This window comes from Apteryx rowi, unplaced genomic scaffold, assembly GCF_003343035.1.
Source record: "Apteryx rowi isolate R43461 unplaced genomic scaffold, aptRow1 scaffold_62, whole genome shotgun sequence".
Lineage (NCBI taxonomy): Eukaryota > Metazoa > Chordata > Aves > Apterygiformes > Apterygidae > Apteryx > Apteryx rowi.
Window position 1 is genome coordinate 1208336 of NW_020450894.1, and position 144179 is coordinate 1352514.

The window sequence follows — 144179 nt, forward strand, 5'->3', positions numbered from 1 at the left end:
CCCCAGCACTGGATATATTTAGAAGATTCCCAGACCAGGATTCTGATTATGTATATTGCAAGTTGTCTGATGAGGTATTCCATCAAGTGATTAGCAGAAATTGGGATCCCAAACTGCCTGTAGGTCTTTCAAGCGATGGTTACCAAAAAAAGTGTGCGAAAGGAAGCTTTCTTTAATGTTGGATAAGAAAACGTGCATGTTAGTGACTGCTATTATAGGTTCATTGGTATCATTTAGGTATCTGTACTGCAGTGAGCTTTCAAATGCAGTACTCAATGAGAAGTGCCATGATCTGTTTTTTGACTTGGAAAGACAAGTCATCAATTTTATAAAATGCAGTTAGACTTTGTCTTCTAGTAAGCCTCTCTCTTTACACAGATTTCATCAACTCTATTGGCAAGCAAATAAAGGTATACCTTTGCCATTTGCCCTTGTGCTTTGGTGCATCTTTTCCCCTCGTGCAAAGATTGCAAACTGTGTTCATTTGCAGGAGGGGAAGCTTTTTGCACCCTTGCACCTGCACAGCAGCTGAGCTGCATCTGCTTGCATATGGATAAAGAATGATTTCAAGATGCTGCTCTTCTTTTTTTGCTATGTACAGAAACCTGAAGTGCACAGAAGTACGCCCTCACTTTGTGTCCTTCCTTTTAACGCTATTGTTTTTCTCTTAACCTTAATACAACTTTTTCTATTTGTTATGAAATTTTACTTCCAACCTTACTGCAGTGCAAAAGAGTGTTGAGACTTGGCATAAATTTTGTACTTCTCCACTGTCTATTTTTACTGTTTTTCAGATGGTATAAACAACTTAATTCATTAGTTAAAATTCATGAGCTCAGGTTAAATGAAGAGCGATACTCTGGATCTTTTAAAATAAGAAAATGAAGATGAACATCTTTGAGAAATGGCTGTAAGGAGTCCACACAATTTTTGTGCCTTGCCTAACCTGAATGTATGTTATCCTGAAGGAGTGTTGTGCATGTGTGCATCATGTGATGGGGGAACGGGATCTTCCAAAAGCTGATGAGAGCCTGTCCCATAAGGGAGGTCTAGGAGATGGTTACAGCTCTGGAAGGGAGAACTAATGCAAACTCCCATCCCCATCCTCCTTGTATACCAAGGGTGATTACTGTGAGTGTCCAATCCATGCTTACATATCTCCCAGAGAAGAAAGGAGACAGCTTTTCAGCTGCAAATGCTTGTGTGACTGGTATTTTCCTACAAGCCAGACAACTAAGGAATGTAATTACAGACTTAGACAAGAGAACTGTGTAAATGGTTTGCAATGACCTAATACATACAAGACCTTTTTGTCTGAAGCTGAACTAAATACTGCTAAATGAGTTAGAAAGTTATTAAGTGTTAAGCCATATGAGGAAGACTTCAAGGTTTTTTTTCAGATGCGTTTGCCTCTATCATTCTTTTTACCAAGTCCTTGGGTGGTCTTGTCCTATGCTACATTCAGTTACTTTGTTTTCCTGCTTCCCTGTTCTCAAACAAAAATCTCAATATTGGCAAATGGCAAATTAGTTGTGTTTCTTTGAAAAGTGATATGTGCTAACCTACTGCATAGTCAGAGAGCCATTTCACATGATGAAAATTCTTAGTGCATACAGAGCTTTAATTTTAGTCATTTGGAATTTGTTGTTATCAAGTCAGCTAATAGGAATTTTCCATTTATGCTTGGAACGTATGTAATATCAGTTGGCTCTGTACCTAAACTGCCTCTGTGTCAAACAATGGGCTGTGGTAAAGGATGAATTGTTACCCCTTGCTTAAAAAATGAAAGGACTAAAATTTCATTATGTAGATCGTTGTCTTTGTAAACAGAAGATCATTTTTGAAGTGATTTATATTTTGAGCTACTTTGCTGGTATGTTCTAATGTTTGCAAACCTGGTTAGGCCTTACTTAATTTTGCTGTGTTATGTTCTTTGAGAATCAAATATTTCTATTCTCAAGTTGTAGTTTTGTTAAAAGCTTCTCTATTGTATTCATTGTTGTCATGCCTGTACCTATCATCTATAATTGAACATATCCATAAAATAGGAAAGTGTAATTACAACATTTTACTAGCAGAATGCAGAAAAGTGATGACTTCTTTTTGAAATCACAGGAGAGAGCAGTAGCAGAGTTGAGATTAGATCTTGGGTCCTGTATGAGTGAGCGTGTGTGTGTGTACTTGTATATATTTTAATGCAAAACGAGCTTTCTTCTCTTTATAGTAGAACATAGAAGAGACACTGCTCTCTAGCACTACAACTACAGAAAGTAACCATTTTTCTAGTGGCTTTCTGGAAAAATGACTAGTCTAGCTCCTGGTTTATGAACACACGCTTGTCTGGCAGGCTGATGTGGTGTACTTTTGTCACCACAGAAGTCTACAGCATGCAGCAGTCCTTTACCTTAGTCATGGGAAAGCTCTGCACTAGTATTATGGCCCTTCCAGAATTCACATGAGTCTCGGCCAGAGTTACTACTTATGGTGCACAGCCGTGCTTCTGCAAATACAGATTTGGCAGTTGAAGAGGTCATTGTGTTCAGTGACGGGTTTCATTACTTCTGAATTTTGTTCAGACTTTTACCTGTTGTCATGGGTAGCATAAGCAACAGAGTTCATCACCCCAAGCACATTAACGTATTTTCTGCGCTGTCACTCACTCCTATAGTGTCTGAATTTCATTGTCTAAACTGAGGCATTGTCCTGGTGCCATCTGTGGCTCATGCGGCCATTTGCGCAAGTGTTTTTCCTTTCCTCCTCTTTGCTGTAGCTTGGGATCACAGTTTTGCATCCTAAGCTATCTAATGCTTTTCATAATGTTGTCAGTTTGTAGAGTTTGGCTTGTCTTATTGTCATCCCGTCATCGTTGCTTAGCACAATGGCAGCGTAGCTGCTGGGCAGTGAAACTGTCACCCAACAACAACAGCTGTTCAAGCAAACAAGTCAGAATTGATGCTAATCAATAGATTCGTGCAGTCATGGCATTAAAATATACCAGAACATGTGTGATTTGTCTGCTTCTTTGTCTCATGGTATCACCAGATCAGCTGTTCTGCATGGGTGAGGATGTGCTTTGTCATGCAGTCTGCCTTCACCTCCTTCAGCCCGCTTTGCTTTTCCTTTCTCTTTGTGCACTGTCTGCCTGCTCTCTGGCACATCTGCTGCATGTCCCATCTGTTCTTGATGAGTGGCGCACACTGTTCTGACAAGCAGTATTCAAGTAGTATGCTGTTCTTCTGGAGATGACAGAAAACAATCATTTGTATTATTAACGGCATGTCATTAATGCTCCCTGCTTCTAATAAGGCAAGCAAAGCAAATAATATAGAACACTGGCTTGCAGACTTGCCACTGAGTTTTTGCTTCAAAATCCTACATGCAGACGTGAATTTCTCCCACCCTACTTATCTCAAGCAATCAGTGCTCTTACCTTGTCCTGTGGCTTGCAAGTTTTCCAAGATCTGGTGTGTTTTGAGGTTGGTGTTTTTCTATTTGTTCCCCTTAGGGGAAAAAAAAAAAGAGAGAGAAAGGGGGGGAAAATAGAAAAAGCAACTTCTTTCATAGAAATTGAGTTTCCTTTCCTTTTTTGCATGAATGGGAATGTTCTTTGCATTACGGGCACAAGTGCTTAATACAATTTTAGTTACTATTATTCTGTGTAGTTCAAGAAAAAATATTAGCAGACTCTCAATAAAAATCTAATTGTAAAATAACAGTATATTTAAAGCCAAAATTGCCTTTGCCTTACTTTGACTTATTCATCTCTGTTAGATGGCTTATAGCCATGTAACTAACTTCAAAGTGCATCTTTCTGTGATTTGTAGTTACTGCTGGCAGAACTTTGCTTTGTGGTGATCCCTCTCTCAGATTGCACAAAGATGAAGGCAGTTCTGTATGGGTGAAGGAAGATGAACACACGGAGCATAGACATGTGTAGGGAGTGGAATTGCTTTGCTCTGTCAGTGGAATAAACATAAATATCATCAGCTCTAGCTTTCAGTCAGAGATTTGTGCAGGTATCTGATCAGAAGTATCATCTTTGCTAGTCAGAATAAAAATGGCTTCTATAGCAATGCCATGTTTATCATGTTTATTTTGTTGAAGGTGTCTAACATCTGCCTTGTACTGTTACTGATATAAGGAAATACAATGTGAAATCATAAAGATGAGCAATGAGAAATATATCTATTAGTATGTTTGTCTATAATTTGGAATTCATTTTAAGCAAATGTACAGTGTACAAAGTGTGACAAAGATGGACAATATTTTACAGGATCAGCTAAAAGGAATTCTGATATACCTTTATACACTGCATGCATATATATGAAGAGAAGTGATTCATTTTGACAGTGTTCCTTCTGTAGTCTTGTAATTTTTTTTCCTTTAACTAACTCCCTGCTTACTCAAAATGTGCAAAAAAAAAAACAATGCTAAGAGGAGCATCATATGGAGAAGCTTTAATTGTTCAAGTAAAATAACAAATTCTCACCTAGACATAATCGCAAATGGAGTGGTCTTGTNNNAAAAAAAAAAAAAAAAAAAAAAAAAAAAAAAGGTCTGAAAACCTAAGTCAAATGAAGGAGCAAGGTCAGGGAGACTTCTAAGGATAAGGAAGCAGAGAACTTTTTTCTGATACCAACGGGGGGCTGCTGTCACCAGCATGTGCTCAGGACCCAAGATTAGGTTCCATGGTTGATGGAAGCTGCTGCTTCTGCTGCTTTTAAATGCAAATGAAACTCATGATTCCAGTATGTCACACTATGTTGTGTTCAAATGGTGAATCTCTGAGGAGGAAGTCAAGGACACAGTTGTGTCTTGCATAAATTTTACATTGAGTGTATAGTAATTATTTTTCTTATTATTTTTTTTTTCCTTGAGAATGTTATAAGGCTTTTGTCATTACCCCATAACTAAGCACTGTAAAGTTGGCTATGTCTACTTTCAGTTTTGGGAGGAGAAGAAGATTGAGACTACTTAAGAACATATTATCTGTTATGCGGCAAAACACTTGTGCTTTGGATCCATAAAGTATAGTATAGTATCACAGAACACACGTTTGATTAGTGGTGATGAGTGGTATTAGATCTATGCATTAATTCTTATCTTTAATTGTGATTTTTAGATCATCAGATCCAAAACATATCAAATCTGTATGTCAGTGTTTGAAAAATTGCATCAGGGAATTTAATAAGCAGACCAAGGAGGAGGAAATAATTACAGCAATATATCATTTTTGGGAAGTGTTGCTAGACTGCCGACAGTATGTAACAGATAAGTGAACTACTGCGAAGGTCTCCCATGGGTTATTGATTTTGAGGCATCCTCTAGAAGGCTACAAACGCAGCTACAGTTGAGCACTGTACTGTAGCACTGTGGCACACTTTATACTGTGTATTACCATTTTTATTTTAATCTATTCCCTCATTGTGTACCTGTGTGGGTTCCCCTTTACCTCCTCCTCCCCACCTTTTTAATGCATATTGTCAGTAAGCTTCAGTAGCACTACAAGGACACTTCTCTATGAAAGCAATAGTGTTGGGAAAACAGGACGATCAGGTGGGATAGCTAATTTAAGGATGAAGGCTTTATGCATATCCTAGCAAAATGTCCGGGAGCAATTTTCTGTGATTTTCTTTAATATTCAGCCCTGAAGGCTAATAATGCAGTCTTGACACTTTAGTAAAATAATCAAGCAATAATCTACAGTTTCTCTGCAAAACATGTCCACAGTTGGAAAAGATTATATACAGATCTTCACAGTAACCCAAGAATGCTTTTGTGAGAAGGGAGGGATTATAGTCAACTAAGGCAAATAGTATTCATATATGATTTTTTGCAAGCATCTTGATTAAAATATGTAGTGAATTCTGAGCATTTCTCTTTTGTGCCTGAAGCCAGCTATTGCTACTTAAATTCTGTAAATTGGAGCAGTGAAGTTTTATTATAGGTGGCCCATAAACTAAGCCATCTTGCTGTGGATTGTGAGTGAAGATGGCAGTTGTGGAATGAAGCAATTTGCTGCCGACTGTTTAAAGGCCAGACGGGAAATGGCAGGCATTGTAAATGAAGCTATTGGACATTTTTCTTCTTAGCAAATTCTTGCCATTGACATCAGAATCACACTGCACCTTACGTGAAGGCAACCTCTCTTCATCTCTCATAAGTGGCATAAATGTCACTCATTGCAGATACTGGCAGGAGCTCATCCTTGAAACAAAGCAGAAAAATGCTGCCTGGAGTTTGTGTTTGTGGAACAGTTTGATGACTCAAAGATCACTCATAAAACTAGTGTGAAGGTGGAGGGCAACCCTCAGCAACAACCAACACGCTGTCTGCGCTTCCAAAGCATGAGCTCTTATACCAAAACACTGCCCAGTTGCATCGGCTGTTAGTGATTTGGGCCATGAAGGATCTCAGGGTCATATTAATACCTCTAATGAGAGATCTAAGAGTAGTCGTGTTTAAACGGCAATGGAGAGAGTGGATGTACTGCATTGGGAAGAAAGTAACTCGGACCACGGTTTCAGTGTTTTAGTGTGACTAAAAGTAAAAGTTCTGGTAGGACTGTGGATTTTCTGTGTTAAAGTTCTAACAATGTGAACTGGAAGTCAGAGACAGGGATAAGCAAATATAATTCTGCTGTAGACACCTTTTTCTAGGGATCAAATGAAGCAGTCTCGCAGGTCAGCGAATGTGTCTCTGGAGGCTATCAGTTGGCAGTAGAAAGGGCATGATGGCTCTCTACTGTTTTTTGGGTAGGTGGCAAGAAATGGCAGGAAGGAGCTATGAATTTTGGGACACTAAAAGTGAATGAGGGCTGTTTTTGCAAATACTGTTTGCCAGTTGAAAAAGAAAATATGCTCCTGTATTAGATAGAAGACCCCATATTTCCCTGCCTGAACAATATATTGCTAATGAATTCTTGATGCTGTTCTTTGATATTTAATCAGTATATGTTCAAAAGTGTGTGTGTGTTTAATGGTGGAGAGTAGATTTTGGGGGGCAGGGGAAGGGGAGGAAGGACTCCTACCCTGTGTCTTTGGTATAACAGAACAATACTGTGTTTGCTGCTTAGCTTACAGTGAGCACTGTACTGATCTGCTAGTGAGCCTAGTATTAAGAAATAATAAAACTGGCGGAAATGAAGTGGTACTAATGGAAAGCAGAAGATCTAAATTGGATTCATAAAGGTATGCAAAACGTTTCTCTGCATTGTACCTCAGTGCTCTTTTTGGTTTGTTTACTGCGTGAAATTGCTGGCTGACCTGCACTGTAGCCTTGTGTGGGTAAGAGGGAGCTGCTTTCTGTCCTTTGGGGGCTAGCGAGACAGCTGCTCTGTAGCGAGGAGTAGGTGCGAATAAGAAGAGTCACGTTGTCCTACTCATTTCCCAAGGAATGGAGTTTCACAGGGAAAATTATTATTTGTGCTGACTTGCTCAAGGAGATTGTTCAAGTATGGAGAGGTTTTGTCTTAACACTTAAAATTCTGGGCATTTCTCTCCAGAAATACGGTTTGTAATGTTTGCTGATTCCACTTGTACTGCTTGTGCTAATCTGTTACTTTTTTTCTCTCTCTCTTTCTCTCCCTCTCAATTTAGATGAGACATCCTTGGAGCAGCAAAATTTTTCCTTTTTCTCAATGGGCTCAAAGGTTCACCAAAGCATATCAGGCAGCAGAACACATATGGCCTTATCAAAAAGTACTTTGGAGTCCCAAGAAAATAATTTTCTTCAAATGGCTTTATCATCAGTTACCACTCCCCTTGATGTGACTTTATTTAACCAAGAAGAAATGGTCAGGGCTTCCGAAGGGAGAAATAGACCATTGGTACATGTCTCCATAACTAGCAATGAAGCATTCTTAAGTGACAATGAATTTATTAGCTCATTTCCAAAGGCACAGTGGACTCTTCTGCTGAAGTCTTTTGCAGTTTTAACAGACCATCACTCAGTTAATACAATAGAGCCACCAAAAGAAACATTAGAAACTGTGTTGCTAACACCTTCCTTATCTGTCTTTTCTTCACCATATGATATGAAAACAGCACAGCAAAAGACCCTGTTAAGTGCTGTCCCTGAAGACAGTAACACTCTTATGAAATTACAGCCTTTTGTACCAGATAGTGAAATTTTAACTGCAAGCAGAGACTTACTATTGTACCCTCCAAATACAGATATTTATTTCACTTCCATTCCTTCAGAAGATGTAGTTGCAGTGTGGGAAAACATAAATAGAAGTTTAGCATCTCTGCCTTTTGGGGCCACTTCAGAAGGGTCATCTGTTCTTCTTAGACTGCTGGATAAAACCAGTCATATTACACCGCATGCTACAGCACAAAATATAGACCCATATAGTGACATTTACGCCGATGTGAACAGCAGGGCAACAGAAGCTGTCAGCCGAAGGACCTATCCTGTTTCAGGCATTCCCTGGGCCACACCTGTTTCCTTAAGCAGTGCTGAGCCTGCTTTGTTTCCGGTTAGTCTTCCATTTGCATCTCTCCCGGTTCACTCACCTGCCATTTTCACTGACTCTGATATGGTTCTTCATGGCAACTTGTTTACACACAAATTCTCTAGTACAGCACCAAATTTGCCTGCCAGTTCAGAAATACTGAGTCAATCTGAGCTTTTCAGCGAGCTCGTAAGCCCAGTGCCTTTCACTAGATCATCCACGTCTTGTTTGTATTGTGACTCAGTTTCCCTTCTGTCAGAACCAAGCTTTTCTGCAGAGCACGATGAGGGCTCAGGTGATTATGTCGAAACTTTGTTGGTGAAAGCCTCTGAAGTAAAAGGCATAACTCCATTTACAACTGTAATTGCTGATGTGTATGAATTAGAGGAGCCTACACCTGAAACTTTTCATACTTCTTTTCCATCAAGACCTGTTGTTTCGTTTTCTTCAAGATTTGCAGAAATCCCCAAGTCAACCATGTTTTTATTAAGCACTGTGGATGCTGACCTTAACAATAAAATGCCTACAACAATTTTTCCTTCCTACAGTCAGCTCTCTGGAGGAACAGCACTGAACATCTCTTCTGCTCAGTTTTCCCTCCCTATTATGGAAACTATTTTGTTAACACCGAGCATTAATGTAGATCTTCCTGATACTATCAGTGCTCTCTTTGAATCTACCTTCACCTCAAGTGAGCCAGTACCATCATTTGCAATCAGTCATACAACTTTGCTGGAGTCACCAGAATTTATGCCATCAGAATCTTTATTTTTGCTTGACAAGACATTGGTAAGGGGAGAATCACCTGTAAATATTACAGATTTTCTATCCAATCTTGATTTATCAACGCCATTTCTTTTTGAACCTAACTACTTGTCTTCATTACCATCAGCCAAACTGACTTCTTACTCTTTCATGCCGAGTGATTTATCAACACTCTTACCTCAGACCTTGTTGACTGGGACATCAGTACTTTCTGAGAACGTTTCTATTTGGGACTCAGCTACCCCTGTCAGCACAGACACTGAGGCTTCTCAGTTCCCTTTCTGGCAAACATCATACTTCTATTCAAAGGCATCCTCTATTCCAGGGGCACATGTTCCTGAAATAATGCCATCATCAAATTTTCATTCGGACTTGTCTACATTTCTGGAAGCAACATCAGTATTGCTAATGGATTCTGAAGTTTTGTTTACCTCAGCTTTTACAGGAGCTACCTCTACGTTAGAGTCTTCACTCTTCTCTTATCAACCAGTGGTTCCTACCCCGGTGCTGTCCGTTGCCGACACAGGGTCTGTTACCAGCAGCATCTTTCTCAATGAAACAAATTTGTTCTCCTTGTTTACTACCTTTGCGACAACTCCTGTCTTAAATGTATCTTCATCTCTACTATCAACTGTTCTAGCTTCTGATGAGGATATGGGTGCTACAGTTAACCCCACGTTGCTTTTAACATCTTACACCAAGGTCAGTGCTGAGACCGCACTTCCTACTGCAAATCCTGACAATCTCACCTCACAAAGCGACGTGAGCAATGTTATTTCCTCTCCTGCAGAATCTGTATCTGTGACCACATCATTTGTCCCTACACAATTCCCTCCATCTTTGAACACTCCCACTGGATATGGTGTTCCAGCAAGAACTAGTGTAGCTGATGGTACTGATACAACGACTGCTGTCCCCATGACCACTGCCATTAGTGCTGTGGGCAGCCATGGCACAGTGACTACGGAAAGCAGCCTGAGTATATTCTCCTCCACTCCCCTGGCAGCCACTACTCTGACTGAAGCTGTATTTGCAACCCCTGCCATGACCACTACCAGGCCAACATACGTCTGCAACATCACAGTTCCTGATGCTTACTTAGTCACTGCTGGTAAGATATTTCTAACATTTTTATTTCATTTTTCAGAAACCACTGTAATGTGATCTCTTAGTTAAATTACAAGTGTTGAATTAGCTAAGTAAACATGTCAAAGGAATATGGTGCAAGTTTAGACAAACAGCTATATAACTGTTGATTTATCATTTACTATTGCAAATAATAGAATTCACTCGAATAAAGTCTGTTGTGATAGTGAATTACATATACATCACACTGCACAGTGAATGATACATAATAGCAAGCTGTATTTGAGGTTGCTTTATCACTTGGTTTGTTGAAAATGAATGTTATTCTCACAGTCCTGTTCTGCCAAATTTTAAAATTTCCTGCCTGAATAAGTTTCTCTTTAAAGCTGTTGCTGTTGTTCATAAGAAAAAGCCTATGTTTAAGGAAATGTTGTAATGTGAAACAGGAAATTTAGTTTCAAAAAATTTGTTTTTGTTTTTATTAGCATTTTTATCATTTTACCGTACTATCTAGCATTTGTACTTTCCCTCCTCCCATATTTATTTCAGTTGGATGTGGTGTGGTTATAACCAGAAAAGTGACTGCTGTGTGTTTCAAAATCAATTGTCTCTTAGCATCTGTGTTTGCTTTTTTGGTGTTTTCCTATCTCTTTCTAGTTTGTTAACAAAACAGTACCACAGAACAAATACAGGGCAGCTGTAGAAGTGCCATGTATTCTAGCCAGTCAACACATTTTGCCTTGAAGTTTGTACTTGTAATGAGTAAATGTAATATATAAATGCAGAATGAGCATAATTTCCTCCTCCAGGTAGGAGGGTGAGCTGACTACGATGGTGATGAGGAAGATTTTTTTTAACTTGCAATTTGAGTAGTTTTGTAGGCAAGTTACTGATTAAAAGTAAATGGAGAATGACAACGTGGTGTTTTTCAGTTGTTTCCTCGACCATAGTCACAGTCTGAAGTGTGATTGTAGCAGACATAACATCCATAAGAGTGTGGATTTTTTAAAGCAGTTTCTTCCACTCAGTGGGTATCTCTTTCAGTAATCAATGTCCCATTTGTTTACTTTTTATTTAAGAGAAAAGTAAATGCATATTTTCTGTGGCTTTTTTCTGACCTCATTTGCATTCCATGCGTTGCCTACAAAACATTAACTATGTTTTGACAGCAGACTCATTGTGGTGCACAGATCAGACTGAATGTGGTATGACTTTTGGATCCTTTTTAAATGCCTCAGTGGCTCTTAAGAAAATTCTTTTACTAGAATAGTAAAGAAGTTAGATATGGAAAAAAACAGAGAAAATAAACCTGGAGCTCCTTAAATTTTATTTAGCATCACTTTTTAGGATGCAGTCACACCTTCACCTGTTTCCTTGTCCGTTGTCTTGTGTGTTTGATACAGTTGATCTCATTGCCTGCTTTTTCATGCATTGCATAATTGAAAATGTGGCTTTGAACCAAGGCCCCAGAGATGAAGCTAAAATGTATTTACTGACTGGCATTAATTTCCAGTGCTGGCCCGAAGAGCTGTTCTGCAAAATGTCAGTGAATCCATCAGAGAAGTGCTCAGAGTTCAATTCAGGCGTTCAGTAGAGCTGGAGGTAAGTGGTATAAAGCGTGCGTAAGTATTCTTTGATCAATATAATACAATAGTGCTTTTAGTTCACAGGATAAAATGATTTAGAAACAACCCATGTGATACTAAATCACAGAGGAGTTTATTCTAACTTAAATCTATTAGCCATGTTTTCTTTCTTTTAATGTGACTGTAACATTAGCTTTTTACTTTTAGAATGTAATTATTTTCTAGGGCACACCTTCTTCTTCCTGACATAGGTGCCCAAGCAGTGCCCTGCCTCTGCTCCTCACCTGCTTTATTGACTGGTGAAGTGAAACTGAACTGAAAAGCTTTCGCCTGTCTGAAGTATCTGTTAAAGTTCTGTTGCTCCTGCTAGCTAATTATAGGCTTAGCACCTTAGACAAAACAAAATCTTCTCCACAACCGTAAGCTATTTTATCTTGTAAGTGAGGTCATCAACACTTGCAGGGTAAGTGGCGGAATCTGAAATGCAGGATTTGGCAGAGGAAAAAAGAAAGGAAAAAAAAATCAGGTGTGCAGTGGTCAGATGTTATTTCTAAACCCTTCAAATAGGCAGTACCTGGTTCTCTGTGAGGTTCCAGTTTCTTGCTTTTTTTGAATCTACAATTTTATTTTCAATACAAAGTTAACTCAAGTTGCTGTTTGAATGTTGAACGTGACTTGAGTACCTCCATGCACAGCCTCCCATACCATGGGGGTGGGGGTGGTGCCTTTAACTTCCACTTGTTGGTCTGTGCAGGGGAATGGTCTTTTGACAACTCCTGCAACAGTCACTGCCTGTAATAATTAAACAAGTGTTTAACTGTTCCGTTGTAATGACATAGGGCGACTGCTCTTGTTTTAGAATTTACCTCTCTGCTACTCAGTCAAGATAAGAGTTTTATGAATTTCTGCCAACCTTCAGCCACAGTGTTTAGCCCTTTTCCCTCAAGCAGTAGAAATTTGTACCTCTGACTCTGGATTGTGATTGCTGTTGACACTAGGCAGGCTTTGTTGATAGGATCAGACTACTGCTCTTGATGTGTCTGGCTGGCTATCTACACTTTTGCTGTACTCTTTGAGTGATTTCCACCCCTTCAAAATAGTGGATAGTTCAAAGAATCACACTTTGGTATTGGTTTCTTATCTTTATATATAAATTTTGTTTATACATTTTAGGATAAATACTTTTTCAGTGAATCAGAAGAGCAAACAAGGTAAAAGTGAATTAGCCCCTTTTACTCACTTCAGACAAAAATAACTGAGACGCTGGATTCCAGGATTAGTGGAAAAGTAGGAGGAATTCTTCCTTATTCAACAGTCCGTAGTCAATTATTGGAACCCCCCACATTACTCTTATTCCTCCTCTTCTGTGCAGTGTTATTTTACGAGCTGCCACTGTAGGTTATGTTTACTGTAGGTCCCTTTATCAATACCTGCCCATAAGCTTTTTTTTTTTTTGAATAAAAAATATTTATCTTCTGGATTGCGAGTTACATCTTCAGATTGTTCAGACTGACATAGTCAAGTTGAAGTCAGAAGTTTATGGTGGTGAAACTGCACTGATTATCAATGGACTTATAAAATATATTCATCAATAATATGGAAGTGCTTACTGTGTTAGTAATAGCAGCAGTAAGACAAAATATATTGCTAAATTTTTGGAGGTTGAATGGAGCAAACATTTGATGTCTTTCTTTATATATTTTCCCTCTAAATTCCTTCCTTTCATGTCCACTATTGTCTTGCAAAGCTCTCGATAGGATATATCAGCCCTAAGGCTGCTCGTATGCAACCGCTTTTATAAATAATGGAGTTAATCCAGGTACATTCTTTGCAAATTCTTTTTTTTATCAAAAGGAGAAAACATCTCCATGGAAGCAGTTATGCTTATTTAATGGTAGAATGCTGCTATCATACATGTTCTCTCCTAGCGATGCCTTTGGGTTTTTTTTTGTTTTTTGGGGGGGGGTTTTGCACTAAAAATCACTAGCAAATGTCTTCATCTCTAACAACGAAGTGCAAGCAAAATGTATTTTAAATAAAGAACTGTCTATAATATTGGCATGTTTAATGGCAAGGTAATGCAACTTTTTAAAGAGAATTCTTCTATATTGCTAAACTTAAGTAAGCAGACCTGACTTTTGTTAGTCAAGAATACAGAGGACCTGAGGAGTGAACATTGCGAGTTATGGTAAAGTAGTGCACTTCTTTAAGCTACTTTTTTTACTGTCTCCTGTTACAGCTCACACATAATGTTTCCTTGCAGGGATGTAATGCACAGTAAATCAGGAGACGGTCTTGTTGAATTTAACTTGGTAGTAATGTAGACTTTGAAAATACAATCCATGGCAACAGAGGATGTAACTATTACGCGTTTTAAATGCAGACCAAGTTTTACACTGAAATGAGAATTAAAAATGTCCCCCCCCCCCAACTTTTTCAGTTGAAGCTTGGGTCTTTGATTCTTCATTGTTTCAAACATTAACTGCTGAAGTGGGGGGGGGGGAGGGAAAAAGAGGGGCAGACTTGAATCCTATTTAATAAAAAACTTTTGTCATTTTTTTCTAGCAAGATTCCTTGCAGCAAACTGAGAATGACCTGAAATTTTAGTGTTCTCTTTCCAGTTGGTCTCACTGTACTGCATCTGCAGAAGAATAAGGCCCTACTATTTGAACAAGTGCAATTTTTGTCAACCTTCCATAGTGTAAACCTTATGACACTTGTGTAAGATCTGTTATACAAAGTTCTGTTGACTTAGCTTTGTTGCCCTGGGGTGTGAAAAAGAAATAGTGTTGGCAGTGCTCTGCTGGCAGGAGGACCCCTGATGCCAGGAAGCTCATGCCAAAAGAAAAAAGCTTTTTGTCAGCCTCATTTGCAGTTTGATGTTTTATCTTGAAGTATAATGGATACCTCAGTGTATACACTCAGAAGTATGCACTTCATTGCTATGTTTAATTATGGCTTTTAGACCTGTCCTTAGCCTGTTAATGATTATAATCCAAAGATTGTAAACATCTGCCTTAAAAGTGAGGCAAGTTAAGGCAGTTAAAGCAAGTCAGGCAGTTAAATACTTTTTTCAAAGATGCTACCATGTGTACTTGCACTGCCTTCTGTAATACTTGTGTGTGTAAAAATGGTGTGAGAATGTTCTCTTAGGATCCTAAAGTGTATAGAAGCAAAATCTTTGCTTCATTTTTAAGACCAGTCAACCTTTGTAGCACATCTTTAGGAAATTAAACGCTCTCTGCAGATTCATTACAGAATGCTTAATAAGGTGGGGGTGAGGAAATCCATTATTTATGCTTTCTGTCAGATGTTTACACAGCATAATACAGTGGTATGTAGAAATAAAAGCATTGGAATGCACCAAGGGTGCATCTAATCCAGTATATTTCATCTGACAGTAATCACATGCAAGTGCATAAGGAAAAGCATAGGGGACAGAGTAAGCATACAATGATGTTTTCCCCAAATACTCTTCCAGCCTCTAGTAAATTTTGGCTCAAAAACTTTCTATTCTAGAAGCAGTCTCTCTGTCAGGGTAGCTTTGAATGAGATAGGTTGTGCCCTGGAAACAGCAGAGTTAGATTAGCTGTTTCCCTTTGGAGAAGGCATAGCTTAACTTGAGATGGTATAATGGCTTTCCACTCTACTGAAGGTTTCTGCATCTGCTGTGGGAATGGCTCAGAAGTGCATGGGGCATTTGAGCGCTTCTGCAGCTTTATAGCCCAACGTATTAAAATAGGAAATTTGTTCTTGTTTACTTCAATAGGTGGGACTCTGCATTGTCGTGGTTCAGCAGCTGGTTTGCCAACATCTAACTGCCCTGGTAGCAGAGATGAAACCTCCAAGAGAGGGTTGAATGGACAGCTGGGTTTGTGAACCACTAGAGCTGTGCCAAGAGAAGCTATTCTCATTCAGGCATCAAGAGTCATGAGCTATACTTGTCTATCCTAGATAACTTTCCACATTTCTCTGTGAATTAACTTGTAGAGAGCAGCATGCTAGCATGGCTATATTATTTCTGGCATCTGAATTAGGTTATTCAGAGCTCATTCTAGACAGTCCTGTAACATCTCAAGCAGAAATAGCTATTGCTTTGAGCCAGTAGTGGTTGTAATCTACCTATCTCATATTCACACTTAAAATATTTAAAATATCCATTCTCCTGGAGTTACTATCCCCTTTCTGCTACAGTGAATCGCAAAAAGGAAACTTGAATATTAGCTGTTGAGGCTAAAAAGCCAATGTAAAATTTGAGGGAAGTGTTGGGGGTAGACTGCTTTCATTGCATCTGTGATGCACTGCAGTATAGGTCAGAGATGTAGACAGCTGAGTTACATATCAGAGGCTGGCTTTCTTGTCTGAAATGCCAAACTGTAGTACATGAATGCATACTGGCTTCACTGGGCCTCTCTTCCTCTGCATATACTGTTTTAGAAAGCACCAGCAAATTGTGGCTGAGATTTGTAATTCTAATTTGTCTTTTTCTTGCCTTTTAAGCAGTCTCTTTTGCAAGTAATGGACAACTTTCCTTTGGCATGTCTTACCTGTTATATGCTGTTTCCATTTGACAAACTGAAGCTACAGAAATCATTTCATCCTGAGATAAAAGGATAAAATTTCAGGCAAGAGGAACTGAAAAAAGCTGTGCATATTATTCATATCAAACAACTTGGAGTGCTATGCATCTAAATCCATTTAGAATAAAAGCTGGATGCTGCATGTTTTTGTGGACAAAGAAGAAGGAATAATGAGAAACAAGGAGAATTGTTTGGTTGTTTTTTCTTTCTGCTACTTGGTTTCTTTCAGTGAAGATGTTCTTTTTAAAAATGCATCATGTTTTTTAGAGGACAGCAAAGGGCTGCTTGTGGTCTCATCTAAACAGCAATTGCCAATATTTTACACTGCTGCAGAAATGCCAGTAAGGAACATGTGGGTCATGATTTAAGTAGCACTGTGCTTTTCCATAAGGCTGATCCTGAAGTTGAGGATATCTAACATATTCCTTCATTAGAGCAAAGCTTAGAAGGTGCTATTGTCTTTTTGTCTAAGAGGTGCAGATTTATTAGAACCTCTGTGACTTTGGTCTAGATTGATTATTTGTTAGGTCGCCATGTTGGACATCTCAAAGTGTTGTAGTGTGACTGCTTGGGCAGATGGAGCAAACTAGGAGAGCTTAAAAAAAAAAAAAAAAAAGCTGGGGAAATGGGTGATATTGGGAGACCCTCACAGGGAGAGAAGACACTGCAATATGTTTAAATAAATAAAAGCCTTCACTTTGTTTTTATTTAGGTGACCGAATAATGGCGTATAAAAGTGTCTTCATGAAACCTAGGTTTATATTTAACTTTCAATTTTATTTCTTTTACACAATGACTAAAGCTCTTCAGGATTTCTAAGATTGCTCAAAGTCAGGAGATAGATGAATTGGAAGAAGAAAATTGTAATTGCAGTTGCAGTAACTGTGCTATAATAAGCAAATGGGGAGAAGTGTTTTCCAGAAGAAAAAGTGTGCTTGTGTGTTAAAATTATGCACATAAAACGCAGGCTACCTGTATTTTCCTTCTTGCATATCATGTGTGCATATTATGGGATGTATGTGCTATGCAGTATGTTTGAAATGCAGAGGCTATGGAAGTGCTTCAGTGAGCAGCCAGAAATTTGTGTGGGAACTTTTATGCAGTCAGGGGAATACAGACTAGGTGGAGTGGTACTCATACTAGGCTACGATATGTTAACTAATGGTGTGTTGAGATCGGTGTGTTGTACTGAAGAGATTTTGGTAGGTGAGCTTTGCACATGAAGGATACCATTCTGGCACACTGGAGTAGAGACTACCAGACATGGCTTCTACTATCTCTTTGTAAAATAGTTTGCATTTGCCTACCTCTTGAAGATGTTGCTTTGAAGTGAGTGGGAGTCTGTAGGTCTAAAGTGTTTGCCAAATTTCATGTTGAAGATACTTTCTTTTTCTTTTTTGTAGGTTTATAAAATATCCCCCAAATTTGCTTTCTTGGTGACATCAGGTCCTTTTGTTTACACGGCAGTGGCTGTCATAAATGTGCTTATGAACAGCAGTCTTCTTCGTGGTCAGGCCCCCCTGATCCTCTCACTGCATCCTTCTTTCCCTGTGCCGGATAATAGATTCCAGGTTCAGACAGGTGAGTTGTTCCTAACACTAAGAGGAGGAGACGCAACTTCCTACTGGTTCGCACTTCTTTACTTGTGGATGGTCTTGTGATTAATAAGTATGCAAGCTCAAGTGAAAAACCTTGCATTCTACTGCTGTGAGTCGTTTCATGCCTATTAATAAAATAGTTGTTGAATCTGTGGTTGAGAAAGATTATACATTCTAAACAGTTAGCTCTGTAATTTCACTAGTTCCAGGAATTTTTCTGGAGAAGTGTTATCCTTTTCTTGCTATTTTAATTGATATTTCACTACTGGAGTGAGTGAAGGGAGTTCACATTCTTTGTCCTGCTTTAAGCGGTAGCTGTGCTCTTATGTTGCAAAATGTGCTTATTTTTAGTAGCTCCTTGCCTGTCAATGCCCTGTTCTGCACCTTTTGTAGCATTTTGGAAAAGGTGAGAAGAAGAGAAAAACTTTTGTGTGTGAAACGTTTTGTCATAAAATCACAATGCAGCCACTTTTTAATGGGTGCCTCAAGTTTCAAATTATCTTTACCTTAAAGGCTACTTTTTCAAATTCTTCTAATGTGGGAGAATTGGTGAGCAAGAGGATTGCCCATGTAGGATTCAGCTTTCCATGGCTGCTCTATGACAGTAGTTAATGTAAAGTCCATGATTATTAATAATCTGAAGTAAGATATTAACCCAGAAATAGTTTTTGAGAGTCAGTGGTATTATTTGAAATCTTCTTCAGCCAGTATTTGCATCACAAAAATACTAACCTGGCTGGGTGACTTTGAATAATCAGGTAGTGACAGGGATTGAGTAAATGGAGAGTACCTGAGCAGAGATTGCATGAATTTCCAACATAGGTGCTTTTATTCATGTATGCTTCATGTGCTGTTTCTGCTCTGTTAACATCTGTACTGTAAGACCTAATTTCTTTGTGCTGGCATGATGTCTTTCTCCACTGCTTAACATGGTTATAGAGATAGACCGCAGATGCATTTCCTGGTCTTGATACTTGTATAACCCTGATACTAGCCTCTGTAACCTAATAATGGCATTCATTTACTTAAGAACATATTATCAGGAAATCTGCAGATGTGCATGTAGTTACAAGGATGTGTGCCCACTCACATGTGTGCTCTCTTTTCTCTCTCTTTCACTCCCTTTTTTTCTCTCTCTCACTCACATGTGTGCACACCCATGCATGTACAAGTGAGTGAGAAAGATTTTAAAGTGTATCTGTATAGTTTTAAAAGTATGCTTGCTAATGAGGTATTTTAAAGTGTTAAACTGATATTAATGTGTATTAATGGACCAAGTATGCAGTCTTTTAGCCAGGTTAAGTATTAAATTTCAGTCTATGAAGAATTTTGTTGTTGTTTTTCAGATTTTTGTTGAACTGTTGGGTACTGTGGATTTCAGTGTGGCTGTTTCAGTGTTCAAGTCCTATAAAACTAGCCAGCTTGTGTGTAGCAAAGATCTTTCAGTATGCTAGAGGAAATAGTGGATATTTTGTCTGTAGAGTCTTTTTGTAATCTAATTACTGCTGCAACAGATATTAATGACTAGAGAAGTTACTGTATCAGTACAAAACGCATTTCTTTCAACAGTTTTAGCGAGGTTTTCATGGAGTATGTCCTGAATTCCATGAAAAGGTGACAGCCTTGTGGAGTAAGGATTCTCTTGCTTATTCTGTTCTCTTTCTCTCTCATGGAAGTGCTTGTCTGTAGGAATAACATATACCCTTTGCCTTCAGTGCTTCAGTTTGTGCCTCGAAATGTGGACGTTGGGTTCTGCAACTTTAGCCAGCGCATTGAGAAAGGACTGACAATGGCATTCATGGAGGCGAGCAAACATCGCCAGGACTTCTACAACTTCACTGTGCAGGTGACAGTATTAATGTGTTTTTCATCTGTCCCTTTTTCTCCTCACCTTCAGTTGTCTTGTGTTTCACCCAACCAGTAATACTGAGGTAAGTGTTCACTGCTACCACTTGCTTTCTAGATCATGCAGAACTGTGGTGCTTTGTCATAAAGTCTGGATTTTTTTCCAGCAAAGTAATTTGGCACCACACATCCCTCTGGTTTCAAGCTTTCTGAGAAGATGATCCAAGATGATGAAAATTTGTATCAAGAATCATTCATGAATATACTAGGAGTATAAATATGTTCATACTTTTTCACATAAAGGCTGCCCAGCCCTTGTCAAAATCATTCCTATTAGATCTTGCCATTGCAAAATAGAACGAGGCTAGTATGTTTTTGTTTGAAGATGCCAGTCTGATATAATTGCTGCTTAGGGGTTCTTGTTCAGGAATATAGAACTCTGCCATCATGTGAGTAAACATGGTAGTTGTTTACGAGGTCTAGAGATACTTATAGTAGTATATGATGTCTGTGACATCCAATTTTTTTGTAATAACAAAATTAGTAAAAATTGTATTGTGTTGTTTAACTAGCACCTTAAATGCCTGTTTACGGTACCCTAAAAATAAAATCATAGAAGAAAATAAAACATAAGCTTTATAGTACATACAGTTGAAAGTGCATAGAGATGTACTTGGAACAGTGCATTTGAATGACAAAATATACATGGATAAAATGAAGACAGATCATGCAAAACAGTTTTTTGAACTATCAACTTAGCAAACCTGTATTTTAAATACTTCCTTCCTGTCTGGAAGAGGTTTGTCTATATGGACATGGTTGCTGTGTACATTGGTGCCAAAATGAGGCTTCTGACCATTGTTAGGTTCTGGGAGTGTGCGGTGCAGTAGGTTTTCACCAAGAGAACAGCTGTTTACATGCTATCTCTTTATCATGGTCTCTTCCTGTCTGTTCCATGAAGATTGATATCGACCTAAACTTTCTTTATTGGTAGATGTATTTTGCTGACCATCGTCTTAGGCATTATTTTCCATCATTTTCTGAACAGTAGCTTTCATATCATCATGGATTATAACTGACCTTAAAGGTAACTCTCAGAAGAGGAATGCACATGTAACTTTGCCTCTTCTATGACTTAGCAGGCTGAACTGATCTGGAATTGATGTTCCTCTGTTCTGATGTAAAGTCCCATTTTACATTAGGAAGAAAATTTCTGTGAAGAAAGGAATGGAAATGACAATGATTTGATTTTGCTAACCTTGCTCCAATCTTGTTTTTCAGATACTGAATATAACTCTGAGTAGGGCTGGGGTAGCATTTCGACAGGGCCCTGTGAGCATTGTTTTTGCCATCCGAGATAGATATGGTTTTCTAAATGGGTCTGACGTCAGTGAGCAGCTAAGAAACTTGTCTGTGGTGGAATTCAGCTTCTATCTCGGCTTTCCTGTGCAGCAGATTGCTGAACGTGAGTACTTGCTGTTACCAGGACTGAAAAATACTATTTTTATTTTTTTTCCTGTATAATTTTAAAGTGATTCTGCACGTAAGTTACAATGTAGCTTCAAATATCTCATTTGTGTCAGGAACTTTGCAGAGCAAATCTATATCTCTCTTTGCTCACATAGTGTGTACCAGTGTCATAATAACTTATTACTTTTGCCAGCATCCTTTCTTTCTGCACTGGTCAAGTTGTGCCTAACCTGGCTTCATTTTTACTGGTCTTGCTTTAGATATTGAAAAGAAAAGAAAAGAAGTAAAAAGTCACTCTAGTCATTACTGCTGTGAAGTGTGATCCTAGGTTTGTCTTTGGTTATGTCCACATGGGCGTTTTCTGCTTCTCAGCAAGATTTACTGCCTTGGGTTCTGTGCCATGCTTAACTGTGGCTTTGTGACTTCTAGTAAGCCTGGGACACTGCAACTTAAGCTTATATTTGCCTTCATACAGTCTGTCTTTGTTATCTGTTAGTAGCAGTTCTTTTTTAAGTAGTCCGTTATCTTTTAAGATATCCCCAGCATATCTCTCCACTTATGTCCTACATCCATTGCATGTCACTTTTTCCAGTCCATGGCCATCCTAAACTTAGATTAATGGGGAATGGTTGCATAGCAGAGTTTGCTTGACACTCAGTTTTTATGACTTAAGTTTGGTTAGATATTTCAGATGACCTCTGGCTCATAAAAAGGCTAAATTTCCAAGTTCAATACTTATCCTTTCGCACTGATGGACTATTGCATGACCAAAATGACTAGTGAACATAAGAAAGGTTGTGAGAGTACAGTACTGCCTTTTCTGGTGGCAGGCATTAATGTAATTGGGTCCATTAATTCCCAGTTTATCCTACCTCATTGTGCATTCCAGTGCAGGTTTTTAATTATCTGAGTTATTTTTTGAGGGCCTGACACAAAGATATTCTCTACACGGTCAAGTGTCTAGTGGAAATTTCAGGCCTAATGGCAGCTGCTGTTCATTTTCTACTGTATGTCAACGAAGACATGATAAACAGAGTAATTGCCATGAAAAGCAGTTGTTTTCTATAGCAACTTTAAATCTGTGTAAGATGATGGCTCAGGATGCTGTAACCATAGTAGTGGAAACGTACTTTTTTTCTTTTTGCAGCTTTTTTGTTTTCACTTTTAGGGATTTTGATCCCTCTGCTCCCACAATCCACAGAAAAAGTGTGGCAGGCTGTTGTATTGTCCTTTTCATTTCCTTTAAACAATTTGGCTCTCGTTTGGTCTCACGTAAACTATACCTGTTCGGTGGTAGCTGTGTTTAATTGAGCTAGGACCAAAATCCTTGGCATATTATGATTTGCCACCAAGGGAAAAATCAGAACCCTTGTCCACAGGTAACTAACATTTCTTTTGTTCCTTGTGAGGCCACAGAGCTTCTCAGATTGTGGATCATCTTCTTTATCTTTCACTGAATTAAAGTTGAATATTGCTGTTGCCTCGATTGCTTGAAAGACATTTCTCTTCATTCTGCATGGTATCTTTTGCACCTTTGCCCTAGAGCTTATTATTTTTAGTCTTTTGGGTATTGTTTTTAGTCTCTTGTTTTCTTCTGAACTTTACACACATTTGGTCCTATAGTTTTTAGTTTTGTCCACATACTCTAGAGTGTGATTTGTAGTGAATTTGCAGGTTGCTCCTTGCTGAGAATCCATCTTCTAGATTGTGCTGTGTTGCTACAGTGCAATTAAATGAGAACAGAATTTCAACCAAAGCCGATATATCCTGAAAGGCAGGCTGGTGGTAGGGAAAAACATTCCTAATAAGCATGCATTTGCACTGTTCTCCTTTTATTCTTTTCCTAATGATACTTAAGGAATCTAAAGGTAACTTTTTTTTTTTTTTTAAAGCTCTCAGAGCAGGAACTGTGCCTGTGTTATGTGCATGCCTATAGTTCCCAGCCAGTGGGGCTGAATCCTGGTTGATGCCAGGAGAGCTGTATGGTAGCTCACGAGTTAATGAGAAAATTGTAAAGTAGAATGAGTGATAAGGCCAAACAGTACCCACGGTAAATGGTCCCAATGGAATTTCTCCTTTTGCTAGACTACTGTGAGGATTTGCAAAAAACTCATGTAGATGTTGGCTGCTGTTCCCTGGCAAATTTAGCTTCTGTATGTACCACAGCATATCCAAGCATGTGGATGAGATATTTCTTTAATTTTGTTTCTGAAGCTTCAGGAATTGTTTGTTCATTCAGATTTGCAATCCTTAACAAATATGCCAGCAGTGTTCTAATATCATTCTTGCAAATTCCAGCCTAGACATCTAGACTGTGCTTATCGTCAAATACTAAATTAATCTCCCTTCCCTCCAATCTACCAACAAATCTCCCAAACACCTCTAAACCTCAAATCCTCAAACAAACCCTTAGTGTAGGAAGGCAGACTTACTCGTCAATGGTGATTAAGTCTTTATGATAAATGCTTTGTCCCAGACTCCTTTCTGGAGCTTTTGATAAATGCTGTTGTTTTGGGTTAATTTGTGCTGTAAGCTTCTGATCTACATTTCCATTAGGAAGGATGATGACAACCAACCAATCAAAATATATGCACCCTTGCATTCGAAGACCTGGCCTAACTACTGACATGGTGTATTGAATGAATACTGCCAACAGAGCATAGCATTTACCTCAAAGATCTTTGTCAGAGTTTGACGTTGTTGGTGTCTCTTAGTTTGCTTAATGGTCAAATTTTGAAGAGCCTTCAAATTTGTCTGGACTAAATTTTCAATACATATAATTTTGAATTAATAAAAATGAAATAAAATGAAATACATTTAGTAAATTAAAATGAAATAAATGAAATTTCAATTTATTGAGACAAGTAAATACACTAAAATGAATTATTTTTTTTAGGAAAGATGAGATCTGCCTGAAGTCCATGATGTATAAAAACTGAGGATTTGGTGGATATGGTACCCTAACTCAAGGAGTATCTTGTCAGTATTTGACTTGCATATTATTTGAGCAACCCATTTGCTGTGGAGTTAGTTAACTGCAGGACAACTCATTTTGATTTGAACTTTTCTGTTGCAGTCTCTGTAGTGCTTCAAGGTGTTTATGTTCACTGTTTTGGAATACCAGACATGGTGCCATTTGATAGGTCAACAAAGTGAGAACACAGTTTCTCAGCTTGCTCAGAGCTATGGGTCTGTCTGTCAGCAAGCATGAATATAGTTCATACGTTTTTATAAAACAGGGCAACCTCACTTTTATTTTCAGCTGTTTCTGCACTTTTTGCACTGTTGCTGTGACACAATTTTGATCCAAGAGATTTTAGATCTTTGGTATTCAGACCCAGCAATCATGCCCAAAGGCTCAGCAGCACTGGGCAGATCCTTCATGAGACATCTTAATCAGCAGTCTGTTGAGGATGACCAAGAGCCAGATCCTCAAAGTACTTTGGCAGTGAGATGCCTAAATACTTTTGGCTCCCTAGGCCCTGAACTATCTGCATTCTTACCCTCCCATGGTCTACAGAGCAGTCATATAGTAGGGGAGCTATTGTGAAGATCTTTCTTTGACAGGTAGCTGCTTTGTTCTGTGCAAATTATGAACAACCCTTTTAACATGAAAATTTTCAGGAGTTTTGGAAGGTATGTTGATATGTGAATTTAAAATGTTTTTCCATACTGCCCTATGCCATTTGCTCCTTAGTTATGGGACCCAGCAGCACTTAGTGCTCTTGGTGGTGACCTGATTTTTTGAAGGCTTTCATAAGTTTTATTACAGTTTGCATCTGAAGAAAAAGAACTGATTTGTATTTGAGCTGAGCTGTCAGGGGTTTCACATTGATTCATATTAAGGAAAAGCTACTTGTGTAATACCACTGTAGCTTAGCATTGTTAGGCCAAGTGAAGGGAAACTTTGCCTTTGATATCCTGAATATGAGCTTGTATGTATTTGCTCCCTAGTTTTTGTTCACTTCGCATTGCCTTTCACATGCAGTCCTTTCATTAGGTTTTTTTACATCATTTGTATGTACTGTTTATATTTTTAATGGGGTAGGTTGTCCCTGTGCAGTACATTGTTAACAATTAGGTTTTCTTAGCCAGATTTTTCCCACTCATTTAGAACAAAGGTAATAGGAAAAATTGTCAGTTTGACAGAATGGACTACTCTGTGCGGGAATAGGGCTGTTCTGAGCATGAAAACTTCCAGACTTTGCGTTTGTATGTTGTGTGAAGGTGGGGTTTGGGGCAGGTTGTTTGTTTGTTCATTTTCTTCAGAGTCTTCTAGGTATCTTCAGCAACATACCTGTACTAAAAGGTTCAGTTTACATCTTTCTGCCCACTGATTTTGCCCTGTCCACCTTCCATCTCACATTTTAGATTGTCAACTCATTCGGTTAGATGGTCAGGAACTACATGTCAGCAAGAAGAAACCGCAATCTAAGCACTAGGCACTAGTTCATTAAAAATAATAGGAAGGAATATATTCAGTATCTCTTTATGGCTGGAAGATGTCTCTGAGGACAGCCAAAGGCTAGCTGTGGACTAGATGAGGGATATTGGCCTTTGTGACCTTACCTGCAGTAAATCTTTGTTTTTGTTATGGCTTAAAGTAGAGAGAGTTGCCTTGGGACTTGATGTTTTTTCAGTGCTGTGAGTAGCATCTATTTCAGAAACCTTGGAGATGCTGTGCAAGGTCAATAGGTTAATATAAAATCATATGGTATGGTGCAAAGACTGCAGAAATCATTGGCAATTTTTACTGGAGTGGGTTTTGGATCAGACTCTCAACAGATAAATTGTTTCAGTGTTACCCGCAACCCAATATTTCCATGGAATATTACTTTTCAAGTGATGTTCTCTCATTCAAAAATGTGCATATACTCCATGCTTTCTATTATAGTTCCTCCCAGTGCCGTAAATAAGAATGATCAGTATGGTACCAGTTCTGTCATGCATGGTCCCACATGTCTTCATGTGAGAGGCCAGAGATGTCCTTGTTGGAGCTGCTGCCAAAGGGCATGTTGCCAGAGTAGTATGCTTCAGACTGCTGTTGAAAGAGAGATTTCTGGATCACTAGGTGGCCCTTTGCCATTTCACTCAGTATTGAGTCAATGCCATTATACGGTGTGGCTCTTCAGGAGTGCATATTAGGATCTTCTAATGATGATAGTGTGCACTTTATTAATGCGTCTATAGTCATTAGTAGACCGGCCACAATCTAACTTACAGTTGCATTTTGTCTATCCAATCTTCCCCTCAGAATAACAATCAGTCTATGCTGTTTTTAATCTTTAGATCTTAGGGGGCATTAGGAATCTGGCAAATATGTTGTTCCTGTAGCGCTGAGGCTCCAGCTGAGTTCAGGCTCTGGCCATATGTGCATTGGTGTGACACTGAGTGACCTATGGTGAAAGAATTGGATTTTCTGACTGGTTACCATTGTCTAAATTTCAGAAGCGTCCTTCATTTCATGCATCCTTTGTCAGGTTTTAGAACCCAGATTTAGCTGCCAATGATCAGAGCACTTCCTCCTTTTCAGTTTTAAGATTTTCTGCTCGAGACTTGTTATTTTTGTTTCATTAATTCCATGTAAAGTTTAAGTGACTAGTCATCTAGCAATTTGCATGAATTAAATCATTTTCAAGTACTAATTAGAAAAACATGAAGAGCACATTAAGTGTTGAAGCAAAACATTATTTTGGTTTAAATGAAGAAAAAAACCCCCAACTGTTAGCAGTTCAAAGTTGTATTGCCATTGGAAAGTTTTTGATTTTCTTATCTTGCTCTTCCCAAGCTTTGGAAACCATAGATGCAGTTTAGTTTATGCTTTTGTGGTTCAGGTTGTATTTCTAAATTGAAGTATACAATTGTATGAGCAGAGCAAATACACTCCAGTTTTTAAGCTACGCTCAGAAGAACCATGCGGCAGCATACCAAAAATAAATGTGTTAAAATAAGTGGACAGTGGGGTGGTTTTTTTGTGTCTGAGTCTTAGAAGTTTGATGCATCCTGGTCAGAGTACAGAGTACTGATGTCTCCTATTCAGAATAAAGACCCATATTTTGATACTCCTCTGAAGAATAAGTCACAATGTGTCTCCCAAGTGGTACTCTTGAAACCAGTGGTGCTATTATTGAAATAAAGGTGGAATAAGACTTCAGAAAATGTCACATTTTATTTTTTTATAGGATTATTTATAAACCTATAAAAATAAAAGGTATAATGTAACTAGTGATTCTTTTGCTCTTGCATTAGCAAAAAATACAAAGGTTTTTAAGGGGCAAAAGATTGGATTTTAGAAAATGAAGCTTGAGTGGATACACTGACAGAGGTCAGCTACTCTACAAATCATGTCATAATTAAATTAGAAAACTAATAATTTTCTGTTTCTCTGAAACAAGTAATAGTGCCATACATACTAGTTCTAGAACTGAAAACATGGTATCTTCATTTTAAATACTGATCCGGCATGGACCAAATCATTTTAATTATGTGCCTCATTCTTTCTATTCATAAAATGGATTAAAAATTAACCTTTGTAAAATGCTTAGCAAACTGCAGCTGTATTATCAAATATTTTGAGAAAATTATGACTGTTCCTTTTTCTTTCTGTTATACTTTTGTTATACTGAAGCTTAAGACATCCCTTGAGTAAACTGTTGGCCCAGCCCCCATCTTCACTTGTTTCCCGACACGTCTTTACTGCACTCCAGTGGAAACCTTGGGAAAAATCTTATTCCTACTGAAGTCAGTAGAAATTAACTTTGTTCACTTCAGTGGGGCAAGGATTTCACTCTGGAGCAAGGCTTTTCAGAAGAATTGTGAAATAAAGAGAACTTATGGCCACTGGTCAAACATAAGTCACAAGATTTGTCCACAGCAATGCTCTTGTACATGTTCATTTTGTGATTTTTATAAAATAATTTAGCAAGGTGCTGTTTTTCAAATAGTACTTCCCCACACCAGCCTAGAACACAAATCAGGTCTGTTTAGTTTTCTGCTTTACACTTAATATTTCCATGTAGTTTCTGCCTCAAAGAAGGTTGTATTCCCATTCTCAGGCACTCTTAAATTGCCCTATCACCCTTTGAGCAAAAGTCTCATCCTGCAATTAGCTCAGTAAGAATCAGAATTTGGACAGTGAGCTTTACTTTTAAGTTTCTAGGAGCAATGACCTCAGTATAGTAGCTTGAAATCTTTGAGGTAATAAATCCGACTGCTTCAGTCAGCTTCTTTGTGTTCAGAGATGAACTGGGGAGTGTATGTTCAGAGCACTGGCCTTACTGTTGGGTCTGCACAGCCTCAGGAGTTGTAATACATCTGTGTAAATAAGATGCTTACTGACAGTATAAATTATGAAGTGGCTTTTTTTTGTGTATGTGTTGTTGAGAATACTGTTCTTACGGATGTTTTTCCTCCATTCTGTTTTTCCCCCAGCCTTTCATTATCCTAAGCTTAATGTGTCTCAGTTGATGAAATCTTCCTGGGTGAGAACAGGTACGTACAGTCCATGTGAGTAAATAAGAGTGCAATTATTTTGGTAGTGGGGAAAATAGCCTAGATGAATATTGATAGCTTAGGGGTGCTGCATGTTTACAAGGTAATAATGTGCCTGAGCTGCATAAATTCTAAAACCAAAGGCCTAATGACCTGGAACATCTGGGAAATATAATTCCTGGGTCTGGAATGAACTACTGCAGTTCCTTGATAATGGACACACAATGGCTTTTTGTCTGTAAAGCAGTTCGTTCTTAGTGAGACAACTTATACTCTCAGGCATAAGGAGTCTGTTGCATGTACTGTCAATACCACTTTTTTTTTTTTAAGGATTTTTCATTTTAAGTGAAAATTAAAATTTTCTCTATATATGGCACTTTGTACTAAAACATGCCAGGAATACAAGAGACTAAAAATAGATGCGTTCAGAGTAAGTGAGACAGTCTCATCACATTTCATTGATCTCTTCTGATTCATTTGCAGCAGATCACTCCCACCCAAGTCTGCTGGATATTTTACTCTGTAATTCACAGATCTGGTTGAGCTGTCACTTACAGATGCTCATAGGCTGTTGTGTTTGCCTGCAAGCAGTAGCACCTACCTGCTTCTCAAACCCAGAAAGTCTGAATAGTGACCACGCTATGCCTAGCAGCCTTACTGTTAAGGTGCGGATGGCCTCCTAGGTACACTTTGTCTTCCTCCAGTTTTCCCACCCTGAATTCACGGCAATATACACATACTATCGTTTTTCAGATATCCCTGTCTCCTCCCACCAGTGGACCAGTTTACTCTTTAAGCGGGAAACCAAGTGGCTGCCTATTTTCTGAAGTCCACATATTTTTTTAGAGAAAAATAAACAATTTCAGATGATGTTCAAAAAGTGGAACAGAATTACATGTGTGTATCCCACCTCCAATGTCATTCCCCCTTTGAGTTTTATGTTGGCTTTTTTGGTCAGTTCTGCCCATACCCTCTCCCCTTTTCAAACTTAGATCTGCTTTATCCATTCTTGCTGGAAGTTCTCTTAGATCCTGCATTAAAAAAGGTTCTTCCAGCTCAGAAGTCATGCCCTTTCGTATTTTCTAAGCCTCCTGACTATGAGTTTTTTAAAAATCAGTTGCAGCAGCTTGCTCGCTCTTTGCTGCAAGGGAATCTTTTGTAATCCAAATTCTTGCAGACAGCCTGGGAAGAACTAGTACACTTGGGCTTGGTCAGTCCTTTAAACCCGTTCATTTATTGTAAAGGCAAAATCACTCTGTGTTAATACCTTTTTTTTCATTATTTGGTAGCTGTTTCTAGGCAGGTGACATGACTCATGACATAGGCAAATGATAGGATTAATGCTCACTAAAATGAGGTTTTTAACATCAGATTACCAAGGTATAAGTCGATGCATATTCTGAAGTATCATGACAATCACAAAACAGTGGGACATGCAGTATTTTCTGTAGCTATGCCTTTTACTTGCAGAATACAGTTCATGCTATTAAGTATAATTCCCTGGTATTGAAATTCAATATGCAGGCAAGAATGGTCTTCAATTTGTTGTATATAATAGCCCTAGGTCACTGTCTATTTATTTTGGTATTTAGTCCTGCGATACTTAGTCTATGATTGAAAGTAGTAGAGAGAGGCTATTGATCTCAGTGTGAAATTATGGAAATGTTGCCTTTTTTCTGATATAGCCAGTGAATTTTTTTAATTTAAAAAGTGTTTTAAATCATTTTTTGATTTAAATTATAATAATTAAAATTATATTATATCTAAACAACTATTTACTAAGCACCAAACTTCAAAAAAATTAAACTTGAAAACATTTACTGAAGAGGCTTTTTTAAAAAAGTAAACCATTTTAGTGGAGAGCTTAAGGAATAAAAGCAGAATTATTTTACTGCAGTCAGTGGTGAGTTGGTTTACTGTCCTTTGAGGCTGTTTAATTAGATTGTTTGAATGACTGTCCCTCCATTCACTCTCCATTTATTTTACTGGCTGCATCCTGTTAGTGAAAGTCCATAGTTTTTGATGTTTCCCATGTGGTGTTCCTCAGGGCTTCCACTCACCGTTAGCTGCCCCAGACACTAGTGCCTAGGGTGGGGAGTGAAGGTGACAGGGCAACTAACCAATTTTTTTGTGCCACGGTTGGCATGCTGTTAATCTTTACCTTCTCTAGGCAAGATACACCCTAACTACATGGCTCCAATTGGTTTCCCCCATGTGGTGCTGCTGCTGCTCTCCTCCCATTTTTTCTGAGCGCTTGCCCTGCCCATCTCTAATTCTGTTTGACTTCTGAACATAAAATTATGACTGAAAGTAGTTGCAGCAGATGATTTAACCTGAATTTTCTCTTTTGGTTGTTTATGAGTAATTCATTAAACATTCATATGTTCATGGTTTTTTAGGCCTGGAATTGTTTCTTCGGTGTTCTGGGTCTGTCTAGACTGGATGAGATTCCAGAAATGCCCTCCCCCCTTTTTTTAAATTTACATTTCTTTTAACCTTTTCCCATCCAAAGCCTTACATTCCAGTGTGTAACCTCTGGCTGACCTTGGCAGTATTCCCATATGAATACTGCTGCTCTTGAATTGTCCATAAGATGTCACAGGGTGACTCAAAGCTTATAATTGAAGTTGCAGAAAAGACACTGACAACTCTTACTAATTCATTTGTGTTCTTGGGTTACTTTCTCTGCAATGTAGTTCTCTTGGGTGTCGTCGACCAGCGAATTCAGGAGGAAGTGTTTCAGGCTGAGATGGAGCGGAAACTGGCTCACCTGTTAAACGAGGCTTTGGCCAGAGGGCGGATATGGAGACGAGCCAGTTTTGCAGGCAGCAACATTGTGCAGGTATTAAGAGCTCAAAGTCAGAGGAAGAAATGAAGGAGAATAATTTAATTAAATAAGTTAATAATATCTAGGTTTTCAGTGGAGGAAAGATAACACAAAAGTATATATTTGCATCTGGCTAGTTTAGCTAGTTTATTATGGTTGTGTTCTACACCTAAAATATTATTCTTCTGGTTACCTTGTTATCTTTTAAACTAAAATTAACAAGAGGAAACAACTGAGTATTTAAAGTGACTGCCAGAAATACTGGTGACTTTTTTTTAAAGCATATTGAAAACTACTTTTGCCAATGTCCTACTTTAAAAACTTGCTAACTTTCTGACTTACTTGAGGTGCCTAGCAAAAGGAGATAGAATGATACTCTGAGTCAAAAAGGTACTCTGCTGGAACAGCCTCTTCACAGCTCTTGAAATGTTTATAGATGATCTGTGGTGTTTTGGTGACAGTGTAGAAATATTAAATAGAATCAAGTGTTGTTTGCAGCAGTAGAATAGTATATTCTACCTCTTAACTGCCTATTTGTCACAGTGCTCCTAGTCACAGGAGTGATTTTCAAATAAGAATGATTAATTGTGTCAAATATTTTACACATGGCAACTTCTGTATATGCTATCTGGATACCAGTGCTTCTTTATAGTTTTGTCGTAGGTGGATTTATTGACTTAATGTTCATGAAAATTTAATTTTTAGATTCTCACATACATTCCTCTAGCCAGATCAACAAACTGAAGGCCAAATACTTTTTAATGGATGATCTTTTTTAAAATTACCTTTTGCAGCTAATTCATGATGAGTTTGCTGATCTCACATATGCCCTTCTAGGAGTTCATACCTATTATCTTTATTTAATTTAATCCTGCAGTTTTTGCTACCACTTTTAATTTCCAGATGTTGGGGTTTTCTTATTTTATTTTCCTGTCTCAGAAGCATCTGTCTCAGTAATAGATTTTTTTATTATTATTATTTTTCTTACGTGCAGCTTTGAATTGCTCTAAATAGGTATCTGCTTCGGATCTCATATTCCCAACGCCTCTTATTGCACTTTGTTCTTTCTGCCTCAGTCCTGCCTTTGTATATAAAATAAACAAATAATCCTTATGTTGCTAGCAAAGATGCCAGAGTCTATAAAAAGTGTATGTGCAGATTACTGTTTTACTATTTTAGGCAATAGAGCTTAGGTAGTTCATTGTTTCCATGCACAAAATTCCAAGCAAGTCCTTTCTAGCCTAGGAATAGTATTTCAGAGGGTGAGAATGCAGTATTTTTCTTACAGACTTTGTATTGCTTGTGGGTTGTAAAATGCACTCTGCAGCTCATGTTCCAAGCCTCAGTACTGCTCACTTATGCCACTTAATTAGTGCAAGAAATCTGGAAACTTCCCTCTTCGGACTGTGGAGGTATGATGGTCAGCACATCATACGTTCCCACATAGCACATCGCTAATCCAGGTGCTCACAGCTAACACTGTTAGAGATGGTCAGCACTCTAGTAAAGGAGGTGGGGAAGAAGGAAGGCTGCAGCATTCACCTTGCAGTGTGTGATCCTGGCTGCTAGGCATCTGTGATGTGTGGTGCTTTCCTGCAGGAGATAGTATGTACTGTCAGGTACCGTAGCTTCTTGTTTGCTTGCTTTTGCAGGCTAGTCAGGGGTGTTGTAGGCTTAAAGGCTATTGGTTTATGGTATCTCAGGTAGCCTTTATTAAGCATAAATGATGCCTATTTTCTGATGCTAAAGCTCCTTTGTGAATTGGTTACTTCTATTCTGTCTCTGAGGCCAACTTCCTAACACCCAGAAAGTGAGCAAACTTCTGTCATCTGTTTTTAAGTCATTTGCTGGTGCTCTCAGAAGACACATGGGGAAGAGGTTCTCTTCTGAGCAGTATTTTGCAGCATTGATAAAGGTATCTGTGACTTCTTACAATTTAATTAGTATGACTGGATATTTCAGTAAGCCTTCTGTTTCTTCCCTCCCCCGCCTCCAGCTCTCAGAAGCATGTTCTAACCTGTGTCCTCTGCAGGCAGAAGCTACTGCAGTGATGACTGCTGTAGAGAATATACATGCTGAAATGACATTTCTGTAGAAAACAGAACAGGTGGGCTAGGTTTGGGTTGCATTAGGTAGGTAGATAATTAGGAGTAGTTCTGCCTTAATAATCATTTTTTCAGAAAGTAACCATCTTTTCACCTAGATTGTTACCTTGTGTTTTTAAGGGCTCAAACATAAAGCCACCCAACATGTTGCTACCTTTTTCTGTTGCTCAGTCACAGGACTGGCTGGAGCAACTGAGTTACGTATGTGCAGCAGGGCTGTAAACTTAGCCTGTAATTGCTGCAACACTATAGATGAGAACCTAGAGTCTGAGCATGGGGAAGACAGCAGGTTTCGTAGGCAGTGTCTCAACTATGTCAGTATTCCTGTGCTGTAAGAACTGATAATTATGCAGGGCTGTTCTTATGCTGACCTCTTCCAGTCCCAGTGTAACAGATACGTCAGCCTCACGCATAGTACAAAGACGTGTGCTGCTGGAGTGATGGCCCTGTTAGTGATCTCCTGAGTGGAGAAGTACTCCTTTCGAGGGTGCTCCCCTGCCAGTCAAGGATCTAGTCCGTAGTCACTTGCAATAAACCTTTTAGTTTTACTACTGCTAATTCTCTTCTTCATAGCCAAGTTTATAAGTTCTGTTTGAAATACATTATATGTATGCATCTGCTTGTGTCTTCAGGGACAGCCATTTATGTTCTTTCTATGCTTTATATTCAGAATTTCCCTTATATATTTCTTATACACAAGCCAATGATTAGTATAATAACAAGCCACAATAAAGTGACAATAAGAACAGAAGCTTCCAGTAACATCAAAGAGTTTGGTACTTTTATTAGCAGGTCATACATATATCCGCAAAGAACAAGACACACTCATTTCAGTTGTGTTAAGCCCCTGAGTTTTGCCTGAGGTGAAATATATTTATAGTGTATTGAAATTTTTAGTGTACTGTGACATTGCTAACCTCTGTGGAAAATCAAGACTGTGGGTCAGAAGGTGAAGCAATTATTTGTGAATGTTATTGTAGGCATATTAGTTTAGTTTCCTTTTCTCTCCTAGTTTTCTTTACCTTTTTTCTTTTTTTTTTGCTTTTCTTTTCCAAGAAAATAGAGCCGATACTTTGTGAATTCTAGATTTCATTTCTAAATGAATGTGTTATGAGCTAAGAATGTTAAAAATTACTCCTTTAAATCTAGACACTTCAAATAAGAGCTTCAGATTACCTAGGGTACCCAAATGGCATGTTTTTCCTCCTCTTGTTCACCTATCTATGCTATTAGCAGGTGGTACTCCATGATTAAAAATGCCTATAATCATCACCTATAAAAAGGCTCTGAAGCCTCACCGCTGGCTGTAATACATAAGGTAGTTCTATTGATTTTTGTATAATATTCATATTAGTGTTTCACAGAGCATGTAATATATATTTTTCATAAGTATCTGCTGCTGTTGCAATTTTAAGCCATGCACTTAATGCAGTTTGTACTGCATCCTGTGCAGACTGGGCCACGTGATGTATTTTGTCAATAGTTTATCACAATACTCCTAATCCTCATCAAATTTTTTGAGAAATTAGGGGGCTTAAATGCAGTTTAAAAATATACCAGCAGCTAATACAAAAATAATTAGTTTTCCTTTATTTCAAATTGCTTGTTCTTTTGAACCTAATAGAAAGCAAGAAGGTGATCCTTCTAAGTGACAAAACCCAATGGTCTGATTTAAGGAAAAGAGCACATTAAATGGCACTGTAGTTATAATGTGCTTGAGAAAATAATAGCTATAGAGGGACATATGACTGAATCAAGTTTTTCATTAAAGCAGAGGTTCATTTGCTTGTTTTTCTACTAATGGCTTGTATGTCTCTCCCAAGTGCATATAATCTGAGCAAAGGCTAGGTCTTTCTGGGAATTTCTAGGTTTTAAAGCACAGCCTTTGGGAACTGGTGCTGCTTGACCTTTTCATTATAGAACTGTTTTGCCCCTCTGAGAGCTGCCCTGTGGGGAGCGCTGCCCCTCCGTTTGCCGCCTGGCACAGGGCTAGAAGGGGTGCCAGAATAGTGCTGGTGGCAGGAGCCTGAGAACCTCTCCAGCCTAGGGAGGACCTTTGCGGAGGCAGGTGCTGAGGGTGGACTTCTGCGGAGTCCCCAGATTTTCAATARCATTTTGCCTTTTTAGGTTTCCAGTCATCTACTGTCAGGCTGCCCACAGCCTGTTTCTGTCTCTGTTTGGCACAACAGTTTCTCAGCTGGCAAAGCAGAAGTGGTTGGCTGGCTGCGGCAAACCACCAAAGGAAATTCCTTAATGGTGTGCTCTGTATTCTGGTCCTTTCTGCTCATTTACAAGTCTCCCCAGCTCATCACGACAAGGGTCTGCCTTGCAGGATCAGGGCCTGTACGCCAAACTCAGTAAATATTGGATAAGACAACAACTGTACTGTACAGCCCCAGCCAGAGCACTTAAGGACAAAGCTGGAAGCCTGTAAGCTGCACCAGTATTTCCTGTCTTGACAGATTCATGTAGGAACTTTTTCAAACCTAGGACAAGTTGTGTGATGCTTGTTTCACGTATGTTCCGTGTTGCATTGTCTGCTGAACCATTCAGACCGTGGTACAGTTTAATTTAATTGCCTGGATACTAAAATCCTACTTTTAATAAGGTGGAATCTTTTTTGATTATTTCCTGTGGGATGAACATAGTGAAATGGGTAAATAATCCTGGTGGATACAATTTGGAGTTTCTATGTGTGTGTGTTTGCTTGTTTCTAAGTAACCCTGTGCCTGACATTGATTCACACAGGGATTCCTTACTTCTGAATGGGTTGCTGACTGGGAGATGTCACTTGGCTGACTGACACTCTGCAAATGCTTTTTGAGTTCGTCCACCACCTGGATTTTCCCTGCTATAATTTATCAACTAGACTTGGTTACCAAGGCAACTCTGCTCACTGACCTATGATACTCTCTTGAAAACACTTTTTAAATTAAATTTACTGACACCTGAACACAGTTAAGCCTTTGCTCTGTGGAGGTTAAATGCACATCTAATATCAACAGAGATGATGCAATTTATGTACACAGAAGTTGAATGAATTAGTCTTTTTTTAATTTTCTGTCTCCAATGCATTGAAATTCTGACATCTCTTCCCTCCTCTGTGTGCTCCCTCACTGCCAAAGTATAAATGTAAAATGCTTCCTTATGCATGGGCTGCATTTCTGAATGTCTGCAAAATAGCGTTTCTGTCCATGCTTGCATTCCTAGCACTCTTAAGTTGAGGGGGACCTCTGCAGAGTATGAGAACAAGAGGAATCTGAAATTGCACGGAGGATGTAATTTGGAGCAAAATGGTATAAAACTTACTATACAGAAAATACGTAAAAAAGGAAAAAACAATACAGTGGTTCTGTACCTTAATTTTTAAAACAGACTTAAAAATAATTCAGATCCAGTGTGCCATTTTCTGTGTTGCAGCAAACTCAGAGTTCAGTTAAAAAAATAGGTTTTAGTGACAACATGACAGATGAAAATTGAAGTACTAATATTGTCACAGTTCCTGAGTTTACATGCATGTCTAGTTGTCTCATAAGTCACCTCAAGAATACACTACTCAACCATCGACTATTCTAGGATAGAAATCCATAACCATCTCCCCCTGCATTTAAAATTTAGGCTGCAGCTTCCCTTCAGTATTGTGTGAGCACTCATGAAGAATTGTGAATTCAGAACAAATTATTTCAGAGAAAAGTTATCTTAAAACAGTGAGCTCAGTTCATCAACACCAGGCTCTACCTCCACCCTCCGTTGAATTACTTCATGGTCACTCCCATGTTCCCTATACTCTGCCAAAATACCTCCAGCTACTTCTTTTCTACTTCCCCTCTGACTGCTCTTGCCCTCCCCTACTCTTCAACATAGAGAGCCATAAACTCTATTAAATCTCTGTTGTTTTTAATTATTAAAACTGTATTGTTTCAGTCATGGCAACTTGCGCTGGAATCTTTCCTCCTTCCCTTCCGCCCTTTCTAAAGGCAACTGTGGAGTAGTTTCTTTTTTAACCCATTCAGCAGGAGTTTCTGAGCACTACCCTGTGTGTATAACACATATATAATCAGTGTAGTACTTCTCAGGTGCTTAAGAATCTTCAAAATGTCTCTAATTCTGTAGCTTTGCATATGTCTCAGGGAGACTATGTAAAATTGAAAATAGAACCCATCGATTCTTAACCCCGTGAGGCCCTTAAATTCCACTGCTCTCCATGCAAGTTGTGTGCTGGCTAGGAAGCGTTTGTCTATGCTGAAAGCAGATACCACTTAATGCACCCTACTGTTTTGTGTGTTAAGGCCAAGCTGTGATGAAGGCAGCCCAGCTGAATAAGAAATAAGTAGTTGTGGACATTTGTTAAGTACATCTGGGTTCTAGGAAACCAGCCTTCACAGCTGCTGAGTGTGTATGTTAAGAAACTTTTATTTACTGATACCCTTTTGTCTCCCTCAGTCAGGGACTGGTTGCCCATTAACTGGCAGAAGAGTGAATAGCAGTCAGGATGAGAAGAGAGGCATTTGTTAACTGGTCCTGTTTATCAGGTCTTGCTGTGGTTCAGAAATGTGCTCGCTTTTTTGCTGTTTAGGAGTGTTCTGTTATTTATACCAAATATGACTAACACTGAATAATATTCATTGCTTTAGCCTTCAGATGATTGATTCTAGAAGGCTTTCATGATGATTGCTTTTGCTCTTTTTTTACTGTATACCTTAATGTTACCACACCTGGGAGATACCTTTTTGCCATTCCCCGTGCTGGCTTAGGGCACTTGACTTGATGTCCCCAGAGACCAGAACATCATCCCCGTTGAACCAGAACATTGCACTGCTTCCCTTCAACATGATTGTTTTGTTGGAAACTAGAAGAGGAAAAATGCAAAGCTTTGCTTTTGTAAGCCTCAGTCATGCAAGCCTTTACATGTTTGCTTTACTTTAGGCCTATGAATAGTTGTTTGAGATTCTAATTTATTAGTTGAATATGTACTTCCTAATAAAGAAGAGTTCTGAAAGAAACTAAGTGTATCGCCCTATTGTGGCAATTCCTTAAACTCTGACAGTTCTCTTTAAACTCTGTTTAACATGATAGAATAGCTCCTGCTATTTACTTGGCCTAATTATAAGTTGAGTTCACTATTACATGTAAATGGTTAAACAAAAGAGTTATAATGTACAAGATTTAATTTTACAGGAATGTAAAATTGTTATGTGAGTCTCATCTGCAATCTAGATGTTCAGTGGTTAGACACTATCTACAGGACTTCCTCATAGCACACATTCTTTTGATTATTAACATCTTTAGAACTAGGTAGGAAAAGTGGTTTCCAACAGGGTCAAATAAATTCCTTTCTTTCCTGAAGGGTGGATGCTAGGGGAGCTGTTTGGAAGATGAAGTTGACTGTGCAGGTGCTTTAGCTGAGGAAGAGTAAACAGTTCTATTTGAAGCTAATAGAATATTTGCCTATGTATATGCTTAATATTCAAAAAATCTGGAACAAAAAAGTGTGTGTTATGAATAACAAAGTGAAGTCAAAATAGGTGTTTAGAGAGGACAAGTGCAATGAAAAATTCTCCTATAGCTTCTGCTAAGCAAACGTAGTAGTAAGGTATTAGAGGCTTTTAGAATGGGATGGTGGAAAGCAGTTCTCTTATTTCAAAGTGCAAAACTTTGAAATAGTTGAGTTTCAGGCCTTCTCCCTTCCTCCCCATCCCATATTTCCCATGTGCACATTTGAAAAACTAGCATGCAAAACAAATCATGGTTTAAGTTCCAAACATACAAAAAATCACAACCAACCTGTACAACACCAAAACAGGGAACCCGTTTATGTTGTCGAAACTTTGGGTATTTATGAACACCTGATTTCACAAGCACCACTGTAAAAGTCAGTTGGCAATCATTTTTAATTGGTTTGGGGCTATTTTCCACATCCGTTGATCTGTATGTCATCATGAAACAAATGGATAAAAGCTAGAAACTTTAGGTTTTCCTTAAAAATGTATTAAGCAAATCACTTCCCTGGAAGCTTTCCTTTCAATTGCAAAACAGCCTGTAAATCTGTAAATTTCCAAGTGTCCTGAAGTACTTGAGTAGTGCTTATGTAATTAGGCACTGACTTAACATTCCTCTAACGTCACCTTGCCCTGGAAGAGTTCCACTCAGAATCTTCTCTATCATAATCAGATGACACTATCTTGACTTTTAGTTTGGGAGCAAATTATTATTACTGAATATTAACTCTGTGTATCTACACTTGTCCAATGTTGACTAAAGTTCTTCTCAGATGAGAGAACTAGGCTGTGTATATGTTTCCTTTGCCACTTAAAGTATTTTGGAGTACTACACATGGTGTGTCTTCCAGTCAGACTTCTCTGGATAGTGACAGTTTCTAAACTTTAGCAGTTCGTAGCAGTTATGTAGTTAGCATAATATCATGTTCTTAGGTGTGCTAGATAGAGGGATTTTCTTTCACAGCAGTTGTACTGCTACACTATTATTTAATGTTTATGCACCAGGGGTTGCATACAGTGGCAACTGAGAGAGATACTAATGCCATCATGGCAAAGCTGTTCCAAATCTTTCTTTTTAAAGAAGTGTCCTTAAGATTCAGGCCTTGTGAATGGGAGTGGGTAAGAGTAAAGGCCAAATATGTGGGAACCCCAATTAAATACAATTTAAAATGTAAAAACATTCTCATTTCTTTTCAGATCGTGAATGTGTCACGATTAGATGGCGCTGATAACCCTGTGGAGCTGATCTATTTTGTGGAGGATCAAGATGGAGAGAGACTCGGTGCTCTGAAATGTTCAGACCTGATGAACAGAGTTGATATCCAGCGAGCTGCAATCATCCTTGGATACCGCATTGAAGGCACCGTTGCACAGCGTAAGCCTTATTAAATCCACACTGATGCCAGCAGAGAGAAACAGGAGGGTGACATTAGCTATGGAGATTATGGCACTTCACAGTATCCACCATTGTGGTGTTTTATCTTGGGATGCTCCTATTTTGGCAGTCCTGAAGAAATAAATTTCAGCAGTCATGTAGTGCTGAGCATTGTGGTGTTGCTGTCTTTCTTGAAGACACTGCTGAGCTTGGAATTGCAACAAGGTCCTTAAGAGGGCGGCCTCCCTGTTCCCACCATACTGCTTGCACTAGAAGAACACTCTGCTAACTAGATACTGAGCTTTAGGATCCCTTTGTGCCCTTTTCATCTCCTTCTGCTAGTCCAGTCTTTCTGTACAGTTCATTTTGTCCAGGAGCTTGCAGAAGCCGCACTATTGTGGGATGGGAAGGCATCAGTGGAATTGGCATTTCCTTTATCTGAGCTATGGTAATGAACCTTAGCACTAGTCCTTATTTGTTGTTTGTCTGAATTACTGTTTCTGTGAGTGAAAGATGTGGGCTAATTTTAACTGGGGCATTCTGGAGTGTACAAGCTAGAAAAAACTCTCTTTCCTTCATTGAATATGATGAATCTTATTTTTATTTATTTGTCCATCAGTAATATAGAAGTAATGTGAACTTTTAATAAGGTAGTATTGTTAGGTATACATCAGAATAAATATGACAGGTCCCTAGAACAATGACTATATTCAGGAGGCTTGATATATAAATAATTTGCAGTGAGGTGCCAGACAGCAGACCTATTCAAAACATTGTATTGTGTATTGTAGTTAAGAAGGAAACTTGAAAATATTTAAAAAACAAACAAACAAACAAAAAAACCAACCCCCTGAAAACACAGATGTATATGAACAACAAAATGCTTCATAGATTTAAATGCTTAATTAGCTTTTCTGTTTTCTGTGCAATATTTGAGGCATGAGTTACGTTGTACCACAGGGTATTTTGGCATGTGCTTGATTTTTACAATTGTCTGCAGAAGGAAAAGAAAGAAAATAATGCTAATTGAACCGTCTGGGTGTTCTTATGTTTCTCAGTTTTGTCCCTCATTAAAACAGTAGTTTAAAGATAGGTCAGTAACCAATCTGCTTGATTTCTGTTAATGGAATATAATATTGGCTTGACAAAAATGCAAAAGGTTACAAGAATAAATTCCCTTTACAAAAATGATAAGGGTTGACCAAACTTCATGGAGCGTTTATAGCTTATTTTGTGTGTTGAAACTTAGTATCTCCAAGACTTAATTAAAAATTTCTTTAAAGAGGCATAGAAATCATGTTTTAATGTCTCTTCTTATTAGAGGAGAAACTAGACAAAAAGAAGAAAGTTTTGTATCATAAAATAAAATGGCATGGATGAACTGTCATGTATATAGAATAGAAGAATTAGAATATTGCTGTTTAATCTCTAAATTCATCATTAGAATGGCTGTTATTTAAATGCTATATAAAAATAAGGTTGTACAGAAATATTGTTTTTAATTTGAAAACATTCTTTTAAGAAAATGCATTAATTCACCTGGAAATGTATTACTGCTGTGGTTTTTAGTCCCACCTGCAACCACTATGCAAAATAGAGCAAATGAAAGTTCTGTCAATTCTTCCATTTCATGTTTAACCTGTGTGACTGGTTCGATTGCACTTTCCAGTGTAATTAGTTTTGTCTTCTGTTGGGGGTAAAGGATCTCCGACAGTGGCAATGAAATAGAGAAAGGAAAGAAAGTAATAAAAATTGTGTAACTGTACACATTGTGGAGGAGGGTCTTACTGATTTAAAATTGACTGTGATTATTGATGGGGAGAAGTAACAAAATGTATAGTGTATTACTAAAGAGAAGAGATAGCAGGATTCAGGCAGTAATGCTGAAAAGTTCTTCTCACCTTTGTTAGTGGTAGGTCATTTTTCCAGACCCATTTCACTATGGCAGCATGGTTTGGGGTTATAGAATGATGTGACAGAAATGTATTTTCTTTAGTAACTTAAGCACAAGTCTTCAGAAGGTAGGCAAGAACAATTGATTACCTTCCCCATGCTTCCTGAACATGACATACGTTAACTTAAGTGTATGACACTTCCTGTGGTATGCGGCTGGTTTCTGATAAATCCCTTAACTAGCATTTGCAAGAATATAAAAAATACATATCCTTGAAGTGTCCTCAGTTAAAAATATATAACCACTTAAAATAGTCTTCTTTCTTCTAACTTTACAGCTGTGGAAAAGCTGAAGGGGTCCTCTTCAGAGTCACAGAATAGCAACCTATGGATTATTGTTGGTGTGGCAGTCCCAGTTGCTGTGGTGCTCCTGATCATTATTATTTTGTACTGGAAACTTTGCCGAACAGACAAACTGGAGTTTCAGCCAGACACAATGAGCAACATTCAGCAGCGACAGAAGGTAAAATAGGAAGCTTCATTGATGGAGTGGTAGAGTATTCTGAGCATAAATGAATGTGAGAGACTAGGGAACACTTACTGTCCTTAAAAAGGATGTGGAAACACTGTTTTAGAGCTTTCTGGTATAAAAATAGTTAAACGATAGTGCAAGTCAAGAATCACGTAGTGTTTTATTTGTTCTGCTAGGTATATGATACTGCATTAAATAGATAAATCTTTCTGAAAATGTGGGCACTGAGGCTGAAAAGAACTTTTCTTCATCACTTTATTTCAAAGCTTTGGCTAGGGCTGAGTAAGAGGAAATGTATTCACTGCTGAATCACTGACCTTGTTTTCTACAGAAGGCTGAATTTTTCTGTGGAGAGTTTCCGCTAAACTAATTTAGCATCTCAACTGCACCATCCATTATACCCCACATTGGTGCTAGAATTTACTAGAGCCCATCCTTGCTGCTCAGCCTTCCTTGGAGTTTAGTAGGATGCTGCCACAGTGCTCATGTTGCTGTTGTGAGAGCCTGTTACAGGACTAGAACTTCAGGTGCTGAAGTTGAATGAGATTGCGTGGGTAGGCATTTTGGTTGAAGTGATGGAGGACTGAGTTAGGATGGTGAGAAGGTCAGTAATCTATTTTTTCCTGCCCCAAACTGTAAATTACAAAGTATTTAATCCAGGATTTTCAAAAGGGGTGTATTCATTAAAAAGAGTGGAAAAATGACTAAAGGGTTACAAGTCTTACTTTTCCTTTTTACAGCTGAGGAGGACAGGTCTGTGTTGAAAATACTTATTCTGACTATCCCTTCACTTCCCCTTGTCACAGGCATTAATAAGGGCAAAATTGCCTGCCTGTGCTAATCTTGTGGTACTATAGTCATGTTCATAGTACTGTCACCTCATGTTCAGTCATACAGTTTCCTCTGTAACAAGTCTTGTCTGTACACCATGCTCTCTCTCAAGATAATTAATGATGTGAAAGATGAGAGAAGCAGAAAGCAGTTGCACTTCTAAAGCAGTCAGAACAAATCAATAGCGACTTCCACTTGTTTTGCCACTGTAGAATGAGTATCAGAAACAAGGTCAGCAACAAGTAATACCCTTTGATGAACTTCACCCCCTGGTGCTTGTTTCACCTGCGCTGTGGTAACATTTAATGCAGACCTTGATTGAAGAAGTTCCCCATAGTAGTTTAAGGTAATTTGAGAAGGGTCATAGGAAAAAGGTGGGAGGGGATCAGTATCCTTGGTACACTCTTTCATGACCTAAATCTGCAGTACCTCCCTGCTGTCTCAAGCTTTTTGTAAGAAAGTAGTTGTTGACTGTAGGGCCAGAACCATCTTTCATAGTTTTAAGTTGTTTGGAGAAAATCTACTGACTACGCTCAGGTTTTTTTCTTTCTCCATTGCTTCCATAGGATTCTTCACTTTAATCATTCGTGAGTCAGAAGCCTTGAATGTGTTTGTATGTGAGTCTTGTTTTGGTTTGCCTAGAGAGCCTGTCCCTTTGCCTTCTTTAGGACGTCTGTGTAAGCAAATTAGAACCTCTAAGGACTTCTAGTCCAATCTTCATGTGCCAGTGGATGGCTCATAGTTTAATACTAAATGAGGTAAAGCATTAAAAAGTGTCTTAAATTTTTATTACTTAGCACATTAAACAATTGGCAGAATCCACTTCCAAAAACATTTTTCTCCTTGACCCAAGATCCAGAATGAATAGAAGTAGTCCGGCTTCCTTGGTAGCAGGCCGTCTTTGGGCTTTCTTGGTGTCTTCTCTTCAAACTGTAGGTTGGTTTTCCGAGTCAGAATAGGGCATATTTAATAAGTACTGAAGACCCCCAAACAGTCAAAACAGCATTAAAATGATGAGGTGCAGTTGTCCTTGTCCTGTCTTTTTTTTATGTGAGTTTTTTTCTGTTTTATTGCTGTAGATGCAAAGAAGAATTCAAAGGAGTGAAATCATGTGGTCAGGGATTTGGAGCTGTAAATAAACTCCATTTAAAAACCAACTCAGACCCCCCCAACTCTCCCCCAGTTATTTCATTTTCCTCTTTCTAGTCCTTGACTTTAGTACCGAAGGAAAGTGAAGGCCTGCACTGCATCTGTAAGTGAAAGGGTATTTGGGTTAAAGATCTGTTTTGTTTTTTGAAATCAAATACTTCTATTGGTTTAAAAGAAATCATAGAGGAGATGCATTTATAGTGTTAGCTCTTCTGTCTTATATCTTAAAAAAATAAACATTTTAATGTAAATATAGAAATGAAATTTGTAAATATCAGAGTATTTCATTAACATGTACATGGTATATCCACACTGGAAATAGAATATAATTCTTGTCAACCACATAATAAGTCTACAACGTGTTTTGCACTTGAAAATGTGCTGAGTTTTTTAGTATTAATCCCATTGGTTTGGAAGATTGGAAACTGGGACACTTTTCTTATTCAGGTGAAATAGGATATCATATTGCACTGGTGGATTTCTAGAGGTATCACCAGTCTGCTCTTCAGTGTGTTTAATGACCTGTTTTATCATAGCAGATCAGTGGGCATAAAAACCTGATAGAATTTATAGTAGTAGAAGATAGCAAATTGTGTCATCTGTGATTTAAAGCCTGATGCAAGGTTGAGAGTGGGGTGAAGAGAAAGCTTGTGGTGTTGTTTCACACTGCTGAGGAAATACCTCGCCACTTACAGACTAGGTCATTGAAATGTCAACAGAGAACTTCTGTAAACATGGTAATGTTGATGACTTTTCTGCAAATTATGAGAGCAAGATACAAGTTTTACAGGAGGTTTTTCTCAGTTTAGAGTCTATTTTACAAATTTGCATTCTTCTCTTAAGAAAGATGTTTAAAAGGTGCTACAAATTTTCCTGGATTCTGTAGCCCTATGTGTCATTTTAGTCCCTTCCTCTCTTCCTCCCTTCTTCCCAGTTTTAAACATCTGCTTTTATCCTAAAATGTTTTGGTATGCACTCAGGCAATATAATTTTTGAGATTTAATTTTAATCATATGTGTGTAAATGTTTGCTTCCACAAGAGTTTCGTGGTTTGTTTTTTGTTTTTTTTTTTTCCCTCTCCTGGATATGTATGACTTCTATATTTTTATCACCATCATTTAAAGTAACTCATAAGTTGCTTATCCTCACAACATATCTTTTAATGAAGCAGAGAAAAGTGCTATTATCTGTTGGTAATAAGAGCCTAAATGCCTTTTGAGCATGCCCCTGAGAGCACGGCTGCTTGTTACACTGCAGTGAGGTGAAGATCTCAGCATAGCCTGTGTCTGGTTATCCAGCTATTCGGTCATTCCAGGCAGAAGATCCTGTTAGCACAGCTATAAGCTTGGCGCATCTGCTACGTAGGCATTTTTCACTTGGGCCTGGAGATTGTAGCATGCTTTCCCTCTTCAGCAGGCATAACTGAGTTAAAAAGCACTCACTTCCTACTGTGAGGAACCCATATAAGAACCTGAGGCTACATCTGTATTGATGCGCCAGAGCAGCCTCAAGGCTGGCATGAATCCAGATTCGCTGCTTGTTCCCACTATCCACCCTTAAGGCTAGATCACCCTCAAAGATAACACTGATAATAACAAAGATAACGTTCCTTCTAAGGCGATGATTTGGGCATGGTGAAGCATATTCAGAGAAGCCCTGTTCTGCAGAGTGGATGTGCCATGCCACTCTACCCTACCAGTTCCTGTTCTCTCCATCTGGCCTTCCAGTTGCATCACAAAATTGGTGTCTTGCAGACAGGATGGCATCAGGGTCCTTCCTAAAAATAATGTCACATAATGTTATCTTCTGCAAAGGATATATAGATAGCCCGAACTCACACCAAGTTAAGGTTGCTGACACAGAGGATGAGAATGCAAGATGCAAAGTCTTAAGGGATGGTCTAGACTTCGGATATTCTCAAAAACCTTCTACTTAAGTTACTATAAACATAGCTGTACATAGGAAAAAAAAAGTTTTGGGGGGAGTAATGTTAGCAAAATACTGAGAAAATTACTGGTTCTCCGTTTCTACTTACAGTGAAAATTAAGTTTGAAAATAATATTTAAAAATGGACCTGGAAGAGACTCTGGTAGATTAGCTACTCCATCCCTCTTCCTCTAAGCAGGTTCAGCTATATCTGAAGAATCTTAGAGTACATATTTGGTTCTGGAGATTAGATGGAAAAACAGATATTTAAATCAGGATTATTTTGGAACTTTTTAAAACTGGCAGTTAAGGAAGCAGGTCAGAGCAGTGAATTTCTATGCAAGATTCATTGGTCTGTGCAAAGATAACTTTTCAAGAGATGGAACCAAGATATTTAAAGGGCACATCAAGTATTCATGACTTGCTCTGTAAGCTGCAGCATTCTACAGAAAATCACCTCGATGTGATCTGAGTTCTTGCACTGGATAAAGATGTCTTTGCCTTTGGAAATAAAAAGATGCATAAGTGGCATTTGTAAATTACAAGTTTCTCTCTTGCCATTTCCTATATCCACCACAACAGCGTCGCACCATGAACTTTCTTTATTGCAAAGAAGCTGTGCCTTTATGGGCAACTGGATTTTTGCTATGGGTCATTTTTCTTCTTCATGAGAAAATGGATAAATGTCTTTTGTGCCCAGACCCTCATTCTGTTCTGTACTGGATTACCGCCATTTTTGTGTGAAAATACTGTCAACCCTTTTCCTCTTCCCTGGAGGGGAAAAAAACATTCTACATAATATCCGTAATGCAAATAGAGTTGGAAATATTATTTCTCTCCCTATGGACATCCAAAAATTAAAATGAAACATTGTTCCTTATGGATCTCATTTTCCCTGCTGTGTACAAGCTTTTCAGAAGACAAAGTCAAATGCTTTGCTAGAGCTTTTCAGAGGTGGTTTCAGCCGTTGACAGTTATTCATGGCAAGGCTCCCTTCCCTGCTAACAAGAATCACTGCTATGGACAAGCTCATTAATTTCTTTACAGGGTCTTGGAAGTTCTCCTGCAAATGCTGGGCATGCTGAAGTCATTGCCTTTGCAATGCTGACTTTGAGTGAATGCTTGTTCAGTTCCTTGTTTTGCCAAGGGTACATCGTAAAACCCTAGAGAAAAAAGTCTGCTTCTGTAGCCAGGAGTCACTCCTCTCCACTCCGGGCTCTCTGTGCCCCACAGAAATGCTCAAGGGCTCGGCACATCTTTCTGGCACAGTGTCCCTCCTGTATGTTCATGTGGGGAGAAGTGGGATGAGTAGGTCCCCATGAAGCCTAGGACAACCCGTATTGTACCGTACCTTCACCATGAGCCTTAGCACAAATAACGTCAGAGCTGAGGGCTGCCAAATTACATCGTGTTTTGGCAAACCTCAGCTAATGTGTGATCACTGGGGATGCTCTTGCATGTCTGTCCTAATCTGTGCTGCTTCTGACAGCCAGTCAGAGCTCCATGTGTCACTCACAGCTACAGGTAATGAGTCATGCATTCTGCAAGATGTCTGAAATAGGGTTTTGTGGATTTTTATTTTTCCCCCAAGCAGGGACATCTGATATCCAAATCCCATGTGTCAGGTATAACTTTACACCTTTGAATTGAGAGTTTTGCTTATTGCTGTGTATTCAGTAGACGACCTCTTGGATGTTCCCAGGATCAAAGAGGCCAGCCCTGCTGGAGGCTAAATACTAGACTTCTGTTCCTGATGTAAAGAACTCTTGTGATGTTTTGACATTCTGTAACGCTTTTGTTCATCTGTATAATGTAGAGGCAACAGCTCTGCATTTCAGAATAATCCCAGTCAAGAGAGACTCATGTAAAGAAAAGCAGCTGACACCAATCTTATGAAAGCTACCTGAAAAGTGATATGAGTTTCTGCAAGGGATTCATGTCTGTGCCTACTGTTTGCATAACAAATGTTGTTCATTTTTAATAGCAATCCTAACTAACTATCCAAAATATTATTTTTGAAATTGGCTTACAAGTTTTGCTGCTTTAGAGTCAGTAGCTGGATTCTAGCAAGGAACACAGTATTCAACATATTAATTGCTTCTCAGCGTTTCATTTTATCTGATGGCAGATCCTCTGCAGGAGCTCTTTGTGGTAACTCTTCTATAATGTGCAGTAACTACTGACAAATTGTGGATCTAACATGCCACACTTAAAAGCACTGCTTATACTGGTAGAAAAAAAGAGTAAAATGTCACCATCTGCTTTTTTAGAAAGATTTAGGTAGCCATATGGAGGTCAGATCAAAAGGCTGGCTAGCCCGGTGCCAACAGGAAAAGTCTGTAGAAGGGGATAAGGACAAGGCAAGTATATATGATGTCTCTTTGCCTTGAGTGACTCTTCGGCCTCCAGTCATTTGTGGCTCACGGACTTTCTGCCCCCTGTAGCAGTGATATTTAGCAACCCTCTATGGATTTCTCTTCTGTTAACTTGTCCAGTCATTCTCCTAAACCCATCTAAGCTGTTGATGGCGAGTTCCACAGCATGTTATATGAAGCACATCATCTTGTTTTGTTTTGTTTTAACCTGCCACCTCCTCATTTTATTTGATGCTCCCTAGTCCTTGTATTGGAGGGGACTGTGAACAGTTGATCTCTAGATACCTTCTCTATGCCAATCCTAATTTTACAGATCTCTGCCATATTCCTATCTCAGTCATCTCTTTTCTAGACAGTGGAATCCCAATTTACTTAGCCATTTTTTTGAACTTAACTTTGAACTAACTGTTTCTTTGAATTAGCTTTTGAAAAGACTGGAATATTTATTTTTTTCCAATCTTTTTTGAGAGCAGAAGACTAGAACTGAATATGCTATTCAAAATGTAGTTGACCCATGGATTCATACAATGATATTTATATAGTGACTACTTTTGAAAAGGAGTTAAACCTAAAGAATCCATTTTTGAAATACATATTAACTTTACACTGTCCTAAACTTAATAGCCTGCTGGATCTAGATTATGAGTGGGGAAATGTCCCGACTTTCCTACTAAAAGATGATAGAGAGTTTACCTTAGAGTTTAGCTACTTTGGGAGCAAGGAAATGAGCTCATCTGAAATCATGTTGCCCAGGGTTGCTATTCACTTGTTGCAGAACAGTGAGAAATTTCACTAAAAATACTTTGCAATTCACATTATGATTGTAGCAAAGTGACAAAGTCATTGGATGCCTTTTGCAGCCACAGAGCTGACAGGCTAGGTGACTCATTCATTTACCTTATCTTCCCTGCATGAAGTGGCAGCATCATTTGAAAGGATCTGTAGGCCTGCAGTGAGCAACAGATTTACCTTAGTTTTAGAATAGTCACTGATAATGAGGAACACAGGGAAGATGTGGGGAAAAAAAAAAAAGGAGCTTCATTTCAGCAAGTAGATTTTCTTCAGTATATATGAATGTGTTTTCATTTTGTTTACAGTAAGCCCTTTAGATATATAAATGTGTTGGAGTTATAAGACCACATGGTTATCTTCATTCACTGAGCCCAACAAAATACCAACACAAAAATAAATTAAAATTGCTCATCTGCACTCTATCTTAAAGTTTGTTAGCACTTTCCTCATTATTTGTGGAGAGAAAGTGTTGTGTACATGCTCTTTCCAGACAGCAAGAGCCATGTTATGAAGGTATTTTTTTTGCTTCACAAATTCAAAAAATTATAAATTAAGGAAATTATTTTCTTAAGTGTGCTGCCTCTCTTAGAGATTTTAGTTAATGTCAGACTGGTTTACGTGGCCTTTGAGGAGTATAATTGTTTGACACAGTCAGGTTATGGAAAAGAGATTGGTAGAGCTGAGACAGAGCAGTGACCTGTCTTCCCTGTTAAAGGTGGCAACCGTTTTCTAACTTACTTTCATCTAACTAGTGGGTGAAGGGGCCTCACCAAAGCATGCTTAAGACGGTATCCACCCTGCAGCACTGCTGTCTGAGAAGGAAGGCTAAAACTATGTACAATCCAGACACAAAATTCTGCCTGTTACAGCTGTTATCCCAGCAGCCTGTAGGCATAGATGTGCTCAGAGTTACGGGCTTTCGATAACATGATCCCTCTTGTATTTTGTCGAATTTTCTGAGCTGTCACAGTAACGTTAATGTGGCAGGAGGAAATGCAGAGAGAAGGATGGGGATGATGAAAATCACTGAAAGGAATCTGTCATAAGAAAATATTTCAGAACGGGAGTCTTTAAGAATTTCAGGCTTTGTGAAGTTTTTGTAAATTTGGGGGTTTCTTTATTTGCTTTTAATTCTACTCCTGGGGCAAAAATTCCTGAGGTGGTACTTTTTTGCAGAATTCATTTTTTACTTAATATTTGTACAGTGGTGAGCTGGAAACTCCAGTTTTGATTTTTTTAGAGGAGGATGAGAGGAGGACCAGGTGATGTACACTAGCTTTCTAAAGGCTTGTTCTCCTAGTTTTCTATGCCAGTTCTGGTGATACACTGCTCCACTTTTCCCAAACTTGATGGTAGAATCCTCTGCAACCATGAACATGGTCCTTCTCCACAAGGACATGTTTGCTGAACTGCCTGAACTCTTCCCTGTAGTGGTGATAGTTGACAGAAGTGCTGTTGTGACAATATATGTGAGAAAGAATTTGTAGCAAAAGGTAGTTGGTCCAACATGAGAAAATGGACAGCATTTTGCATGTACAACTCCTTTGGCCCTCAGAGCTTAAAATCCTGCTGTTTTGAGATGAGGCTTGCCGTAGAGAACACATGAGCTGAATAAGAAAGCATAGAGCTGAATAAGAAAATGAGACTGAATGGGAAAGGTGAACATCCCTCAGTACTTCTAAAATCTTATTTATTGATATGTGTGTTAAAATCTCAAGTGACAGTCACTGCAGAGAACCTGGTTGAATGATCCCTTTGGGAGGAAGAAGTAGTCAATATCTCAGAGGGGGATAGTAGAAGCATGCTGAAACAAGTGAGTTAAAATTAGAAAGACCCTAGCAAGCCTGCTGTAGCAGTTGCAAATATTTAGCATTAGTGATGCATCGTGAGAGTAATACAGTGAATTCACGCTTCCCTATGGAGTGGTGTCCTTGGAATACAAAGATGGGTTTGTTGCTGTGAATCTTAGATTGTGGAAGGAAGTTTCCTATGTTTAATAATTTTAAGGAATCTCAGTCAGACTGCTTATGTAGGGCTTCAGCACCTATTAGTGTTAAGCACATTGATTCTCACTTCCTTGTTACATATAAATTAGTAGATGTGAAAACATTTCTTTTCTGTGAAGTTTCTTTATCTTCTCATTTTTGTAGAATTCCATGTGCTAGCATTTAATAAGGCCATAAGTCAGCAGGGCTTTTTTACAGGGATTCCAGTCCTGTTCATAGATTATGTGCCAACACTAAAATACTATCTTTGAAATCATGCTTAGCTCCTTTGTTTCATTAGAAACATATTTTAACAGCCTCTGTTCAATGCTTCTGTCTCTACAAAAAAACAAGGAAAAACTGTAATATAAAATCAATAGAAAATTGTCTTTGATACACTGTTCTTCATATTATGTCCAAATTCAAATGCTGCTGCTACTCCTAAAAACAAAAACAAACAAACAAAAAAAACCCCCAAACTTTTAATTAGAGGAACCACAGGAAGAATGCTGAGTAAGTGTATTTCCTCTCTGCTGCTTTCTACTGAAACTATTCACTGACCTGCATGTGCAGTCTTTGCTGCCTTGAGAAAACAAATTGTTGACATTCCTGACATGTGTCTGCATCTAGGAAAACAGTATACTGGCAACCATGTAGTCCTTCTGTGATGTAAACTGTACTGAAACTATTAGCTGCTATCATGGAATAAGTCTTTACCAAGGTGTGCACACTTAGAGTCTGTTGCTTTTACAGAAATTATTTGATTTTTCTAAAATTGAGTTTCAAAGCTTTTTTTAAAAATTCAATATCTAACTACAAAATTAGAAAACTGACTTGACTTACCAATTTGAAATCTTCTTCCCCTTAGATTTCCACAAGTACTGCATTCTTGTAATAATATTATAATGCCTTAATAATGCATTAGTTCATACATGCTCATGTTGGAGGTAAGCCTCATAGTAGTTTATATTTTCCCTTTCACAAATGTATATTTAAAAATGCAACAAATCAAAGCCCTCTCTAACAAATAACCAATACTAGCAATAGCTGTTTTAAATGTAATGTGCAGTCGTTGGCAAAGACCCTTGCGACTGAGGTTCTGTTTCAGTGCCTGAACAGATAGCAGTATTAGCACTAGTGTGTGCTCTTTCTCAAAAAGAGATTGTGTTCCTTCCTTGGTGGTTAGTTTGAGTAGCAAATGACTGATCAACACATGGTATTCTTACTACCTGTTCTAAACTGAGCAGCGGTCATCCAATCTGTTACAGTAGATAACTTTTTATAAAGAAAAGGAAGAAAAACACAGCATCTAGCACACAGAAAGTGATAAGAAAATATAAGGAAACTTTTCAGTCTTGAACAACACTGTTCATTTATTCCAGTGAATCTCAATGATCTGACCATCTAGTCTTGCAGAATGCAGAGTTATGTTTGTGTCCTTTACACTTGTCACTGAAAATGTAGTCTTTGGTGAGTATCGATTCTTAGTGAAAGCCATAATGTTGTCATGCTCTAGGGAGTGAGAAATCGGAAAAGTAATTTTTTTTTTTTAAATGAAGCAGGGTCCTAATGTTGTTGTTTCTGCATCCAAAATTGTGTTAATATTTCTAGTTTTATCTCAAATAATAGATATTATTTTAAAAAACTACTTATGTCTATTTGAGTTGAGGACAATCTTTTTATATTCAGTCAGGTGTCATGTTTTTACATATATGTATTTTTTGATATTGTATTTGTTATTCATGTTTATTTCATATGTACACACATATGTACATGCCTGCAGTCTCTCATACTATCCATATATTGGTTGAAGCTGGTAATGCCAACTTTACTCAAGCTTTTTTAGTAGGAAGAATCATGAAATCTTATTACACAGCTGTACATGACTTTGCCAGATTTGAATCATTCAGGCAGAAGTTTTCCATCCTGATATTAGTTTCATACTGAATCTTTTTTTAAGAAGAACAACTTGTTCTTTCAAAGAGCAAGGTTAAGAGAAAATATAGTTCATTGTCCAAATTTAAAAAATAGTCTTAGAAATTTGGAGAAGCTCTAGTGCAACTTCTCCTCCTTTGGGGGTACAGGGGAGGGAAGGAAGAGAGATGGGACCAGGAGGTTGTTTTGTGCAAGGGAGATGCTTTTGCCAATTCTGTGGGGAATTGCTTGTTTCTGACCAAGTTATAAACCTTCGGGGAGAAAGCTTGCATGTGCTCAGCAGAAACTTGTTAAAAGGTTGCCACCTAAATTCTCATAAGGTTCCACCTGTGCTGAGTGTATAAACTTTGTAGAGCTGTGCCTTAAAGGCAAAGAGGAGAGAGGTTGTTACGAGGCCAGGTAAAGAAGCCAAGAACAAGGAGCCTCTGTTCTTGCTTGTCTGCCAGAGTTGGCACACAGCTACTGAGTAATGTAAAGTGGGACTGGCACCTGGCAGAGAGAAGGAGAGAGGGGCAAGAAGGTGGGATGGAGAGACTAGATCTGCCTGGCAAGGAAGACTAAGATCAGATGAGGAATTAACCTGCCTGAGACTCTAGGAAAATAGAGCCGCAGGTTTTGCGATGTGTGGGGTGAGCTCTTTTGAGCTCTGGGATGGAGTCAATGATATCCAAGGTTTGCCATTCCTCTGTTGCCAGCAAATATCCATGAAATCCATTGGCAAAATCTCGGCCATCCTAGTTGCATATTTGCGTAGAAGAAAACATACTTTCTCTTCCTACATCCCCTGTGTTGTTCACGTGTTTGCCAGCTTTTGCACAAAACAATATAGGTGTCCTGGTTCTACAAATAACATTCTTGTATTCTACCCAGCTTTGACTAATAGCAGAAGGCCCAGCCTATGCCAGGGATCCAGCAGGGTGGGAGAGAGCAAGAAGAAAGAAATAGATTTATGACAATATAACTAAAGTCTCTTGCGATGCTTATGCATGCGAGGATCCACTTGTGACTGTTCAGAGTATCTTAACTGTGCCATTTCTTACAGTCTGAGTGTTTGTCTTTGCAGTACTAACAGTCTTTTAATACAGCTTCTGTGTGGTCTGTCTGCAGATAAACATTTGTGCTTACATATGCTCTGATGTATGTACATGTACACACAAATGTATCTGTTTCCCTAAGTGTGCTTAGACAAAAGGTTACATTAGACTGCAGCTAAGAATAGGACTCTACAGTCAAGTTTAAAGATGTTTAAAAAGATGTAGGTTGTTTTACTCCCCCAAAGGGTTTACAAACCCAGGAAGTTAGAGTTAGCTTTAAGGTGGGTTGAAATGCGTGCTTGAGACTCAGCAATCTTAATTTTGCCACTGTGTCATCCATTGTGATAAAGTCATACTAGTACTTCCAACGTTACTAGAACGTTTGTCTCTTTTAGGGTTGTTGTTTTTGTGTGTCATTGTGTCATCACTCCCCCCTACCCCTGGCCTCATGACACTTATAAAAGGAGCAGTAACTTTGCAGGTCAATTCAAGGGTGCCGAAGAAGGGCGGAAGAAGCACTAGATTTTCTGTGAAAGAACTTTACCCAGCACATTGTGAAGTCCCTCATCATTAATGGAGCAAAAGAGGCTTGGGGAGAGGAGAACAAGTCAGTGAAATAGATGATGTGATAACTGGGAATCAGAAACAGGGCTGTATAGCCAAGAACGTTGGCGTATGAAAGGGTTAGAAGAAGGGGAACCACTGAAGTGGTTCAAAGGGAGGATGTCATGCACAGAATTATCTTCAAAGGGAATAGAAATAATGTTTTAAATAGGTTAGAGATAGAGGTAGGGCTACTTAAGAGGAGGGTCCAGTAATCAAAATGGAAGATGCTGCAAGCTAGCATGATAATTTTGACAGCAAAAATGGAAACTTCCACTTCAGAAGTATTTTGGAGAAAAGGAATGGAGGTATGGGTATCTCAAAGGAAAAATGGAATTCATGATGACTCCTAGGATGTTCACTGATGCACTGTTAGAAACAAAGAGTGGGAAAATGGAGGGGATTCTGATGAAAGATTGGGGGTTAGTTTTGGCTTTGCAAAGCTTAAATTGGCAGATATCAAGGAGGAGCTGGAGTTGAGCAAGCAAGGATACAGAATTCTTAAAAAAAAAAAAAAAAAAAAAGTTGAAAGAAGGCTCTACTAAATTCTTACTGGTGGTTCATCAAAGCCGGGTGAATGACAGAGACAAGATGTAATGAGAGAAGAAGATTACAAGAGACTGGGAAGAAAGGAGAATGGCCCTATATGAAGTAGAGAACACAGTGGATAAAACAAGAAGATGGAAGAGAATTAGGAAAGAGAATAGTTACATAAATTAAGCTGAAGATTAAGAAGGAAGGTTGGGTCTTCTGCTGTTTTGTCACTATTGAAACTAGGAAGGGTGAGGATAGACATGATGTTCTGAATGTTAGGTGGAGAAGAGGCTATTAGACACCCCAGGTCAAAACTTTTTTACTGGAAGGAAAGGTTAGATGGAGAGAGACAATTAAAGGCAAGAGCTGTACGTGGCATGCCCACCAAGGTTAGAGACAGCGAGTATCAGAAAAACAGAGCTGTTTTGATAGGTACTGACCAGAAGTAAGGGGTATTAATCAAGAAGGGCTGGGTAAAGCATAGGGAGAAGACACACAAAAGGAAGATGATTATAGGAATGTGTTTAAAAACTTAGATGAAATGAGGCCATTCCGAAGAGGATAAGAGAGAGGACAATAGGGAAGGTGTGTGCATGACAAATATTATGGATTTCTTTAAGAAAGAAGCAAGATCATGAATACAATATTTAAACCCCAAGGGGAAGTAAGTTTCAAGAGGGATTCACTAGGTGGCTATGACTCAGGAAATAAAGAAACAGTTATACTTCAGCTGGTCTAAATCAACAGTGCCTTCTTGAATCAGTGGTTGCAGTGATTTACATAAATTTAATAATTGAATCACCCAAAATGCTGAATTGAAGAGACTGTTGTAAAGCCCAAGGAAGATGGAATGTAGTGGAAGATATCCAGATCATCTGTTCAGATAATAAGCTTACTCATCCTGTGAAAAATGAACTCCAAGATCTCAACCATTCTGATAGTTCTTAGTTTTTACAGGAGAGCTTTTATTGCCATCTACTGGTCTAACTAGGCAGTTCACTCTTCTGCAAGTCCTTTCTGAGAACCATTTGGAAAATGTTTGCTTACTGAGAAAATATTTTGAAGGGATTGTTTCAGAATATTCCTTAGGCAAGCTTATCTTTGGCATGATATCAGACGAGTCTGTTTGTAGTTAGCTATGTCAGCATGCCAAGCTTTATGAAAGGGGGTTCATATAAACATCTGGAACCTGACGCACCCATAAACACACTCCAACACATGCTTCGTTTTGCAGGAAATTAGCTCTAGGAACGCACAGAGGTTTTTTTGTGTATGTTATGCAGTGAGTATATGTGCATGCACTTTGAAAATTGGACTTGTCAAGATTTCTTTCCACTTTCAACTTCCAAACTACTTAAAAATCGAATATGACTTAAAGAAAAGCTTTCTCTTAATTAGTTTTGCAGAAGCTCCGAAAATTTTCAGGGGAACTTGACACTTGTAAGCTTAATTCAATTAAGTCTGAATCAATTCATTTAGAAAGTGAGATTAGCTATTTTACAAATACAGTTATGAAAGCAAAGGGCCTACTTCTAAGACTTTTTAAAGCAAGACTCCAATTGAATCCATAGTCCCTAAATAAGACTGCTGGGATAAATCTCCAGTTTCTCTAAACTGGAAAATCTTTTGCAGTATGAAGTTCCTAAGAGCTGGATCTTGAGTGCTTTTCTGGAGGCATCTGTGCTGGCTGGAAAGTTATTGCCAGGCTGCCCTGTAACTCAGATCTGCAGAATGTTTCTCTTTCCTCGGATGAACTAGCTGTTTGCATGAGCACTCCCAGACTTCCTGCAGATTTGGGAGGCTCAAAATGAAGAAGATAGCAATGACCTATTGAAATTATTTAAAATAACTTCACTCATTTTGACCAAAACAAATGGAAAGATGACCTGGCAATGGTAACTGCTTCAGTCTGCACACAGGTGTGTGTACACCCTTACATCCACATGTACACGAAAAGCTTCTCCCGCAACATTAAATCTGAAGAAACTGCTAGGAAAGGGGAATGCGGAGGCAACAGAAGGCCACTTTTTCACTGGATTTGCTGCTGTGCAGTTGTAAGCTAAGTATCATCTACTGAAAGAAGATGACAGACTCATGTTTTCTTTTCCCTCCAGCCCTCTTTTGTTCATTCCTGAGAGCACCATGTCCTGACCATCATCCTAATGGCCATTGTTTGCAGATCTTAACCAAAGCTTTTGTACTCATTGTCACTCATGGTTCCTGTTTTTTTTTTTTCTTTTTTTTTTTTCTTTTCCTTTTTTTTTTTTTTTTGGTCTTTATTCTTCTCTCACAGCTACAGGCCCCCAGTGTGAAAGGCTTTGATTTTGCTAAGCAACATTTGGGCCAGCACAATAAAGATGAAGTCCTGATTATCCATGAGCCAGCTCCTTTACCAGGACCTATTAAAGATACTACCCCATCTGAAAATGGAGATGTGCCCAGCCCCAGGTCCAAGACTTCCTCAAAGCCTTCAAAGACCGTGCGGCACAGAGGGAGGTCAGTGCACAGAGGAAAAACAGCATTTTGGTAGCTTACAATTTATTAATGCCTGGTCGTTACTGTATTTTGCAGGTTAATTTCAGCAGACAGACCTCAGCTCCAGGATTTCTAGTGGTCCACCAGTTATGCCTAGCTACTCTTTAGTATAAGGCTGTGAGAATTTGGTGTCCATTTTTCTCTTATTGGCAGCATGCCCAGTTAAAAGGGGTTTTGGGAACAGAACTGGACTGGTTGGAGTCAATACATTGCTTGTTTGGTGGAGACACTAAAGTGTGTGCTTTCTGATGCATTCTTTTTGTAGTGACCCCTAGCTACTAAGGCAACAGGTAGTTAAATGAAAAGCATTGCTGCATAATAATGATGTATTTTAATAATATTAATAGTGACCAGTATATGTATGATAAGTCAGAATTTCCAGAAATAAGCAGTAGCTACAAAATCCAATGAGGATGCATGGGCGCTCGCTGTTGTGGTTATCTAGTTGCTCTCACAGCAAACCAGTTTTGGTTAGGAGAAGGAATGATAATTTACAGCTGTGCAAAAGGAGAAAAGTCTGTCACCCTTCACTGGTAGTTTCCTAACCTTCCCTAAGAATCAAATGAAATGAATCTGTCTTGCCAGAAAGAATTGTGTCTGTAGGAGAGGAGGTGGAACGGAGCTGTGCAGTAAGGAAGGATCTGTGCGTAAAAAAATAAGGCATAAGTGGGAGGGAAGTAGGTGGGAAGGACATGGAGCCCTGAGGAGAGCTGTGCTATGATGAATCACAAACAACTGAGCAGGACAGAACTCCCCTCTGCTCCACTTTCCAATAATTCTTTTTCACCCTCCCTTTCATATTTTTGCACTCCCTTGTCTCCCAACTCTGCATGCTCCTGTGCTTTTACCTATATGCTATTGCACTGTGGGAGAAAAAAAACAAGGGTAGTGTTGAATGAGATCAGAAAGAAGCTACTGGTGGTTCTTCCCGTGCTGCAGGTCTCTGACGCAGCTTGCTCCTCTGCTGAACCTTCTGCGATTCCTCTGAAGCCCCAGTTGCTCTAAGATTCTTGCTTCATCTTTCCTACATGGGCTTCATGCAGCTCAGTTTCCATCTTCACAGCTGCTGAGCCTGACTTCCTAACTCCCCATGGGCTTTGCAAGTAATAGATTACCACGACTCAGTGGGAGGCTGGCAGTATTGAAAAATTATGGAAGAAAGTGTAGCTAACTCATTTTGGTGTAGCTTAAATTAATAGAAATCAGAAGGACAAGTATTCCTGTATTTTTCTTTAAAAGTTCAAAAGTGGCCTAAGACAGATGATACTGAGGGGGAGGAGGCAGTGTGTTTGTGTGTTCATATGCAAGTAAGTATAAGAAACAAATTTTAATTTCAGAACGTTACTGTATTTCATCTAAAATAATCCAGGAAATGAAAAATTTCAGAAGCCAACATTTTAGTGTTTCACCTGCAGACTGTAATAAGTTGATCAAATTTGGAACAATGATTTTTTTTTTAATAGACTCTAAATTCAAACACTTCAAAGCACTGTACAAAGAGAATTTCCCTCCTCTACCTTATCCACCCTTAAGTTCAAATCTCCCTTCAGGCTTAACTATGGAGATGTTACCATCATCTCCATAACATGCTGATGTGCCCATGTCAGCCTCAGATTTAAAACATTTATTCCCTGAGGGAGGAGTTGAAATGCTAAATGATAGTGTAGTGTGTTATGTTGTTTTTAGTTGTTTTCTGAGGAAATACAGAACTCGATTCATTATAATGCAATTCAGAACTCTGTTGCATGCCAGTAAATATAGTGGTGATTTGAGTGCATTCCATATTGGTTTAAAAAAAAAAGAAAAGGGGGGGGGAAGAAAAGAAAAAACAGCTAAGTTCAGAAAACATAGCATCTTTGGGCTCCAGCTGAGAGTTGGACCTGTTGTTTTGTTTGAAAAGGGTACAATTGAATACTCCACAGCACTTACTGTAAAGGATGACTGATGTTGACTTGACACTGTTGTATATTCCTGTAATATATTTACTGATAATTTAGATAGACTGAGGAATGAGTATGAAGGAAAGCAAAGCACAGAGAGGTGAAACAGTCAGTAGCAGATCTCCAGTCTTACATGCTGTTCACTGAACCAAGACGGAGTGAAAAAGATGATGGAGAAGATAGCTCTGCCCTCCCTTTCCACTGCAGAAAAGAAGAAAAGGTGCAGTGGTGTGGATCTGTAAGCTGGTTGGGAACCATTTCTCCCTCTTCCCCCCCTCCCCCNNNAATATTTTTTTACTGGGATAAGTAAGACTAATTAGTATTACAATCCTGCAGGGAAAAAAAAAAATGCAATAGAGTGTTTAATTATCAGGTCATTGTCCAGAGAGGAAAAAAGGGGAAGCTGAGTTAGGAGCTCTGCCTGCTGCAAGCACGAGGTTTAACCTTCAAAGAACTTGTCTGGCTGAGTGTAGTTACCTTAGTCTGTGCGCTCCAGGCAGGCTGACATTTAGCTAAGAGCTTCAGGAACTTGTTCAGATATCCATCTAGCACTAGCCAGTCTTGCACTTAACAAGGTTAGTGCACTGACTAGTGCGCACTTAAGGTGATTAACTCCTTGCATGAGTAGACTATAAATGTTCACAAGACAAAAGGATTACTAGAGACGCTACCACAAAGGACAGTCCCATATGGAAAGACAGGCTTTGGTGTCAGCTGGGTGGTGGTATATGTCCTATATTTTTGTTATCTTTATGCTATGTGATTAGTTTTACAACCAAATCATTCTGATGGAGAAAATCACATTATTTCTTTAGATTTTTCTGTAATCATCTGCAATGATTTAGATGAAAAATTTTAAGGTATATAAATGGTATTTCTGTCTCCTGAGCGTCCAAAAAGGTTTGAGGGCAAGATGGGTGTTGTAATAACAGTATTGTGAATATGTTTTTATAGGCAGACACTGGGCTCATGATTTGTAGGTAGCAAGTATTTTTAAGGGTTTTGTGACCGCATGGGATAAGTACATTAAAGCAGGGTTTCTGAATGGCCCTGTATTTAACTAGTCAGGAAAATATGCCCATGGACTTGTAGTGTTAACAAGAGAATGCCAAGTTCAGGAGCCTGAATATTAAACTAATTAGGTATACAGTTTTGTTTGTTTATGATATAATTCCTTTCTGTCTGAAAAGTGAACCTGCTCCTTACTAATGCAAAGTGTTTTCTTGAAGTATATCTTTAAAAGAAAGATCATTTAATAATCTTGCCATGTGTGAAACCTGTTTTGGCCAGTTTTCACACACATGATAACAGTAATACCATGGTAATGAATAGCTAACTATGATTATTTATAATAAATTTACTTAGAAAAATATTAGCAGCCATCACAAGATACGTTAACGCAGGATTCTTTGCATGTGAGAATGGTAGCCCTTTATAAACTTATATTACGTGTTGATCATTTGGTTTTATGGGTTTTTTTAATGTTTGTGGCAGAGTTTTGCCATCAGATGCTGACTCCACAGCAAGTGAACAGTCCAGTGGGAGAGAGACAGGAGAAGAAACTGCAAGACAGTCAACAGTGGCAAATGAGGGCAAACCACGCAGAGGAGTAAAGAAAGGTTTGTTACATTTTTTTTTTCTTGTGTGCAGTAGCAGTGTTTTACTGGGTTAGGTTGAAGAGTTACTCTAATGCTGTAACTTTTTCTAAAAGCATATCTGGCAATTAAATTTTCTGTTTTGTGTCACAGAGACTTTTCTTCCTCTCCCTTTTAGTTTAGTTTCTTCTGTTGTAACTGAAAATCTATGCATTCCTTTCATTCCGGCAAGCTTTTGAACCGAATGGCTTAACAGGAGGGAGATTTCCCTCCTCTTCTCTCCTGCACCTCCCTGGCAAACCTCTTTCCATTTACGTGTTATTGTGGCTCTTTTGGTAGCAGTCTTGCAGACAGTTATATATGCAGCGGAGGTCACAGCAGGACTTGATACAATGTGGGCATATGTCTGTAACTGTAACTTTGAAAAAGTGAGATTAAAAAAAGAGACTGGAGAGCTAAAAGTTTTAAAGATGAGATATAATTCAGACATCAAGATGCCTTGATGTTATACTTTAGAAAGAGGAAAATGCAGTGCTGATACATCAGTAATGGTGAATTTTTTTGTGTGTATGAAGAACCAGATTTCTACCACTTAAAATGCAGCCATTTATCTTCGAGGTCCCATATGGTCTATTCCTTTCCTCACTTAGGAGTTGATAAAACACTGCAAAATCACTTTCTTTTTTTTAATTAAAGCATTTTTTCTTAAATTCTATTCCAGTTTAAAAGTGTGTGGTTAACTGTGTCACAGAGTTTTGTTTCTGAGATCTTTTTGGCTTTAGATGGCCTGCTTCCTGCTTGAGGCTTTATTTACCAGATCTTTGGCTTAAATCACAAGAGCTTTCCTATGGAAAGTTCTGATACTAAAATATCTGGTAAAGAAGCTTGTAATATCCCAGTCTATTTTTAATACATGTGACCTTGGTAGCAGTAGAAACAGAAGAAGAAAATATTGACCATATTATGAGCAGAGTCTTCCGTACATTGAATGTTTTTCCATGTGTTCAGTGAAATACCAGCTGAGATGTAAAGGCAGCTACTGAAGAATGTGGTGCCTTTGAAATTCAGGTCATAGCAGGCATTCTTCAATTTATGCTCATTTTGAAGAAATGACATTTAGAGGAATATGTAAGGTAGTCACTTTATATAAACCACTAGGCCTTGGCCAGTTAAACAGTAAGTTAAACAATGTATGGTTTGTAGCTTTCATAACATGGACTACTCCTGCAAGAGCAAGGGTGATGGAGCAGGCTTTCTTCTATAATGAGCATGTAAGAAAACAAAGCACAAGCTATGCAAATGTGACTAGAAAATTATACCTCCTAATAATTCACAAGGCAGTATATGCTATACACACTTTACACAATTTATTAAAAGAAGACACTGTCCTGTTGCTATGTGTATATTTCAGTGCCTTAGGTTTGTTATAAGGTCCCGAAATCATACCTAGATTAATATATATAAAATAATGTTACGACAGAGCTCATCTCAGGCAAGACAGTTGGTTTATGAGTTGGTTCAACCTATCTGACTTCAGTTCTGTTGCCCTGGTTTGGTGTTGTCCCATTTCATCTTACCAGGGCACTCCATTTTTTTTATCTCTTCATTTTTCATCTGGCTTAAAAACTCTTATGTGAGGTTTAGCATGTTGTTTTGATCTAAGAGTGCTACATATTACCACATCTTAATTATCTGGCAAAGACTGCAGGAATACTGTGTAAAATGTGTCCTTTTTACCCATAGTGCTCTTGATGGATAATTTCTTTTCTGCAGCGGTTGGTCCCTCTGATTTGGTAATCAGACAATTTTTAACATTCAGAGTTGGCCTCAATATCTGTAGAGAACTCTGTGCCTGTTAAATGGCAGATTCAGCTCCTTTTTGTGCAGCTGAGGCTTGGCAGTTTGATCCAAGTTATGCATTTCATTCAAAAGCAAACAGAATCATCTACTGCTGTATTTTTTTCCAGTTGCCATTCCAGCTGAATTATTTGTAATAATTACTGTGTTGTCTCTTCTTTTTCCTTTATATTGTCAGGAGCAAACAGAGTGGGTAAGTAACCAGAGCTGGTAGTTGAGTACAAGTATGAATAGAGGTGCTGGGGTAGCTGTAATTATATCTTAAGCATGAAAGGATTTGTCTTCTGAGTCGAAAAAACAAAATTGCTTTTGAGTTATTGACGTAGAAAAGGTTCTCAATAACACAAATTATAGTCGTTCAATACAAACACATTTTTCTAATTTCCTCCAAATTCTTTCAAATTACTGAGGAAACATCCTCACTGTGAAAGAGGCAAAACTGAGGCAAGCTGTTCTTGCTTGGTATAAACAAGTTACAGTCACAATTAGCAGTAGTTAGAATTGGCCTCTCTACTGGAAGCTTAAGAGAAACTCAGGCAACCTACAAGGAAGCACAAATATTTTCTCACTAAACAAAGTGTTTTACTGATCAGAACTGAGACATAGCAAAGATGAGATGAAAGAAAGCTGGCACTCTCTTTGCTAATGAGTACCGTATCTGGCGATAAATTAAGGACTGTGCTCTTTCATAGTCATTTCTCTCTCGTAAGAGTAAAGACAGATGAGCAAAGGTTGTCGATGAGCCTTTCCATCGTTAGCTTTGTACTAGTAACTAATGAGAGTCATCAGCTGCATCCTGCGGACATTTGGGATATAAATCAGCTGTGTGAAACTCGTGTGAAACTCATGTGAAACTCAGTCTGCACAGGATTTGAAGCCCAGTGGATCAATGGAAGATTCCCATTGACTTTACCTGGTTTTGCGTTAGGCTTTGTGCACCTTGGTTGCAATGTCCCTTGTTTTTATTTAAGGGGGTGGGAGGAAAGAGTAGCCTTCCTCTATCTTCTGCTGTATTGGTTTACAATTTCCTGCAGAGCAATTCCTTTTCCCAACGCTTCAGTTCAAATCAGCAATTTCAACACAGGCAGTAGTGAACATTGATCCTGACATGTGACCTATATGGACCAGTTGTTGAAACCTGTTCTATCCAGTATTTGGGTAATTTAATTCCTCTCCATTATTTTTCAGCTTCAGCTGTCTGGTCTGAGATCAAAATTTCATTCATATAGTGGCATCTGATAGCTTTATAAGAAGGACTTTCTAACCATGGACAATAGTGTAATGAAAGTACTTTGCAATGAAAAATCATTATTTTACCCTGTCAGAACTTCTAAAGGAACTCGTTTGTGTGTTGAGTTTGAAATGGTCTGTTCTTTCATTGTGCATGTACAGCACCATGCAGTTCCCAGTGTTCCTATCTGCTTTGCTATACTTCCATCTTGGTTTACATTTATAGATGCACTCAGTATGCATACAGAGAGGATTTAAAGGCCAAATGCAACATAGGCATTTTAAATTAAAAAAAAAAAAAAAAAAAAATCTTACTGCTGTGTTTCAAGTACCTGATGCTGAAGCCAGGTGGGCACAAACCGAATTATTCAGAAGGAGTCAAACGCTTCCTTCTGTTAAAAAAAAAAAAATAAAAAAAAAAAAAAAAAAAAGCCCTGGAAATCATTAAGTGGCTGTATATATTGGAGTTTGCAAGTGTACTTGAGGTAACTCTCTTAGCTGTAGATTAGCTAATTAAAGTTTTGATGAACTGTAATAATACTACATTAATTATGGGACTGAATTCTTGGGAATCTTTCTTCTTCTAGTGGTAACAGGAGTTACTTGTTTCTGTGCTTTTAAGGAGACATAATCAGATCCAAACTGTGCTACAATTTGAGTATTTTCCTTTGAAAGTAAGCCTTATTGCTGGTATAGCAGATGACATGAAAGTAAATTTTGCCACTTTTACCATATTTTTCCTTTGTCCATTTGTCCATTTGGCCTTTTTTGGTATATTTCTTTATTTGGTGCATTTCTTTGATGTATTTACTCTTTTTAGCACTGGTACTGTGAGTTATTTCCTGGGGACAGCTCCCACACATCCCTAATAACTTTGCTGGTATCCGTTGTCAGGATAGGGCTTATCCTTGCAGTGTTTACTACAGGAACACAGCTTCAGAGAGTTTTTCCTTTTTTGTGTGTACATCTTTTCTGCAAAAGCAAAAGAGAATAGCATTTCATGTTACTCTAGAACCTTACCAAAATTTGACAGTGGACTTTTACAAAATGACTTAAGAACAGCTTCAGCTGAGAAGTCTGCCAAGCATCTGTTTATAGAACTGTCACTTGAAATGAAAGGTTATGGATGAAATGTTAAAGATTCAGAGTGTATGCTCAGGTATGCTTCTGGGATCCCCAGTGCAAGAAAGACATGGACTTACTGGAGCGAGTCCAGTGAAGGGCCACAAAGATATTTAAGGGACTGGAACATCTGTCATATGAGGAGAGACCGAGAGAGGTGGGGCTGTTTAGTCTGGAGAGGAGAGGGCTTGGGGGATCTTATCAGTGTATATAAATATCTGAAGGGAGAGTGTAAAGAAGACAGAGTCTGACTCTCCTTGGTTTTGCCCTGTGACAGAACAAGAGGCAAAGGGCACAAATTGAAAGACAGGAGGTTCCGTCTAGACATAAAACCCAACCAACCAAACAAACAAAAAAAACCCACCCCAAACAACCCAAAACCCACTTCTTTACTGTGAGGGTGGTTGAACACTGGAACAGGTTGCCCAGAGAGGTCTTGGAGACCATCCTTGGAGACATTCAAAACCTGACTGGACATGGTCCTGGGCAACCTGCTCTAGCTGACCCTGCTTAAGCAGGGGAGTTGGACCAGAAGATATCCAGAAGGTATCTGGATACCTCAAGATTTCCAACCTCAAGAATTCCGTGTTTCTGTAATTGAATATGTTGGACCTTCAAAACCAAGTAGTATGAAAATATAGCCTAAAAATTCTATGTTGGAGGTCTGTGAGCTTTCAGAACTGCGGTTAGACTGGAAAGGTTGGAAAAAATAACTAATGTGTGTAAAAATGGAAAAGACAGATGCAAAGTTCAGATTTCTGTTGCACTACAGGCTCACTCTGAGGAATTTGGACAAACTGCTTAATATATTTTGTGCCCCTCTCTGTGAGAGGCAATGCTTGCTTGCTTCAAAGAAATCAGTGAAGATGGTACCCATTAATTGTTGTGAGGATGACAGATGGTAAAGATTGTATAAATAGCTACAAAAGAGAGGTAGATATATTTCAGTTGGTTAAAATGGTCTGTGTCTTGCAAAACATTTGACATGCAGAGATCTTGAGCAGAACTGTTTACCTTCACTTATATAGGAAAGTCTCATTTATAAATGATGCACAGTATTTATAAATGCATCAATTTTAGAATATATTGGTCAAGTTTGAGAGAAATATGGGAAATAAGAATTTTTCTTCATTTGGGGCCAGACTGCATTCCAGCCCAAAGTAATATGGTGTGAGTATTATAAAGTGTGCCATTCCTTCCCTTTGCTGCTCCCCTTCAGTGCTGTAGGGGGGAAGTAAAGAAATAATCAATCTACTGCAGTCTTCTACAGAAGGTAGCATTCACTTCTCTTCTGAACCTTACACATCATTACCACCAAGTATTGCAAATGGATCCAAGCAATGGCTGTTTTCTTTTCTTTCCTGTCTGTCAGAGTTGGATCAGGCTGATAAATTCCACTCTTTCTTCTCCTGATCCTGAATCTGAGAGTCACAGCCTGTCGTTATAAGTCCATGCAAGGATTCAGGAATCTGTCCCTCTACTCCATTGTGTTTCTCCATAAGAAAGGTCACAAATCTAAACCTTTCATTGCTTGTATTTCATGGTGAAAAGCAGTTTGAGAATTTGTTGTGTTACCATAAAGACAAGACAAATGATTATTTTGTAATTCCTTAGTAGTTGTTGCCAGCTTAACTGACATAATGGTTTCGTATTGGCCTAGCTCCAGTAAAAAACAACAACAACAACAACAAAAAAAACAACAAAAAAAACTCTTAAACATGTGCTTAACCACAAACCCCTAGGGTAATCCTGCAGATTTCAGGTCTTTGAGGGAGATGATCCATTCCTGTTCAAGCGATTACCTGTTGGCTAAACCAGGGCTGTAGCTTTCCAGGTGTATTGGTTTCCATAACTTCACTTCCTGATTGTATTTGGGTTGAGATAACCTCTTCAACAAATTACAACATGGCAATATTTGTGCAGCTTGCACATTAGTATGTTAACTGTTTATTGTGTCACTAAGAAGAAAACAGTGCTTTAAAAGCTTAAATCAGTAAAAGGGCTATAAAATTCTTTGTGTTTTTTGTGGATTTTTAAGTCTTTTTTGTTTAGTTAATGTATCGCTCCTTCTATGACTTAACTTTTAGGAACTGCGTTTTGCAATGTGACATCTTTTTTTATTGCTTTTTTGAAACTCCATTTGAGGAATTTGCATCTCCTTAAGTACTGATAAGAAGAACCATTAGCAGTATGGGCTAGAGTGGATTGAGATTTGGGGGTTTTGCACATGCCAAGAGCTTGATTTACAGAAATAAAGAATGGCAGTTCACCTTCTGGAAATGTAATGGAAAAATGTTTATAATTTGCAAATGACTGGGTAAACTTATGCACTAAATGTGAATCAGCTGGAAGGCCTAAAGGGCAAATTAAACACAGATGGAAAACATGGCAGTCTCTTAGCATAGCATGACATTTGACTGAGGTAACCCTAGCAGCACTACTTTACTCTATATTTGTTCTGGTAACTCAGGACCTCCTCAGACCAGCAGTGGAAATGAGCAACACTCCTCAGCCTCTATCTTCGAACATGTGGATAGGATGTCACGTTCCTCAGATGCCAGCAGACGGGTCCCAAGCAAGATCCAGCTGATTGCTATGCAGCCAATGGCAGCACCTCCAGTTCAGAACTCCATACTTTCTGATCGAGTAGCAGAAACCAACAAAATTAACAAAGAGGTATTTTTAAAGTGCTTTGAATGTTCATGGAGGACTATGCCACTTACACAGATAGAGACTTCCATCCAAAAGGGAAGTAAAAAGAATCCAGTTTCTTTCTTGTAGTCAGGAGTCCCTCATTAGTTCCTCACTTACTCCCGAGGAGTAGAATCTTGACAAGTCACAGGTATGATCCTCTTTCCATCCGAAGAGGTAGTCTGACCTGTTACAAGAGATACCTAAAGCAAAACTTAAACAGTAAGAGACACTAAGCTGTGCTGATAGTCAGGATACCTTTTGTTACCATGCTTTTGCTAGCCACCAGTACATGGCTTATGAGAGTTCTGTTAATGAATGTGTGAGTCTGGCCCACCTGGGTTTCATTGTGCACTATTCTGTTGGCTTTCCTGCAACTCAGGATGCTGGTTTTACAAACAAGGTATCTTAGGGCACTCTGGGGTGTGAATCTGCAACACATTAATTGCTTCCAACTTCTCATGTACATGTGCGTATTTGGCAGTAATTGTTTAGAAACTTATTGCTTTCCCTGGGACTCAGGTTACTTTAGGCAGAATAAGAGTATGCCTGGGGACAGTAGAAGAGAAGGTAATGCATTGTAAAACATACACTGCCTGAAAGTACCATGCACCTGTGTCCTGATTTTGTACTGGGTAAGATAGCGTCTTCCCGTAAGTGAAAGTGGAAGATTACTGAAACCTTTAACTTAATTGTGCTAAGGTATTGTTCATCTCAGTACCTGACAATAGGGAGAAAAATTGATGCATCTAGTGTATATATAGACAAGAGAAGCCAGGAAATAAAAATATAATTATATGGGCAGAAGACTGATGTAATTCTAACTGTAAATGCAAAGAGTAAATCTGGCTTATGTCCCTCTTATGCCTTTTTGGATTTTTAATGAGAATACACAAAAGTGTCCATTTCTATCTGTTTAATACACTGCTGCTGATGCGTTCCAGGACTAGTCCAGCACAAGCAGGGTACTTGTGGCCCAAACCAGTGCCTAAGTCTTTTCCAGTGAAAAAAATCATTTCAATGTGTTGAGTGTTGAGCTGGGACTTAGAAGCATGGTGATATGATAGCTTTGCCCAGATGCTGGGATACACACCAAGGAATTTGAAAAAGGACAGGAGGAAGGCATGAAAACTCAGCCTGAAAGAAATCATAGAGCTTAGGATACCATGCCCATCTCAGGCCTGGGCTCTAATGCTGCTGCTGCATTTCTGCATAGCTTGTGGCAGCCCCTCATACTTAGCAAAGACACTGATTTGTTATGAGCTCAGTGAGCTGCTTTTTTAAGTTCTCGTTCCTCATGTGACGAACGGCATTAGAGGGAATGGGTAACAGACCTCAACCCTATTGGTCAAATATCTGTTTGAAAAGCAAAAGTAAATACAGCATATGTTGGTTAGTCTTATTTCCTCAGAGCAATGTCACTTCTGGCAAATGGCAGGACATTTTTGTGCTCCTGTTGCCTTTTATTAATACACTGTCACTTCTCTTTAATCGCACCTGCTATGCTGGCAATTGTATATAATAGTACATCTACCTGGGGTGATAATGCGGAAACTAAGCAGGAGGGAAAAATATCCATGAAAAAAATGTACTTACAAATTTCATATGGCTTGTTTTAATCCTTCAGTGTTTTTTTGTTTTTTTTTTTTTAGGAGGTGGGGCCAGGCAGTGAGGTGAGGAGGAGAGGTTTATGGAACAGCAGCAAGAAGTTCTATTTGCAAAAAATACAAATAAAACATGAAAAAAGCACTTTACTTTTTCTTCCTTATTCTTTAAGATACAGACAGCCCTGAGGCATAAATCTGAGATTGAGCATCACCGCAATAAGATTCGTCTTCGCGCCAAGCGCAAAGGGCACTATGAATTTCCAGTGGTGGATGATGTGGTGGTGGTTGACTCCAAAGAACAGCATAGAATATATCGTAAGGCACAGATGCAAATTGACAAGATCTTGGACCCTGGAGGCAATGTGCCTACTGTCTTCATAGAGCCCAGGAAGAGGTAGGGATTTCAAAGATGGGAAAGAACAGTTTTCTTTTATGGTCAAAGTCCAAAGTACATCAGATCTGTACTTCTGAACTTGCAGAGCTTAAAATTATTTTGATCCTTAGTTGAACTTGAGTTGGCTGGGTGAAAAGCTTGTCCTTTTTCTAAATATTTTCATTTACTTCTGTATGTACCAGTATGCTTTGTTTTCAAATTATTCTTTTACAAGTTCGCATGGATGAATTCTCAATAAATACACCCAAATATATGAAAACTGTTTTTAAACAAATTAGTATTTGCTCTGCCATTTGTTTGTTTTAGTCTCCTGTTTTGTAGGGAGATCAAAATTATAATATATTGTAAGTACTAAAAAAACCCAAAAAACAGAGAAAATATAAACTGCAAAAAACACTTTTTATAAAGGAAAGAAAAAAGATGCGAAATAGGGAAACCCTTGAATAACTTAAAAAACATATGAAGTTTCTGAATGTTAAGGGCAAATTCACAAATAATGTGTTCTTCAGCTGACTTGTCCTGGTCAGGTTAAACCCAAGGTGCCAATTACAAAACCTGGTCAGTGGCTTTGTCTCTTCTGCTAGTTAGAATGTATCAGACTTCCCATGGATCTGGGAGCTGTGGAGAGGCACAAGGGGAGGCTGGAGCATGGGTTGGGTGGCTTGGAAGATGGATGTAGAAAAGAGGTGACACTGGAGAGAGTTTGAATGAGGAGGGGGACTGTTTGGAGAGCTGAGACTATATTAGGAGGAGAAATTTGAGGAGAAAGATTTGGGGTTAGTAAATGGGACTGGGTTGAAAAACTGAGGAAGGGAAGAGAGACAGGGCTGAGACAAAGACGACTTGGAGGGAATGGGCAGCAGAGTTCAACCTTGAGAGAGATTGAGAAGGAAAATTTAAAAAAAGAAATATGATGACCTGTCTCTTGTTTGTTTGTCTCTGCCTTTTTGTTTTCTTCCTATTAAGTTCTCGTGCAAAACGTTCTCCCAAGCAGCGCCGGCGACATCAGATAAATGGTAGTCCTATTGATGCGGAAAAGGACAGGTTAATCACAACTGATAGTGATGGGACGTACAAAAGGCCTCCAGGAGTCAATAACTCTGCGTATATTGTATGTATGTCTCTTGGATGACAAGAGTATTCTGATAATTGTAATGAGCATTGTGACATAGGGAGATTTTGGCCTTCTGACTGTGGTCTGTATGGCTAGTTTCAGTCATAGGTAATTAGCATGTAAATCAGAGCAAAACAAGGATTTCCTTGGCAGTCTGTTAGTATTAAGCAGTAAAAATCTGCCAAGAATTCCATCATTTTAAAGAAGTCAAGAACTAAAACCTTGTTTTCATTAGCACTACCATATTATGCACAGGAAAGTGTGCTTTGCGTGTTCCACACTATGTTGAGCATAGTTTCACTTTAGTCCAATTTGCTGCTTGTTATATATTCATGTTACAGGAATTTTTATCCTTTTCTCTTACATAGTGGAAGACTCAGTTCCCTTCATGAGAAATTTTCTCGTCTTTAAAATGTAGGAATTAATTATTAATATAAGAGTAACAGACATCTTTGTACTGCAGTAACTTGGAACAATTCTAGTACAATGTCTTGAAAATTAGTTTTGTTTCCTGTTTAAAAAAGGCAAAAAAAATGGAGAATGCTTCTGTTCAATGATATCCATGTCATAAACTGTATTTGGGCATGTTTTAACTACTTTTAATCAGTCTTTACTAAGCCTAATGCTAGCATTGGAACCCCCTGGACAGCTTTCATCTTGAAAAATAGATTAATAATTTTAAGAATTTCACTATTAGCTGTATATGCAGTCAGGTGGCTATAATGTGGATTTCTGTGGATCCCCGTCTGCATTCAAACAAGAGCATGATGATTTTAATGTCATGCTGTAACAGAATGAATTATCATCTGAAGCTATTTAATTAAGACTTGTCACACAGCAAGCTCAGCCCCTTTGGCATCTGTGGAGAGACAGTACTCAGAATGCTAAGTTCCTGATGAAGCAGAGGCTTTTGCATCTTGACAACCAATTTTGCAGTCTGCATGCAGTGGCAAGAATGAGCTTTGATAATTGGTCTGCTACTGCAAAGCTGGTTTAATTTTCTGTTACTGATGAGCAGTAAGCCCATGTGGTAAGATCCCAGATAGTAACTGTGATGCATGCCTCAGGTAATGCTTCTGTGAAGTACTTAGTGAATCCCATTCAGGTGATGCATTCCAGTTCAAGATCCATGCGGCTAACCACTTAGCTGTTTAACAGCTCCCTTTGTGTGTTTTTCTGGAAAGCAGTAGTTGCTTAATATTACTGCTGATGTGGTCAGTTGTAACCTAAAAACTGAATTCATTTCTTGGTATTGCAAAGACTTCAGAGAATTCAGAGATGTATACAGAGCAGATTGTCTTTTTCTGGGTGGAGTAAATGCTGACTGCATGACTTCATGTACATTTGCAAGCCACACGATTCCTGTTACAGCTGTGTAACCACTGATGGCACTGCTGCCTTATCTAGTATTGCAGTGTTTCAGGTTACACTGAGGGAAGCATTGGAACAGTTGGTGTCATGGATGTGCATGCATAAGTGGGGAGGGTAAGGAGCAAGTTTTGTCCAGTGCTGGCACTTGTGCCATTTATCCTATTCTGGTTTGGCGAAGAGAATGTTACTCCGAATTGAGACCTGCTGCATCTTGGAGGTTGCCTTGTTAGATCTCCTATCTGGCTATCCTTCGCCTTCTTTCTACTTTTCCAGTCTGATCCAGACTTGCCTCCTGAACCTCAGTCATCATCTTCAGCTGACCTTGGGAAGTTTCCTGCCTTGCCTTCCCACCCGGTCTCCCAGTACATCCCACCGCAGCCATCCATCGAAGAGGCTCGGCAGACCATGCACTCTCTCCTGGATGATGCTTTTGCCCTGGTGGCTCCCAGTAGCCAAGCAGCCAATTCCACTGCCGTCACACCACCTGGGGTCTCTGCAGGACAGCCGGTAAACAACACTCCTGCTCGAGCAGGGAGGGGAGCCACATGCACCCAGTGGGGATCAACTTATGGTCCAGCTCAGGCAGTAAACAACCCATTTAATGTGAGTGATGCATTTTGAAAGGCTTTTCTGGGCAGGAAGTTAGCACCAGTTGAACCATGGTCGCTGTTATTGTACCTTTTCTGTCAGGACTTATCACAAGCACTGAGCAAATTCTGGAACCAGGAGAGTTCATAAATGATCTGTCACAAAATGGTGAACTTGCTTTTTAAGTCACTTGGATTCTTTTTACCTTTTCCCCTCCCTGTCAAGAGAGAAAATAGGAGTTTTCCTCCTTTAGCATAACTTTTCTGTTCTTCTCAGTTGTGATCATTCAGAGATCAGTCTTGGCATGTCTAAGAGGGAAATTAATTTTTTTAACATATGTGCTAGTTAACTATGTATTTTGAAAAACAAAAAGAATGTATTGTTTTTAAGTTGTGTTTTTCACCAGGGCATCCAAATGCTTTGGAAGCTGTGAGATAGGGAAGCAATATTTCTGTGTATGAGCACTGAGACACATGAATAGTCAGGTCAGCTGGACTTCCACAGCAATTCAGCAGAAGTTGATGAGCTTGCAGCCTGTAAGAGAAAGGAAAAGCTTAGTTCCCTGAAAATTTTAAGCTAAATAGACATTGGGGCAGCCCTTCATCTTCAAGGGAGAGAGAATATTTTTGAAAGGTTTCTAAGTTGTATAAAGACCATGATCAGACAGAAGAGACTGCTATCCCAGTGTAGTGATGCTTCCCAGACCTTTTTGTGCAACTCAGTTTGTAAAATTAAGCTGTAAGTTGCAGACCAGTTGCACATACAGGCCTAGTGATCTCTGCTGTTCATCACTTAAAGGACTGACAGTGAACTTCCCAGTGTGTGGATTTTGATTTTAATTCATTTGTTTCATTCTTTCAACAGAGGTATGTGGAATTTGGAATGACTCCGCCAACAGCACCAGGCATCCTACCAAGGTATTTTTTCACTGATGGAATTATCATTTATTATTTTCTTTGCAGTTTCTCCAGAGTTCTTACTGGCATTGGTATGTTATTGTGCAAAGAACTGTATAGAGTCCAGATCCAGCCTGTGTAATTTATTTATAGAGCATGAATGACATACTGAGACTGTGTGGAATCCAAGCCTCCACTTAAGAGAAATGTGTTTCTAGCCCCTTGGCTGTAGATAGCTTTCCAAATACTGAGGAAACGATTGAGTTTCAGCTTTCAGAGAGCTTGAAACAGTGACTCAGATGCATGCACTTCTCCCAGTACTCTTGCTTTCATCTCATTTCTGTAGCCTCAGTACAACACTCACTTGCAAAAGCTTGCAAATGACTAACCGTCTCATTCTATTTTTAGCCAAGTTAAGAACAAATTGCAGAGCATACTGACCCTCGCAGAGAAAGCCTGCTTTGCAGGCCTATTGCTGTAAAATCAGTGGGGAACAACCTTTCCATCTTCCTCTGGCCTTACTGTGGGAGAATCATGTAAAGAGAAGAAACAGTTGCCCAAGTGATGGTTCATTCTTTCTTTGGTGTCTGTGTGCATGTGAAGTCAGCTTCTTCTCAGTCACATTACTCACTTGGGTCATGCTTGTCTTGCTCACACACTCCAAACTGCTGCAGCTGAGGTGGTAAAAAGGTGGCCTGAAACTACTCATCCATTACCTTCTTAAAGCTCACCGCATGAGGAGGAACCCCACTGGTATCAATGTTGTTCGTTAGATTTCATCTAATGTCTTCATTGCCTTGGAAACTTGGTAGTTCTCTAGCTACAAAATGGATATGGAGAGCTTTCCTTTGTCCATTGTTCTGCAACCCTATTTTAAAAGTACCAACTAGAAAAAGAGAGGGCATTTGAGTCTGTAAATACATTTGCTTGTTTAGGTTTCAGCTGAAACAGTTTCAGCGTGAATGGAGCATATGTGAAATGGTTCAAAGTATGGCAGTCATCTTTGTCATGGGTTTATAAGTTAGATACCTTGTGGATTATGAGCTTTGAGACTGCCAACATTTTATGTACAGTGCGTAATCAAATTACTGACATTTGGGGTAACTGTTGGGGATTTTTTTCTTTCTTGGCCTTTTGCAGATTCAGGGAAAAGCTGATAAACTAGTTACAAAAGTGCTGTAACCCATGTTAAAACACCTGAGCAAGATATGGTCTTTGCAACATACTCTGTTCAAAAGCTCATCAACCCTTGGCATAGGCATTATGGATTTCTGTAACTTACAAATTGATGGTGTCATTATTAATAGTTCAAACACTTGACTCTACCAGTACCGGCAGATTAAGTTAACAATCTGCAAGGTCACTGACCTTAACAGGAAGAATTCCTTAAAAATTTCATTAAAATAGAAGGTTTCCTAGAGCTTCGTTGACAGAAAACCAGCAAAGAGCTGTCATGGTTGTGGAATAGAGGTTATGCTCAAATTCAGAAGATGGTAATAAATAAATTGATAGAAACAGTGCACAAACTGGAGAAAGGAAAATAACCTGAGGTCAGTGTGATTAGGTGGCATGTATCAATGTCATTGTTCATTTGCTTCATTTAAATACCCAAATGCATGGACTAATAGTTGGATAACCAGACTGTTTCCTTCTCTGTACAAATACAGTCAGCATCTTTAATGAACTGGAACAAACCTGGGTAAAAAAAATTTAAATATTAAAGAGCTAGGTCACATAACAGCTGTGCAAATATGTAGGCACAATGAACAGCTTTTACCAGATAAAGAATATTGCATAATGCAACAGAGATACGTAACATTTAAACCACAGTGGCCCAGTGCTGCAAAATTGATTTCTGGGGCAGTCTCTGGAGGTGAAACCATTTTTTTTTTTTTTGAACCTGAGAAGATAAACTGAAGGCTGGGTCTGTCTGGCAATAGAAAGCAGCACTAGAAAGCCTGTATAATATAGATTCTGAAATGTATCCAGTTTCCATCCTCTTTTGTTCATTTCTGAACTTTGAAGAGTAGCTAAATCTATCTATTATAAAGAAGGTTGGGCAGAGAGGGAGTTGGTTATTAAACTTGTTCCTTTCAACTACGAACCCATCAGCAATAAAGTATAGACCTCCTCTCAGAAAAATTGGTGCAAAAATAATACATTCAGCAATAATGTTAAGAAGATATTTTCTTTAAAGGCAATGGCAAAAGTCATAATAATTTATCAATTATAAGGTTCCAGCTCTGTGCTGTAGGCATAAAATGCTGGGTGATCACATCTTTCTTTTACTAGTTACAGTGATTAAAATAACAAAAGGCATTGTTAAACATTGCCTACTCTTTCAAACGTTTATTTTAACTAGTACATAAATCTGGTTGAAAATTGTTTCCTCTGGAGCTGCTGAGTGGACAATTGGGAATGTATGCAAAGAGCTAGGGGAATTATGACAATTCAACAATGGAATTGTTACAGCTTGAGCCCCTTACACCTTTTGCATGTAATATTGTATGCCAAATAGTTACTACTTTATTTTACAATTACGTGTTTTGGCTTTACTCGGATCTTTTTTTTTTTTTTTTTAATCAAACTTCTTGGCTATCTGTTCTCACATAGGTTGTTAGTTTTCCAGATAAAGCCCAGATCAAGAATAGGTTGAATTAGATGCAGTCACATGGTTTTCCTGTAGAACAAAAGAGTGTAAAAACATAGGTATTAAAGGGTGGCATAGGTTTCAGTCCATATCCTAGAACTGCTTAGATGCCATTGTGGTAGAGGTGCATAAAACTAGGCTTCAGTTCTCACTTTTTGTGATTTCATGTGCCTTACCTAAGAGGTTTGTCTCCCTTGCTTCCTTTATAATCACTTGCGAGATACAGGTTCTTTCAGAAAAAGATTTAGTGCACTAAATCCTTTTCTATGAATGCCTCTCAAGGAGCCTGTCTCTCTTAAATTTAATTCTTTAATCATATGTGGAGTCTAAGAAAGACTAGCCTCGTAACCTAGACACCTGAAGTTTAGGTGTTCACCTATCCACCATATTGGCAGAGAAACTTAGAAATCAATAAGCCATGAAAATTCAGCTGGCATCATTCTCTTAAAATATGATCTCTCCGTGTCAGGGTTCAGGTATGTTAATAGGAAGTGCAGGAAAAGCAGCATTTCCACCTTCTTCTCTGTTCCTGTGAATAAATCATAGGGTTTCTTCAACAAGTTGTGTTACCTTGGCACAATTAATGAAGATAAATTTATGACAGTTGCTGTATTTAACTCTTCTCAGTAACTATATAACAACAGTGATTATTACTGTGTGCAGAGACTATCCATGCCAGCCTGAAATAGGAAACATTAATTTTAGTATACACATCATCTTCCTTCACTTGTGCTATGACACCATTTTGTGTAGTTTGTTGCATCTTGAAGAACGACATGATTTTGAAAATATCCAGAAAAATGAACAGAACATTTGGTGAAATAATAATTGTTTGTGAAATACATGTGTGAAGTTGTTTGTTCTGTTTGATTTCGACCAAAACTATGGGCCCAGCAACTCTTCTTTTTTTTTTTTTCTTTCACTGAAGAAACTGTTCCTGCCATGCAAAAACAATATCTGTGGGTTTTTTTATTTTTCTCTGCATTGAAGAAGCTGCAACATGTGAAAAACACTTTTGTGAAATTTTTGTTAGAGTTTCTAACTTCTATTCCTGTGCAGTGCACGTTATGAAGGAGGAATGTATTTTTCGGATGTAACCATTTTGTAACATTTAAGGTTAAAATGTACATCAGAGGGATCATAAAGAGCTGAGGTATGAGGTATACATATATATGTTTTAATTGGGAGATTCACTTACTGTAATCTTGAGTTCTTACTTTTCCACAGACAGAACTTTGGGCCAGGTTTTCTTCAACCTGCAGAGTTAATGCACCCAGACCAGCAACTGCCTGAGGCTCAGTATTCCTCCAGAGCAATGTACTCGGAAGAAATGCCGTCAGTGGCACGACCACGACCAGTCGGAAGCACTGCAGGTACATTTCACTTAAATTGAACAAGCACTGAAATAGCTGGTCCTTTTCCAGGACTACTCTTAAATTGAGATCACCGTTAACACATCATTCTTCCTCGGCTACAACACTTGAAATGTGACCCTTGTCTTCAACTGCCAAAAAAAGTGATCACAAAGTGATAGTGAGGCCAAAGCTAGGCCCTGGCCCAGGTTAGCTTTACTTGCATAGGACCTTGCAGAAAAAGGCAGTGCTTTGATAATTTTTGTTAGGATCTTGCAAGCATTGGTTATCCCACAGTATATTTTCAAAAAAAATATTCTGTGAGAATAGAAAATAACTTAATTGTTTTAGACTACACAGTGTATGCTGACTTTCCACTGCAAATCTTCATTTCTTTTATGCTAAATGAACTAATTGATGCATCCCAAATCAGCCTGACAAAGAAACAATTTATTTTACTTCTCTGCATCTTTATTTTTCATTTCCTTTCCTAGAAATGTATGCATAAAAGCAGGATCTTTTACCATCTGAAAATTCTGTCTATTGCTGCTGTCCCATATGAAATCATCTTCCCTGATTTGGTTGTGATAGGACTGATGATTGCTGTGGAAATTGTCATGAATAAGATTCTAAGATCACATGGCAATTAAGCAGCAAACACTGATAGATTTATAAGAATGAAAGATTGTATTATGTAAATGGCACAGTTTCTCCCAGAGAAATGTGTTCTTCCAAGAGAGTTGAAGAGTATTGAAAATATGATCAGACACTTGTGTCATAGTCCTAATTTTAATGGTTGCTGACCTCTCCCTGTAACTGTGAAATGAATGAGAATGACAGGGATGTAGTGACTGTTATCATTTAATGCTGATTATTTTATTCTCTGATTCACGCTATTTTATATGTGTTCATGCATCTTCTGCTTTTAAATTTGGGGTGAATTCAGATTAGTTCCTGTCATTCAGCATAAGTAAATGCAGATATCAAACTTCTGAAATATCAGTTGGATTTTTTTGTGTGGAAGACATGACAGTGAACTGACATCAAGTAAATCATACTGTGTTGATTTTGTCTTTTCCTCCCTTCTTGTGCGTGTGCATACACACACACACACATGTTTTTCTGTTATGTATCTGTGGGTTTATTAAATGTTTCATTTCTGGTGTATTTATAAAATAAATTTTGTATCCCTGTGGGAGGAAATTCAGGCAGTAAAAAGGAAAGCTGACATGTTGCTACATGTCTCTTGCAATTAATGATGGTGGCTATTCTTGTATGTGTTTGAAAGCAGTGGGGAGGAAAGGGAAAGGGAGGGAGAAAGGAGGAGATTATCTTTCAGGCTGAATTAATAAAGGAGATACAGTGTGTTCTGACCTTCTCTTAGTCAGTGGCAGCATCATTTAATATTTAACCACAAAACAAAGCTGAAAGAACTGTACTCTTATATAGTTATGTATTTTATTCTTCTGAGAGATGGAATAGAAAGCAGTCTAGAGAGTTAGGGTCTTGCCAGTGTGATGCAGATAAGGTGTACCACAGTAGCAAATGTCTTCTCTTTGCTGCTAAGTCGTTTACGTGAAAGCATTGCCAGGGCTTTCAATAAACACTGTTGTGGAAAGGGCTGACATATTTGTAGAATGAAGTGCAGTCTAAGTCTGAGATACAAGTATCTCAACCTCTTCCTTCAGTGAAGTGGCAATGAAAAGCATCACACTAAAATGAATTGCACAAAATGCACGCAACTTTTCCCTCTTTATTCTGCACCGGTAGCCTTCTTTCTGCTGACCTTTTTTTTTAATTTACACAGAAACAGAGCTCCACTTTCTTCTTGTCTTCTGCTTCCAACAAAGTTTTATATTTGTCATTTGTCTGCCCTACAAACTTAACTGTGTATAAAGATGAAAAAACAATATTTGCTTTTAAGGTTCTCAGATACAGCACCTCACTCAGGTGGGAATTGCTAGCAGGATCGGAGCTCAACAAGTGGAGATCCCCTCAGGCAGAGCAGGGCATGGCCAGCCGGGGGGGCCAGGGTGGCCCCAGTACCGTGGAGAGGATGAATATGCTAGGCGAGATGCAGTGAGTACTGTGTTACACATTTGCATAGTTTCCAAAGTAGTGATATGTTCGGGTATTTTTTTTTTTTCTTGCGTTACTGTTTGGAACTTTTTTCCCTTGGAATACTTTCAGTTGCTTTTCTGACATTCTTTGCTTTGCTCTTCAAACCTTCATTAGCCCTTTTAACTTTTGCTTGCTGCTCTTTCACCTTTGCTTCTTTCTAACTGCTTTCTGTCACTCTACCCTAACCTTTTTTTTTAATCAGTTGAGGCCTTCACTCATTAATTGCAGTTCACCGCGTTTTGCTTCTGAACTTCAGCAGAGGTGGAGACTGCTTTCCATTTTCTTCTTTGAAATATGCCTCTTTATTTTGAGATCATTATAGGTAGAAAAAAACTGAATTAAATTGTCCCTGACCACCCTCTGGTTTTGGATTAGTATAGTTCTTTTTTCTTCCATATCAGTGCACAACAACAACCATAGAATACGGTACATATTTATACATAGCAATAGAGGTGATTCTAAAGGAGTTATTTTCCTAGCTTCAGTCAGCAGGATGTGGTAAATTAATACATATTAGTTTACAATGTTGCCTAGGCAGCCATCACGTTTTCACATTCTTGGCAATGCTGCTTCTGGAGAATAACGCTTCTGATTCAACCAGCTGTATGGTGGGGACTGAAAATAGTATATGGCCTTTCCAGCAAAGATATGGGTGTCTGCGACTGGTCACTGTTTGATATACTTGCATCTTGAAGCAGACTGACCTGTGACTGCTTCATTGCAGTAGTCTTGAGAGTGACACCTCTATGCCCTTTCTTTTGGTGGGCCCTTGCTAAAATTATCACTTTTCTGGTTCCTTCCTTAAGGAAGGAAGAAGGATCCGCTTCTTTTGCGTATTTACAGCAGTGTGTGTTCCCAAGACAAGATCAGTATTTTACAGTTGCTTTGCAGTATTGCATGATACTGAAATGGCTCTACAGAAGAAAAATGCAGTGGGCCTCATCTTTAGTTTTTCATGGACCTGAGCTTCCACAACTCCAACTGAAGACAAGAGGATTAATGTAAGGCTTTTGAGAACTGGGCACAATAGAGATAAACTTACTGATTCTATTCAAAAGCATTAACTGTCAAAGCCAAAAGATGTATTTGCCTAATTGAACTCGCTATTTGTGCTTACAACTGTAGTATTTGAGTACATAAACATTGCAATTTTAATTTGCATCTAGAAGAACACTCACATGAGAGATCTTAGTATCTCTCCTGGTCCATTTTCAGAGGCATGTCTAGGTTCCTTGGCAGCTCTCATCATTTGTCTTTCATTCCTGAAAGTGACTCTGCTTTTATGGATCTGTGAGCCTCTGCTCCAGCCCTCCCCCAAGTGCATGTTGAATCATTACATTGTTAATATTTATTACTTGTATTGCTAACATATTAATGAAAATTCAGTCAGAATCAGGGCCCCATTAGCTGAAATGCTATGCAGACAATTGTTTTTGACAACAGTTACCTGTACAACTTCACAAATTTGGTTACCATTTCATATGGGTACCTGTCACTTCACTCTGGGTTCACTTTCTTTTAATTAATGGGAGTTTAAACACTTTGGCTTTGACAGAACTTTTTGGTTGATGCAGTTTATATGTCACTGCATTGTGATTTTTTTCAGTTTGCTTTAAAAAAAAAAAAAGGTGGAGATTATAACATGACTAAAACTATATGGAGTGTAGTGTCAGTTACTTGTAGCAGGACTCACCTAGTGCCTGCACTTTGCTTTTCCCATAAGGAATTCTTTCTTTCTTGCAAAGGATAATTTCCTTTAATAATAATAGTAATTTCCTAATTCCTTGCAAAGGATAATAGAAAAAAAAAGTTGTTAGATAAGTTCTAACCTTGTAGTTTCCTATAATAAACTAAAGTACTGTCAGAGTTTTGGTTCCTTTACTACGGCAGAACTCTAAATTTGTCTTTCCTCCTTTTGGAAGGGAAGATTTACTTAATGAAAGTCAAGTTCCTTATGGTACTATATTCAACTGATCTTTTGCCAACAATCTTCCTGTATTGTTTCCCTCATTCTGTGCAAGTTTCTAAAATTAACTTCTTCCAGGTAGGAAGATCAGAGCTAGAGTGCTCTTTTCACCCATAACTCAAATAGGATCTGCATTTGTGTTCCTGCAGTGGCCTTTCTCCTCACAGTAATCTCACCTATAATTCCTATAGTTGGCACCCTCTGATTTTCCACTGGAATTTGATCTCTCACTTGTGCTTCCTGACCCAAAGTCAGCATGCAGGTTACCGTCAATTCACCTTAGTTCTCTATCTAGAAGGCCTAGGCAACTAGGGTAAATTGCAGCATTTCCTTACCTGACAGACACTACAATACTGAGCAAGTGGTCACTTGAGCAGCAGAACTAATGAAGAATTGATTTCTTAGTCTTGCAGATGTGTGTACTGTCTTGCACACCTCTACCTTTCTACCACCACCTGGCATCACCTTCTATCCATCCACAATCCCTGTAGCTCTCCGCTGCAGTACTTCAAGTCTTCTTCAGGTTTCCCGTGTTCCCCCAAGTCACCTATACCTTCCTATTTTACTTTTATTCCAACACCTCCCAGCCCCCACCCCAAACCATCTCAACGTGCTGCCAGTTGTCTCTCATGTTCCCTAACTATTGCACATGAAATACACGTTGACTGGCTCTGTGCTCTGACAGTCACAGCTGAGCACATCCTAACCTGTCTTTTCTGCCACTCAGAAGCAGATTCAATGGCAGCACAAATCTGGCTATATCTAATTGGTGCCTATTTTTTGTGAAGTTTATAATATATGTGCATGTTTATATATATGTATGTTTTTTCTATTTATACATATATATATTGTGTGTGTATATATATACCTGCACGTGCACACACACACACACACACATATATACATACACACATACAACTGCACACATATATGTATATAAGACCAGTTTTTGATATCTCTCCCTACATCAAGTTCACTTGAAATTGGCCAGAGAATTCACCAATTAAGTGGAGATGATCAAATAGACGATGTGATCTCATAAATCTTACTTCCTTAAGAAACAGTGCTAAAAAAAAAAAGGGGGTTATTTTTTCTCACTACCAAAATAGAATTTATTATGAGGCAGGAAGGATTCTAACTGGAAGACGACTCAGGAAAAGTATTTTTGTCAATTATTTTATATTACCATTAATCATAGAAGTTTTTGTATATAAAAATATAATTTAAATATGTAAAACTATATATACTGTTTATATATATATGCATATTGTGTATAAGTATATCTGATATTTCTTTTCAAAAAGAAATGCAAAAAGAAAAAGCAAAAATTCTTCCCTCTTTTTTACTGATGGACTGTTTATTTTGCTGTTGTTGTGCTATGCAGATGAGGTTTCTAAACTAATCTGTGTTTTTGAAAATCCTCAGGCTTGTTTAATTCTGGTGTTATATATTAGATCACAAAAATACGCACTCTTATTTTTGAGCTATTTAAGAAAGTTCGGATATCCTTAATGTTAAAAAGTAGCTACTGTAGTCAGCAGATTTTCTTTCTAACTTCCCCTAGGAAACCATTCTTATGGTATTAACTCAGTGCTGTATGAGATAGGAGCTGAATCGTGTAGTGTATTTCAATGTGTTTTAAATTTTTAATTTTTTTTATATCATCTCTTTTCTGTAAACCCACAGAGTACTTGTCAGGTTTGCTAACTCAAGACTGCATGTGAGAAGTAGTTTCAGGTTTCAGTGCCAGCTGCAATAACTTGGAACAATCAAGAGAGCTATTCATTCCTTTCTAATACTAAAATCACCTCCCTGTTATAAGAAGTAGATCGGATGTTACTTAGAAAACCTTCTTTACCTACCATTCTTCTATTAAAGCTTCTTTTCCTCTTTATCTCTCCCCTCAAATTAAATGTGTAAATGATCTGTGTTCCACATGAGCTATACAGGAGAGTCAGAGTGTGTTATTAGTTCAGTCGTGAACAAAATGGCTTTGATTTTTTTTTTCATTCATATTATGAGAGACATAAAGCAGCATACTCTCCTGCCTTTTTGTTTCCTGCATGCTGCTGTCACAGTAGCTCTAAGTTCCCATATTTTCCCCAGGCTCTCCTCTGTTAATACCTTCATCCCCCTTCCCCCTTCTCCAGAAATCTTTTACCTGACCTTGCTTTCATTTCTTCTCTCACCAGGTTGCCCTCTCTTCCACTACTTAATGCTTATCCACAGAGAAAGTTAGTGCTCACTAAACTGTGATAACCGTGATCTGAACTCTACTGCAACTAGCTGTTCTTCATCCCCCAACACAGACCCTTTGAAAGAGGATTGTGCCGCTTTGCGCAGAGTTGTGCTTTCAGTAGGGTGCATTCAGGCAGCCTTATGTCGTTTGTGCCAGTGTTTCCTTCTGGCTATCTCTCAGCCTTCACAGATACTAGCCAAGAAGAAACACTTGTTTTAGGGATCTCAATTGGAATTTAGGATTTCAAAACGTATCCTGGTTTGTGTCTACACTGGGAGTCGATACAGTCACTTAGTGTACTGTAAATTCATGCTTCATTTTAGTGTAAATGTTTTTTTCCATATGTACGAGCCCATAAATTCTTGCTTCTGTTTTATTTCTTCCTTGTTTCATGAGAGAATATACGTGACTGAACAAAAGTAGAAGTAATCCCTTTTCACCTTGAAATAATGATTGTCCCTAAATTGGAATAGTTTTTCTCAAATATGTAGGTATTTTCTCCTGCTGCTTCTTCTGTTGACCGTGTTTTCCTGGGCGCTGGTCAGCCACAGGATCCTCTCAAGTGTACAGTCTGATCAGGCAAGCCAGACAGAGAATGAGTAGGTGAAAATAGTAGTATCCCTATTCTGTAGATAGTAGGGAGAAATGAGACCTGGGAAGATAGTGTTTTGCCTTCTGTCTTTTAGGAAGTTCATGGAAAGGCAAGGAAAATGAAGCAAACTCCCTTGAATAGTTCCAGTTCTGTGTTTTTTCTCCCCACCTCTCCCAGTAGAAGTATCAGACATTAGGAGAAGGCCAGACTTCATGTGGATGTTCAAAGAGATTTTGAAAATTCTTGAGCTTGAGGCAGTCCAGCAATTTTATGTATGCTTGTTGTTTTGTGCTCCATAGAGGAATCATTCATTCCTACAGAAGAACAGTGGCAGCAGATAGAAACATCTCCATGCTGCTTTCCCTCTGTTCTTTGCTTTTTTGCTTTCTTGTCTTTTCTGGGATAATCATATTTGCTTGGAGTACAATAATGTTTTCTACCTTTTTCCAGATGCATATGCATGGACACCAAGAATATTCCTCCTCACCAGCATTCCAGATGCCGAGGACTTCAGCCAGACAGCCTTCGGCACCCCCTGCTCAGCTCCCACACAACAGCCTTCAGGGCCAGGGGCTTTGCTACACCACCAGTTCCACTGAGGACCTCCAACCGGGTCACTCTTCAGCCTCCCTTATAAAAGCAATTAGAGAAGAACTTCTACGACTTTCTCAGAAACAGACAACAGTGCAGAACTTCCATAGTTGATTTAGCATTTTCTTGCAAATCTGCCAGATATCTGCTTCCTATGGAAGTAAAGAGTTAAAAGAAATCAGCAATGTTATTCTCTCAAAACAATGAACTCTCACAGCTCTGTTGACAGTACTCTGCAAAAAAGAAAAAGGCAGCAAAATGAGGATAGTAAGGGGAGACTGGAGACAAACAGGGGAAGTCATCAGTGTCATCGCAAGCAATGTTGTTCAATCAGCTAATATTACGGTGCTTCTCCTTTCTCCCCACCCTCATTCAATCTAACAAATAAATAAAACTTTAGGTCAAGAAGTCAACACTCCAACAACAAAAAAATCACAGGAACAAAGTCCAAGTATAGTAGACTCCTTTTTCTAAGGAAAAAGGCAAAGGTTTGCCTGAACTGAATGACATTTTGCAAGAGGTTACAAGTATTCTGATCTCTCCAGTGTTTATGGGGAACTGTTTTGTGTTGCTGTTCTTCAAGATGACAAACTGTATCAAATCTAGGGTGTTGATCCCACGTAAGAATCACTTTGGTTGACAATAACAATAGGACTACTTAGAATAAAAGGATTTTTGAGCTTCTTGTAACAAACTGGAACAGTAATTGTTATAGGTCTGTGCTTCCGAATGGAGCTACCCTGTGCACTCTTCTTTGTTTTCCTTCTGGTGCTGAAGCTTCAAGTGTTCCTTCATCTTCAATGTTTGCAAAGTGAAACATTGGCCTTGTATAACTAAGAAAATATCTGTAGACTCATTCAGGCTGGAAAAACAAAGCAAAGCATCCAAACAAAAAAGGCTTGGTATTTATTTTGTTTAAAATTATTGAAATCTAGGTGAGAAATACTTAGCCACAGTTGAATTTGGGGAATTGTGTATGTATATCTTTAAAAAATATATTTACATACTATATGCTCTTGTAAGACCAGTGATAAAATATTGCCACTCTGTAGTTTGCTTTGTGGACAGAAAGCAAGCCAGCCTGACTGGTACAGGGTCACCAGCATTAAGTTATAAATTGATGTCCTAAATCATTGCTTATGTTTGGATCTGAATAATTTTAGTGAAAGTCAGTGACAGTTTAGAGCATTAATATAGGCTTAGATTTGCAGTTTTGAGACATTTTCTATATTTATACCTGTTTCCACTGTCCTCTGGACAAAGGGTAAGCATTATCCCCATGGTAAGAATGGTACATGCCATGGAGCTGTTTGTCACTTTTTTTTTCCAGAGTTTTAATTTAATATTAGCTATGAATTTACTAATATTTGGCCATTGCATAACTGTAACTGACATAATACATATGAGAATTTTAATTAAGTTGTGATTCATTGGAGTGTTTTTATTTTCAGATCGGACTGAACTAAAAGCTAACAAGGTGGCACAGAGAATAGAGGGTAAGCTTAGTTTTTCTGAGGAGGCTTAGGAGCCTTGTGCTGTGAAAACGATAAGCAAAAATACTTGGTGCTATAATTTGGGTATATCAAACACCGAAGTGAATAGTAGTCATAAAAGGTCTAAGGAACAGTTGTCTGCCAAGAAGATCATTGGGCAATTACCAGGGTAGGGCTGGGTTTGCCTCACTTGGGTAGAAATGTCATTGGTAAAATGCAGGTATGTAACACTGGTACAGTACGGTGTTCTTTGGCTTCCAACTCTGTTTCCTGGTTCCAGTGCATGGTTCAGTAGCTGTGATGGGACGAATTCAGAATGAAATGAAAACAGGTAGAAGGATGCCATGGAAGAACCCTATGTACCTTGTTTGTGGAATATGCATGTAATGTTATTTGTTGCCAAAGCTAGGAAGCAACTGGCTGCTTACTGATGTGGAAAAAAGGATGGCTTGTTCTTTCCTCTTTTATTAGGAAGTTAAGTTATTCTTTGTTTTCCCCAAGTTCGTCAAAAAGCTGTATGAAATTGTTTAAGGGACTTACTGTAGCAAAGCAGTTGGAATTCATTTCCAATTCCCTGGCCAATAATTTAAGCCCTGATGGGCACTGGTTAAAGTCTGAATTGAGTCAGAACTCCTGGATGGTTGTGACCAGCAGTACCTATGGGTCATTTGTTTTTTTGAAAAATTTTTAAGCTTTTTGTGTGATGATCAGTTCTACCATAAAAATAAAGCATTAGTTTTCTGCCAAGTTTATAAACAGGAATGCTGCTGAAACTTTGAAGAGAGACTTTCAAAGCAGATTTGAAAAATGAGAGGTTTTGCAGAATGAAGAGTGTATCAGACAATGTTCATTGGGTCTTTTTGAAAATGCTGAAGACTGTTCTTAAGCATTCTTGTAAAAATTCTCTCCTTCACAGCCCAGATCCTTCTCCAGCTTAATTCTGCAGTGAAGTCAGTGTCCTGTGCTTATAACAGCAGCCTCTAATTATGGAAATTATCATGGAGTAATTAGCACGTTACTGTGACTTCATTTCAAGAAAATGTGGGATTCTAGAATGCTATTTCATTATCTGTGTGCTGGTTCCAGCTACTTAAGTTTAATAAGGAATATGGAATAAGAGCTTTAAAATTTATAGATGCTGATGCCATTTGTCATTTCTTTTTGTTAGTGATGGCAATGCTATTATCATATTCAGTCTTTTTATGTTTGGAAGAATATCCTTTCTATTTCTTTCCAGTCGCAAATATTACTAAGAACATGTAAAGGACAAATAGTTTTAGGTAAATAAAAGAGGCCTTTTTTGATTTAAAAAAAAAAATCCCTCTTCAAACCCTAGCTAGTTCACAGATAAGGATGGTAATGTATAAGAAGTTGCAAAGCTGTGTTTGGAAGTTCTGTTCTCGATCTGGTTAGAGATCTGATTGCTGTTCACAAAAAGTGGCATGGCAAACTCTGTATATTCACACAGATAACACATAAGGCACTAAATGTTTCAGTTCCAAGGATGGTCTTAACAAGGGGGAACCACACTTTACTTTCTGCAGCTATGGGAAAGCTGTGTTTTTCATGTGCTACAAAGGACTCTGTGGTATGTGCCAAAATACTGTATGTCTTTCTGCTTGTGAATTCAGGGAGAAAATCTATATACTTCTGCATGCCCCTGTGCATGAGCTCTTTTGCTAATTTTTATTGCCCTATTAAAAGAAAAAAAAAAACCTTTTTTTTCTAAATTTTAAAGTATCCTGAATTCAAAGCATCTGTTGATGAATCTACCAGTTACCAAAACTGATCCGATGAGAAGTTGCTACAGGCACAGAAAACTGTGTTACAAGCACTTATGTTTATTTCCCTGACTAAATCATCTGATTCATGGAATCTTCAAGCTCTTATGTTTCTTCACAGTCTCCCTTGACATTTGTGTTTAGTCTGTGTTGGTTTGGCATACAGAAGAAACTGGCAAGATAAGAGCTAAGTAATTGGGGTTTGTTGGTTTGCTTTTCCTTTCCTTTCCTAGGGGCCAAAATGTTGACCTCTAGCCTACTTCTTGGTTATCTCTGGAACTAAGTGAAATTTTGCAATTCTTTCTCTACATTCAATTTGAAAAGTGGGTCACACTTCATTACTATGAAATATTCTCTGTTCCCATGTAACACACATGGTCCTGTCAGTGACTGTGGGCATGTGTTTCAGGAAAGAGAACTTTGATTTTAGAGGGATTCAGTTGCATAGATACTGGACTCAGGAGACTAAATTTGTGCACTTTTCAGCAGCAAGAGGAAATTCACTGACCTTTTGTAATGTACTGTACTTACCAGGGTTTGGGACCTGCTTGGTTGGAGAGTAGCCACATCTCACAAGGTGTATATATTAGCCCTGCACCCTTCGGAAAGGGTACACCAACATCATATGTCTTTATGCACATACATAAATTAATAGATTGATTACCTAAAAGTGCATGCCCTTACTAACTGTTGAAATCAGTGCCTTTGAAATTAGACCGCTGACACCAGGGTTACACAATTATCTTAGAAAGAGACTGTTTATTCAGATCTTAACTTCCTCAAGTACCAAAACAGCTGGGGCTCTGTTGTATGTTAATTCATGGCTTGAAAGCACATTAGATGGATTGCACAAAGAAGCCAGTGTATATTCAAGCCCAACTGAAGTCATCAGTCGTGTGATGTGGATGGCACTAGGCAGCTGAACTAATTTTTAACTATCTTACCATCACCCATCTTCATCTTTTCCAGCTTAACAAGACCCTCTCATTTTTCAACTCCAGGAAAAAATGGGCATTTTCCAGTCCATGCCTTATCTAGCAATTTTTCTCCATTAACAGGTGCCAGTCTTTGAAAAAAGCGTATCTTGGCTATGAGCTTTGAAGTGGCAGAATGAAGACCACTTGTGACTTTGAGGTGGGAACATGTTGTGAGCCATATTTTTGCACCAGCAAAGAAATAAACATCTTCAAAAAAAAAATTCCAAAAAATGGCACCTGTAGGTGTTTTCTGAATATGGACACAAACCTGAGAGCTGGTTAAAAGAAAAACAGTGACATCTGATTGTCAGAAGACAAAGGGCAGCAACCAGGTCTCCAGGATTACCTATAACAGTGCACTAAAAAGAAACGTATAAAATCTTGGGGAACTCCCCCTGCGCCCTCCAAGCTGATTGCATAACATAACCTCTCTTTTGCACAGTCCTTCACCACTAACAGTGCTGGTCTGTACAAGTGAGGAACATCTCTCATTAGTAGGACTCCCAAAAGCAGTTCCCCAAGGTTGTAGAGCTCCTCCAGAACTGTTTAGAGGTATCTAGAGAAAAATAGCAAATTTAAAGTGCTTAAACATGGAGATATGAATTCAGTTCCCTTAGGTGGTGGGGCATCTTTTCTCTCTGTTACATTTTTATTAAAAATGAAAAAAAAAAAAAAGCCTGGGGACATATGCTACTGTCATCACTGTGCTGCTGTTCATATATTCCAATATTTGTAGGTTCTAAATGCTGAGGAAGGGGAAATTAGGAAAGAAAATGCTCGACAATGCTGACGAAGACTATAGTTTTCCCATGTTTTGGCATGAGTTTGACTGCTTGAAGAGTCTGTTATCTCTACGGAGAGTGTCATATGAAATGAAGCTTATGTCAGAAGTAGTAAGGTAAAAATGCTGTTCCAGCTGATATGCTCCTTGTGTGTACTCAGATCTCCTGTCTTTAAATGCTGAAAAAGTGCACCCTGAGAGTAAGAAGCTTGAGAAGCAAAAATCATATGGAGTTGCATTGCCTTTTTTTAAAGAGACTCTCCCAGAGTAGAACTGGAGTCCTGTGAATCCTGTTGAAGACTGACAGATAAAAAAGTTACATTAGTGCTATAAAAATATGCATTTCTCTGCCCTTCATAGTTTGTAGATCTAGAATATTTTTTCTTGCTTTTGTGTTTTTTTGATACATTTTTCACATTGAAAATGTTTTTTGTTTGTTTTTTTTTTTTCTTTTGTAATGGCCACTCCTGTCTAGTTTTGAGTAGTTCTTACTCCATAACTTGAGGTTTATGTTTAGGCTGTTACATCTTATTGCCTTAATCAGAATAAAATGTTGGCACATTTGAACAAATATTCTGAAGATTCTTTGAAATGGATGCTCATCCTGCACGGACCTTTGACATGGTGGCTTTCAGTTTCACTTACAGTAGTCCTGTTATTATCATATGTAAAGTAGGCAAAGTGAAATGGGAATTAAGAGAGCAGAAGAAAGATTGAAGGATGAAAATTACATCATTTTGTATTTCCAGTTATGTTCTAGTATATACAGTTCCTATGGAGTGCTGTGTCATGATCCTGTAAACACTTCTCTTTTCTTCCTAAGGCTTCTCAGAGTTGGTTTTCTCATCCGGGCTGTTTATTTGACTGCTTTAGTGCTGTGTATGATTTAAAAGCAGTAGCTGGAGATTGCTTTGTGTTTCAGGGAAAACCTCTTCATATTCAAGAAAAAAATAAATGCAGTGTTATATTCAGCAATGCCCTACCCTCTTTTGGTCCTGAAACGCAGAACCAAATGAAATGTGACAAAAGAAACAGGAATTTAAAAAATTGCAATAATAATAAATCAGGAAGCTTTTATCCTTGGATTTGAGGAAATAAGAGACAAAACTGTGAATTAGCCACTGTCAGTAGTACTTCAACACAGTTGCCAAATACAAAATTGATGAAATTCTATGAAATACAGGTGATTCAGGCATACATAAACAAACCCATGAACTAATTATAGGATTTATTAATCTATGCAGTCCTGGATAAAATTGTCTCAGGTAAGTAGCCTTACATTTTGCATGTAACACTTCTTATCAAGCATTTCCATGGATGAGTTTAGTCCTCGTGACAGTTTCTTTCCCTGGGCTTGATGGATGGTTTTAACAGGAGCACTCCAGATATTTGAGATTAAAAGTGAGGAATTTCCCATTCAGAGGATTTCTAGATGCACTGTCAAGTATTTACATTATTGCTACATTCTGCTATACTCTGCTGCGATGTGGACGAAATTTGCTAGGGGCTGGAAGTCACATGCTTGCTTTTGCAGAGAGTATGGTAGAACTGCAAAAATTCAAGAAAAGTTGTTTGTCGCTTCCAGCAGACCACATCACTGACACAGCATTGCCTCACAGTAATCACATTTCTGCCTGGGAGCAAAGAATACTGTTTCCTGTAGCATTGTACTTAAGAAGCTCTTAACACTAGTGCCAATGAGCATTGTTTAGTCCTCTTTATTTAAGGATGAACTAACAACTCTTAGCTAACATTGTCACACAACATCTGTACAAGAGCATTTAGTATAGATCAGCTGAAGCATGGTAACTTCTTCATATATCAAAGCCCAAAGGGTTGCCACACTAGAACTGAATGTTTTTGAAGTGGTCTGATTTAAATGCATGGTATGTAGAAATACCGTGAAGGGAACACAGCCTTGCAAAGAGATTGCTTTGTGGATATCTCCCTTCTCTTTAGTCGTTCAGACAAAGCAACCAGAGCTGTGGAGGCCTGAAGAAGTACTGTTCATCCTGCTCCAGAAAGTCACATTTAAAAAAGATTTTGGCTGCATGTTTAATAATGTGATCTGGAAACTCCAGACTAGGAAAGGTTGCTGTCCCTGTGACTCACCAATCAGTTTGTTCAGAGCACTTGTTTTATCTTTATGATTAGATAAACCAAAGAAACTGGAAAAGCCACTGATAAAGTATATTAATATTAAAAAGTCATCAGAGAAGAGGCAGAGTTTATAGAACTATGAGCAGCTGGGGAGTGATTTGATTTAAAATGCCATTTCTGTCTCTAGAGGGAAGAGAAGAAAAGGAGAGGACAGAACTTCTGGATTGTTGCAACCAATACTGGGTACAGCTATGGGCAGGGAATGAAGGGAAGAAATGTAGCATACTGTTTAAATAGAGAATACTAAAGGTAAAGCTGAAATGGGTAGATGGGTTAGAAGATATGGCTACCAAAGAGCATAGAGGCAGCAGAAAGTTTAATGGGGATCCAGGGATTAGGATTAGGGAAACATCTTCTATGTTTGTCTTAGAAATAAAATCACTCACATGGAATAGCTGCTATGTGCCTCACTATGTTTAAGGTGGTGCTCAAACTTTTAGTAGTGAATATAAAGTTTATTGAAAATAAGATCAGTGGAGGGAGAGGAGCAGGGGGAACAGGAGTGATTGTAATGGGAAAAGTTGAAGCAAAAAGCCATTGAAAAGTATTATTGCCTAAAACTATCAATAATCCTCAAAGGATTCATTTCAAAATGCCTAGGGGAAGAGCTGCTGCAAGAGAGGTGTTACTCTGTTTCTGAAGGGTGCTGTACTTCACCTGTTGGCTCAGGATGGGATGGAAGGATTGATGTGTGTGCTGTGCTTTTATCTTCACTTTTATCTTTTATCTGCCGCTGCAAGACAGAACTGGACTAGAGGGGCCTTTGATGCCGTTTTGTTGCAACAGCGTGCGAGAGATCTGTATGGCCTGTGGCATCTTCATCCAAGTTAGGTTATAAACTGCCCCAGGCTGTTTTGGTTCTCTGAAGCGGAAAACCAAGTTGTGCATGGGAACTTTGGAGACACACAAATGGAGGGTTTTGGGACGGACACAATTTGAGGGGTGTTTGTTTAGTTAACACTCTCTCCAAAATACCAATGTCCTGCAGGTTCATGTAGAGAAGACATGACTTTTTTACTGACAGTGGCAGAGGGAGAAAATGAAGGTTTCACAATTAGCTTAGCTCCTTAGCTTTTAGAGCTAAAGGCACCATAACGAGCAGTGTGAGAGGTTTGGAACAGAGCTTTATTTTAGTGATCACAGAGGCTGGAGGGGCATCTCTTACTTTCCCCTGTGAATGCAGAGGCTTTGTTTTTTGGAAGAAGCAGCCAGTTGGGGGGGGGGGGGAGAGTAGGGTATCAGCAGCTTATAGCAGTCCTTTAGATGATTATTCTTGATGGGTGAGCTGCAAAATGGTTAACTGATGTGTCTATAAATTTCATACCCATGAAGTACACAGGAAAAGTTTGCATGTCTATTAGAGCTGTATTTTTTCCAAGCTTTTTGGAGACATGGGAGATGATATTGCAGTTTACCCTGTGTTTGTTTCCAGAAAGCTATTACAAAATAGGAGTTGGAAGTTCTTTGAAAAGTGTGTGTTTGATTCTGGCATGGAAATCTGCAATGAGCTTTGAATTCTACAGCAGATCCTAATACCACTGATACCACAAAATAAGATCCTGAGCATAATGATCAGAGAGGATGGTTGCTTCCCAGGAATGCCTATATTTCATTCCTTTGCTGTAATCAATTACAGTAATTTCCTGAAATCCTAATATTTGTAATGGCTTTAACAAACCTTCTAAGAAGTCCCAGTACAGAGCACCTTTTTTTTATGAAGTTAACCTCTATCTTTTCTCTGCAAGTCTCATGTGAGTAGGAAGCTCTGATGCTTGCCAGTTTTCATCCCCCTGGTGATTTTGTAAAGTGTAATCATTGTAAAGTGCATTTGCTTAATATGTAGCTCATTCACTAAAACCCCAAGGATAGAGGCAGTGAGTAATGTGAGTCATTACCACAGCAATGGTATCTAAAAAGATGAAGAGTCATACATTAAGTACCAATCAATTTAGTTGTAAATTAAGTATTTAAAAAATCCCTATTTAGATGTGGTTGGTATTATTTCAGGGCAAATTAAAGTAGTTACCCTGGAATCTGGTGCTGCTCCTAATGTTCATCTGTTCTGGCATCAGTTACGTGTTCCCTGCAGCTTTATTTGTCTATCGAGATACTTGTAGACTATCAGCTTTCCTGGTTGCCTTCTCTGTTTCCCTTTCCAGACACTACATACTTTCTTGCCTGAAATTCAGAAATTTGTCCAGAAAATATGAAGACATGTTCTAGCTTAATCAGCAATGTTAAGATTCAAACTGTTGTCTTTCAGTCGCATTTATTTTTATTCAGCCATCCAGGTTTTAAGCATTTTTGCCTTTATTTATAATAAATCCTATTAACTAGACTAGATTTCTTTTCCATCTTCTTGCTAGTAAGGTATTTTTTGGTGCAAGTGTGTATAGTACATTAGCCAGTCAAATTTTAAATGACTGGAGTGTTAAGGTTTCCATCTTCATTTTGAGAGGGTATTTTGCAGCTTAATAGGTGGTATGATCCATCATCTGCATATTTACGTGCATTCTTTGAGAGCCTAAACTGGCTGAATGCTACAGCAGGACACAACAATGTGTGGCAGCCTGAGGGGACAGCAGATTTAATACAGGTGAAATGATGTATGCACGCTGATAAATCAGGAGTTATGTTTTGCTTCCAGGCTTTTCTGTGGAAGTGAAATTAGCTGGCTTCGTAAATTACAATGGAAAAAAATTTTTTTTTTTTTTTTTTTTTTTTTGCTAAATGGGCTGAATGTATTTTTGTTAGCATAGCTCCCCTGAAGTCAACAGAACTGGGCAGCATTACACTAGTTGGGGATCTTCTGTTAGGTGTATTTTAATGACTGTCATTGGTATTAGGAACATGAGAAAATACACACATTAATACACCAATAATAGTCTGTGGCTTTTGATCATGGACTTCATTTATAAGATATTGTTCTATAGAGTCCTCTTTATTTGTGCATGAAAACCAGACCACAGCCTTCTGAAGTGACTTGATTTGTCTTAAAATAGGGATATAAAATGCAGACTGTACTACTGTGTGTTCCCCGTCTAATAATATTCCAGGAAACGTAACAGCAGACCACAAATAATCTTTAGATTACATTTGGGTATGCTGATTTTTATTGTACAGGGGGTACGAATAATCCAGTTCTGCATATTAATGTTTGTCTGTCTTTATACTAATTTCTCATGTCTTTTGGACACAACTTTTTAATTCAGCACTTTCTGTAACTGTTGACAGGCCCCTGAAACACTGAAGAGGCCAGTTAGCTGTTTCTTTTCCTTTTGCACCATGCATTGTTTTGCACTGTACTTGTGATTGCTCACCATGCCTAGAACCAGTATAACACATAGCACGTACCTCAGACACTCTGTGTTTTTAAAATAAGATTTTATTGTTTTGTACTGTATTGCATAGGAACAGGTAAGATGTTTACGTTGGTAGCCTATGACCTTCCGGGATACTACCACTTCATTTGAAGATCCCAGAACACACTGAAAGTAGTAGTATGTTTGGGAAATCATTACAGGGCTACTTTTTATCAGTGACCTCATCTACTTTGTTGTAGGTCAAATAACTTGAAAGGAAAATGCTACAGATCAAACTTGGCAATGTCAAGTATCAAAGGGGTTGGTACAGTAAGCAAACAAAACTGTTATACCAGATTAGAAGTTTACAGATCAGTGGTCTAGAAAAAGTATGCATTTTACAGCAGCAATGATCTATAAGATATTCCTTTTCTATACCTGACTGTGCTAAGGCTTGGTAGTCACCCTTAAATAGAGGTATACAAAACCACGGGGGTGTTACACTATATCAAAAGCCATGATTCTTACACCCACACCCAGTTTGGTTGAGCTGAGAATACCTGAAGTAAGCTGTGAGAAGTAAAACTTGAGGATTAAACTACTACATTCCCTGAAGGTAGCTGCACACAAGCAGACTATTTTGGAAAGAACGATAAGCAAACTGTGCTTTTAAAGGCAGGTTTTAGGAAGCCAAAAGAAGTTGCCCAGTTATTATGGGGTAAGTTTGCAGGTGTTGTGCTGGGCTATAGGACAGCTAGAGCTTGGGTCATGTGTTTACAACTCTTTAGTTTCGAATAGATTTAGTTTCCATGACTGCATTCTTGCGCTCATGGCCTTAGCCAAGGAAATGAGAAAACTGTAAAACATATCCCCTCAAAAATCAAAACTGATGCCATATCCAGCAGTCACTTCTGGTTCCCAACCAGGAGAACAATTTTTATAAAACTGGAGAACTTCACATTACTTTCAGACCAATGCACATTTTCCACTATTAAAAATAATAAATCAGGAAAAAAAAGTTGTATGTAGCTATAAGATTTGTTGTCCATCAGTAATTGCAGCAGTCAATTGTCAACTCACTATTCTGTCAATCAACACCAACAATAAAATGTAGAATCCTTTGTTCTTGTAAGTTTGTACATGAGCAAGTTTATATATTTTTTGTGGAAAGTAGTAGTTGGCTGGTCCAACACTGAGATTTGTCTTGTGAATGTTACTTTTGTTTTATCATTCTAAGTTGAAATGTTGAGATTTTTTTCTTAATTGAGCAATGTTTTGTGATTGTTTGCTAGTAGCATTATTGTGCATGTAAAAGCAAAACAAAAAAATCACACAATAAAAATGCCACAAAAGAGTTAAGCCCTTCCCTTTCAAAACTTTCTTTCCTAATGCTAGCATCTCAGCTCAGCATTTTCCCTCCATAAGAGTTTCTGTGTGAGGTGATATTAATGATTGGGAAGGGTGTCATTCTCTGTGTCCAGCTTTACCCATTACTACAGTTAGAATTGTTCCTGCTCTAGGTGATAATGGGTGACCATCCATCAATTTGAGATGGCACAAAATTGTCCTTTCGGCCCTGATCAAAGTGCCTGGTTGTGCCAGGATTAATTTGAAGGGTTTCGATTGATTTGTATGTCTCCTAAATGGGAGAGTTATACATTAATAAACAGAGATGAGCCTTTAATAATATTTAATAAATACAAATCTCTAATAGAGCTTTCTTTGGCTTAAGAATGACTTTTTATGGTTCATTTCAGTTGGTCTCTAGCAGGTTTGCTTATCCAATGTATGTCTAGATGGGTTTAATACTGATTCATTGTTTTAATAATGGATAGAAGTCAAACTAGCGCAACTTCCCTGTATCAGACAATTTCATTGCAGTGGGATAAACCCCTCTCCATGAATATTTCTCATTTGAAATGTTTCTAACAATTTGGATATGGTAATTCCTTGGAAATATAAGTTTTATCAATATAAATTAGGATTAAACTTGTCAGTTTGAATCTTTCCATCAATGCAAAGAACAGTGTTTATCAGCATCTTACATAAATAGGAGCAGCTTTGTGCATGAATTGGATACACTGGTTTAAACCAGCTCGCTGCAGTTCAGCAGGTGCAAGCTGAATAAATACAACCAATGTTAAATTCCTACAAAAGAGTCCACTTACAAATTACACTAGAATAACTAGATCTAATTTAAAACCAGCCCAAACAAGGCTCCTTCTTAAGCCTCCATAGCAGAGTTTTCACTGGTATCAGTAAACAGGCTTTAAAACACAGTTTAATGAGTGAAAACAACTCAGTATAATCAATGAGTTAGATCAGTTTACTCATGTAACCAGGCTCATAGCTTAGGCTCAGGTTTGCATGCTTAGTAATGGATATCGTAACATAGATCCTGCAGAAATTAGGTCTATTTGCCCACTTTCTAATTCAATGCCAAAGGTCATGTGCTGGGTTGCCTTAAGGCAGTCTAATGTAGACTGGTAACTGGTGATTCAATGTCCAGTTGCTGCTGGCACACTCACAGCAAGCACACTCAATTACACACTGAATGAGGGCTGTATTACACCATCTTATTACGAGGACTCAGGGAAAAGAAGGTTTTCTCTGCACAGTGGCATGTACTGTAGTGGCTTGCAGGGACTGAAGTCTGCTCCACAGACACTGGCAGTTCTGACCTGCTGGGGAGGAGGAAGCCTCGCTTAGATCTGGTCTTTCTTAGTTAAAGGTATGTGACTGTTCTTTTTTGGTCCTTAGCGATTGAAATGCTTTGTTGGTCTGTCTGCACCTTGCTGCTCCGGGGTGCTGCTGCATGCTGGCTTGCCCTGCTTCAGGCTACCAAATACTTGGGTTCGTCAGGCTGGAGTTTCATAAGCTTGTCCACACAGAGCAGGATGAGAGTCAGAAACCAGAGGCTCCAGCCAACGGCAGCTGCAATCCATCCATAATCATCCATACCCGTCGGGCAACATACAGCAGCTTGCGTGCAGAAGTTCGCTCCTGGTGGCAAAGAAAGGGAAGTGAGCTGATGCAATGCTAGATACATAACAGGCTTTTCTTTGCTGGAAGGCAGATGAGAAAGTGACTTCCCTGTCTGCTCTGTGGCCTGTCACTCTGCCTTTGCATCTTTCCCCTAAGCCTGATTCTTACTTTGGGAGATAGCAAATTCAGCTTCATCTGTGTGTCTTCAAGATTGGTCATGTCTGGCATCCCTGGCTGGCCAAACACCTGAGCTGGTCTGCTCATCACTGCCCACCATTACTGAAATCTTTTAAAACACCTAGTTGGCATCTGCTCAGGCAATTTTAGGAATGGAATGTGATGAAAGTGGCTACTTACAATTAAAAATAAATGTAGGGTAGAGAAAGAGTGTTTCATGTGAGAGAATAAGAGGATCTTGAAAAGAAACAGCTTCAGCAGGATTTCTAATATTTTAGGCACCCAATACCACTGTTGCCAATGGCAGCAGTGGCTGTTCCGTGCTAGGCTGTGAACTGTGCCTTCCTCGTGTTTTGCAGTAGTTACCCATACCACAAGTGGGGTTCCCTGCTTTCCATGGTTAAAACCAAAACAAATTTTAACTATGACTTTTTTTTTCTTGCATCGTTTGCATCTTTTTTGTTGTTCAAGTTTCTAAAGTCAGTTAAGGAATTAGGTCATTAGTTGTGCCTGTTGCCCAGGCACTGTAAAGAGCAATTCGTTCCACAGCAGAAGATAAATGTCTTGCATGTGCCTAGGGAAGGGAGAGGGGATACCTGTCTCCTCTATCTATGTCATGCTTTGAGGTGGCATACTTCCCTTGGTACACACATTCTGGGAAGTGCTGGCCCTTGTGGGTGTTTGGCGCTTGAGATGGGGGATGACTCTGGGAGGGCTGGTGGGATCTCAGATTACTTAAGGTTGGCTGTTTGAGGAAGGCCTAGTGGGTGGAGGAGAGCGGTGCTCCTGGGAGTCGCCATTGTGCATATGGATGTCTGGCCTGGCAGGGAACACTAGGATATGCAAACTGACTGAGCTATGAATTAGTCTATTCAAAACTATAAATCCATCTGTATGTACCTTGGATATACTGGGCATATCAATAGAGGAGTTTTAAAAATGCATTCTAGTGTTTCACCCACAACAGAAACTTTCAGTTAAGTGCATGATAATGGGTAAATCTTTTCCAGAGCAGCCTCTCAATGAGCTGTGTAGTCTCGTTACCTGGCTTTATCATGGTTGTAATGACTTCAGAAGACTTACTAAGGCACTGTGGTTCATATTCGGTCGTAGGCTTAGAGCTTGTTGAAACATTGGAGCCTTCTTCAGCTCGGGAAAAAGCACAAGAGAAAAGGCAAAATGTATTAGAAAGGCAAAACCAGGTATTGACATGGAAAGCTAAAAGCTGTGGGCCTTGCAGGGATCAGTATGGCAGCCTGGTGGAAAACAGCTTGGAGAAAAAAAGTTCCCACTCCCAAATGTTGTGGCATCAAGGCAAGCTTCCCTCACCCCACTGCTGTCAACAGGGGCTTAAAGAGAACTGCGCTGGCATCAGCCATAACAAGTGGTTAAATCATTGTGCCTTTGCTTGAGTATAACCCTGGTGCGAGCCATTTGCTTAGAGCCCACATTAGCCACCCTCCTTTCCAAGGGAGCTCCCAGTCTACATGGGCAGAATGAGCAAGGACTGAAATGAGAGAAAGCATCCAGTGGCACAGGGAGATCCATGATCAGTGAGCTGTAAATCCACCTCTTTTTGTCAGAAAAATCCCCATGACTTCCAAGGTGAAAAGGAAGCTGGCAGAGCTGAGAACTGAGCCTACCAGTGCTGCATCTCAGCAAATTCACCGCAGTACCTTTGTGAAGCCTAACCTCACAGGTAGGAGGTTAAACCAGCCTAATTCTTGGCCTTGTTGAAGTTCAGGCTAAGCTGTATCTGACACTGTTCTGGTTTGGTTCCATGAACCTGATCACATTGGAAAACACAGCCTATAAAAATAGGTAAGCTTATGGGAGAGGGAATTCAACAAAGCTGGGGGTCTTCAACAGAGGAGACTGTTCGAATTCCTAGCCAGAATTGGAGCATGCTTGCACTCCTGCACGGCACTGCAGCTGGGCTCCAGCCATCTAAATTGGTATGTAGTGTCACAGGCCAAAGCCTCCTAATGACTGCCACTCCCACCAGCTTCAACGTGCACCTCAGAGCTGCAGGATCATGTGCAAGGACAGCTGAGGGATCACTGGGCGGGAAAAGTGCAGGCTGCTAAGGTCCCAGGGAGTATGCAGAGGGCATTAACAACACCTTGCCCTCTGCTGCAGAAGGAATGGAGATGAATAGCTAGTCCTGTGCCACTAAGAGCACCTGTTTGAGTTCAACCAGGTAGAAGATCCATATGCTGAAACTGTCCCCTGCAGGGACATCAGAATAACACAGCCTGGAGAGACTACAGAAGTCAGGGCTCCTGCTGAATGCAAACGGAGAGACTCTGACTGTTCTTGTTCCAGAGACCAAGCAGAGGCTATGAGAGAAAGCCATTTTCAAACAAACCATCACTCTCAGCTGCGACCTGGGAGTGTAATAGAGACAGAAATTCAGTTCCAGCTTGATTTCACTGAAGTCTTCAAAACAAATCATCCAGGTTTAGTTTCAGCTCAGGATAACAAAACAGTACAGGACCTTTGAACAACCTTTTGATTTGAGTAATAGTAAATAATCTGATGTTGTCTGGCGAGAGATGTCCCCCTTGGGGTTACCTGCTGTTGTTCAGATTTCCATTTTGAGCTGATTGTGTGTCAGCAAGATGTGATCTTTTCTTACTGTTGCTGTCACGCTGGGAGTGGGTTCCCACGCAGCCTGCTTTAGGGAAGGTTATGAATACTTCTCATTCCTCTTTCTATCTCAGCTAGGATTTGCTGTTTGACCTTGCCCAAGTCCATTCAGTGTGAGCTTATATTTCTTTTCTGGGTTAATAAATACCTCACAGGAGCACTGGGAAGAATCATTAAAAACCATGCAAAATTGTGCCTGACCTGTGGAGGAAAGTGCTGTGGAACAGAGTCTTAGTTCATGTTTATAGATTTTGCAGCCCAAAGAACAGACTGTCAAAGCAAACCCATCTTGAAAAGTCTGGCAGTTCTCAACTGGTGCTGATATACAAGTGCAGGCATTGTCCTGATTGGAAAAGAACAGCTCACGGGTCTCGTTTACATTTTGTTTTTAGGCAGCCTCTCTAATTAAGAAGGTAGTAAAGCCAGGTTTTCTGCAAAAAGTGCCTAAGAGGAGCTAAACCAGATTACACGGAACCTCTTGGGTGGTATTTCAAAATGGTCCCTGCCTCAGCTAGCATGTGGAAGCCAAGAAACTGGTCTGTGACTGTGATCTCCTGTCTCCTTGTAATTCAGTAGAGCAAATTGCAGCTCAATCACATCTATAGTTGATCTGTAAATCCCTGGCAAAACCAAGTCTCTTCAGAAAGATGGTGTGATTGATCACATTAAGTAATTCTCACTAACATCAGTCAATTCCAGCTCTTTATACTTCTTAGATGAGACAAGGGAGCCTACCTTGTTTTTAAAGAACAAATTACTGTCAACAAGCAATATATTTAGGTAGAAAGAAGAGCGGGGGAAAAGACAGGGTACAGGGGTATAAGAGAAGAGAAATACCTGCTGAAGAAGAATACGGGAGAGCAGTGGTGAACAAGAGCACGGCAAAGGCTGCCCAGGGCTCGCTGATGAAATGCTTCATGCCAGGGGTCCAGGTCCCACCTGAGAGGCTGTGTGGATCAGTTCGTTGTTGTGGCAGCTCTGGTTCAGTGGATCCTCAATAAACTTGGAAGCTGGGTGTTCAGGGTGGAGGGTGGAGCAAGAAGCTTCCTGCTGCCAGGACACCTTGAACTTTCCTATCACAACAGGGTGATGAAAGAGCAGGGCTTTGACCACAACAGCCTGGCCACATGGCAGGCTCCAGCAGGAGGTGGATACCAACACTGAGGCAGGTGGAGGTCCCCTGAAGGGCAACCCTGAAGATTTCTGCCCAGGATCTACTGCAGCCTGAGAGAGGAAAAGCCTCCTGGAGCCAGTGTTTCCTGGCAGGGCCCTGGGTGGCTGCTCTCTGCTGCATTTCTGTTTGATCTGATGTAGATGGTCTGAAAGAGCTGGGTAAGAAGCAGAGGATGGGGGTAGAGAATTTGTCTCTCAGTTTTGCTCTGATTTTGCATGATTGCTGGCTTTGCCCCCCACCCCACCCCCACCCCTGGCTGCCCAGCAGGGATGCCGTGCGCTTTTTTGGAAGGGCATTCAGGCGACAAAGAAGCAGTCTTTGATTAGGCTGGTATAGCAGCTGCTGAGTTAACACAGGATATGGGTACTTGTCCACCAAGAAATGGGCTGAAACCAGTTGATTCATGTAGGCCACTGGCAGGCTGATTCATGTAGGCCACAGCAGCAACGACTGCTTTTCCTTAATGATCTGTGTTCAGTTATGGATTGGGATCAATTAAAGCTACAGGCCTTTCCATGTAGGAGAAGCTGTCACTGTTGTTATTATGCCAGCACGGTTATCTCAGTGCTGCTCCCTCACCTATGTGCAATGCGGTGACAGCAGCATGTGTTTTTCTCGTGCTGCAGTTACGCCACCTCTGCCATGGCACAGGCAAAGCCAATAGCTGCTGCTTTCTGCCAGCATGGTGCTCTCTGCAAACCAGGAGGGTTGCTGGCAAAGTGGTATGAGCCACTAGGTAGGAAGTTTTCCACAGTGCTAGCTGGAAAAGCTACACTATTGAAATGCCTGTGAAGTTGGCCTGGGCTGAGAGGTGCTGCGGAGTGGTGCAGTTCCCTAAGCTGTTGGCTCTCCTTGTCTCTACCTTTTACCTACTGTGATGTCCTTGTTAAAGAAAACTTTAGAAGGGAAAGCAGGCAGGAAACTCTTGGGAGAGCTGGTTTCAGCAAGGAGCAGATTGCTGGTCCACTCAGCTGTGATCACATGTGACTTCAGGTGCTCACGTGAAAATGAAGCTGTCTGGGGCTCGTTCAGGCAGTGCAGATGCTCCTGTGAGAGTGCCGTGCATGGGGGGCAAGTGGGAAGGCTTCTGGGGCAGCACACTCAAATACAGTGGGCACTATCTTAATATCTTCTCTTTCACCCCCTCTTCCCCCTCCCCCCCCACTGGTGAAATCCGTAGGGAGCGGCATAACAGACTGACTTACCCATGGGAAGTGTAATGAACTGCAATGGGGCGCTGCAAAAAACCTATGAGGTTTTTGTTTGTTTTTCCTTTGTTTAAAGAAAAGCTCTAGAGAAAAACCTATGAAGGCCTAGCCCTGGCGGTTCTGTGGGGGGGAAAGTGCTGGGACAAGCATGGAGTTAGAGGGGCAACAGGGACTGCGTTTTCTCCAAGGCAGCGTTCCAGGCTCTTCCGTGCAGCGCAACGCCCTGCTGTGCCGAGGTGGCTCTGGGTGCCCTTGCAAGTCAGACCCAGGCCAGCTGCAGTGGCTGGGCTGTGCGCGAGCTGCCCAGCCCTCTGCGGAGCTGAGTGGGTCAGTGCGGCACCTTGTCAGGCTATCAGGGCTGGCTTCTGTCCTGTGGTGGCCACCTTCATGTGGGTGCTGTGGTCCCCACCGCCCTTAAACTGGCTTGTCCCCACTGCTGGCCACTGCCAGGGCCAGATGGCGCGTGGGTGCTTCGCTGTCCCTGTCCATTTGGCCCATTGCCTCTCAGGGAGCATGAGGTTGTGCTGAGAGAAGGGACTGGGTCTCTGAAGAATGGACCATCATCACCAACCTCACATCCACAGCTGAAAACTCTTGTTTTTTCACAAGCTGGAATATTTCCATGATGCAAAAAAGCATAAGCAGCCTGAGATTTCCCTTGGAGAAAGGACATACCAAGTTGCTGACAAAGACAGACCAGTTGAGACGGGCATATTTATAGACCTTGTCTCTCTGTTTTCATGTCAACATGCCCATTGCAGCTGGTGAAGTTAGGGCTGCCGCCAGCCAGCCTGCGACAGCCTGCTCCTGCATCAGCCTTCCTCAGCGTGCTCTGCCCCATCCTCCTGGTGCTGCCCAAGGAGCTGTTGAAGGTGTGTCTCACTTGACTGCCAACAAAACCAGATGCATGACCCAAGCAGTGATCACTTAGTAGTCTTGATAGATATGAATCACTGCAGAAAAAGATCAGCTTAAAAAACACTCTGAGTGCTCAGGGTTAATTTCATTTAGCCTATAGAATAATCTTCATATCTGCTTAATTTCAGTGTCTAAGTCCTCCCTTGTTAAGTTCATTTTAATCTGTTTTTATCTGAGCACTCTTACATCAAAATGGAAACTAAATTATTTACTGGGGAAGAGCATTGTGCTCTCTTTCAGCTTCACCTTTCCCTTCTGAATTTCTCACCTGTGATTCCTGCTGAAAGTTGATCTCGCAATTAATACTGCAAGAATGATGAGTACAAAAGTGTTTTGTGCAATAGAAAATGTCTGAAGGGAAATAAAAGAAGAAATTGCACTGCTGTTACATGGATGATTCAATTTGTAATGAAACATCTTTTGAATGTTAACTATTACCCAAATGCTCTTTGTCAGCTTGCAGTTAAACATGCCCATTTCTGAGGGAGGCTGAAAATGCTTTGCACAATTATCATTATGTATTTCTTTTCCTTTCCATTTTTTTTTTCCCTGCATAGTTCAGAAAGGGCCTATTTCGAAGTCTCTTGAAGCAGTGAAAAGGCTGCCCTCAGCTTCAGTGATTTTTGGATAGGATTGGAAATGAAGGCTTTGTTTGATAAGTTCAGACACAATAGCAGCTCTATAAATTCGTTGCCTGACACAGATTTGGATTTATTTCATTCTTTACATGTAAGAAGTTCACATTTCAGTGCTGAGACTCTCCAAAGTCCATGGAGTCACCAAGAGCGATAAGACTCCAAACTTTTCCGTAGTTTGGTTTCTGTGCATCACGTGAACTCCTGTCTCCATAGGGGTGACCTGGCATGCAAAGCACAGACCTCAGCAACAGGAGAAATAGGGGTCTGTCTTTGCTTCGACATTCACTTCCATGTAGTTCTCAATACATGGCTCAGTTTACTTTAAAATTATGTACTCCTCTCCCTGGAGACACTTCCCCGGTGTGTAGAGCTCTTGGTCAGCTTTTTCTGATAATTGTTAGGAGGCGGTACCTACCAGTTGGTAGATTTTATGCCGCAGTGAGAGCTTCAAACATAAGTTTCTCTGCTGAACTAAGTATTTTCCTTGAAACATCACCATAAGGTGTGGCTCTCAGAGGATCATTGCCTTTGTCACAGTAACACACATATACACATACTCTCACTCTGTCTATATATTTATATTTTCTCTTTACATATGTTATATATTTATATTTTATATTCTAAACAAACTTGAATGCTGCAGCCATCCAGTTGCATTCCTGCAGTGAACAGCATGATGCTAACTGAGCAGTAGCACCATACGTAACTTGGGGCAAAACACATGACCCCTGAGAGCACAGCAAACCACATACATCAACTGTGGGCTGACAGACAAGAGGACAAATATGATAAGAGGACAAAACCATTTCTAACAGAAGACACCTGAGGTCAGTTTAACTACACTCCTACTCTGGTTTCAGTGTACCGGAAGTGCTATTCCATTTAACTATTGCAATGAAAGGCAGCTTTGAAAGAACATTCACCAATTAATGTTCGATGTAGCCACTCAAAACCTTCCGGATGGCAGAGCTAAGCATGGAGTGCAGCTCAGGTACTGCTCCTGGAAACACCTACAGGTGCATGAAACTTTCCTGTGCTGCTGAAAATTAAGATACCCCAGGCTGAAGGATTTGCATGTTTGGAACCTCCCTTAGTTTTGTATATTGACACACTTAAGTTGACACTTACTAGTTGTTACTCACTAGGGCTCTACATGGAAGAGATCTCACAAAAGAGATCTTAGTAATAAAAGACAAAGAAAATGCTAGGTACTGTGTGTTATTGGTGATATCACAGGAGTGGCTCTATCTTTTGTACTTGTTTTGTAGACAACGAAATCTCTAAGGGCAGCTCTAGACAAGGCATCTATTGGGAGGGCAAAGTCTGCTTGTTAGCAACCAAATTTCTTAGTCTGTATCATGGGGTGATCTCCCTCCCATGGTGACCTTTATTTATAAATAAAAGAACAAGGTGCTTAGAGAAATGCCCAACTTCAAGCAGGTAAATTTAATGCCAATTATGTCGTGTGTCCAGCAGGGAGGGGATCATTTTGATTGATATCTTCATTGAAAATGGAGAGTGTCCATCTAAATAAAACTTGTCCAGCTACCTATGAACAGGGGATTTGATTTTTAAAACTAGGATAATTGGGAAAAAAGAGGAACAAAGATTTTATTATTGAAATAAAAGAAGGGGAGAGGAGATGTGCTTTCTGCAAGTTCAGAGGAAAATGGACCTGGCATTTTGAAAAACTATGCAAACAGCTTTGTGTTTTCCAGCTTCAGGCTGGGCTTGTTACTAGGCAAATGTTGAGCTAGTGGCACTGGTGCAATCCCGCGTTCCCCCTCCAGCGATTCCCTAGGGGAGAGGCCGAGACGAGCTCCCCGGGGCACACCGGCTCCCTGGGAAAGGCTCCCTTCATCTGCCCCTGGCAGAGCTGCAGGAGTGCACAATGAGCCACTCATCCATGCCTTGGCTCCTGTGGCAATCGGAGCAGACCCCTTCCCTCTTCCCTGCTCCACTGAATAGCATCCGCTATAGTGGCCCATCAGCAACAGCGATAACCTGATCTTTAGTAATAAGATTATTTTAAAATAATGTTCTGACTTCTTAATGCCAGAGGAATGAAATAGGATATGCTTTCTGCTTCTGTCCTCTGCCTGGGAAGAGGGGGAAAAAAGGGCGAGATGGATGGCTTTATTACTGTGCTTTGGATTCCCTCTTCAGCTAATTGCATTTGGTGGCTCACGCAGCCAGGGTTTCTTTGGTGATGAAGTGTGCGTTGCGAGCCTCCGCTGCTCCCCTGCCCAGCTCGCTTGTAAGGGAGCAGCTGAGTGTAACTGTGGCTCTGAACAGAAGGAGCACAGGCTAATTGTTGTGCAAAGCAAAACCAGGTGTTGTCAAATGAATATGACAACCTTGATAGGAGGAAGAATAAGCTGTGGTTCGGGTGGTAGGGGGAATGGCCCGAGAAACCATTTATTTTATCACGTCAATGCGCCTTCGTCAAGAAGTGAAGGATGGTTCCTGTTATTTAGCATTATAACTGGGGCTGCTGGACAATGTCCTTCCTTACCTGTACTAGCTTCTTCCTCAGCGCTACGTGGTTGGTGTGATGTTTTTGCATTTGACGGCAACGACTTCTCTTCTGCCTTGCTGAGAGATAAGTTCCCAATTTCTAACACAAAGTCCCAAGTTTACTCAGACTTTACTCTCTTTCTTTGGTATCTTCAATAAAAAAAGAAGAGCTAACTGCCTCTGGCTGGTTGGGGAAGAGAAGAGCGCAGCCAAAGCAGGTGTGAAGCCTGAGAGCGCTACGGTCTCACGGCACTCCGTGTTGGGGCCCTGTTGCCAGCTCCAGCAGTATGGGGCTGCCGAGCTTTAGGCCTGCCTTCCAGAATGGCCTCATAATTTCGAATGCCTCCATTTGGGGTTGCACAGCTTAGACAGCTGGCTTTCAGAAAGCAGCAAGAACCCTCTCTCACTAACGACCTATGGCAACGGGGCCACTCCTAGTTACTTTTGAACAGAAAACCTTTGTAGTAGAAAACTCGCTATTGTTACTAACCTTTCCGCATTGTTCTCTTGGACAAGCTATACTCTACTGCTTGTCAGGGCAGGGTTACGGGGCACCTACAAAAGTCTGGGTCCAAGAAAACCTTTTTTCAATTAATAATTTACATATACCCATGCATTATCTTTAGCTCTTCTTTTGGGATAAAACTTCTCCTTATGGATGCTACCCTTAATAGTGACCCAACAACCCTTATTTAATGGAACGAAGCCTTATATTCACTGACCTCAGCTGGAGTTATGCCATTGATTTTAGCAGGGCTAGTATTTCTCTCACGAGCCCTTCCTTTAGCAGCTGAAGTGGAGGAAAGAATAGAGAGCATCCTTTTTCCACTGTGCAACATTTGTTATTTCGAGCAATAGGAATCAAGTTCCTAGCTCTTATCATTGCCCCATGCTAGCATTACTGTCCTGACAGACCCAGTTCTCTATATAGCTCCACTAGCCCCTTGGTTGGATGAAATCAATAATCTCCTACTGTTCCTTTGTCCTTCACTGTGTGTCTTTGGTGAGGAAAGAGCAGTGAGAAACAGCAGAGAAGTTTTCCACCTTCCTGATGACTGACACTCCATGCAGTGCCTGCAAATTTTTATTGGGTTATAGATCTCAGAGTACAGCAGGTTTAAAAGCTCTTGCTTGTTTTCAGATTGCCTGGGCTGTGCGAGCAGGCACGCCTGATTTGTTATTAATCCCAACAAGCTGCATGCTGCCACAACACAGCTTGTTCTTGTCACAGATGGGACATGAGAGGTTGCGACCGAGCCAGAAAGCTCTGGGTCCAGGCCACCCTGGGACTGTTTCAGGGCAGAATGCATTTCTCTTCTCTGGTCTAGACCAGCTCAAACCTTGAAAGAAAAGGTTTACAGTGTCCTGTGTGAGCCAGGGAAGTTAACCTCCGTGCTTCGTTTGCTTGCAGCCAGCAGCCGAAGTAGCAGCTCCGGGACGGCTGGAGCCGCGCAGGCGAGCAAGGTAAGCCCAGCCGCTGTCAGTGCTGAGCTCCACGTTTCCAGCAGTGCTAAAATGCAATACCGATATTGGTGTGTGATGGGATTGCTGAGCGACTGAGGGGAGAGCTTGCCTCCACTGCCTACGAAAGGGCCAGGGAGAGGGGACGCAGGGACTGAGAGGTCAGTCCAAGGAAGGCACCTCTCCGAAGCAGTTATGAGCGCTTACAGCACTGGGCTTTACCAGCCCCGAAACCTGGTGTGTTTTTGCTGTAGTGTGATACTGCTGGAAAATAACAAATGGAGAAAGTGTGAGTGGGATTTTTTTGTTTGTTTGTTTGTTTGAAGTTAACTGTTCTTTTGCCAAAATGAAGAACTTGAGAGTGAGGGGGGCTGAGGGAGTAGCTGACAGCCACCCCGTTTGGGACTGCCTCCTGCACGAGGAGAAAGAGGGTGAAGTGAGAACGGTCTGCATCCCTCAGCACCAGGGTGGAAAGGGTTTTCTCATTTAAAAGAGATTTCTTTTTAATTTTTTAATTTTTTTCTCATTCCAAATCAAGATGAAAGTTAGCCTGAGGGTTTTTTCCCTAACTGATTGCAAAGGAAAAATAGAGCCCTTGGACTGGATGGGTTAAAGCACTTTAGCTAAAACACTTCCAAACATTTTGTTTGGGTTTTGATTTTTTAACTTTAAGACTTCAACATTTTTTGTGTAAGTTAACTGCAAGTGTAAAAATGCAAACTGCTTTGAACGAAGTTCTCCTCACACTTTTCAGTTAAAGTTAAGATAGGACATTTTGATGATTTTTAACTCTTCGAAAATCAGAGCTGGGGAATTCTTGATGTGGACTTTTTTACATGAACAGTTTGGCTCTCTTGCAGCTTTTGTGCCTTCTTCCTACGGGAAAATATATTTTGCTGAAAAATTCCCAGCCAGCTTCAGTGGTTATATCCTTATTCAACCCAGTGAAGCTGGCACAAGATATTTTTATTTTAACAAGGGATTAGTTATAGATTGCATTTTCTGCATCTTAAATCATTTAGCGAACAAGTACAGAGAATAAGGCAAGGAAAACTCACAACACAACTGAGCAAATACAAAGTAGCAACAGCAGTGCTTTCTGTTAACCAAACCTTTAATTCCTTGCACAATGTTTCTATCACATTTAAGAGAAGTCCTTCATGCTTTATAAAGGACGTGATTAGAATTTACATAAAACTGTAGGGGAAAAATGTTGCAAAAGAAGGTTGATGTTGAGTGAGCAGATATTAAGGACAATTGCCTTCTCACCTCTCTCAGTAGGTAGAAATAAGGTCATAAAGGGATTTAGTTTTGCTGGTTAAAAAATGTATGTTTGCTGCAGAATTCTCAAAATTATATGCATGCAAGAAATATTTGCATGTTTTCTCTGGGCAATAATAATTGTTTTGTTTGCACATGCAAATTAGTTAATTTTGTGCAAGAATGACTACAAGCAATTTGTGTGTTCATTACCCAAAGTAAATAATGACAAGCAAATAGTCAAAAGGAACTTTTATGAAATGCATAATACTTTATATATCTCATTTTGAAAAAAAACCCTTTATGGGGAGAAAATGTTTTTTAAATATAAAAATTTGTTTTAATTATATAAAATAGTCCTCTTCTCCCCATCCTCATGCAAATATGCTTCAGGTGTGCTTGCAATGTTGTGTTCTCACTGTTGGTGAAACTGATAAAAAACAGCCTTGGCTTCTTTCCCCCATCTAATTTCAAGGGTGAGATTAATGGGTTATCTTCTCTATTTCATGGAAGACAAAGAGAAGTTGTCACAGGCGCAGCATCCAAAAACAAAATAAAAGCCCCCAGTCCAGTGGTCTGGAGTATCCTTGGCCCAGCAAAAGTCAGGACAGCATTCCCTTGTTGTCTGACCCATGGGACCAGCGGCTCCCTTCTCTCCCCCTGTCACACCCACGCGTTACCACCCATCATCATGCTGTTGGAGTGCACCTTCATGAGGGTCTGAGGGGCTCCTGCTTTTAGGACGTGAGGAGACCCTTGTGAAGAAAGAGCTGGGTAGCCTTGGATTAGCTTCCAGCATCCCGACTCACTGAGCCTGATGTTCTTGCAGTGCTTGGCCCCTCACGGTACTTCCCAGGACAACGACGGTGCTGCTGGTCAAGACCTTCGCGGACACCCTGGCAGGAGGAGGGCGAGCAAAATGGCCTCTGTCTTCCGGAGTGAGGAGATGAGCCTGATGCAGCTCTTCCTCCAGGTGGAGGCTGCCTACTGCTGTGTGGCCGAGCTCGGGGAGCTGGGTCTGGTTCAGTTCAGAGATGTAAGTAGTGCCTGGCTCCACTAGTTGCCTGGTTCACCCGGCTGCTGAAGGCCCAGGAGACTTGCTCCTTGGAGTGCTTGTCCTTCTCCCCCAGCACTTCACAGGGAGGTCACAGTCCTCACCCCAATGGGGTGGGCGAGAGGCCACAGGGGTGAGTGGGACCTTTCCAAAGCTGTCCAGAAAGCCAGGTACCCAACTGAGACCTGACCTCTCCCTGAGCCCTGCTTCAGCTCTGCTTGCTGGACATCCCTGTGCAACCTCAGGATGGTTCCCTCCACCACCAGCAAATGGGGGTTCTCCTCAGTTGTGGCTTTTGCCAACCCAGAAGGACTAGCAGAAATGGGCCTGGTACAGCTAGGATGTCCTTGGGCCTAAGGAGATCCATGGTATGGCTCTGCCGTTAGGATCCTGTAAGATGCAGCGATGTAAATGGTGACCGTTTGCACAAAAGACTGATGTTAAAAATATCTGTGGTGGTGAGCAGCATGGAACCCAAGGCTTGCTTTCTCTCCTGTTTCTAGTTGAATGTGAATGTCAACAGCTTCCAGAGAAAGTTTGTGAATGAAGTGAGAAGGTGCGAATCCTTGGAGAGGATCCTGCGTAAGTAAATGCTTGTGAAATGCAGTCAGCTTTCCACCAACTGGTTGTCTGGGATTTATTTCTTTGTTAAGTGCTTTCACACTGTGAAACAGAATTAGTGGTAAAAATGGTGATATTTTCATCTGAGTTCCTGAAAATGTTTTGTATGTGTCAGCTAATTACCACTTCACCCCATATGGCCAAGAAATTATTACCCCTATCTTGAAAATAGTTAACTGAACTGAAAGGAGGTTAATTAGCTTATATAAATCACAAAAGTCTGGGGCTGGGCAGGAGACTCAATCCAGATAAGCTGACTCCCACACCAGTGCTCCAGCCGTTGGCATATGCCTCCTGTGGCCAAGTACTTTAGCTTGGGAACAAATCCTTAAAATATGAACTACAGAACTAGTGGAGCTTGGTTTCCTATGGATTTGTGTCCTGCAAACTCTGTACTCCCCATTGCAATAATACTTGTGTTCACCATATTCATGATGACAAGGACAGCATATGCTGTTGCTAGAGCAGAACTGTGTAGGTGCTGGTTGATCTACAGTTGTCCTGGAAGGACTTACTGTCCTCTGGGGACTTTGTTACAGCAAGATCATATCCAAGAACCAAATCCCTAACACTTGGTGAGGCAGGGCTTGTCCTGCTGCTTGCAACCTGCTGCTCACGCACGCAGGGACACCTGTGAAATGTCCCTTCACATCCAGTGCTCCACCTGCTGAAGGGCTGAACAAGGAAGAGGGTGGATTAATAACTGTGACAGATAGGGCAGGAAGGCAGAGGCAAGGGTACTTTAGCTAGGTACTTACTAGAAAGCATGTAGATAAACCTAAAGGCTAGGATTTAGCCCTGTCTGAGCAGCTACCACTGTTCTAGGAGAACCGGCATCCTCACTGAGCAGGGAAGTTGTTAGGAGTTAGATTGATGATGGTCGCATATATTCGCTGGAATGATGGACCTTGAATATCAGCTGACCCTTGTCACACTTCACACAATGAGTGTGAAGCCTTGACCTGGCAGAGGGTTTAGCAGCAGCCAGTGACCAGGATAATGCAGCAGAGATGACACCCTAACAAGATTCTTGTGTCCTTTCCATGCAGGTTTTCTGGAAAATGAGATGAAAGGCAATGTTGAGATGGTCAAACTAGAAAAATACCCAGAGACCCCTCTGCCTCGGGAAATGATTGATACGGAGGTACAGAATTTGGAGGGGGCCAGGGAGAAAGGAAAGGGGATGTGCACCTGGGTGTCCATGTAATGTGCTTGATGCAGACCCTGTGCCAGGAGTGATGCAGGAATTCAGGCTGGAACAGCTCTTCCTGCCTGAGGAGAAGCTTCCCAACTCACTGTTTCAGCAGTTAGATTAAGACTGGTGGTGTTGCATGTTCCTCAAGTAGACCAGTCTTTTTACCTTCCCCCATGAAAACCTGGTCCAACCTATTAATGGGAAAGGCATCATTGTCACACAAACCCCTCCATTATCCTTTAGGAAAGAATAAGAAAGTTTCTGGTGATTAGTCAGGAGAACTAATGTTAGAATCTGCTTCACTGCATACAAACCCAAAGGCTGTCTGCTCTGGTGGCAGTATGGCTGTGACATAGCAACACTGGTGCCTGACACAAGCATTTGGTAAATCTGGATCGAGGGCTGTTGAGTACTGAGAGCTCTCTGCTCTCACTGAAAACCACTAAGAACCAGTGGGAGCAGAGGGCATTCAGACCTTGGAGGTTTGGGCCATGATATGCCATGATTGTGTGTTGTTTTCAGATGTGCAGGTATTACTTTCTTCTAGCTCAACTGAAAGCAATTTTAAATGCTGCATATCTAGATGATTGGGAAGGAAAATTATGCTTCCTGAGGGCTTAGGTGTCACAGAGAAAGGTGGTTGCCTGGTGTGTTCCTAGGCCTTCCTTCTCACTGATTTTTGCCCTGTAGCTAAAGAACCTAAGCTAATAGCCCTATTGTAGCTCCTTTTGCAATCAGTGAACTTAAAGTCACCCCGCCTGGGGTCCAAGCTGTCCTGTGGGGGACCCCGGAGATGTGGCAACTCAGGAACCTAACCCAGGCACTGTGTACCCACCTGCAGTTAGGTCAGGTGAATTCCAGCTCTAATCCCAACACAGAACATGGCAGTGGGAAAATGAAGTGTTGACATTAATAAATAACTTTCTACAAACTCAGTGCTTAGTAAAAGTGCTCATTGAATAGTTCTATATCTCCCCCATGCACACTTTAAAAATAATCTCGTTTGAGATTTGATATCAGCTTGGTAAAGGGTCATTGGCTGCTTCTGAGTTTTCCTGGATGTGCTTGGATCCTAAACAGATGGTGCTGGAGAAACTTGAGGCTGAGCTACTGGAAGCCAACCAGAACCAGCAAACTCTGAAGCAGAACTTCCTCGAGCTGACAGAGCTCAAACATCTGCTGAAGAAAACACAGGACTTTTTTGAGGTAAGAGGACTCTCTACTCTTCCAGTAGAGATTCTGAAGGTTCCTAAAAATGTTCACATTTTTGTTTGTTGTGTGTTGTTGTCACTGATTTTTTTAAGCAGAACCCAGTTCTCTTGCCACAAGTCTGTAAGATCGTGTTTCAAGTATACCTCAGTCACTTGGGAGCCTACATCTCTCTGTGATTCAATGGGGCTCAAGAACTTGGTGCCCAGATTTCTTTTGAAAACAAGATTTATGCTTTTAACTTGCTAAGATAAATTTTATGCTTCCTCCCCCCCCCCTTACTTTTTTGGCCTAAAACTCTGTGGAAAGCTACCTTTGGGGGAAATAATGTTAGGAGAAAAATGTGAAGATAGTTTTCAAACTGGGAGTATTGAATTGTTTTTAAAACTAATGTTTTCCAGACAGAAACCAATCTGCCAGATGATTTCTTCAATGAAGACACATCTGGCCTACTGGAGCTGAGAAGCACTCCTGCTGCTGCAGCTGCCAAGCTGGGGTCCGTATTGGTAAAGCCTCAGAGTTTGGCCAGATTTCCCATTTGGACCCACATTAGTATGACACTGATACACTTCCTTCAGCTTTTTAGCACAGATTGCTCGCCAGCCTCTTCTTGTAGCTGACTAATCAAGGTGAAAGAGTGACTGTACTCTGAAAGGGAGAAGTCATCATCAAAACTATGGTCAGGTTATGGGCTAATGAGGCAAATGGACTTTTACTTCCAAGCCACCAATTCCAGTGAGCCCTTTAGTACGTATTGCCTGAAAATCATTAGCTTATGGCATCTCATGTGTAGCTTCTGGGCTCAGACTGCAGGGTACCAGCCCAGTCACCATGGATGGAGACGTAGCCACAGCAAAAAGCCATGCGTTTGCTTGCATTTGGTGTTTGTCTAGAATAGAAAGCAACACCACATTTGAGAGTTAGTGGACCGGAAACACCACAGAGCATAATGCTGATGGTAACTTGGCAGTCAGTGTAGACTCAAACAGCTTTCCCTTACCTCTGCATGAGATAGGTGTGGTTAAACTTGCTGACAGTTTTCTCCCAGGCTGGTACTTTTAGCTGTTCGTGCTGGTTTTTCTGAAGTCCCATTCAGCTCTTGTATGGGTAAAGCATATGTTTGTAGGGGGCTTGCCTTGGCAAGTGTATGTACTAGTACGCCATGGTGCACTTCAAAGGTGCAGTCTGGTGCTTCTGGGAAAGGGAAAACAGGAGGGAATAGATATATACCACCACTTCAAAACTGCTACCCACTACCTCCGTCATTCAATCGCTCTCTGTATGTGGACTTTAAACACCTCTCCATTCCTTCATGTTTAATCAGAATTGTCTCTCCATTTTTTTTGATGTGGGGAGGACTGCAATATCTTAAAAGAAGAACAACAGGATAAAGTCAGAAGTTTAGGAGATAAGATCCAGGCTTGAACTTTTCAGCAACAAGGTCTTTCGTAGAAGCGTCTAGAGTGGCAGCAGAGCCCTGGCTATCGCGGACTATAAAGCACAAGATTGTAAACTCGCATGTGCTAAAGGTCCCAAAAGACTTAGAACTGGCTCATAATTCATTTATCTTTTAACTCTGCTCAGATTCACAGCAGGGGTAATAAAGAGGGAAAGGATGATACCCTTTGAGCGTTTACTGTGGCGAGCCTGCAGGGGAAACATCTACCTGCGGTACACTGAAATGGATACTCCCCTGGAGGACCCTGTCACGGTAGGCACTGACCTGTTTTTCCTTCACTCTGCTCCTCACACAAGTACATGACTTGTAAAAATCAGACTGCTGCCCTGGTCACCCAGCAGCACTGGCTGCCTAAATCAGATATGGGTGGCTGAAGGCAGCCTGTAGAAGAAAGGAAGGAAAATTTGAGGATGGGAGAATTATTTTTGACTTTTTTGCTTTCCCCTCTTGGTGTTATTGATGTGGCTTTGTCCTGCCTGGTTAAGCCTCAGCCAGGTGGTTTACATTCTGGGGGATATCAGCTGCGGTCATGCTCACTTGGGCCTGGCCGTGGAGGGTTGATCCCCCCTGTGTCACTGCGGTGAGCCCTGCACCCTGGTAGACCTCCTCCTCCTCCTGCCTGCCTCTCTGCTCCACATCGCTCCTTCCCCCGTGGTTCAGCCCCCATGTGTGGGGCTGCTGGCAGTGCCTGGTCTCCAAAGGGAAAACCCAAGGTCCCTCGGGGAAACCCTCTGAGCGTCATTGCTGGAAAACTGGGACTGGGGAAAAGAACAAACCAGCAAAGAGGCTGCCTAGAAAAAAAATATTTTCTGTGCTGGATTCTTTGTTCTGGATGCTTTAAATTCTGCTGGGATTGCATTGCAGAGAGAAGAGATGAAGAAGAATGTGTTCATTATCTTCTATCAAGGAGAGCAGCTTAAACAAAAAATCAAGAAGATTTGTGACGGGTAAGGCAGGCCCGTGAGCAGGTCGCAATGACTCTTGCGGAGGTGTTTACTTGTCAGCATGGGCTAGCTGAATTTGGAGCTGGAGATGAGAGCTCTGTGCTCTGCCTTTCCACTCAGCCACTGTATTCCCTTCTGCTTTTCAGTTCTGCTGCTCCTAATCATAAAGTATATACGTCACCTTGGCATCTGAAAATTAAAGTCCTAAATTTTCCAAAGTGACGTAGAGAGATTGGGAGCTTCAGTTGCTAGGTTTTTAACTTGAGACATCTAAAAGGGGACTGTTTTTAAAAAATACTCAGCTTCCTTCCCCTGAAATTCAGGGGCCTTAATAGATGTTATGACTTGGGCATTCAGAACATGGTAATCCCCAAACTTATTTCCAGCCTTATTGTGTTTCAGTATGAAAAGATGACACTGTAGTTTACTGAATCCTTTCACAAGGCCTCTGGGCAATATCTATGTAATCAGAGACAGAGCCCCGAAGAGAAATGGCTTCAGGCTTCATACAGCCTGTCTTGTTTCCACCCTGTTAAGCATCTTAGAAAGATAATTCAGTTTGAATATTTTGTTACTGTTTCATAATACTGATGACTGACAGGCTTTGTTACTGAGTAAGTCAGATTTGACAAAGGGATCTGTATGCTGTCACCAAATCCATTTCAGATACAACCCCTTGGCCAGGTGAGGCCAGCAAAGCTCTTCCAGCCTGCAGAGTTTTGCAGTGAGGAAAGGGGAGAACGAACAATTGCTCTTACCTCTCATGTGCACTCAAGGCAGGTCTTTCCTTATGTCCTGGGTTTAATCAGATCAAAATCAGGAGAAGGTCAGTTCATCCAGCTGAGAGGACTGACTTCAGTCCAAATCAATCACATGAACCCAAAGACCCTTGAGGCCTACTAGGAATTCCTGCGGTGGGAATGTGGCCATCCTCCATGCCATCTGTTGACAGTGGAGGGCGGTGGTCATCCAGAAAGCAATTCAGCTCACCCATGGTATAAGGTGTGCATTTCTGTCAGTGGGGTGTGGGCACTACTGGAAATGTGAGCAGATTCCTGTAGCTTGGGTTGTGATGTGAAATGATGTCAGGAGGTGGTCACGTGCATGTGGTGGTAGGTTCATAGCAAGGAACTTAGGTTAATCTCTCTCAACCTTTTGTAGGTGAAGGAAAACATACCCACACGAGACAAATCCCCAGGACGTCCTTTGCAGAGCTGGCACACTGGTTTTCATTTAATGCCAACTAATCAGTCTAGACTTGAAATTGTCCCTTCTCTCTTTTCTTCCCCCTTTTGGTATTTGTTGTTTGCTAACATGCATGCATATGTGGATGTTTTGTTGAGTGGCTTTTTTTTTTTTTTTTTTAACGTATTAGTATCATGACTCTCATATTGTGCTTTGTGGATCATCAGCCGTCCCTGGTACACAGGTCATGACATTTTGATCTGGTCCATTCTTAAGGCAGGGTTAACTATACCTAAAGCAGATGGCAGTGTCATTCCAGCCCCAGCAGGACATTTCTGCTTAGCACTAAGTCATCGTTCACAAGTAAATATCCTGCAAAAATCATGGGACTGGTATAAGCCCGTCTCCTGCAAGGCAGGATAAGATTTGTTTGCAGAGCAGTGCACTTCAGGTTATGCTTGTAGTCCCTGCTTGACTCTAATTGGTAACATTAGTCTGCCAATTTCATGAGCATTAAGTCCATGCACAAATTTATTAGTGAAAGGTGTAGAGGGAGCAGGCAGGATGAAAATGTAAGAATTTTTTTTCCCTTCTTTTCTTGTGGCTGCCTGAGTGCTAATGTGAATACTAAACTGGGTTTATCAATGTAAGAATTCCCTGCTGAATTCTTCTGGAGCTCTCAGAGATGTCTGTGCCATTAGGGCGAAGCTGATACTCAGTATGCAAAATGGCTGTTAAAAGATCAAAGCAACATTGCTGCAATAACCTTATTGGAAATGTGGGAACTGTGCATCATGGAGGAATAAGCTTTCAAGTTTGATTAAAAATCCTTATTAAAGATGAACCAAGAGCTATGAAGAATAGGAAGCTGGAGTTAATTAGGTAGGGTGAATAACCTTTGGAAACAAATGCCAGGTGCTGAGTGAGGAGAGATTCAATTCTGGAAAGGGAAGTTTAGCTGAAGAGAGTATGCTGGCATTACACTGAGCTCAGGGCTGATCTCTAGGAAACAGCTGTGCGTTTTGTTCAATTTGCAACTGTCCTCACTTATGTCTGTGCTGGAACTGATTTGGATGAGTGGGTGCTGGTATGTTCTGTGCTCAGGTGAAACCAGCACGTGATGTTTATTTGTACATAGAACATGCATGTTTTTACCTCCTAAGCAGGGATATAACTCTATGGCCCTCTTATGCACTTTATCTTCTTTTAATTTCAGTACAAGTGCACAAAGGCAGACCTTCAGCTCCACTGAAGGATGGTAGAAGAGTGTTGCCTTACGTGGGTAGAAGGCCTGATGCTCCCCTCTGCGCTACTCTCCTCCCCTGTAAACAGGAATGCTCTCTTTCTACAGAACAGCAATATGGAAGGACAACACTTCTGATGCCCTGAAAGTGGCAGGGATGGCACAAGGGCTAGATATCACTGAGGAGGAAAAGGTGGAGTGGTCTCTGCTGTGCTCTACAGCACCTAAGCTCAGTTAGCATCTGCACGTGCTGAGAGCTTTGCAGCAGCAAGATCCCAGCAGGACATCCAGACACCTGCTCTTTATGAATGAGATACACACTGGCACTTGCTTTGCAGGCAGGGTAGTTGGCTTTACACCTTTCTGATAGACATGTAACTTATTTATTTCTAATTGGTGTCATATAGGCTCAAGCCTTAGAGTTCATAGAGTGGCTTTGCCATGCTGCAATGTATTATACTGATACAAGCACTGTTATACTAGTAGCACTTGTAGCCATACTAGAGAAGGTCATACATTGTATAGTATAGATAAAGCAATGTGCAACACCTGCAAGGAGACAAGACCTTCAGTGATGTATTAAAAGCCTACATTGTCCCTTATACTACCATGCTAAACAAACCAGCCACACCTCCCATATACTGCCCTGAGGGTTTGTGAAAGGGTTTATATTGGCCTGGCCACTCATATGCTGACATTGCAGATACCATGCTCAAGGTATTTAAAAGAAATCACTGGTCCTTCTTCTGCTCCCGAGCTGTTTAGCCAAAGAGATGGACCAGAAGTCAAGAGTCAGCTGTATGGGCATTCTCCATTTGTTCTATCCTAGAATTACAGGCACTTTTTTACAGACTTATTTATTTATACAGGCTGCATGCACTAAGGGCGTTTGATTGCTGTGCAGCAGTAACTCAGCTGATTGCCTTCCCCCAGTGATTGTGTAAGGGTAGTGCAGAGGCAGTAGCATGATATTTTTCCAGCCTCAGTGCAAGAGGGACATCTGTCGGCTACTATGTTAACAAGGCAGGCTTTGCCAAGGTTATTTTCTTGCAGCTCTTTGCAGTCCTTGCATTGAAGGAGAAGCCAATGCCCTGCCACAGGAGAGAACGAGGAGAGGGATTGTCCAAGCAGCTCCCCAAGATGTTAGCAGGACTTCTTTATTGTGTGTGGGAATAACGGAGGCTCCTGTGTATTAGTGCAGATCAGTTCATAACATCATGCATCTCACTTGATGCATCTATGACAGGGGGTGCTTTTTCAGTTAGAACAGCCAAAGAGATGCTTTTTCTCATGAGGGGATATATAGGCCTTTTGGACATACCTAGTAAGCCACACACAACTTTGTTTGGCAATAGTGTGCAAGAAGTATATAGTATTAGGCCTGGAATAAAGTCCAGTTTTCCCGCCTCTGAGCTCAGAAGAGTCCCGAAGAAGAATTCAATCAAATAAATGGTGTTTTTCACTTCTCTCTTACTGAGGCTAGATTTCGTGCCACGGTCTATCCCTGTCCAGAGTCTGCAATCGAGCGTCGAGAAATGCTTGATGAGGTGAACACAAGGATCGAGGATTTAAACACAGTAAGTGGTAACACCTTTCCTGGGGTCCTAACCTGCAGGGCTGCCTGCAGGGTCCAGAGCCTCCCGCCCAGGAGCAGCCTTCCCGCTGCTGCACAGCACTGCAGCTGTGCTGTGCTCTGCCCATTTACCCTCCCAGGAGCTGCTGGGGGACAACCTCAATTTGTGGGGGACAAAGCACATTTTGCTGCTGTTGGCCGTGCAGTCAGAGGTCAGAGGTTTAGACCATATGATGTGGGGCTGTGGGGTGGGCTTTAAGGTCATCATCGGGCTGAAGGAGTCGTAACCAAACTGCACATTGTGCAGGCTGGCCAAGATGGTTACATCTAGCTCTTATAGCATGATTTTGCTCATCAGCTCTCAAAGAACCCCAGTCGCATCCTGCTGGTGGGTCACAGAGGTGGGAAGTGGCTTGGCTGCAGTCTCTCAGCAGGCCACTGGCAGGGCCAAGCCCACAACCTTTGATTCTCTTATGATGAAGTGCCACCATACTCCTTGTACTGCCCTGCCTCACCTCAGAGCCTATTAAAAGTCTTTCTAAAACTTCTCTGGGAACACTTTGTGGAAAAATTGGGCTCTTGTGTGTAGGGTGTAGTCCAACCACACTGGGCTCAGAGGAAACTGTCAACATTTTTTTATATTTAAACTAGGTTTTCTTTACTGAGGAAACCTATCTTGGGGCTATTGTCACATAAGCAATGGAAATACAAGTCTCCTTTCCTAAAGGTACCCATCTCTGTACCCCAGCATTTAATGTAGGCCTGAAAATTACTGAGCTGAGTGGGCTGTAGGTACTCACTAGCTTGTAAACCCATGTAATATGTCAGGACTACATGTGTTTCAGAAAGACGCCTGTGTGTGACCTTTGCATTGTCACACATTAAAGTCAGTGGGTCCTGAGGCAGGAGTGAATACAGTAGACACCCTGTTTGCCTGAGGCTGCCCAATCCTTCTGTCATCCCCTCTGTGGATGCCCATGACAACCCAGCCAGCAAGCAAGCCTGCTCCAGAACTGATTTTCAGTCCCGAGCACCATGGGCAGGCAGGCCTCTTCAGCTGTGTAAACCCCACAGGTTATCTTCCTAACACAAGTATCTCCGTCACTAATTGTGCAGTGGCATTGTGGTGGTCACATGATGTGTCAGGGTTCAGTGGGGCAGTAAGCTATAGCTATAGCAGGACAGACCTGCCCTTTGGAGCACAGAGCCTGGGGACACGCTCTGCGACATGCTCCAAGGCTGCTACACAGAGCTACCCACTGGAGATAGCAGGGTGGGAACCCACAGCGAGACGTGACAGGTCGGTAAACAACTGACTAAGGCACCAATCCTGCAGCCACAGCTCAGCAGCTCCTGAAGTTCTCCTCTACACTTATGGGGACTCAGTGCCACAAAGTGCAAGACCTTAGCAAACAGCATCACATGCCCCATGCCAGGTGCTCTCATGTTGAGAGATGAATGGATTGCGCTCCATGATGTCTGGCTCATTCCTATGAACACTCCCTTTCCACAACCCCCTTCCACCTGCCTTTCCAAAACAACTGCTGAGTAGATCATGCTACCTCCTCTTTCTTCTCTTGAGCACTGCTTGTGGTGTGCTTACAGGTGATAACCCAAACTGAGTCCCATCGCCAAAGATTGCTGCATCAGGCAGCAGCCAGCCTGTGGTCCTGGGGGATCAAGGTGAAGAAAATCAAGGCCATCTACCACATTCTGAATTGCTGTAACATTGACATCACCCAGCAGTGTGTCATTGCAGAGATCTGGTTCCCAGTGGCTGATACTGGCCGGATAAAAAGAGCTCTCCATCAGGGAATGGTAAGAGGCTAATGCTTTGGATCCCTGAAGCCCTTATCCAAACCACATTGCTCATATGTTGAGCATATATTCAGGCTTCTGTCTGTTACCATAATGCTGGACTCCCTTTTCTGTTTTATTTAAAGTTAAGGTTGTCATGTGATCACTTGACCTCAGGTAGTTTATGGCCAACACTAAATCTTGGCAGGTTTGTGATCAGTCCATAGGAGTCAGCAGTGCTAGCAACTTTCCCTGTGCAGGAATCAATAGCACAGGGAATGGGAAAGCCTGTATATTAGCAAAGGGTTGAGATCTAACACTCTTGAGCCTGGCTTTCATGCCACTCTCTATGCATGTTTGGACACAAACACTGGTGCTGTGCAACTGATTCCTCTCCACTAACCACCCTGATTGTGTCTGTCCTTGTCACCTGGTTTGCAGGAGCAAAGTGGCTCTACCATTGCCCCTATCCTGACTGCTGTGCACACCAGGATGGCACCTCCCACCTTCAACAGGACCAACAAGTTCACAGCTGGCTTTCAGAACATAGTGGATGCATATGGCGTGGGTAACTACAGGGAAATGAACCCAGGTGAGGAAATGCTTGGCTACCTGCACCTGGCTTGCCAGAGCCAAAGCAAAGCCTCTCAACTCCATCACCATCCTAAAATATACACTCATTGCTGATATTGAAAATTCTCAGCCATGTTTTCTGCTGGTTAAAATTAGTACTGTTCTGGTGCATAGCATGGATTTTCTCAGGCACAGAATTCGGCCGTCTGTCTTCAGCGATTGATTTAGGCAGAAATAACAAACTACACAAATACAGGATGGGTAAGAAATGGCAAGGTAGAAACTCTGCAGGAAAAGACCTAAGATAACAAGGTAAATATAAACTGACCTTGTAATACTGAGGCAAAAAAAGGCCACTGTCAAAAAGGGATACATAAGCAAGAATTTGGTCTGCAGAATATGTGAAGAAATACATCTGCTTTACTCAGCACTGACAAGGCCTCAGCTATTAAGGACAGTTTTGGCAAAGTGCCTGAGAAAACTGTGGAACAATTGTAGAGAATCCTAAGGAGACCACTGAGAACAAACAGAAGCCTAGAAATGGGGGCTGATGGGAAAGGATTGAATGAACTCAGGTTGTTTAGGCTGAGAAGCCTGAGAAACGTGATAATAATCTTCAAATACTTTTTTCCATTTCAAAAAAGAATGCAAAAAAGAATTATCTATTCACTGTGTTTGTGATGGTGGGACAAGAAAAGATGGCAAGGAAGATGCAGGTCCGGCAATAGGAAAATCTTGCTAGTGGTGAAGTTAGTTCAGCACTAGATTTGATTGCCTGGTGATTTGGGGAGACATCAGTGGAGGCCTTTAAGAACAGGTCAGGAATGGCTTGGTGGAGTGAACTGTTCCTCTGCTGAGGTCCTTTCATTTAGGAGAAGCTGAGCTTCTCGCTATTTACTTCTCACAGCTCCTTACACCATCATCACCTTCCCTTTCCTGTTTGCGGTGATGTTTGGAGATTGTGGCCATGGCGCTGTCATGCTGGGCTTTGCACTCTGGATGGTCACTAATGAGAAGAGCCTTTTGGCCCAGAAGAGCACTAATGAGGTGAGTACCAGAGAGCTGATACACCCTAATGCACTCTATTAACCTAGCAAAAGGTTCCTCATCGCCATTTGATAAAGGGGGCATCTAGCATCTCAAAGGCTGAATGTTATTCTTTCCAAGACACTCATGAGGGACTAAGGTAGAGATTTGGCAAGTAATTCTGCCTACTTCTACACGGGGAGTTGGACAGACCCAAGGGACCTGGAGTTTCCTATGCCTAGTTATAGATGTGTATTTGTACTGTCACATCATCAGCATCTGCCTTTGCATGTGTGGGCCAGGGCTTTCTAGAAATCAGACCTTCCCATCCATGGCTCTCTCTCTGGTTAACCTGGCTGCACTCTCAGAAAGTAGCTCCTGTCAAAACCAGTGGCAGCTCCTGAGGGCACTGCACTCTAGTGAATTGGGCTGTCTGTCTGGAAGCTGAAGTATGCTTTAGGAACTGAACGTCATGGGGTTTTAGTGCCCTATTTATACGCGTATAGATTAGAGTCCAAGAGCCAGGTACCGACTGTGCTGTGAGCACTGGGTCACCGGTACAGGAGAGCAGATGTGCCCAGATGGACCAGATTTAGCCTTCTGTGATAAAATCTGAGGAGCGGAGCTGGGCTGGAGGGTGGGCGCTGAGTGCGGCAACTGTAAGAACAAATATTTGCTGTGGCTCAGGTAGGTGGGTATTTTTAGCACAATGAGAAGCTGGACTGCAGATGGGGAGTGATTCATATTGCCATGATTACCCGAAAAAAGCAGAAAATGGCAGAGGGCGTGAATGATTGCTGCAAGAGAATTCCCCTTTGCTGAGGCCCATCATTTGATGGGACTGGAGGTATTTCGGTCACCTCCTCTGCGCCTGCCTTCTCCCTCTGCAGATCTGGAACACCTTTTTCAGTGGGCGCTACCTGATCCTGCTCATGGGCATATTCTCCATGTACACTGGCTTCATCTACAATGACTGCTTCTCCAAATCATTCAACATCTTTGGCTCTTCCTGGCATATCATCCCCATGTTTAAAAATAACACTTGGACGTAAGTGGCTAAATGTGGGAAACAAGTCAAAACATGCCAAGTGGAGTGTGTAGGCTTTAAAAGAAAGACGCGCTGAATATCTGTGTGGGGAAGGGAAGAACTCCCTGCTGTGGTTTCAGTCATGAATGAATCAGAGGTTTTGTCTGACACACACACAGACAAAAACACTGTTGAAATGAAATGCAGAATCCCTGGGACCAAACCTACTTGTCCAGTCACCACCATTCATAAAACCTGCAAGTGTCCAGGACTGATGCATAGAGAGTTATCAGTGCAATGGAGAACCATCATTGTGTAGGACCCATTTCCACACACGCCTACATGTGCACACAAGCCCGGGATAGAAGTTCACAGGGAGTCAATAACAAGTATAATGTGGTAGTCCTTAGCACTTCTCATATAAATATACCTTAGGCTTATATGGTGAGATTAAGCTATAAAGGTCATTTCACTTTTCTCTGATAGTAAGGATGTACTTCTGGACAATATGGTGCTGCAGTTGGATCCAGCAGTCCCAGGAGTCTACTCTGGAAATCCATATCCATTTGGAATAGATCCGGTAATTAAATTAAATTGGTCTAAGATAATTTGTATTTCAATCCTGCTTCTACATATCAGGTATATCAGTAGCTTCCAGATATCTCTCCTGAAGCCCTGCTGTTCGATTCTTGCTCTTTGCCCATTCTTTACACTGTGGTTGTGATGCTTTTCTTTAGCAGTTAAGGATGTAGATACAGGCATCCTTTTTTTTTTTTTTCCTCCCTCTCTCTCCAGTAATTTTGCACAGGCAGCAGCAAAATGGTAAATAGGAAGGAACTTTGTTTTTGCCAGAGGATGGTCCTGTGCTCTAATCTCTGCTTTCTCATGAGACTGCTGGACCCAGTTTCCTCACATGAGTGTTTAACGTGTTCCACAGCTACCTCACAAGTTTAAGTGTTAAGTCCTGGTTTCCTTGCAGTGTATTTAACATATAGACTACGAAGTAAATGACAGTATTATTTAACTGATCCACATGTGCTGCTCTGTGGTCTACTTTCCCTTTTTTGCTGTTCTCTATCAAGTATTTAAATGCTATCATTAACATCAAGCTTTCCTGTTTCAATCTTAAAATCAGTCAATTAGCATCTGCTTTGCTGGATGTGATCTCATTTCAGTGGGTCCCACAAAGAAACACTGGTTTCTCTTGAAAGGACTGAAGCTAATTCATTACATTATTTTAAACATCTGTTATTTCCTCTTAATAGAGGATAATACTTTATACCTTTAAGGTGAGAAGCCTGGCAGAGTGAAATGTATTATAAAGAGCATGTAGATTTCTGTCACTTGGTGTCTTCTTGCTGGAACTGGTAGGAGTAAATGGACAGCATCAAAGTAGAGACTTCCATGGATTTGTTATTGAGCAACACCTGAAAGTCTTGTTCTTTTGTCTCTCTTTGCTCTGCAGATCTGGAATGTTGCATCAAACAAGCTGACTTTCCTGAACTCCTACAAAATGAAGATGTCGGTTGTCATAGGGATTGTGCACATGATTTTCGGTGTGATACTCAGTCTCTTCAACCACATGTAAGTCTGTTTCACTGGGCCTCTTGCTGTAGCACACAAGTCCCCATCTCTAAGATCCCAGAACCTCTGGGCACCCCCCCTTTTTTTTTCAGTCTTTCCCTTTGCAAATGTATTTGCATGAACTTGGCCTTCTAGAGCATCTTCCCAAGCTTAAAATTCCCTGAGTTATTCACTTCTGCGCTTCAGCAGCATCAGACTCAACAGTCCCCATTATAAGCTGGTTGTCCCTCAAGGCAGTGCCACATAGTTTAGCATACAGCTTTGACGTTGTAAACAGGCAAAACATTTAGGTTGTTCTTAGTATAACAATTTCTACTTACCACAGAAAATGCTGACAGTCAAGTCTGTACTGCATGGGCTAGATGCTTTTTTCTTCAGTGAAATCATGATCTTCACTAATTGTTAAAGCTTAATTGCAATAATTTACATAATTTTAAGGCAATTAAATATAATCCTAATTGCTTATTAGCACTGACATACAGCCCATTGAGCAAGGCAGATTAATATTTACCCCATCCTTATACATGCATAGACTGTTCCACTTGTTGCCAGGTCAGTGGCAATATTTCTCTTTTGGGGGCCCTGTTTTACTCCACCTGCAGTGACCACCTTGTTTTACACCCTTTTGGGCTCAGGTATTATCTCACCTTCACAGTTGGTTACATTTCTCCAAAACCAGTGAGGTTTTCTTCCAAATAGGCCGATATGAGTTTGTGACCCCATAGCCTGGCACACATGACTTATGCTGAAATGGCCAGACAAGCTCTTTTCACTGTTTTTCAGTGGAGTCGTGTCACATATCACCAGCCAGCACTGTTTGGTTATTCCCAGTGCGGAGCAGTGCCATCCAAGCAGGGTTAGTCTTTTGTTTTGTTTTTTTTTCTTTCACTTTTTTCATGCTCACAGCAGTTTCCCTGCCTCTGCCCCCATCTTATCTAGGTTGTAGCCCTGCTCCATGACACATCTATCAGTGATCTCAGTTTGCACAGTGTTGTTGACTAGTTTCTATTACCTGATGCTTCACTTAGCATCACAGTGCTGAAATCAGAAGACTCAGTTACAACACTCAGTTGTGGGCCTGGGAATTGAGCTGGTGCTCAGATAAACTAGTGAGCCGAGGTATAAAACCACACTGGCTGAGAAGGCAGAACAGGGAACTGGCCCCATAGTGTCCTTCGTTCTGAGCGAGCCTGATGTCTCGGACTGGTAATTCAAACTGTGCCCTTCTCCAGTGCAAGTTGCAGTGTCCCATGTACTGCTTCATGCCACTGTGGGCACAGAACGCTGAATCCAAAGGCTGGGAGGAAGGCCGTCACATTGCAAGTTTTCTCTTGGGTAAATTCCCTTTTGCTTCCTCTCTTCATGTTCTTGATTTTGCAAATATACCAGAGTACAGTAAATTAAAAATATGTAGCATCTCCCGCTATTGATAACTTTCATTCTGAAAGACAAAAGCTCTTGTTCTAGTCCAGAGACCACTGAAATTATGCACAGCGTATGTGCGTGTCTTTCTCCTGACCTAGTGGGCTTTTAGTCAGGATCTGTATCTGTGCATGTCTATACTTCTGCCTTTGCTCTCTCTTTCTATGTATATATTTTGCCACACACACACACACACACACACACACAAAACAGTTGGATATGTAGTGGAGGAACTGATGGCACCATCTTGCAAGGCTCTCCAAAGCTGGAGGTGTGTAGTGATCTGCAAAGATGGGAAGCTTTTGCAGCTGATGGAGAGGAGGGCTGCTCCTACAGGATTGAATCTATCCCTGATTCTAGCCTTCCCCAGCTTATGATGTTTAACTTTGTAAATTTGCCATGCTTTGAAAATAGGCATTTATTTCAATGTATTAATCCTCTGAGATGCTGCGATACTGGTGGGTCAAGCACAGGAACCTGAACAGAATCAGTATGAAAAAGCTTTTGTACTTAAGTAATGATTTTTATTTATAAGGAAAGCAACTACAGATTTCTTTCTTGGCCAATGATATTTGTTATGCTTTTTATGTTGTTTTGCAAAGACTAAATAGTGCACAGTACTGTCATACTTCGGGGCAACCTGGTCCTGTATTCATTGTATATCTCTCTTCTGATTCTTTCCAGCTACTTCAAGAAATATATAAACATTATCCTGCAGTTCATTCCAGAGATGATCTTTATTATCTCTCTTTTTGGCTACCTGGTCTTCATGATTATTTTCAAATGGTGCCATTTTGATGTCCACTCATCCCAGAGTGCACCAAGCATTCTCATCCACTTCATCAATATGTTCCTGTTTAATTACAGTGATGCTACAAATGCTCCATTGTATCTCCATCAGGTATGGATAAAGCAACATGAATCTATTGTACCTGTTTGCACTTGAGCAATCACAGTGGAGGTTGTGAAGGGTAGGCATGAGGATGGGGAACAGGCTCAGAAGCTCAGCTACACTTGCCAGTCATGTAAGAGAAGTTTGTTCTTCTGGCATTCATGTTGCCCTCATAGACAGGGAGGAGAGAGAAGCTGCCTGAGCTGCAAAGGAACCCCCCCCTCTTAGTGTGATCCTTGCAAGAGTGATGGTGCAATTTAAGATACTTCAGAGGAAAAAAAAGGAAAGAAGGGTGATTAGAGAAACAAAGATGTATATTGCAGATGTACTGTCCTGACTGAGGTCTTGGCATTATACTAGAAGTAAGGCAAGTGTCTCCTTTCCTTGATGACTTCTTCCTTAATTTTTCTGTGGAAAACCTGAACACTTAATATTTTCAGCTAAAAATTAAAAATAATTAGACAATTTTATGTCAGCTTTTGGTCAAAAATATCTCCTTTGGGAAGTTATTTAAAAAAAAAAAGCAAGAAGTCTCCACTGAAAGAAAACTTCTTTAAAAGTCAGCTCTATCTATTCGCTTAGAACAGGGAATTATTTTTTTTCTTGTTTTTTTTTCGTACTTGCCAACATCAGTGAAGAATCTGCAAGCAAATGCTGCCTCCAGTTACATTTTTGTGTCTATGTTCCACACTTCCAAATTCCACACTTCGGCACATTGCCCTGCGCTTTGTTTTAGTGAGTTGGAGTTAGAAGAGAGCCCTGATTACTTCCAACTAACCGCATTAAGGCCGCAGGGGAGTTCAGGAAAAAGCAGTTTTCCCACCCTCCAAAAAATCATTAAATAATGTTTTGCCTTGTAACAACCCAAAGACTTTCAAAGATAAACATTTTTTCTTGCAGAAAACCCTTCCCCCCATTAACTCGGTCCATGCCATCCACCTGGGCAGTCTCAGTACAAAGACTTTATGAAACCAACCCTAAGGTGATCAGAGACCTGAGCCAGCCTTAAAAAAAAAAAAAAAAAAAAAAAAAAAAAGAGCAAAAGAAACGTAGTCTTACAATGTGGTTGTAGTTGTGGTGGTGGTGTTAGGGGTTTTTTTGTTTCTTTTTTTGTTTTTGTTTTTGTTTTAAACTGGATTAGTTCCCCAATCCAGTTGGCAGCATGACAGTACCAGCAGTTATGTTAGCTTAGCAATAGGGGTGGTACAGTGCAACAGGAGCACCTTAAATTGGTATTACTGGTGTGGATAATGTATTATCAAACCTAAGCTACTTGGGTTCAGTTCCCTTCTGGAACTGAAGTTGGACAACTAATCCTGGATCCCCTGCTTTCCAGGGGAGAACCTGAACAATTTGGCTCTTCCTGCAGCATTTCTACTTTGATCAAAGCAAGGAAGAGTGACTAGCTCAAGCCAGTGGTTGTGACATTCTCATGGGACACAGGAGAGTAAGGTTCAAGTCAGTAACATTGTGTTTTGGCAAATTAACACTTTCCAACACAAAAGCCTTTCATCTCCAAGTCTCCAACCATCTCTAGCTGGCAGTGCTTTCTGGAGCCTTCAGCTGTATATGTTTATTTTCATGACCTTACAAACAGAGGACTCAGTCTACAAGGGGAATATACCTACTGAATTAAAAAAAAAGTTATTTTATAGAATCAGATTTCTTATAAGTGTAGTTGGCTAAAGAAAGAAAAAGTGACTTTCTGCTTTTCTTGTCATCTCTTTTATAGAAGGAAGTACAGAGCTTCCTGGTCATATTTGCTCTGATTGCTGTTCCCTGGATGCTTCTAATTAAACCTTTCATTCTCCGAGCCAACCACCGGAAAGCACAGCGCATGGTAAGGGATGTGGATCTATTACTGTTTCAGGCATGGGGCTTCAGTACAGCAAAGGCAAAGCTGAGCAGACAGCCCCCAGAAGTGTTTGTAATGGTCTAACTCTGCTTTCCTCTGATGTCAGAATTTCACCAGTGATTTCAAACCGTGTTTTACTGCACATACACTGAGAGATATTCAGCTGAGCCACCTAAAGGGGAAGCAAGTGCTTCTGCTCACGTGGCCATACCCTTTCTGTTGGCTGATACTGAGCTCTTTCAAAAGTAGTATCCAAAACCAGAGATGGTTAAAAGAGACTGACATGATGGTAAATCCAACACAGGACCCTGGCAAAGGCCTCCGTTGCCTATTCACAGCTGTCATTAACAACAGGTTGGCTGCTCTGTGTGAACAGGGAATCTGGGTTACTCCCAATTTTGGAGGTATCACCACAGTTTGAAGGGGATGCTTACTTTAAAAGCTGTTATCTGCTTGCCAGCAGTGCTTTCTTCCCTAAGCGATTGCCTTCATATTATCAGAGCCCTCCTTCTCCTGGGCTCTGCAATTTGCCCAGCTCTTCACTGTGTAACTGCTGCAGCTGCGGCAGTTTCCCAGTTGCTCATTAATTCTCTCCTTTATTACCTCAACAGGTCTTTACTCATTTGTCACGAGTTACTTCTCTTTATAGTTGGAGATAGTGCCTGGAGTATCTTTTATAGGGCACAGATGTTCCCATTTGAAGAAAGAGATGCTAGTTTTGCCATGTGACCTTTTCCCACCCAGTCACTTCTGACCTATAACTGAAAGTCAGGTCCCATGGGGATCTTTGCAGCCCTGCCTCTGTGTTGCCATTTCTTATTTTGTCAGTCTTCTGGGATTTGGAGGAAAGTTTGACATGGATGACTCCATCTCCTGCTTTTATGCTGGCAACACCTGACAGCTTTTCCTCACCTCCTATTCTGCCCCTGTATTTCAGTTCCTGATTTACATATGTTAGCTGTCTGATCACATCTTAGATTTATCCAGATTTATACATTTGTAATGAAGTGTGTTCTCTATGCTGACATTCAGATAAACCAGAGACATAGCAGGTGTGACAAAGATTACTGGTGCAATAGGAAACAATACGTTGTTATGAGGCTTTCCCCATGAAACCTGTTGGAAACTATAAAGAATGACAGGATAGAACCCAATAGAAGCTGTGAAGTCAGTATTTTGTTATACTATGTCGTAGGACTGTTATCAGCATACAATAAAGGGCTATTCTTAAGCTATGCTGTGCTATTGTTTCTGGAGTGAGGCTCACATCAGATTGTTCAGGTCTTTGGCAATGCTCCATAAAAAATGATTATGGAGAGAAGATGGGTGGTCATGAGATTTTTGTCAGCTGAAAACAAATCAGGAGATCTCTGTCTGTATCCCAGTTACTGTCTGACCTTCATCAAGTCACTTGATCCTTCCAGGATCCCTTTTCGTTTCACTTGCATTGATGCTAATTCCTTTGATATCAGCTCCTGTTGGTTTATACCCATGGATCATCAGTCTTACCATGCCTCAGTTTTCTCATTTGCCAAACGTGATGTATCTTCACAGAACTGCTGAGGTTGGAAGAGACCTTTAGAGATCACCTAGTCCAACTCCCCTTCTCAAGTAGGGTCACCTAGAGCATGTTGCCCAGGACTGTGTCCAGATGGCTTTTGAATATCTCCAAGGAAGGAGACTCCACAGCCTCTCTGGGCAACCTGTTCCAGTGCTCAGCCACCCTCACAGTAAAGACGTTTTTCCTCATATTCAGATGGAACTTCCTGTGTTTCAGTTTGTGTACGTTGCCTCGTGTCCTGTCACCGGACACCACTGAAAAGAGTCTGGCCTCATCCTCTTTACACCCTCCCTTCAGATACTTCTACATATTGATAAGATCCCCCCTCAGTCTTCTCTTTTCCAGGCTAAACAGTCCCCGCTCTCTCAGTCTTTCCTCATAGGAGAGATGTTCCAGTCCCCTAATCATCTTAGTAGCCCTTTGCTGGACTCGGTCCAATAGCTGTATGTCTCTCTTGTACTGGGGAGCCCAGAACTGGACCCAGTAGCCCAGGTGTGGCCTCACCAGGTCTGAGTAGAGGGAGAGAATCACCTCCCTTGACCTGCTGGCAATGCTCTTCCTGATACAACCCAGAATACCATTGGCCTTCTTGGCCACAAGGGCACATTGCTGGCTCATGGTCAACTTGTTGTCCACCAGCTCTCCCAAGTCCTTCTCTGCAGAGTTGCTTTCTGGTAGGTTGGCCCCCCAGCCTGTACTTGGTGCATGGGGTTATTCTTCCCCAGGTGCAGGACTTTGCACTTGCCTGTGTTGAACTTCATGAGGTTCCTCTCTGCCCACCTCTCCAGCCTGTCCAGGTCTCTCTGAATGGCAGCACAGCCCTCTGATGTATCAGCCACTCCTCCCAGTTTTGTATCATCATCAAATTTGCTGAGGGCACACTCTGCCTATCATCCAGGTCACTGATGAATAAGTTGAACAGTATTGGACACAGTATTGACTCCTGGGGGACAACACTAGCTACAGACCTCCAACATAGACTTTGCATCTCTGAGCTCTTCTCTTGAACCAGTTTTCAATCTACCTTGCTATCTGCTCATCTAGTCTGTACTTCATCAACTTACCTATGAGGATGTTATGAGAGGTGGTGTCAAAAGTCTTCCTGAAGTCAAGATAGACAACATCCTCTGCTCATCATCTAATGATGTTTCTCATGGGTATTAAGGGTGCATTGGGAAGATGAAGAAACTAGATCCAGATTGTGTTGGAATCATTGGAAAATGCTCTAGAAAGGAAAATATCTAAGTATTACTAGTCATTTGGTAGGAATACTTTTTCTGTAGTCTTTGTCGAATGACTGTTGTTGAAATTGCCTTCATATCCATGATATAATTCTTATATGTTATGTATCATGAGGTTATCAATGAAGTCCTGTGCCATGATTTGCTTCTTTTTGGTACCAGCCTGTAGGATGACACAAAAAACAATTATATTTTCTTTTTGAAAGATTCGGTCTCAAGCCAACTCAGGAAACCCTGCAGATGAAAGCGAAGCAGACGTCCCAGAAGCCAACCACTCCAAGAAAACTGCCCGAGGAGACCGCAGTGGTGGCCATGGAGAACATGAGGATGATGATGAAGAGGTAAGAAACCCTGAACAGGCTGAAGACGGGAAAGAATCATTCAGACAAACACAACAATACAAAATGCAGAGCCAAACAGAAGGCTTCTGCAGAGTTTCCAGTCCTTCCTTTTAACAAGATACCAAGACATACTGTGCTAGCAGTTTGTGTTTCCAAACACAGCACACTTTGGATTTTAATAGAATAAATTCCTCTAACTTGTTCCTGAAGTTTTGCTGGGTGTGGTCAGGCATTCTTGCAAATCTCAAACTTTCTTTTCCTCAGGGGTATTGTTTGACTTCCGTATTGCACCCAGAGAAGGTCAAGACTTCCCCAAGAGTCAGCAGGTTTTTCTTGCTTTAAATTGCAAAGATGGATTTAGAAGTCGGCAGGCTACAGTGTTGGTTAAGGAGAAAAGTCTCCCTTTGGCAGATATTGTCAAGTGCTTCTGTGGTATGGAGCAACACAGTGAAAAAAATGAAAAGGAAGTTTCTAGCAGTTTGAGGTACCCACAATATTGTGTGTAGATGTGGCTGACTGGGAAGGAAACAACACTCCGCTTCTTAGAAGATATGCTTATTCATTGATATCTCCCAAAAGGCGTATGCCAGTAGGCAGATAGTCTGAAAACCCCAACTGTAAATAAGAATTTCTGTCTCTAGAAGAAATCAGAATGATTAGTGGCATTTGGATTGCCATCTTATCCCAAGTTTGAAATTGTGAGACTGGAATATGAGCTGATTCTTTAGCATTTGCTTTTCACTGGAACTGTATTTCTTCAGGGGATAATGTGTGGGAAGATCATAGAGAAGGGACATTTTTCAAAACAGTTTTTTAGATCTGGGAAATATCCTTGTGTTGCTCAGCACATAGCAAAGAAAAGGGAGGTGTATGAAGAGTCTTTTGTGGAGTGTTTCTCTGTCACTGAACTAACACTCTGTCCTGAACTAAGAACTAATAAAACGTGCTTGGTTTTTATGTTGTTCCAGTTCGACTTTGGAGACACGTTTGTCCACCAAGCTATTCATACCATTGAATATTGCCTGGGCTGCATCTCCAACACAGCATCCTACCTGCGGCTCTGGGCACTGAGCTTAGCTCATGCACGTGAGTGATTGACTATATATTAGTTACCTCACTGGCAAATCCATGCTGACCACTGCTTCTGCCAGTATTTGATTATTGCTGTGATTTTTTCCCATGGAATCAAAGTTCTTGTGGAAATATGTGTCTTGAAATGGTTTGCTTCAGATCAGATCAATCCAAGCGTTTTGCAGTGGTCATCTTAGTTTTTAGTGGTGCTTCCTGGAAACTTTAAGTCATGGAGCTCCTGACTGCATTTCCTGGCTGAAACTCATTTCCTGCTGTCTACAGCCTCCCCTCTAGAAGAATCCTCATGGTGTATGGCATGGTAGGAGATGTAGTCCACATGTGTAGCCCAGTCCATAGAGGTAATTGTAGTATGGGAACCTGAACCTCATTTCCCAGGAGGCACTTGTTGTAGATTTAGCGGATGCAAATGAATGTCTAAATGATTCAAAGCAGATAATTTGATTTGGTTCAGCAAACTAGAAATAAAAGCTTCATTTTGAGAACTCTTAAAACTTTGAATTTTCGCTGGAATTTTTCCCATCAGCATTTTCAATGTTTCATGGAAAATGTGCAGCATTTCAGTGTCTTTTGTCTTGATTCAAGATAAAAACAAATTCTCAAATTCTAGAAATTCTGTCAGGCTGTAACTTCTAATTTTCAACTACTCTAATTATTCTGATATGTTTTTTATTAGTATTGCAGTACTGCTTCTGGCTAAAAGTTGTGCCTGACCTAAAAAAATTGGAACATAGAGAAGGAAAGCAGGTTGGGGGGGGCAAGCTGGGTGCCATGGATTGGCAGGGATGAGCTGTGCTTTTGGACACAGAAACAAGCTTAGTAGGAATTGATTGGAAGCTGACACACTGGTTTTATATGGAAGACAGGTATTTAAAGAGAATAAAATAAACCAAATAAAGAGCTTAGCTAAGGGCATGTTATGTGTTATGCCAGAATTCTGCCTGGAAAACCACCATATTCCTTTGCAGCCTTACAAAGTGGACTTTGACAAGAATATTTTCCTGAGGACTGCAATTGCAAGGGGTCCCTTACATCCGTTGTCACCTGAAGAAATAGGTCATTGAATTCCTAGTCTGAATATGACCTAGAACCTCTCTGTAATGACTGAAAAAATGTAAAACAAGGCTGAACTGGTGGTTGGGGAAGAGCTGGGCTAAGTCCTTGCTTTGCCTGTATCTCAAGAGGAAAATTGCTCAGTCCTGAATCTATCCGATGTAACTAAGGCAGTTAAGTAAGTTAGGAAAATGATCTTGTGCTGACAGGATACCTCAGAGGTAACAGTGCTGTGAATGTTGATATAAATCTGTGCAGGAAGAAAAATGCTTTAAGAACTAACAGGCATGCAATCAACCTAAACCTTAATACAGCCCGCCTTGGGTGGGACAAGCCATTTGTCATTTTTTTCCATCACATCATCTCAGTGACATCCTAAGAGAAGTGGTTTGGACAACAGATGAGAAGTCCATGTCTTCTGTGGGTCTTAGCTGGCACAAATTAGTACAGTTTGTAACCTGATCTTCACTTGTACTGATTATATTAATCAATTATGTTCACTGGGATTTAGCAGCAAGCAGTCTTAAAAGGTTCAAATGAAATTGATGGCCATAGCATGCCAGGGTACCATCAGTCCTAGCAGCATGCTCATGCAGACTTGTGATGTAAAGCAAAACAGCACCGTGAGCTTCCAACAGAGGGAAGAAAAGGAATGGAAAATAATCTGCTTTTCCTACCCCATTCATCATGGGGGACAGGGTGACCATACATGGTTACTATCACAGGGGCTGACACTTTATATTAGGCCAGCTCATCTAACTGGGAGAAATGGGTGAGCTTTGAGGCTAAATGCTGTGGCCAATGGTGCATTCGTGGGGGTTGCTCAGCACGGTTTTCCTTTTATTTAATTTTGCAGAACTGTCAGAGGTTCTCTGGACCATGGTGATGCACAATGGGTTCAACAACAACAGCTGGGCAGGCCTCATTGTCATCTTTATCATCTTCGCAGCATTTGCAGTGCTGACTGTAGCTATCCTGCTCATCATGGAGGGGCTCTCAGCCTTTCTGCATGCTTTGCGTCTTCACTGGTAGGTGTATTGGTCTGTGGGAGTTTTTCCTGGAGCACTCCTTGGGAGAAATAGGGCTATAGAAATGGAGATGGCCACACCAGCTAATGTTAAGCACACAGCATGAGTATCTATAAATTAGGACATCAGTCTCCCTAGCCAAAGGAATGAGAGAGACACCTCGGAAGGAGGGGAGCTCAGAGCTCTCTGTCCTCCTCTGAGCTGTTTTCTGCAGGAACCTGTCTATCCTCATGAGCCTGGGGATACTGGCCTCTAAACCCAAGCTCCTAACTCAGAAGTGAGCAAAATCTTTCAGGCACCGAACATACACAGCTTTAGGTTCAACTTCAAATCAGGAGTTTGACTTTTGTTAATCACTCAGGGCACATATGCAGTTAACATCAGATATAGGTAATGGTGCCATATCTGCAGTCACAGTCCCGTTGGGATACTGTAGCTGGTGTCATCCGATCTGCCATTAGCAACATTTGGGGTCTCCTGTATGGGGTTGCCAGACCAGCAAGACATGCAGTGCCCATGCGACATGGACAGATGTGGCAAACAGCAACCTGCAGCTCTCTGCCCAGGTCAATGCACTGAGTCACTGAGGCCATCTTGATGTGAATGATAAGGACTGAAGGCACAGTCATATCATAGTGCTGCATACCCCAGTCAGGGTTACCATCAAACAAGCCAGCTGGAGGTTAGCTACCACAGCAAGAGTTCAGCTGGGGCTACAAAACCTGCTGAAAATCTGGGTCAACTCTCATGCCATCAGCCCAGGTTGTGCTCCTGGCTGTTTTAGCTCTGTGGCAAACCAGCTTCAAGTTAGCTTATCCTTGTCTTAACTGGAATGGCAGTCCAGGCAAAGACGGCCATTTAGACATACCCTCAGGCTAAGACATATAGCAAGACTAACACAACTAATTCCCTCTCACCACCACCAGTATTGGCCTTCTCCATGAGCATGGAAAAGCTGTGGCCTTTTTCACCATGTGATGTCCCACCACTAACAACAAACACTGCCAATGAAAATCAGTGTGGAGCTGCTTGTTATTGTGCTGGGATGGGGAGAAGTCTGTCAGGCGGCATTGTGCTGTACTGCACAACAGGGTAATCGATGCTGGCTCAGCACATGGTTATCCAGGCTCTCAGAGCTGTTAGAGCAGGGTAGGGTCAGAGTTTACCAGGCACTCCAGGTCCTGCTGGCTGGCCTCACCAACAGCATTTCCAGGGTGACTTATGAAAAGTCAGTGCAGACGTGTACCAAGTCACTCTCTGGAGCTGCCTGTGTCTCTCTGCTGATTCTGGAAGGAACCTGTGCTCCCAGCTCAGAGGTCACAAGCTCTCAAAGTCTCTCTTTTTTTCCCGGTGGATGCCACGTTACAACCTCTACACTGGATTTGCATACCCTTCCCTTCCCCCTTTACCGTGGTTTGCAAAAGATGCAGGCGTGATGCCCCTCTCTGCTCCATCTCACAGGGTGGAGTTCCAGAACAAGTTCTACGTTGGGGCAGGCTACAAATTTTCTCCGTTCTCCTTCAAGCACATCATAGACGGCACCACAGAAGAATAAAGTCAGTGCATCACTTCCTCACTCCTGAGAGTGGGTTTTACTTTCTCGTAATCAATTACCCACAGAGTGGGGTATATAGAATTAAACAGAGTGGGACATGGCCCTTAAAAGAAGAGCCATGATGAAAATGTTTTAGCTTGGCAAAAATGCAACCCTCAAGGCTAGCCACTTTCACATGTAGCACTATATCAGCTGAGAGCAACAAACAGAGATGTCACATCAACTGGTCTAGCAGGACCCTTGGCTACATTATCTCCGCTGAAGTCTGCCAAGTACCTGGATCTCAACACCTGGTTGGGTCAGCTGTCTACCGCTTGGTTAAAAAGAGGAAATGCACCTTTTTGAATTAAACTGATTATCAATAATCAACTCGCATCTGTTTTGTGCCATTTACTGCCTTATCTTTGTGGTATATTTCTTTCCCAGGAAAATAAATTTTGGCTGTTTCTTCAAGCTGTGGTTGATCATATGACAGCGATTAACTCCCTTAGAAGATTGTAGCCCTTCATTTAGCACACAATACAAACCAGCTTAAAGACAGATCGTATTGCAGGCTTGCAATTTTCTATATGCTTTTGTACAACAACCCTCCTTTTATCTGATTTGCTCCAGGGCTTGACAGTGCTAGTTTATAGACTTTTGCACACGTCATCACTTAAGAAAAGTGCTAGTTTTGAGCAGTGTAAACAAAAGAATGAACTAGTTTGCATTTTGGCAGCCAATTTATTTTTCTCTATTGACTTGTTTCTCATTGGAGATTTAAGATGACTCCTCTTGTGCTGTATTTTTCAAGATGTTGTTAAAAGAAGACTGTATAAAAATGCAAATACCTAATGAACAGAAAGAAGAAATAAACTAAGACAACTGAGATTAATTCAGTGTTGATGTACTATGATCTTTCCTAAATATTAGTGCATTACAAATTTTTAACATTGAATAGTATTAACCATGATAGGCTATTTTTTCATTGTTAGGGCACCATCGAGAATGTAAGATCCTGACACAACACACTGATGAATTTGGAGGTGGCAGTGCTTCCATGGTGTGTGACAAATAGGTCCTCTTCAAACCTCACATCCTTGATATCCAGATCCACTAAAGAAACCCACCTGGCAGATGTTCCTGTCAAGATGAGCAGTGAGATAGTTAACGGAGGCAGTGTGATGGCTATGATGAGGCTTGAGAGTTACTGTCCTGCTACAATGACCAGGGAGAAAATATAACCCCAGTCAAAACAGTTATTTCACCTTTTCTCTTGTGGTGCCAAGAAGCCATACTGGTGCTGGACACGCTGGTTACCAACAGAGTTAGGAGCCTTGTTTCATTTTAGTGAGGTTTGTAGCCATGGCTGGAAGTGGGCACCAGACTATTTTTGTGAACATGTGTGACCTCGCGCCACCAGTTCTTTGGGAAGGGGTACACTATGACACAGAGACAAAAAATGCATGAGCGTAAATGAGACTGGTGTCACAGTTCCTCTGCATATGCAGATCACCTTTGTTTCTTCATTCTAGTTTAATTTTTTTATTCCTATTCTGCAGAGGTTCAAGAGAAAAACTGTCTTGAAGCAAGACAGGCCAAACTAGTTTGATGCATTACCCAACACAGAGAAAACAATTTGCTTTATGAAACAGTGGGCGGATTTTCTGCACAAGCACATATTTTATCTTTATTGCACCTTTCTATTTGATTGCAGTGTAACTGAGAAGGTGATTACCTGGAACAGAATATCCCTTCCTTTTAGAGCTTCTTGATGTTTTGCTTTTTGCCCAAGGTTTACATTTTAAGCAGGAAAAACAAGTTATTCTGTGAATACTGAAGGTGACAGGATGGTCTGTTGTTTACTGTACTGAACAATGACTCAAATATTTGGCTTAATTTTGTATTCAGTTCTATCTTTCTGCATGCAACTGAGTAACTCAGCAGAGCCTGTAGCTCCCTTGTGTGGCTATGAGATGGGAACACACTCTGCAAGAGGACTGACCCCCTTATAATCAGGGAGCATTCAGATGAAATATTGCTGAGAGCCAGGGTCATTCTTACCCACTTTGACGAGAGCACTGGCTTTTATCGAGGCTATTTGTAAGACTTATGTAAACTCTCCCAAAATGTTCCAGAGTACCTTGTTTTTTAAAATTTTTCCTGCAGAAGATGAGGGGGATTTTGGAACAGGAGCGTTGCCTGCCTATTCCCCCATACAGCCTCTATGCAGAAAGGGACTGTGTTTTCTAGCTCATGCTGTGAATGTGGCCAACAGATGTGGGCAGATCCAGCAAAGATCATCACTGTAGACTAGCACACCTCGGCACAACACGCTGCTGTCTTTATTTGGACTTTACACATTGCTGGAGGAGGTATGACTTCCAATTACCTTACTGGGAATTTTTACCAAGTAATGACCTCAGCATGCACCTCTGGGGTGAATTCAGGATCCAGGTGTAGGGAGGAATGGTCATTATACTACGTGGTACAGGACCTGTGGATCCAAAGTTCGTCCCACTGCTAGGAAGGTGTTTGTTTCTGAGTGCTAGTGACATAAGTCATATCATATTCTAGGAACTTAATGTAAAAAAAGTACCGTCTGTGTCTGATCATATATGAGGGGACAGTTACAATGAGTTTAAACAAAACTGGTTTCAGTCATTCACAGTCATTCTCTTCTCAGTTTTTGTACCCATACCCAGAAGAGCCAGAGGTGTGTGTTCAGGCCCTCCTGCCAGGATTTCTTGTGGTGACTTGGAGGAGAGGGATGCCAGCCACTGCCTTCTCCTCTTGTTTCTTGGGTCCTTCCTTAGAGGTGATGAGGAACTGCTTTTTGGACAGATCTTTTTATACCCTTTAGGAGTCAACAATCTTTATGCCTCAGACTTTTGTTCACTCCATCTTTCAAAAATCTTTTGCAAGGTTGTTGCCAATCATTTTTGTGTCCTCATTTGGGGTGTCTCATGGCTATACTCCGTCTTCCTGTTGGGGTAAAAGGAAGATTAAAGGCCCAGGCCATGTGCTACAAACTTGCTGCCATCCTTGGGTTAGCAGCTGGCAAGTCATCTGTGCTGTGGCCATGCTGGAGCTTGGGCCTCCTGGCTCTTGAATAAATGGCATTTTCCTCCGGGTTTACCAGCGTGATGGCTGTCTGTCACATCCTTGGCTAACAGCACAGGCCGTTCTTCTAACCCTTGCTCTGTTGTATCCTCTGGAGCTTTCATGAACAGACCTTTCCATTCACACTTCGCTCAGACCAATCTTTGTACTTCTGTTGCCAATAATCAAAATATCATGATGTGGTTAAAAAAAATAATAGATATAACATCCCTTTGTTCAATCTCAGTGTCTTGTTAGCACTTGGGCCTGAAAGCACATGTCTGCAGCTGAGAATTTCGTGGTATTTTGGTCTGTTTTTTTCCCCTTCTGCCCTGGGAAGCTGGAACATCAGAACATCCACACCATTCT

General features: G+C 40.4%; 3 protein-coding genes across 3 annotated transcripts; 2 read left to right on the plus strand and 1 right to left on the minus strand.

The window, feature by feature from the left end:
- Positions 1-6471: 6471 nt before the first annotated feature.
- KIAA1549 (KIAA1549 ortholog) lies at positions 6472-86835 on the plus strand. The gene is made up of 21 exons (XM_026083877.1): positions 6472-6505; positions 7599-10331; positions 11820-11908; positions 17876-18053; positions 19786-19916; positions 21197-21380; positions 28817-28876; positions 31573-31718; positions 40504-40681; positions 42913-43097; positions 58564-58766; positions 62240-62364; positions 64376-64390; positions 69020-69225; positions 71018-71241; positions 72208-72352; positions 74000-74233; positions 75179-75231; positions 79088-79233; positions 81137-81291; positions 86581-86835. The coding sequence occupies exons 1-21, from the start codon at positions 6472-6474 to the stop codon at positions 86833-86835; spliced, it is 5679 nt and encodes a 1892-aa protein (XP_025939662.1).
- A 13213-nt stretch (positions 86836-100048) lies between these two features.
- Positions 100049-103945, minus strand: TMEM213 (transmembrane protein 213). The gene is made up of 3 exons (XM_026083964.1): positions 103864-103945; positions 101461-101526; positions 100049-100218 (listed from the first exon to the last, which is right to left on the minus strand). The coding sequence occupies exons 1-3, from the start codon at positions 103943-103945 to the stop codon at positions 100049-100051; spliced, it is 318 nt and encodes a 105-aa protein (XP_025939749.1).
- Positions 103946-113060: 9115 nt separating this feature from the next.
- On the plus strand, positions 113061-140729 carry ATP6V0A4 (ATPase H+ transporting V0 subunit a4). Its single transcript, XM_026083912.1, has 20 exons — positions 113061-113238; positions 113760-113838; positions 114927-115021; positions 116153-116278; positions 116683-116777; positions 117866-117992; positions 118605-118687; positions 122596-122689; positions 124291-124503; positions 124924-125074; positions 125963-126102; positions 126972-127129; positions 127595-127688; positions 128574-128692; positions 130799-131015; positions 132739-132846; positions 135870-136004; positions 136973-137090; positions 139003-139174; positions 140636-140729. Exons 1-20 carry the CDS (start codon positions 113122-113124, stop codon positions 140727-140729), a joined length of 2535 nt encoding a protein of 844 aa, XP_025939697.1. The 5' UTR covers positions 113061-113121.
- Positions 140730-144179: the final 3450 nt, after the last annotated feature.

Bases quoted from the DNA above. Each gene is read 5' to 3' on its own strand.
- KIAA1549 (XM_026083877.1), top strand. From the start codon at position 6,472: ATGGAGAGAGTGGATGTACTGCATTGGGAAGAAA. The intron at 18,054-19,785 runs GTGAGTTGTTCC...CTTTGCCTTCAG, and splicing joins TAGATTCCAGGTTCAGACAG to TGCTTCAGTTTGTGCCTCGA. The intron at 21,381-28,816 runs GTGAGTACTTGC...TTTTTCCCCCAG, and splicing joins TGTGCAGCAGATTGCTGAAC to CCTTTCATTATCCTAAGCTT.
- TMEM213 (XM_026083964.1), bottom strand. From the start codon at position 103,945: ATGAAGCATTTCATCAGCGAGCCCTGGGCAGCCTTTGCCGTGCTCTTG. The intron at 101,527-103,863 runs GTATTTCTCTTC...CTTTTTCCCGAG, and splicing joins CCCGTATTCTTCTTCAGCAG to CTGAAGAAGGCTCCAATGTT. The intron at 100,219-101,460 runs GTAAGTCTTCTG...CTTTGCCACCAG, and splicing joins ATATGAACCACAGTGCCTTA to GAGCGAACTTCTGCACGCAA.
- ATP6V0A4 (XM_026083912.1), top strand. From the start codon at position 113,122: ATGGCCTCTGTCTTCCGGAGTGAGGAGATGAGCCTGATGCAGCTCTTC. The intron at 116,778-117,865 runs GTCCGTATTGGT...AACTCTGCTCAG, and splicing joins GCTGCAGCTGCCAAGCTGGG to ATTCACAGCAGGGGTAATAA. The intron at 128,693-130,798 runs GTAAGTCTGTTT...GATTCTTTCCAG, and splicing joins CTCAGTCTCTTCAACCACAT to CTACTTCAAGAAATATATAA.